This window comes from Lepidochelys kempii, chromosome 1 (genome assembly GCF_965140265.1).
Source record: "Lepidochelys kempii isolate rLepKem1 chromosome 1, rLepKem1.hap2, whole genome shotgun sequence".
Taxonomy (NCBI): Eukaryota; Metazoa; Chordata; order Testudines; family Cheloniidae; genus Lepidochelys; species Lepidochelys kempii.
Window position 1 is genome coordinate 218,383,007 of NC_133256.1, and position 144,179 is coordinate 218,527,185.

A 144,179-nucleotide genomic window follows, 5' to 3' on the forward strand; every position below is an offset into this window, starting at 1 on the left:
GGCACTCATGTGGGAGTCCCAGGGTCAAATCTGGGACCTGGGTTTTCCCTCTCACTGGTTTTAGCTACAAATTCCATCCTGACCCAAGAGTCCGTCATCCAAAGTGTCACATACCTCTGGCAAATTCCCTCCCTTAGTTTTACACCTGGCAAAAAAAAAAATCACCCGCGAAGTGAGTACAAACTAAAATTTCAATGACTTGTTTATAGTGCTCCATATACTAGCCACTGAAATTTAAATACGATATTTGTATTCCGATGGATTTATTTTATAATTATACAGTAAAAATGAGAAAGGAAGCAATTTTTCAGCAATAGTGGTTGTGACACTTTTATTTTTATGTCTGGTTTTGTAAGCCCGTAGTTTTTAAGTGAGGTGAAACTCGGGGTACCCAAGACAAATCAGACTCCCACAAGGGGTACAGTAGTCTGCAAAGATTGAGAGCTGCTGGTCTAGATCAAAGTGATAACAAAGGTAGAACAGTGTATTTGGAGTTTCAACTTCATGAAAATGAATGGGACGTTACTTGCATTGTTTCCCTTCCATGTCTCCTGTTATAATGGAGTAGCAAACATTTATATTATATACAGCCCTGTGACTAAATAACCCAGCAAAGACACCTTGGGGGAATGCTAATGAAGAAATGTAACAGAAAAGTGCTAACTCCAAAGCAAGGGGCCATCGTGTTTGATGACCGGAGGTCAGAGACTCAAAGCACGTTCCCCCCTCTCTGCCATCAAAGGAAAAGCCCACATGGGGGGATGGGGGGGTGACCATGTCAGCTGTGACAAGAAGCTGTAAGTATGGATTCAGGGAAGGATCCTATATCGCTGGGCTGTTTGGACTCTTATGGAGAAAGGAACCAGATGTAAAATTGGGCTCCCCAGAGACCATCTGGGCACCCTGAAAAGACTTGGGAAACTGGCAGTTTATTACATCGCTGCCATCATTTGGGATTACAAACTGTGACTCGCCTGTGCATGTATTTTACCTGATTTAACCTCTCCATAACTCTCATTTCCTTTCCTTAGCTCATGAACCTTTAGTGAGTTTACCACAGAATTGGCTGCCAACGTTGTCTTTGGGGTAGGATCTTGGGTCCCAACTGATCTGGGGTAAGTGACCAGTCTCTTGGGACTGGGAGCAACCTGGTGTGGGGTGATTTTTGGTGTAAGTGACGTTTCATCACAAAGTCCAGCTTGTCTGGGTGGCAGGAGCGTCCCCGGGGACTGGCTGTGACTCCAGCGTAAGACTGTTACAGCGATCCAGGCATTCACATTTGGTGAAATCTACTCGCAAAACACACCACCAGCTTGGGGGGTCACCCCTGTTTTCTGACAGCCTGCCCTGAGGTTGGCACTCACAGTGGTGAGCCGCTTCACACAGTGTGGCAATCTGAGCGCTTGCAAAATCAACCTGGAAGGACATTTCTCCCCTCCAGCGTATTCCCTCCTGCCTGCACAGCTGGGTGAGCCATGGCCTCTCCTTCTCACAGCCCTCCCCTTTCAGGGGAGCTTAGCCAGCCCATGCCTTTCTCATGGCCACCTGGGCCTTGCTTTGGGGGAGGGAGGGGTCTAGGCAGGACTTCTGGGTGCTACTCCCTGGCTATGGAAGGAGAGTAGGGTTTCTTGGGTTAGAGAGGATTGGAGTTGGGTGTCAGGACTCCTGGGTTCTCTTCCTGCCACTATCTCTTGTGCACAGAACAGAGGCCAGCTCTTTGTGCCACTATATGCTTTATTCACTCAAAGCACAAAAGGAAACTGCAATCCCCCCAAAAAGAGAAGCAGCAGTCGGTGGCTGCCAGGGGGAGGCACACTACAGGCCCCCCGCAAGCAGGACAAGGGGAGGATGCCAGGCTGGGGCTCACAGCTCCCCACTAGCCCTGGGAGCTGGGTAGCACTTGGCCCAGCTCAGCATGTCCACCAGGCTCTGGATGTACTTCTTCACCCCCACTCTCTTGATGCAGCCACCAGGGGAGCCACAACCAGCCACAGCCTTCGTCATGGTGATGTCACCTGGATGGGCAGAGAGAGAGACAAAATTGGGGACTCCACATCCTTCCCTGACCCCCATGGTGCTTGTCACACACTCCTCTCCAAACAGGACTGCACCCGGCTCTGGGGGGGGCGGGGGGGGGCTAGTGGTTAGAGTGTGGGGGGAGGGTGTGGCTGGGAGCCAGGACTCCTGGGTTCTACCTCAGTGAGTCTGTGTGCTCCAAACCCCACCCCGATCTGGCGAAATTACCCATTGTTAATGTGCCGCCGAACTCAACACAATGATCCTTGGATCCAGTGCAGGGTAAAGGCTCCATGTCCTCGCAGCGATCTGCCCCCACGAAGTAGCATCATGCCATCCACTGGGGACGAGGCTCACGGCTGGCACTGAAAACAGCCAGACACACACAGTCAGCTCCACCCCAGCTCTGGGAGGGGAGTAGGGTCTAGTGGTTAGAGCGGGGGGGGAGGGAGCAGGAGCCAGGACCCCTGGGTTATACCGCTGGCTTTGGGAGGGCAGTGAAGTCTCGTAGTTCGTGTGGGGGCAGGGCCTGGGAGCAGGGTCTAGGTTTGCAGCAGACACACACCTGGGATGACCCCAGCATTGCAGCCATCGGTGTCACAGCAGGTGATATTCACCCGCACGGTGATATTGTGCTGGTAGGTCACCGTAAAGGGGCTGGGCTCACAGCTCTTGGGTGCCAGGCACGACTTAGCCATGTAGGAGAAGGAGTTTGCCCCTGTGGGAGAGAACCAGAGAATTGCCTCTTAGCTCCCCAGTGCCCACCCCCCAAGCTGCTCCCTCCACCCCCTTTGTATCTATCCATCCCATCTAATCGCATCTCCCAACCCCCTGATAGAATCCTCTCTTCTATCTGATCCAGTCCCCCCAGCCACCCACTGCAATTCCCCCAGCTCATCCCATCCTCCGTCTATTACATTATCTTTCCAGATGGAGGAGACCCAGCTCCAGGGGGAGAGTGGGGTCTAGTGGTTAGAGCGCGGGGGGAGGGGTGGGCACTAGGACTCACAGGTTCTAGCCCTGGCTCCAGGAGGACAATTGCATCTACACTTAGTAGGCATCTTGTTTCACTCACCCACGCTGAACCCTGCCACACCGATGAGGCAGGTCCCTTCCAAAGGGGCAAAGAGCTGCAGGGGACAGAAGCATGATTCTTCTTTAGATTCACACACCTCGCATAGCAGAACACTCCCTGGTGGTTGGAAAAATCCCTTCTCCGTTCAAATCCCAGCTCCAGTGCCCATGTGATAAATACCACCTGGAACCAAGAGGTGGCGCTGTGGTAGTTCTTACCACCAATGCCACCTCACTGAATGTGTGGGCAAGTAGATCTTGGAGAAATTCTATGTGCTTTTGTCCCAACTCTGCCCAGTTCCATACAACTCAATGTATGGGGAAAGGCATTTTGCTAGCTGGTTACTTGTATCTTCTTGAAAGCCATAGACAAGTTTGTTTGCTGCCTGTCTGTGGCTGGAGTAAATTTTCAGCTGCAGAGCTGGCTATAACTCGTGTGTGCAAACAACCACCACATGACTGTATAAACAGAAAAACAGAATTATGCTTCTGTGGAGAGGGGCTTCTGCCTGGCTTTTGGGTGAACCTTGCACCTACCCCCCCTTTCTGACTTGCTGTTTTTGGGACTCTGCCTCCCAGAGTAACATTAGCTCAGCCATGATGGAGCTCCTGGCCCACTTTTCATCTGTGGTCGTGTCAATTCTCTTCTTCGGAATTTGATTTATGATTGTTAACCCTTTCCATTGATGGCTTTATGCCTCCATCATACATGCTAAGAAATCCGGGCTGGGTGAAGAGATCCCATGATTGTTAACTCTTTCCTGTTCAGATTTTGGGAGAGTTTGGATTCATTAAATGAACATAATTTTTTTAATTGAAGGAAGAAAGAAAACAATTGGTCCACTTTGGGTTTTCTCAGAGCTTTCATCTGGAAACATCACTTCAACCTCAGAACTCCTCCTCCCTGCCTTTGCCATTGCTCTAGGTGGTAGGAAGGCAATATTATCCCCACCTAATAAATAGGGAAACCAAGGCACAAAGAGGTGGAGTCTGAGTCAGAACCAAGAATACAACCCAGGAGACCTGATTGCTGATTCCCAGCCCATTCTAATTCACTAGACCACCCTCTCCTCCCCTTCCAGACCCAGGGATAGAACCCAGGCGTCCTGGCAGGTATCTCAGTGCTAGGGGGGCAGGCTAACATTTCCAAGCAGGATTACAAGTGGAGAGCATTGGGAGACAATTTTCCTGGCTCCTGAGAATTTTACATGATTTCCAAACTTTTCCGGCTCCTTGTCACTCTTGGAGGAGGATCTAGGAGAAAGACAGATGGACTCACATCCCGACTCCATCACCCAGGGTGACCCACAGCCCACTGGCCAGGGCCCTCATGTGGGATGTGGGAGTCCCAGGGTCAAACCCCTGCTCTCCCCAAGTCAGCAGACCTTGCTCTGGGTTTTCCTCTCGCTGGTTTTAGCCACATATTCCATCCTGACCCAAGAATCCGCCATTGAAAGAGGCACACTCCCCGGGCGAATTCCCACCCCCTCCAGTGCCCGGATCCCTGTGTCCAGGGATGGATGAATTCACCTGTGGCCAGGAGACCGGACAGCAGGCAGAGGGGCACGGGCTCCCACATGCTGCCCGGGCATTTGCTGCCGTGAACAGAGCAGCGATGAAGCAGCTGGCTGTGGGTACGGCAGGCAGGTGGGCAAATACCTGCCCTGGAGAGGTCACCCAAGGCTGCCCCATGATGCAGATGGGAGATTTCACAGCCCTGAGCACTGCAAAATCAACTCTGAGGCACATTTCCCCCCTGCAGCACATTCCTGCCCACCTGTACGGCTGGGTGAGCTGCGAACTCACGTATCCACAGCCCTCCTTCCCCAGGGGAGCTCAGCCAGCCAGCACCTCTCCCCAGCTACCTGGGCCTTGCCTTGGGGGAGGAGATAGCAGTAGAGGCATCCCTGGGAGGGGGTTGACATTTCGGTGGTTAGAGCAGGGGAGGCTGGGAGCTTGGGAGCCAAGGCTCCTGTGTTCTATCCCCAGCGCTGGGACAGGAGTGGGATCAGGTGGATTAGAGCATGGGGGGCTGGGTTACAGGACTCCTGGGTTCTCTTCCTGCCAGTGGTGAACTTTGCTCCTAAAACCGCAAAGGGAACATTTTCTAATTCGGGGCTACACATGCTGCTTCTGCAGCACACCCTGCCGCTGCTAACTTGTGGAGTAAGTACCAGGTTCTAGATACAAACTGAGATCATCCCAGTGTTACATTGTGCTCAAACTACTAAGCTGGCTAGAATACTATTTTTTTTGGGGGGGGGGGAGGAGAACTTGGTATAACATTGTTAAACAGAGAATCTGAAGAATTGCAGTAAATAATACACGCCTCAAAATTCAAATGTGAAACCACTTCCAACACTAGATGGCCTCAGAACATAGGCAGTGAGTTATATGGCCCATGGTGCCTGTGCTCCACCAATATTCAGGAACGTGGGCCCAGCCCCACCAATGTTAGGGCTTATATTTTCAGAGCCATCCTGTCCATAGGACGGACTGGGGCAACTTCCCTGGGCTCCGCCCTTTGGGGGCCCTGTACTTTGGGGGGCCCCGTGCTTCACGAGGACAGGGGAACCAGGGGGCCTGTGGGGTTAGCGGGGGGGCCTGGTGCCAGCAGCACTGAGCAATCTGGCCCCAGCCCACCCTGCTCTGCCTCGCCCCTTCCTGTCCCTGATCCACCCCTGCCCCGCCCCCACTCTATCCATTCCCCCAGCCCCTGTCCCCACCCCGCCTCTTTCTCACTTTCACCCCCTCCCCCTGACCGACACTGGGAGCCAGCGGGGCGGAGCAGAGCAGAGCGGGGCAGGCTGGGGCCAGGGCCCCCGATAACCCCCCCAGGTTGCCCTGGACCCCACATCCCCCTGAAGTGCGGGGCCCCCTGAAGTGCGAGGCCCGAGGCGGTTGCCCCAGTCCATTCTATAGACAGGATGGCTCTGCTTGGACCCATTCTGGGCACCACCAAAAATTATACAAACCTGACGTTCATGTCTCAGAGTATTAAACAAGGATCTAACAACCAGGGTGCAAAGGTATAAATGGCTGCTTCTTTTGTTGTTTTATTTTTACTAAGAATGTAGTGTTTTAAGAATATTACATGAGTAACATGACAATATATTTAGCAACATTAAGTAAATTATACACAATTTAATTTAAGATCAAGTAAGAGAGAGAACAGGGAGTCAGAGTCAGAATTCCTGGGTTCCCTTCTTGGCTCTGGCGTTGACTTGCTGTGTGAATTTGGATAATAATTAGGGCTGTCAAGTGATTAAAAAAATTAATCGTGATTAATCACACAATTAAAAAAAATAATCACGATTAATCGCATGATTAATCGCACCCTTAAACAATAACAGAATACCATTTATTTAAATATTTTTGGATGTTTTCTACATTTTCAAATATATTGATTTCAATGACAACACAGAATACAAAGTGTACAGTGCTCACTATATATTTATTTTTTATTACAAATATTTGCACTGTAAAAAATAAAAGAAATAGTATTTTTCAATTCACCTAATACCAGTAGTGTAGTGCAATCTCTTTATCATGAAAGTTGAACTTACAAATGTAGAATTACATACAAAAAATAACTGTATCCAAAATTAAAACAATGTCAAACTTTTGAGCCTACAAGTCCACTCAGTCTTATTTCTTGTTCAGCCAATCACTCAGACAAACAAGTTTGTTTACATTTGCAGGAGATAACGCTACCCACATCTTGTTCAAAATGTCACCTGAAAGTGAGAACAGGCATTTGCATGGCACTGTTGTAGCTGGCGTCGCAAGATATTTACATGCCAGATGCACTAAAGATTCATATGTCCCTTCATGCTTCAACCACTGTTCCAGAGGACATGCTTCCATGCTGATGATGGGTTCTGCTCGATAGCCATCCAAAGGAGTGCAGACCAACACATCTTCATTTTCATCATGTGAGTTACATGCTACCAGCAGAAGGTTGATTTTCTTTTTTGGTGGTTGGGGTTCTGTAGTTTCTGTATCGGAGTGTTGCTCTTTTAAGACTTCTGGAAGCACGCTCCATGCCTCATCCCTCTCATATTTTGGAAGGCACTTCAGATTCTAAAACCTTGAGTTGAGTGCTGTCGCTATCTTTAGAAATTTCACATTGGTACCTTCTTTGCGGTTTGTCAAATCTGCAGCGACAGTGTTCTTAAAATGAACATGTGCTGAGTCATCATCCGAGACTGCTATAACATGAAATATACGGCAGAATGCAGGTAAAATAGAGCCAGAGACATACAATTCTCCCCCAAGTAGTTCGGTCACAAATTTAATTAACGCATTATTTTTTTAACGAGCAGCATCAACAGAGAAGCATGTCCTCTGGAACAGTGGCTGAAGCATGAAGGGGCAGACGAATGTTTAGTGTATCTGGCACATAAATACCTTGCAATGCCGGCTAAAAAGTGCAATGCAAATGCCTGTTCTCAGTTTCTGGTGACAATGTAAATAAGAAGTGGGCAGGATTATCTCCTATAAATGTAAACAAACTTGTCTGTCTTAGAGATTGGCTGAATGAGGAGTAGGACTGAGTGGACTTGTAGGCTGTAAAGTTTTGCATTGTTTTGTTTCTGAGTGCAGTTATGTAACAAAAAATCTACATTTGTAAGTTGCATTTTCATGATAAAGAGATTGCACTATAGTACTTGTATGAGGTGAATTTCTTATGTTTATCATTTTTACAGTGCAAAGATTTGTAATAAAAAATAATAATATAAAGTGAGCAATGTACACTTTGTATTCTGTATTGTATCTGAAATCAATATATTTGAAAATGTAAAAAAAATCTTTTTTTAATTGCGATTAATTTTTTGAGTTAATCACGTGAGTTAACTGCAATTAATTGACAGCCCTAATAATAATACATACGCAACCTAATGGGGGGTGTTGTGGTGCTTAATTTATATCTGCAAAATGCCTTTAGTTCTTGAGCACAAGGTGCTACAGAAGGGCACAGTGCGATTATTATTAACAGACAACAGGTTCCATAATGCATTTTTAAAAAAAGAACTATAAAAAAGGAAAGATAATGTACATTTAAGCTATAGGGATAAAATAAGGCCTGTAAATTGGGCTTCTCAAACTGTGAGTCATTCAGGTATTCTTTTGGCTTGCAACAATTTGTCACTTTGCCTGTTCTTAGGCACAATGAGCAGAGCACTGACCACAGGCTTGCTCTGTATTTTGGAGACTCCTTTTACTGCATGAAGAACAGGAGGGCTACATGTACATGATAGGCCATACCTACTGTTTTCTGTTCTGCAGGAGAACTTGAGGGCATTGGAGGCACCTGAAGAGAAGAGCTGTCTGCCTGCCTCTCGAAGAATTTATACCCAATGCTCATCCCTGTGGTCTCTGAGCATGAATCTGATTGTTAACTAAAGGAGACACTGTCCGGAGAGAATGAAGGAGGTGACCATGGTTGAGATGGATGTGGAGGCTGATGACTTAACATGAAAAATGTGGACACAAGGAAGGGAAAATATGAAACAAATATGGAGCTACGCAACTAAGCTCAAATACCATCAACATAGACTCTGCCTCTGATGAGTGAGAGGATGGTTAGACTGAATTCCAGTGTCAGATGATTTTCTATCTCACATCACCCTCAGCACTGAGAATGCTCCTGGGATGTTCAACAGCAGGTTTACTGCAAAGTTGGGAGATATCAGTGTACGTGCCAGAGAATATAATAAAGCTACTGGAAGACGGTCTCTGCAAAACAGATCATCTAGAGAATGTAATTGCAGCAAAGACGCAACAAGCCAAACTGTGTTTGTAGTTTCGTTCTGGGAACTCCAGTGCAATCAGGAATGACTGCAGTCCCAATTTGATCCAGTTGGAGCAGGCAAATACACAAGTGAGTAACTCTGAGAGGAGAACAGATATTTTAGATGAGAGTAATCTAAGCATCTAAGTCACTAAGCACAATAGCGAGGGAGAATGAATAATAATCAAATTCAAATAATCAAAAACAGCCTGAATTCCCCCTCTGCTATTCAACTACAATTCTGACAGTGGCGATAGTCTGTTTTTCAGTGTTTGATTGCAGGGATGTTTCAGGTAGTAATGTTGTGAGAACTATCAGCAGCGTCCAACAGGTAATCAGCATTTCAGTTGGATACTCATGGGCTTCCCATAGTTTCCAGTGTCAAGCAGGAACCTGATGGTATACAGATAGTACTTCAAACAGTTCCAGCCGCTGAACTCTGTGCTCTGTCTCTGACATCCAATTTATCCTCTTGCCTTCATGCCTTTGCTGGCTCTTAGCAGTTCCTTGCACCCTTGCCCTTAGCACAAACATTTTCTAAGCTACATGATACAGTCAGACTGTATCTTCCAGGACAGTTTACCTGCTCAACACTTCTGTGAGATCATCGATACAGTCAACCCTCTATCACCTGGTATAGGGCCTCCAGGAAGTCACTGATACAGTCACCCTGTATCCTACAGGACAGTTTGCCTGTCTTCGTCCTTGATGAGGTCATTGATGTGATCATTCCTATGTCCTGCAGGAATTTTTCCTGGCCTGTAGAGCCTATGTGTAATAGTGTGACTCCAGTAACCCACCCAATTGCTCTTGTGCTCTGGGACCACTGTGAGATCACTGAGATGGTATTCCCTGAATCCTGCAGGATAGCGTCCTTATTATTCTTATTTGTAGCACCTATAGCCTCAGTCAGGGATCAGATCCCCATTGTGCTGGGTGCTGTAAAGACATGTCAAAAGATAGGTTAATGACTGGGGCTGGCAGTCATATAAATCTGATTTTGTAATGCATTAAGTCAGACTCCCTTTGAGGGTTCATTCACCTGGACATTGACTCTCTCTTTCATCCACCCTTCTGGTTTGATATAAAAAGGGAGTGGGGTCCCTGTAGAAGGGTGTAATGCATACCATGGTTTGGTAGCCTTCTCTCCTGTTGCCTTTTATAAATACCTGCTTTGCAGTGTGCATGTCACTATAGAACTAAACGTGGGTTTCTAATTCTGTTCAGAGGTGCTACCAATGACCCGTATCTGACTCTCCCCTCTCAGAGAGGGAGACACTATGAGTTTGATTCTCCTCTCATTTATGCTGGTATAAATCCACTAACCTCTGTAGAGTTATTTCTGATTTATATTGGTTTAAATGAGATTAGATTCAGATCTTGTGACCTCTGTGGTTTTTCTAGGCTTTTAACTCCCAAGAAGCAGGAATCTTTGAATGCAAGTGTCCAGTATAATACCAAGAATAAGTCTCTCTCCACCTCTAGAGTCTCCTTTTTATTAAAAATATTGCTGTGGGTTGTGAAGAATCTCTGATCACAACAAGAATGTTGGTAACGTTCAGGAACGTTCAACGCACATTCTGCTTTGGTTACCTGGACTAATCGAGATTAAAAATGTCTAACAAACGTGCACAGCCCATGTGTGGAGAGTTATAATTTAAAATGATGTTCTTGAATATTGTACAGTTAAATGGTTACCTACAAAACATACCAGGCAGGTATAGAAACCAGACCAATAGCTGCTTGTGGAGAATGTTACTTAATTGGTGGTAAGAACATTGAATTTTTGTGAAGAGCTGTTTCACTGCTATGTTCTGCCTTGTCTCTTTTGATAGCCTTTTCCACTGGGTTTTCCAGATCTTTCTCTGGAATAACCTGTTTGGCTGTGTGTTGCACTTTATTTTCCATTGTGTCTGAGGAAGCTGCATTGAGAGTTAGTCTTTCAGTTGCAGCAGTAGGATTTCCAGGCAGTTCACCTTTTACTTTATCAACCATGTCTTGACAGGTGTTTTCTTCTGTATGAAATAAAATAAAAAAATGACAGTGTGAAACTGTAATGTGTCCACAGGCCCAAATTAAATCTGCAAAGACCCAATCAATTATTGCCTCAACATTTCAGAGGAGCAGAACCACCAACCCCCATGCATTTTTTCTGCCCTAAGAACTAAAGTGCATTGTGGATGGATTGCAGATGCTGTCTCTGATTCTTTTCCTACCAAGATCACTGTATGAAGGCTCTTTCTGCATGAACCTATGGGCCTTTAGTTGTTATATTTAGCCTGTCGGGCTGCAGATAAACCACATGACCCACCGGGTAACTCTCTGTTTCTACCAAAGAAGTGGGAAAGAAGTGGTGTGGCCAATGGAGGTATGGCAACTTCCACCTTCTCTGTATGTATATATCTATCTTCTTACTATATGTTCCATTCTATGCATCCGATGAAGTGGGCTGTAGCCCATGAAAGCTTATGCTCTAATAAATTGGTTAGTCTCTCAGGTGCCACAAGTCCTCCTGTTCTTTCTGCGGATACAGACTAACACGGCTGCTACTCTGAAACCTCTGGCTGTGGGTATGGCCGATGCTTCTATGGAGCATTCCATCATTTTACATTACTTCATCCTTTCTTTTTAACAAAGCTATTTGCTCAGACATGAAGGCCTCTAAAAATCATAACTGCCAACACGTACAAGCGATGAATATTATTAAGAATAAAGAACTTCAAATATTCAGACTACTGCACCTCCTTGTCCAGGCAGTGTGTGTTTATATACATTCTCCTTCTTCTCTGGTGTGAAGAAGGAGCTTTCACTTGCAGAGTGGCGATTTTGTTTTGATTTATGTATTCTTGGTTCCTGGATCCATGTGTGCTGCATTGCTTCATCTGGAGTCATGCGGAGGGCAGGTTCCCACCTTAAAATATACAAATGATAAATAATTATTGAACAGTGTTTGTTTATAATGCTAAAAATGAAAAATACATTAAACTTAGGTTAGGCCAGAAAATACTTTCATTGTCTTCAGGAAAATTGAGCCATGAAGACATTTTTCAAATTCACAAACAGTAAAATAGCCTGTTTGCCTTTATCCATAATTCCATTTGCCAAAACCCTCTTTCTGCTTTCTGAAAATTTGCCTGAATTACTGATCAAATTCTGTGCAGTATCAAACAGCCAAATGCTTACCACAGATCCTCACATGCAAATCACAATATTATCAGAGGATTCATTCTGTATATGTGCCCAAGAGCCTTAAAATCCTAAAATGATGTTAGTGCCAAGAAAAGGTGTTAGAATTGAGCAGCAGTTGCAATCCCCTAGCAGATAGGTACTTCCTCAATTAGTTGTACCTCATACAAACTGTATTCTATTCTTCTGACTAGTCTAATGTCAAAACTGTCCATGGCGCTCATTAGAACTCCACAGAGCCATTGTAAGAAAGATACTGGGCCACTACACTGGAATGTTAAAGGGATGTTCCTCGTTAAGGGAAAGATTTTTTGTGTAACTAGGTCACCGTTCAAAACAACATAACTGCAAGTTGAGATTTACAGAAGAGCAACCGTACAAACAGAGTAGTAAATCCTGAAGCTGTTTTTGAGGGTTTCTTCAGGAAAGTAATAATAACGGGTAACAAAGATCTTGCACAGAAAGTGCTGAACACGGTCCAAAATTCCAACCTGACATAGTGCATAGATAACAGTAAAACAGGCAAGGGAGCTGATACTGCTGTCACTTACATGGGTGTAAATCAGGAGTAACTCCTCCGGCGCCAAGTTACATCAATGTAAGTGAGAGCAAAATCTGGTTCATTGTTTTCAAAATTCAATCCTTCGCTGGTTCAAGTCTTTTATTTTGGCTGGTGAATAAAACATTGTTAGTGTGATTATTAACATCCATCATTCTGGTAAAAAGCAGATGAGTATTTTGTGTGTAGGCTGGTAAATCTTTGTGACAGTTTTGCAGCAGGATACTACTAAATCCACCTTCCTAGAATGTTTTGTTAGTCTCCACCACTTCTATTTTTCGAGATAAAAGATCACACCACATACTAGCAGGTCTGTGAGATGCAATCCTGGGAAGTGCTCAGCACTCTCAACTCCCAAGAGTTTTGCTTCTTCCGCCTCAGTTTGATTCATAACAGGTCACCTTTACTTTGTGGTAACAGGGGGACAGTGGCAACATGCTGGAAACTCAAGTGCTGCACTTCATTTGCAAATGAATGTACAGGGTTGTTGTTTTTTTTCAGAAGGAAGAAATGAAGACAGCCATGATATTTGTTGGTACTTATTTATCATTTGCATGGCACCCACAGTGTGCAAGACAATTACCAACAGGCATGAAGAGAAGGTTTCTATCCTCAAAGGGTTTATGATCTAGATAACCTACTGAAGTTGTATCTTCCTTGAAGATTAACAGAAATTGTTTGCTATTTGTATTCACCAGCAATGAAAAACTTGCAGTTGATCAGTGTCAGTTAAGAGAGTAACTGAAGTCAATGACAAAACTCCCATTGACTTCAATAAAGTCAGGATTTCAACCCACAACTTCCTGGGAAATGTTTGGACCTTGACTTGCCCTCGAGGTTCCCCTGGTTGATAGGAATCTACTCCAATAACTAGCATGAAAAAATGCTATTGAATAATTTTTGAAACCTTCCCATCTACAGTGGCCCAGAACAATGTTTATTTTTTCAGAAGTAGTAAATAGAAGTAGTAAAAAGAAAAAAATACCCAAGGGACAAAAGGCAAAGACTTGTCAGGGATTCAAAAATTGTTAGGTCACAGGAACAAGAGTTGTATTAAATGACTGATTTTCATAATAGACAGAAGTTAATAGGTGGTTGCCTCAGGAGTGGGATACAGGCCAGCATGGTTTACTATTATTATTGAACATGTTTATTACAGCAGCGCCTAAGGACCAACGAAAAATGGGACCCCATTATGCTAAGCACACAGAATAGTAGATGGTCCCTGCCCCAAAGAGCTTACTGTCTAACTAGAGAAGACAGACACAGGGTTTAGAGCTTTATAAACATTTACTAATTAATCCTTTCATCACCCCAATGAGTTAAGAAAGTCAGTATTATTATTTCCAATTTAAAGACAGTAAAACTAATGTGCAGAGAGATTTTGTGCCGGGGTCTACTTAAACCGTGGAGAAATAGCACATTTTTTGCAGGTCAGTCACAGCATATATAGCAAATTTAGCAGATGCATTCATATAATATATTCCAGACCACCCTTACTTCTACGCTGCTGCTAGCGGCAGTGTTGCCTTCAGAGCTGGGCATCTGGCTTGCAGCCGCCTCTTTCCAGCCGCCCCGCTCTGAAGGCAGCGCAGGAGTAAGGGTGGCAATATTACCACCCCCCTACTATAGGCTTGCAACCCCCTTTTGGGTTGAGACCCGCAGTTTGAGAAACACTGTGTACTTTTGTATACTCTTACCCTATAGTATAGGTAAAAGTACACAAAAGACCAGATTTCAAGGGGGAAACCAGATAATTAATCCATGATGAATTTTTATGGCTGCGAATTTAGTAGACCTCTAGTTATGTGTCTTGCCCAATCTGTACTGTACTTCATACTAAATACAATAGAGTGTTTAAAAAAAAAAAAAACTTCAGAGTTTCTGACTCCTGGTTAGATCTGTCCCTAGGCATGTGTGTCCCTAGCCCCCACTCTGCAGAACAGGGTCCACAGTAGGGGGTGGGGGATAGCTCAGTGGTTTGAGCACTGGCCTGCTAAACCCAGGGTTGTGAGTTCAATCCTTGAGGGGGCCATTTAGGGATCTAGGGCAAAAAAGTTCATTAATGTTTGTCAAAGGCACTCAAATGCTACAAGGATGCGCCTATAAAATAAACATTGGTGAAAAAACAGAGATACAAAAGTTTTTAAAGGTCTAAGAGAAATAAAGCAGGGACTTAATGTCAAACAAGTCTGCAGAAAATAAAGAAGTAAAAAGTAACTTACATTAGGCAGCCTCTCAGAAAATCCAGGAAAGCAGCATCATGAGTTTTTAATACCATACTTAGATCCTTGGAGTCTGGGTGTCTTTTTTTTCCCCTGCTGTTTGTTATAGTTCTAGGAAAACCTCTGGAATCTTTAAAAACAAAATATGCTTTTAAGTCATGTAAACATTTTGCACAGTAACAGTTTAGCTGTAGTTATGATGTTGCCCTTCAGTAGTGTGAACTTTACAGAGTCCTACAAAGAGATTTAAATCCATAAGGAAAATGACTTACATTTACATAATGACTTTCATCCAAAAGGACCCCAAAGTTCTTCACAAACTTACACACAAGAAATATCTTTACCTACCACTGACCTGCACCTATCTCAGGTGAAACATGACAACTGTTTAACAACACAGAAATGCACTACACAGCTGCTTAGGACAGGAAGTGAAGAATGCCATGTTCCATTGAAGCTTGTTGAATGGTAGGTAGGTTGAACATAATTACCCAGTTGGTATTTAGCTAGAACACAATGAACCCTACTTGGGGCCAGGCCTGTGAGATGGGACTGAGAATTCTCTCTTTCCCAGGTGCTTGGCTGGTTGGTTCTTGCTCATATGCTCAGGGTCTGAGCACAATAGGTGGGAAGGGATTTTCTTGTATATCTCCCTTAATCATTTCCTTATCATTGTAGGGACCTCGGTCCCTCCTAGTCTCTGCCTGTGGCACATAACAGTCTATTCTCCTGAGGGCTGTAATTCTTTGGTTTCATTTTGGTTGTTTGGTTTAGCGTATAGGTGCTGGGTGGTGCTGGTGACCTGTGATACATAGGAGGCCACACTAAATGATCTGGTGGTGTCTTCTGGCATTAAACTCTGACTCCTTATTTAGGGTAAAATCCTTATTGAAGTCAGTGTGAATAAGAAGTCCTGAACAGGGTCTTATGAGAGCAATGAAATGCGTTTTCCCATATTACAACCATCCCACCAGTACATGGCTTGCACTGCTGTGTGAGTAATCCCTCTAGCATAGCTATCTGAAATTATACGGATTGAATCCTGTGCTGTGTTACCACTTTACTTTGCATATTTTTCAGGACCAAAGAATAATCAGTTCTAGTAAAGTGCACTTAATACAGATTTGTTTCCTAAGTGGTGTTGCCTCCTTCCATGGTTTTAGCAATGAGAAAACACTTGTTTTAAAACAGGAAAACAAACATAGATTTCTCAGTCTCTCCTCTGTTATCTCTGCAGTGGGAGGACCTTAAACTATCGACAGCACATCACTGAGTTTTTGTATAGTCCTCAAATTATTTATTTCTTATGGATATTTGTTCCTAAAAGCAGTTTGAATGAAGTGGTGACCCAGGTAAGAAGAATCTGAAGTTCTTCTAACCCCATTCTCCACCTGCACATCAAAGGCAATAGCAGAGAGGAGACTTAAAAGCCCAGGGAGTGATACAATAAAGAAAGATAATCACAGGCGCTTACCAAAGAACGTTCGTCTTCTTGATGCAGTCTGAATAAAATCAGCTGGTGGAAGACCCAATATCTTCAAGACAGAAAATTAATACGAGGAGTTATTCACTATTTCTTCAACATCTCTAGCAGCCTTGGCTAAAGATGGATATGCTGTTCCTCCTCCTCTTATTTACATTGGCAATTTACAGTAAAATGTCTCAGAGGGGTAGCTGTGTTAGTCTGTAGCCACAAAAACCACAAGGAGTCTGGTGGCATCTTAAAGACTAACAGATTTATTTGGGCATAAGCTTTCGTGGGTAAAAAACCCACTTCTTCAGATGCATGGAGTGAAATGTCTACAGCTCTCTCTAACCCACCCTCATTTTTAATGTGCCTCTCCCTGTAATACAGTATCTAAGGTCCATATACAGAACCATGGGATCCATTATAATTGATTGAAAATGGACTTCACACTCTCCATTTTAAGCTGTCTTCTCACAGTAGATAAATTTTGATGGTTGTCATCTTCCATAAAGAACGCTGCCAGGCTAAGTTGCTCTGTCATTAATGGAGGTCTTACTTAAACAGAATTGTTTTCACAGTTGGGCTCATTCTGATCTGACTAATAGCATCTACAACACCTACATCCCTCTGTTGAGACAGCTCTTTCCCCAGCCCTGGAAGTTTCACAGGGGGACTCTGAAGAATAGCACTCCTGTTGATCAACATAGTTACTGTGGGAGACTGCAGAGAGGGACAGTGCAGCAGCTTTGCACCTGCTAAGTCAGGGCTTGCCCTGGGTTTAAAATCAGACAGGGAGCTAGCATAGGATGCTGGGCAACAAAGTGATATGCTCTCATTAGTCAGACTTGCCTAGAAGACTGACTGCAACACATTGTACCTGCCATAACTTTTGCATCATTTTCCCAGTTGGCCCCAGGTACATTACATGGCAGTACAAACAAAAAATGTATTAGGAAAAGGAGAAAAATTAAAATATTGTATTTTGCTTTGCTTCCCCCTTAGACTCAAACATACTTCTTTGGTCAGAACCGCTCCCTACAATTCTGATCACATTACAGTGTGCTCCCCATAAAGACAGAAATAGCACAGTGACTGAACAGACCAACAACGTTCACCACAGGCCGCTGGTTTGCCACACAAAGCGGAGGCAGCAGCTTCACATTCTGCCTCTTCTCACTGGGCCCCCTGGCTGTGATAAGCTTCCCTCTCACAGCCAGCCCAGCTCCAGAAAATATTTAAGTCTCTTCATGTGTCATTCTGTTGCTGGGAGTGCAGTTTAGCAAACTCATGTCAATGAACCCCCAGGGAAGGTACTGTTCAAACAATTCATCAAATTACAAAATGCTCTGTTTCCAAGACATGCATGTAAGGGATGGAGGAAACAGCACCTTGATGTTATGACTAAAATATCCCAGAAGCTACCTCCATGATGCAGGCAAGTTGCTCTACTTCATTCTCTCCTGGAAAAAGGGGATAGCCTGTGTAAAGTTCAGCCATGATGCATCCCAGGCTCCACATATCAATAGGAGTAGCATACGGGTGACCAAGAATCACTTCAGGGGAGCGATAAAATCGGCTCTGAACATACGTATACACTGCATTAGGAAAGAAAATTGGACACTAAGGAACATAGTGTTGTCAGGGCAGCAATTCATATTAGAGAACCATAGACATTAGAAAAGACAAATATATCTTATTTCCTCATAAGCAAGAGAGGGATTGTTCCCTAGTATATGTTTCTAATACTTCATCCAGTTCCATTTTAAATTGCATGTGATGGGTGCTTCCCCACATCTTTTGGGAACTACTTCACAGAGCAATAGATCTTGCTCTTGGGAAATGTTTCCTGATATTATTCAGCCAAATATCCTTAGTTCATTCCCTTACATGCAATTATACACCTTGAACCAGCCCCAAACAATTCTTCCCCTTCTATAGGCCCCAGTCCTGCAACGGGATTTTCTAGCACAAAGCAATCCACACCTTCAGAGACCTATTCGGCGAAATTCTGGTTTCACTGAAGTCAATGGCAAAACTAGCATTGACTTCAGTAGGGTCAGAATTTCATCCAATGTCTTAACTGGGACTCTACACATGTGCAGGGGTCTGTGCCAGCAGGTCACATTCCAGCATTGGGACCATAGTGAGTAAATTAATCCCTTTTAATTGGTATTCAGCCAAACCAAATATAATGATGGTACATTAGCTCTGTCACTTTCCCCTCCTACATCAATTCCACTAGCCTGTTGACCTTTTTATTTATTCTTTTGCTCTTTTAACTCCTTCCAGTTCAACACCTTTCTGGGAGCAAGGTGCTCAGCTACATAAGCAGTATTCTAGATGCAGTTTCTCCAGAACTGCATAGGAAGGGACGACATATGGCATGTTTCTTTGGCCAATATCACACTATTGGGTTTTTGTTGTGGTTGTGCCATATCATCCTATGAACTAATATCTAACTTTGTCTTCTACTACCTGCCCTTCGGTATCTTTCAGTTACTGCTTCCCAGGGGTCTAAAAAAACCGTCTTATTTAAGCTAAGAGGAGACGAATCATGCTCCACATTTCTTCCACTGAATTTCTATGTTTCAAATTATTCCTCTCCAGAGATATTCCAGGGTGAATCTCTTATTGTCTTGTATCCAAACATCAGAAAGCCTAAAATGATTAACCTCTCTTTCAAAAACAGATTGTGTAAATCTAATTGACTTCAACCCAACCATCCCAAAATCCAGAGCAGGGTGCTTGGCAGAATTTGTATATATTGTCTGAGTGAAGAAACATGTTTAATGGGAGAAAGAGAAGAACACAGGACATGATTTTTCCCCCCATGCTTAGTGAAAATGTTATATAGATTTCTCCCATTTAACAAGTGCTACAGCCTTCCTCACCTTTATATCACTCTTGAACGACACATTTATTCTTAGTGTTGTGAGTTCTTTGTCATCAATTCAGCTATAAGACACATTTTATGTTTAATTTCTTGTTTATTGGTTTTGTTTTGTTTATTCGTTGTACGTTTTGTTTAAACCTTATCAAGAAAAAATATTTTAAAAATCTCTTTAAAATGGCTGTTTTATCTCCAGTGCCCCGAGTTGTTTTCATTCCACCACAACTCAGGGAAAGAATACCTTTGGTTCAAAAAATGCATGAATTGTAACTTAACTAGCAAATAAAAAAGAATCTCAGGGTCTGAGCCTGTCAACCCCCACTGAAAAGAGTAAGTTCTATTGAAATCAGTGGGGCTATTCACTTGGAAGCATTTCAACTCCCTACACTTGCTAAGAGCAATTTCTATATCATCATCAACCATCATCATCAAAGGTGGTAGATCAGTCTCAGCAGTGTGGGGGAAAGCGCTGGTAGGTGGCACAAGGAGAACCCCAGTGGCTACTAGTTCAATAGATGCAAATGCTGGGCATGTGTCATTGTATTAGCTCAATGAAATAAAATGATTTTTCCCGTTTTTAAAAATTAAGAAATCTAATTAAGAAAATTACATCAACTTGACTTTTCTGCAAACCTCTTTGGTGTTCATAGCAGCTCGATCCAAAGTCAATAACTTTAACTGAATTTTGACCTTTGTGGTATAGCAATATGTTCTCCTACAGAGGAAAAATAAAAAGGGGGAAAGACAATAACACCCCAGTAGGTTAGTGAACTCTTTGGTAAAAGTAACGTATAATATGATGAGGTTATGCTTAACTCTGTAATAGTAATATAAATCACTTTATCTTGCCTCTTCATACACTTTACTGATAGCGGAGGGCAATTATGCCCAATTGTTTGAACTAAAGCAAAACTCCAAAGGAAAGTTATGAGAGAGAAAGAGTAAGAGGAGGAAATAGGGACCCCCTTGTGGCCAGGGACCCTGGGCTTCTAGGGTCTGCAGCTCTGGGGCAACCCCACCATGTCAGGGCTTCCAGCTTCTTTGCCATGAAGCTGGGAGTCCCAAAGTCCCAGAAACCCCCTCTCTAACTGGGGCTTGGCTCCTGGATCAACAACAGGAGCCTGGAAGCCATGAGAACCCTGGCTCAAGCCAAGGTTGCTGCAGAGCCAGGATCCTGGACCAGCCACCCTGAGTACAAACCTACCCAGACCCTGAGGGTATGTACTCGGCACTGCTACACTACTATTTCTAGCGAGCTAGCAGGAGTACGTCTACTTGAACTGAGAATAACATCCCCCAGCTACAAGTATCCTTAGAGGAATCATAGATTCTACCTATCACTGTTGAGTTTTAAAGATCCTTTCAGAAGTTCTCTATCTGTGAAAGATAAGATGCACCTTAGAAGAACTGTACAAAGTGGTTTATAATGAGATGACAGTACTCACAGGTTTCAAGTCACAGTGGATAATTTTTTCCCGGTAGAGCATTTGTAAACATCTCAGCACACACTGAGTGAATCGTCGAATCAAAGACAAACTAAAACCTTGGAACTTGTTCTTTTTGATCAGCTGATACAAATTTATTCTGCGGGATGAGACAGAGAGACCAGGGCACTTTGGGTTTATGGCATGAATAGTTTAGAGCTCATTAGAAAGCCTCTTGTTGTTTTCCTTACATGAGAGAAAGGAATCACCCAGAATAAAACAACATGTAAGTTTTCCTTGGGAAAGTTATATTGCATATAATAAGCATAAATATCTTGATCCTCCAGATCTAATGGATGAGTAATGTCAATGGGACACATTTATTTATTGAACCAGGTGTCACAAATCCATTATTTTTCACCATGCAGAATAGCGTTCTCACTGGCGGAATAAGAGATAGAAAGGTTTGGTCCAGTTCCCATTCTTTTTAATTGACCTTTGACTTGGCACCTTCCATAAATTCCTTTGTATCTCAGTGCCTGTGGTCAGATGCTCAAGGGAAATCATCCTTGATAAAATACCTGTATAGTTTCCATTGCTCTTATACCATCCTCATCAATGTAGTATGAGCACCTTTCAATAGTGCATTAAGTGACGTGACTAACTTCTGTCATGTGTGGTTTGATGGGAGCGGGAAGGGCAAAACAAGTAAACAAACATCAGACAGAAAAAGAGGCTTCCCTTACTAGCTGTTTCCTTCAACCTTCCTCAGCAAGGCAAGATCCCCACCAGGCAATGCCATGGCCAGAAAGGAGATGGGAAGTGCAATGGTGCTGCTGCAGTAGGGCTGATAATAAGAATCTAGTGATGCTGTTCACTAGAGCACTGAAAAGCTCAGCAGTGTCAATGTACATCAGGTCATGCGGATAAACCTTTCTCCCCTTTCACTTTGCACAGGTTTGTACTTGTGTGAGTTTCACTTTGAGTTATGGGTTCATAAAACTCAAAGCAGCCCTCCCCCCAAAATGCCATGGTTTGCTTTTGGGACAAAACACCAAATTCTCCAGTTCCTCCTGAAACCATAAACTGCTCCAGTGTTGCTGAGAGCTCAACTCAGGTTTACTCAGCATTCTGTCCAGGTTCACTCAAAACATTTTCCATGAACTTGGGCCAGTTTTCAGGTCTGCAATGAAATCTGTTTTACCTGGTTGTAGTTTTGCACTGTCTGCATTTCTAGATATCTACAATTATAGCCCCAATTATCATAGTATCTGAGCACCTCACAACCTCAAATTTATCCCCACAACACCGGCAAGGGAAGCGCTATTATCTCCATTTTACAAGTGGGAATTGAGGTACCGAGAGGTAAAGTGGCTTGCCCAAGGCCACACAGGAAGTCTGTAGCAGAGCAGGGAATTGAACCCAGATGTCCTAAGCCCCAGGTTAGTGCACTAACCACTGGATTATTCCTCTTTTCTATAAATGTGCCTTTCAATCGAGGACCCCTAACTACTTTACCAATGATAAAGCAACACTCTTCTGAGGCAGGTAACCATGATTATAATTGCTATTTTACAGTTTGGGAAACTGAGGCATAGGAGTAGGAGAAGGGCCTGGCAATGAACTAAAATGGCAACCTTGCTAGTAGGTGTCAAAGGTTTACCAAGAGCATTTGCATTTTGTAGAATGTTGAGTCTCAATTTTCAGAATAACTGATATATCTTAGGTTTAGATTCTTCCCTGTATGCCGGAGACATATTGGTGTGATGTGTGTTGAGGGGCTGTGTTGCCATTGGAATCCCAGAAATAATTCTGGCTGAATTAGGCAGATTTCTTCTTAGGGGTTGTGGGTCACAGTGCGTCACAGCTTCATCGCTCTTGGAGACAGTGGAGCATGCTTCTTGCTACGCATCTGACCAACTGTGCTGGGGACACAGCTATTGCCCTGCCCTCACCCGCTTGCTTTCAGACAGCTGGGACCTACGCAAGCACTAGAAGGGAGATGATGCTGTGTTCTCCAATGGAATTCTGACCAGTTACTGAGCATAGGTGCAAGACACTGTATATAGGGGGACCTCCCTCTCTTGCACATCCACACAAGGGATGGACAGAGTCTGGCCATTAGAAAACAAACTAGCTAGTACATGGTGCTTTCATTCTGTAGGAAACAACGTTCATCAATCAAGTTATTGCTTTACTAATAATTTAAATTACCATTGGGCCGATAAGGCAAAAATATGCTTTTATGTTATGGACAGAGGTTCCAGGTCTCTTTTAAGGGGATGAACTTGCTGGATAGCCAGAAGCTCTTTTCCTCTCATTTTCCCACAGTGACTTTCTGAGATGCCAGGCTGGTGCCTTTATTGGACCCAAGAGGCCTTTGATTACATCATGTTAATCAGCACACGTGGCAGAGTTCACGTTTTCACATGTATCAGTATGAGCTGGATGTGACATTGAGTTTAGGTCAGAGTCAGGGATCAAGTCTTCTAATAATTTGCTGAGTCTTCAGCATGCTGAGAATACTAGAATGGATGGGAAGAAAAGCCTGTTACATCTGTACTCAATTGGGGAAGATTTTTTTTAGAAAACAGAAAACTAAGCAATTGCTTGAACTCCCATTTGACATTTGATTACAAGAAATGTGAAAAATAAAAATGTCCATGATTTCTCCAAACTTCCTCCTATAAAGTACATTCACAAAACAATAACAATCATTGTATTTTTAACTTCTGACATCCAGTATCTTTAAAAACAGCTGAAATAATCATTTTAAAACACACCCCACATTCCTGATATTTGTTATCATGTTTGTGAGACAATAGATGCAACTATAAAGGTCAAGTTCACTTGCTGGTTCCTGTATTTTTCTCCTATTCTATCATCTCCACCTGGTTACTATTTTGAGGGAATCATGGGTATTTTTTAGCACCATGTCCTATGGGAGTCTGTCACGGCTTGTTTTCCTTTGCTAAAAATTGCAATGCTGTGCACTATTTATATAGTGTTAGACTGAATACTAGGACAAACCTAAACTACATGTTCTTTATCAGGAGTTTTCAAGGGGAACAAAAGAGGGCAGATCAGCATAACAAACCCTAAAGTTCACCAACCCCTAAATTCACTTTTTAATTTTTTTCCATTTCATTCCATCAGCTAAAGAAATATAACATGCACAGAACAAGAATTATGCACAGATTGTGCCTGGTTCTAATAAGGGTGCACATGGTGTATGTGGTGGAGGAAGTCTAATAAGGAGCCTTTTCCCATCTACCCGTGAGCACCAAGAGCTAAGGTCAATCCCAGGCTCTGTGCTGAGAGATTGCTTCTTCTTTGCACCACTCAGGGATGCAAATTGCCCCCCAAAAGGGTGGGGAGGGGCCTCAACCACATCTCATTGGATGGTGCATCAGGTATGCTCCCTCTATGCTTTGGGGAGCTAGGGGAAGGATTGTGCCTCTTGGGAAAAGGAAGTATCCCTCTCAGGGCTGTGGCTAAATACCACAATCTGGCCCTATACGTAAATATATCATCTGTGTCCTTTCTACATTCTCAGGCCATTTTTCTCTACTTTGTTCCCATCCTTTTTCAAGGGTTCTTGATAGTGGGGTGTGCAGGGAGAGGAAATGATGTGTAAATTAACACAGATGTCTGTAAACTAAACATACATGGTGTGAACCAGAAAAAAATACAACCAACCAACTCAAAAATGGGGTTTCCAATTTTGGTTGGCTGTATTCTTGGAGATTTCATCACATGGCATAATCTTTAATTAAAGATTAATCTTTAATTCCTGGAGATTCCAGGACAATCCTGGAGGGTTGGCAACCCTACTCAAAAACACTAAAAAGAAAGAAAATAACAGACAAGTTATCTTCATAACATGTATGGGTCTGCGATCCTATATCATTTGGCCCATGATATATGTAGAAGAATATATACCTTACCCTAGCAGTTCAAAAGAAATGCAGAAGTGATTGCGAAAGTAAAAGCATTCCTTCATATGGACAACATTGTGAGTATTGTCTTTGTCTTTCTTCCGAAGAGCATCGAGAATCTTCACTTCTACCAAAGCCTGATTGTGAAATCTACATGCATAGGACAAAGTCACATGATATGGCGAGGACCTGATTAATTTAGTCTAACTGTAAATGGAATACTACAACCAACATGATCTTGCCACAGATACAAAACAAACGGCTCTCATTAAAGAATCAGTAGTGACTGGTAACTACCACACAGTAGAATCTGAACTACAAGAGTTATTTCCTAGTCTAAGTAGAGAGAAATACTGTGTGGTAATTATTGGCAAATGCTGACTTCATAATGTTAACCACTATCTATTCTGGTTATTTTGAACCTGGCTGGCAAAATAATTGAATGAAAAAATGTTTCAAATAATACATGGTTGAGCATCTAGGGTGAAATCCTGGCCTCAGTGAAGTCAATGGGAGTCTTTCCATTTACTTCAACAGAGCCAAGATTTCACCCCAAGAGTAGCAAGGTCTTCAGTTTTCTATAGTATCTGTACAAGAGGCTTACTGAAGCAAGAATAAAGCATGCAATGAAAGGGCCTAATTAATTTCCTGCTTAAGATAATATATTGCACAACTCCCATTGACTCCAATGCTGCTGGATCAGGCCCCAAGAATTTTAGTAGTAAAATTTTCTGGGCCTGGTACAACAGCACTGCTTAGTAGAACAAACCTGGCCATTACTAAGAGGGGAAGAAAAATTGTAGGACCATACGTAAAATTTCCTATGCTGGAGCCAGCTATTGGTCCTCCTAATGCTGTATGCCGTCTCCAGCAATGCGTCATTGCTGGATGCTTCATAGGAAGGTGATTGTCCCGCACCCTATTTTCTAACTATGCAACATTATATCATGTTGGAAGAGGGGGGAATTTTTCAGCCTCTGAAGATGCTCTGCTTTGCCCTCAGCATAGGTATGAATATTCCCTGTATATTTTATACATTTCTGTATCAACAGCTAAACCCTTTAAAATCACGCTACACTGTTTGCCTGGATGATTTCCTGTGGCTCTTATTTCATCAAACTGACTCTATGCTGGGAAAATAAAGTGCTCCCTTTTTGTCAGTTTTAAGCTTGCTACCTTTTGATTGTGCTCTCTTGTTCTTATGCTACGAGGAGGAATGAATACAAGCACCATCCTGGTTTTCCACATATCATTACTTTTATTCAATTTTCCTCTTCTTCTCCTTTCCAAACTAAATAGTCCTAAGATTTTTAATCTCTTTTACGAATAACCCTGCCATTCCTATGGTTTTTACCATCTTTTTTGCACTTGTGGATTTTTCCAGAGTAAAAGAGCTGATCTACGCTACAAAGGCTTTGCCAATACAGCTATACCAGTATAGCTATCCTGGCAGAGCCCCCAAGTGGGACTCAGCTTATACTGGCAAAAGGAGTTCTTTTGTTAAACTCCTTTTAAACCCCCTACCCAGACAACATAAACTATACTGGCCAAAGGACTCTTTTGCTGGTAGAGCTAAATCTACATTGGTGTGGGGGAGGGTTTGCCAGCATAGCTATGTCTGTCAGGGATGTGTTTCTTTAACACCGCTGACTGACATAGCTATGCTGGCAAAACTTTGTAGTGTAGTCCTGGTCTAAGGGTTTGTGTACTGGGGGGAAAAAAGCCTAGAATATCTAGTGTGGAACAGCTATTCTGCAATAGTTCTGTGTGGGGACACTCTTATTCCACACTAAAAGTGCCTTTGTGATGTTTAGGTTAATCCACTTTGAAGTGGATTAAAATAAACTGCAAAAAGGCCTTCTTAGTGCAGAATAAGAATGCCCACATGGGGAGGTGGTGCGGAATAACTATCGTGCTTTAAATTCACATCCTAACCCTTTCACACTAACTTCCCCATGTAAACAAGCCTTATAACAAGCCCTATTGGATAACTCTATAACAAAGCTATTTGGGAGTCCAGTATTGGAATAAAATGCAGTTTTGCAAGTCAGGATAGAAGTGAATTGGCAGAGTGATGAAGTGGGGGGAATATAACTGGAATTGTGGGGGACGAAGTAAGTCAGAAATGAGGTGCATTGGCCCAGCTACGTGCAGGGAGCTTGCACCATTCCTGCCCACATCATGCCTGACTCTCCAGGACGTAGCATCCTTCCAATTTTATTGCCAACAAACTCACGCAAAATTTTTAGAAGTATTTGTAAATATGGAATAAGCAAGCATCCTTTTTCTTATAGCATAAACCGATCATTACTTGTAAATTATCCATAATAAAGCAGGGGATGATTATTCTCATGAATAGAAAAGTATCAGCCTATCAAAGACCTCTTTAACCTCTTGAAGTCGTGCCATGCCATACCTTTTCTTGTTCCTTATTATTTTCACTGCCACTAGTTCATTGGTTTTATGATCCAAACATTTTGCTACTTGTCCAAACGACCCTTTCCCAATGACCTCTAGCACTTCGTAGCGGTAAGCAATATGGTCATGCAGAACCTGCAGTAGACAAGGAAACAAAATGCAAGGTTCTGGTGCCAGCACAAATTGAAGGTTCATATTCTAGAGTGGTGTGCGTGTTTGTGAATTCACTGCTCATGAAAGGTGCTGGACTGGCAAAACCTGACGTCTTACGCCCACAGGACAAGTTGAGAGAGAGAGAAGTGCACTAGCAGAAGCGGCACAAGCCCTTAACTAATGAATCTTGCGTCAAGGGAAGGTGGGTCTCCATTCAGAGCTTCGCTTTTGAGATTCAAACAGGTTGTCAATAGTGATGGGTTTGCAATGTGGCCATTTAACTGCTAGCAAGTCATCTGAGACCCTCATTTATCTCATATAGACCAACTAGCAGTGGACAAATAGTCACTACAAATATTGTTGCGCAGAATACCAGTACCATGATTTTTCCTCTTACCTTTATGTAAGTGCCATGTTCATCATCATAACAATTATTATTCTGTGTTTCAGGTAACCCTTCAATCTTTTTAGCTTCCAGACCAAGAAACCACAGCTCTGCATAATTTAGAATTTCTTCTTGCTCATATACTGTTAACTGGTTTCTAAAATATTTCAAGGCTTCTGAATTGAAAAAAAAATCAACAGTGAAAATGTGGAATACCTTGGTGATGCAATTCAATTGTGATTCTTACAGTAAAAGTTTTGTTTAAATGTAAAGTGATTAATTTGTTATTTTTATACTCCCCTATCAACTGTGTTCTTTTCCTGACTCTGCCTGGCTGTGTGACCCTTCGCAAATCATTTATTCTCTTAGAGCCAGTCTTCCAGAGACATTTAGGGGCCTGGTAGAATTGTCAACAGCACCTACGTGCCTAACTCCCATTGATCTCAGCTTTTGAAAATCCCAGTAGGTGCTTATCTGCTTCTTTAGGCACCTAAATATCTCCTTTAAAGATTGGGCCCTTAGGCCTTGGTTTGCCTACCTGTAAAATGGCTTTATGTACTTCCCATGAGTGAGGTTCAGCTAAGTAAAGTTTGCAAAGTATATTTTGCTCCTTGGAAATATGGTGTTAAGTGCAAACTGTTAGATGTATTATTTAGAAAGCAGTTGAGCATGAGTTAAAGAAACAAGTCAGACCTATCCTCTGTATTTCTAAGCATATTTCTTGATTACGCACTAGAGCCCCCATTCTGATGTCACATCATGAGGTCACTGATGTCATTTGCAGCTGGAGGATTAGTCTGCCTGGAGCATGACGAGGCAGTGTGCTCCACAGAAGGGCTCTATGGATTTACCCCAGGTGCTCTGGAAAGTATCTGCTAATGCTTCTTCTTGGGTGGCCAAGGGAGGAAAAGAGCCCCAGCTGTCACTGCTGCCTGATCTTCCTCTTTGGCCTTAACTACTTAATCTGCCCCCACAGTTAAGTAGGTAGAAATTTGGTAAGTGTGATTGGTTCCCTTTTTTGAACTGTGGCTATACAGTGTCTGGAACGCACCTGTGGGTGGAAAATGGGGGTGGCCAATGTGTGTCCACAGAGTGGCTGGTCTTTGGAAGCTTGTCTTCATTTGCACACTGCTTATTCTATCTGTAGGGCTTCTGATTTTTTGGTTTTAACTCATAAATCCCAATAAAACACCCCCAATACAAATAAACAAACAAATAAATAAAAGAAAAGAAAAGAAATTGATGTTTATCCAATAAACCCTGGAAAAACATCAGAAATGGTTACTTGTATGTAAGGGCTTGTCTATACAGAGCTGTAATGAGGACTATGGAGGTGTGAGTTTTGAAGTGCCCAAATGTATTGAGCACTAATTAGTCAGGGTAGATCCTGCCGGTACACACTAAAGGGTTCCTAGGGCACTTTAACGAAGTACCGTTTGAAACAGTGCTCTGTTCAAGTGCATGAGGCAACATTACAAAGGTATTACTTATTGCAGTATATACTACTGTAATGAGTAATGTAAATAATATACATTACTCACTACAGTATATACAAAAAGCAAGCCCCCAAAGCCATCTACATAAAACTCAAAAATTGCTAACAGTAACTCCCTTCTCCCAAACAAAATGAATAAACCCTGAAAAACAGAAGCCCAGCGATCCGTTATGTTGTAAGAAGGTACTAATGCTGCTTTGTGTTACGCTTTAGCTTCTTTACTAAGGGTGGAAATTTCAAATCCACTCAGCACTGGCCTAACTCTACTCCCATACAGATCACAGGTGTAATTTACATTGACTTCACAGCAAGCAGAGCTAGGCCTAAGCTGAACGCTTTTGAAGACCCACGCCTGAATTTCTAAAAAAAGCATCTATCACAGTTGTCCTGAGGCATATTTACAATAGCACATTGACTCAAGTCAGATGCTCTCACCTCCGAAAAAGAGCTAAATGCATAGTCCACCAGTCTTCCATCCCCCAGGCAAAGGGCTCAGAAAACAAATGGATTTAGTCCTTATAATGGCTAAACCTAGCATTAGTCCTCCAGTGCTACAGAGGATCTCTGCTGAACTGTCAAACCAATGAGCTGTTTTAAGCTGTCTTAATTTTGCCTGCATGTTGGTCTGAGGCCAGCCTTATTAGTTTAAGTCAAATTCTCAGCAACTGAAGAGCCCAGAATTGTTCCTGTCACCAGAGTGTCACACTGTGTCCTTGTGTCAAGTCAATTTTTAAAAAAGTTTACTTCCACAAGTCCAAACATAGGGAAAGCAGAAGGTTAAAGACTAGAGCTTACCTACCCCATTCATTCAAAATCACTGGTACCAGTGCCTTTGAATAAAAGGGAATGCGCGTTCATATTTTTCTGTTGACAACTGCACATGGAATTATACTGTAAGGAGGGTGAGATTCTCCTTGAACGAACAGGGCAACTTCAGTTCCAAGTGTCTTGTTTGTTTATGTAGTGCCATATATGACAGGCTTCCTGAACCTGAGGAAATCAGAATGTCAGAGCTGAGATCTGCCATTCTGATCAGAAGGGAGAATTTACTCTTAGTCACCATATACTGGACAGTCATTTTTGCTTATGACTATCTGTTTGTATGTTTTTAATGGATCCATCACCAGGCTATAATTATTGCCTAGTAGTATCTAGGCACTGTTTATATAACAGAGGTTCAGCAGTGAGTTAGGTTCAACGTGGGGATGTATTTGCTCTACCATTCCCTTATTTGTAGTCACTGATGGTTGATTTCCAGAAAAATATTGCCAGGTCCTTCTGCTACTCCCTTGTTAGGGGGAATATTTTTGCAAAGAGATGAGACGAGCAGCTACAGCCAGGTGATTTTTTTTTCTTTTTGGTAAATAGATTATTTGCCAAAAAATGCATTTGTCACTCAAACAGAATTATTCACAAATTGGGGTAGAATTCAGCAAATAATTTTAGCCAAATAAAAAATGTAAAAATATATATTTTTTAAAAAGCTGAAACTGTTTGTTTTGACATTTTCAAAATGAAACATTTAGACTTTTCATTTCAAAGTAACATTTCACTTAGAAATATAGCTAGATTTGTTAAAAATAATTTTAAAGGATAACAAATACCTGAAAAATTAATGAAACAAAACAACGTGGAAAAAATTGTTCATTTTGTTCAACCCAATTTTTTCCCATGAGAGACCCTGATATGGGTAGATAGTCAGGGAGGCTAGACTGTCCTGCAGCTCACACTGCCATGGCTACCATTCTATTTTTAGTGTGCTGGCTCAATGAGAGTAGTGCACGTATGCCTTCCAAAGGCGGGAATCACACCCCCAACTCCAAGTGTAGACAGACCCTTAGTGACTTGCCTTCCCACAACAAGGTCACACGTCCCGGACAAGCCCTTGCCATGGTTTCTTTGCAGGGACTGGACTAGATGACCTCTCAAGGTCCCTTCCAGTCCTATGATTCTATGATTGATTCTATGATCCTCTTGTCACTTATATATTTGCACTAGTCTATTTGTTTCACATTTTAATATCAACAGTTAAATTATATTTAAAAATTCTCTAATGCATCCCTTCCCTTATCCCCTCCCCAAGAAAGGCATTTCAGTGAACTCTTACAGCAATTCACCTCAGTGAGTGCTGTTTGTTACACTGTTCTCTCTAGCATTGCATTGTTTCTGCTCATACTGTACCTGAAGCTGTCAGAGGCAGCTTGAGACTGGTGTTGGTTTCTTCTGTTTCTGGCCTATTGGGATGGACTCTGGTAGCACTTTCAAGCAGGTTTTCTGCAAGGTTAAATTGGGAAAAATGTGGCTGGCCTCGAGATCTGTTTTCCTGCCAAACAACAAAGATTTTCATTTTGCTTTCTTGTATTTTCACTCGTTTTCAGCTCATCCCCTACCGTTACATAAAAACAGCTGCCTGTAGCCCACTCAGAAGTAAACACTGGAGGCTTTGGACTTTATTAGGGATTTTAAAGTTTAAAGTCAACCTGTGGAACTCTTTGTCAGAGGATGTTGTGAAGGCCAAGACTATAACAGGGTTAAAAAAAGAACTAGATAAGGTCATGGAGGATAGGTCCGTCAGTTGCTATTAGCCAGGATGGGCAGGGATGGTGTCCCTAGCCTCTGTTTACCAGAAGCTGGGAATGGACAACAGGGGATGGATCACTTGAGGATTACCTTGTTCATTCCCTCTGGGGCACCTGACACTGGCCACTGTCAGAAGACAAGATACTGGGCTAGATGGACCTTTGGTCTGACCCATTATGGCTGTTCTTATGTTCTAAAGCTAATTTAGGGCTGAAAAAAGGCCTGGAATCCTTGGAGAATATAGTCCTCCGTTTATCCAGAGAACAGGTACAGCATGGGTAACAACAGTGGAAACTTCCCTTACAATGTGCCTTCATTCCGACATGGAGAGAGACACCTTGAAGGGAAAAGGGGGAATTCAGTTTCCATGTCTATTCAATACTTGGGGCTCAATTATCAGCTGGTGTGAACTGTCATAGCTCCATTGACTTCAGTTAAGCTATGAAAATTTACACAAGTTGAGGATCTGGCCCTGGTCTTTCTGCTGAGGAGGTGGACAAGATGATCTAAGAGGTGTTTTCCGTTTCTGACTTCTGTGATTCCAAGAGTCAAAGTGTGCCTCTTTACTTCTAAGCTTGAGAAAACAGGTTTAGAAAAAAACAAAACAAAAGACCTCAAACCTCCATCCTAATAGGGGCCCTGATTTACCAAAGCACTTAAACATGATTTGTATATTGGACATTTTACACTCCTGTGGAATTTCTAAGCCTTGCTTTAGGAAGGAGTCTGGCCTCTATGCATCTTCTTATAACAATGGCTTTTAAGTGTTTTCTTAAAACACAAGACAATCTCCCCAAACCCTTAGATTAGTAAATTAACCTGTTCACAGAAGATGCTAGGTAAGAACTGGAAATTCTTAGAGTTGAAACTTAAGCAGACTACAATGGGACCTGAGCTCATGTTTGTGCGTGAATGGTTGGCTGCATCAGGCCACGGAATTCAACCTTTTTGATAGTTTGAATCATTTCAGGTAAGCAGCCTCTCTACCCCATTCTGTATGTTGTTCTGTGCCCTAGAGCTCCACTCAACCCTTACACACACATTTCTAAAAAGGTTATAAAACCCATGGCAGTGTCTCAGTAAACCTCTACCTGACAAGCTGCTGTTTATAAAGCTTGCAATCTCCAGGCATTCCATGGCATCGCAGGCAAAATGCATTCTGGGATAATTCTGATCCAGAAACATAGGCATCGACTTCCTCTCTACCCAGGGAGTGCTCGATAGCTGTTCTGCCCCAGGCCCTGCCCCCACCCCCACTCCGCCTCTTCCCACCCTCACTCCTCCCCTGGCCCCACCCCCACTCCACCTCTTTCCCCAAGGCTGCACCCCCTCCCCGCCTCTTCCCGCCCCCCCTTTTCCCCACCTCTTTCCGTCCCCTTCCCTGAGCACACCCCATCCCTGCTCCTCTCACTGCCTCCCAGCGCCTCCTGCATGCCGCGGAACAGCTGGGAGGTAGAGGGAGAAGTTGATCAGTGGGGCTGCGGGCCGGGGGGAGGCGCTGGGGAGGCAGGGAGGAGCTGGCTGCCAGTGAGTGCTAAGCACCCACTAATATTTTCCATGGGTGCTCCATGTCTGGTCCATAAGATCGGAAGATCTAGTCTAGTCCATAAGATCTGAAGATAGATCAGAATGGGGCCCAGCAGAACCTGCCAAATCTGCTGAGACTCCACCATAGATTTGTTACAGTAACATCACAAATAGGAAGGGAAAAGGATCAACATTGTAGAGATAAAGAAAGTGAGTCACCTCTTTAGAAAAAGACAAAATTTCTTTATTGAAGAAAAAAGACAGGAATTTAGAGAGCAGGGATTAGAGAAGGACAGAGGAGTTGGGAAGAATGAGGAAGACAGACGGAACTGGTTGGATTTTTAAATGCCAACATTGAAGAAGGCTTCAAAAGGTTGAAGTAACTTTGGATAATCATCAAAATTTATGGCGATATCTCAAATTAGCTGCCACACCTTTTAGGTATTCACCCATCACTAATTTTTTTTTTGTTTAAACTGGAACTGTGCTAGTGAAAATAGAAACTGAAAAAAAATCTTCAGTAAATTATATCTATCTACAGATATACAAACATCCAGATAGGTCACTAATCAGATTCGCTAAAATTCCATCAGCTCCATTAGAAACAAATCGGTTAACATCAAACAAAAGTCTCTAACAATCAGATAGACGAGGTGAGTGAGATAATAGCTTCAGGGCCTGAAGAAGAGCTCTGTGTGGCTCAAAAGCTGGTCTCTCTCACCAACAGAAATTGGTCCAATACAAGATATTGCCTCACCCACCTTGTCTCTCTAATATCCTGGGACAGACATGGCTACAGCTACACTCCATATAAAAATGAGATGTCCTTTAATTCACCTGAAGCAATAGGTTCACATTCTGCAGGTTCTTTGTTATGTGAGGAAGGCTGCTGTCTTGTGGATGAGGTCTGGCGGTATTTAAAATGAAATTGTGCTTCGTTTGGCCTTCCAGATGAGGGAGTGAACTAATGCTGCTATTGAATTTCTGAAGTCAAATAAATAAAAATTACATGGTAAAGATTTTTTTTTAAAAAAAAAAAACAGCTTAGTTTGAAAGAGTGACCTCGATAGCTTTTCTATGCTTTTAAAACTGATTTGTCAAAAACATATTAAAAAATGTACAAGAACACAATTATTAATAGATGAACAGATATGTTAAAACAGCAGCACTTGCTTCCACTATAAATTCATGGCATGAGTTTTCTTAGAACTACCTAATTTTAGTTTCTCGTAACTTTTTTTTTAAATTTCACCTTCTGAGTTGACATTTTGCTATACCTTTTCAGCCGAAATGTTATATTTTTCTGGAAAACCTGAGCAAAATTCAGTCAGCAATTTCTGAGTTAAGTGTAGGAAAAAAATCCTGGCTCTAACCAGTGATGAGCTGCCAAAATCTTAACAGTGGGTTCCCTCCTCACCCCACGAGGGGGTCGTTGCCCACCCCCATCCCCTGGGACTCCTGCCCCATCCAACCCCCCCGAGTTCCTTGACGCCCACCCCCCCAGGACCCCTGCCCCATCCACCCCCTCCCCTGTCCCCTGACTGCCCCCAGAACCGGGCAGGAGGGTCTCGTGGGTCACCGTAGTGGGTGCCCACCCCACCCCTAAAAGACAGAGGCACCTGCCGGGGGCGGCGAGGTGGGAAGTCCCGGCAGTGCTTACCAGGGGCAGCTCCCAGGAAGCATCCGGCAGGTCCCTCTGGCTCCTAGGGGTGGGGGAGCGTAGCTGGGGGAGAACTGGGGGAGTGGCCGCTCCCCCACTGATCACATCAAAAGTGGTGCCTTTGGTGCCGACTCCCTGGGTGCTCTGGGCTGGAGCACCCATGGGGAAAATTTGGTGGGTGCAGAGCACCCACCGGCAGCTCCCTGCGCCCAGCCCCAGCTCATCTCCACTCTGCCTCCTCCCCTGAACCCACCGCCCTGCTCTGCTTCTCCGCACCCCCCCCCCACCCGGCTTCCCACAAATCAGCTGTTCGGCGGGAAGCCTGGGAGGGCTGAGAAGCAGGCCGTGGCTTCCCACTCAGGCCGAGGGTGGCGGAGGTGAGCTGAGGCGGGGAGCGGTTCCCCTGCGTGCCCCCCCCAGGTTACCTGCTGCGGTGCGGGCGGCCCTCCTCGCGCCCCCCTCCCCCCACCTGAGCTTAGCTCCGCTCTGCCTCCCTGGGCCTGAGCAGGAAGCCGCGGCCTGCTTCTCTGCCCACCCCGGCTTCCCGCGTGAACAGCTGGGGGGGCGGTGAAGCAGAGCGGGGCGGTGCGTTCAGGGGAGGAGGCGGAGGTAGAGCGGAGGTGAGCTGGGGCTGGGGGTGGGGCAGGGAGCTGCCAGTGGGTGCTCTGCACCCATCAAATTTTCCCCTTGGGTGCTCCAGGACTGAAGCACCCATGGAGTTGGCGCCTAAGGCGCCACTTTTGGCCGGTTAAATTTAGAAGCCCTTTTAGAACCAGATGTCCCTTGCGGAACAACTGGTTCTAAAAGGGCTTCTAAATTTAACAACTGGTTCCAGAAAACAGGTGCGAACTGACTCCAGCTCACCACTGGCTCTAACCACCAGGCTATAGAGTCATTCTCATGCTTGTGCTCGCTCGCTCTCCATCCTCCCTCCCTCTTCCCCGCAAGATGTGTGCACACGCGAAAGAGAAAACAAATACTAGGGCATGAGAGGCATGAGAATGGCTCTATAGCCTAGTGGTTAGAGCACTCATCTGGGAGGCGGGAGGATCCAGAGTGCACTACCTTCAACAGGAGAGATTGAGGGTGCTCTACATCAGACTATCCCAGTGGTTAGAGCACCCTAAGATGTGGCAGATCCCTGTTCAAATCCCTTCTCCCCCTTCCAGTGGAGGGAGAACTTGAACCTGGATCTCCCACATCCCAGGTGAGTATCTAAATCACTGAGCTAAAAGCTATGAGGGAGGTTGAGGTTCCCTCCTCCCCAGTTTTGTGTGAATTCACCTGAGGGGCCCGATCCAGTAGGCAGTCTCTGAGAATGCCTACACGATTGGACCCCATACGTGACTTAAGTAGCCGAATGCCTATCTTCCCCTGGTTTGTGAACTGCTTTGACGTTTAGGCGGGGGATAGGTGTCTTGAAATCTAGAAGGAGGCAACAGTGCAAATGCCCAGGGGCCAAACTATAGGCACCAAGTGTGTTTAGGTGCCTACAGAGTTCCATGAGAGTTGTGTATCACACTGGGATTTAGGTGCCTAAAAAGGGATTTAGGTACCTAATGCCTTTTGTGCGTCTAGGTCTAGGTCTAGGTCTTTTTGTTATTTGCAAAACACTGCTGCATCACAAATGCTTTAAACTCAGTTATTGATGTGTGTGGTAAAAACTTTTGTGACTGATGGGAACTACCATATTTGGTATCCAAATTGTTTGCATCCCATCTAATAGCTGCAAAGAAAGTATTCCGTGTAGAAACCTTCCTCTTGTAGACAGATTTGAGTGCAAAAATAGGTTCCAATCCTGAAAGAGATTGCCTGTGTGCTATCAATAGCAGGATCAAGACCATAGATTCGGTGCTGAAAGTTTTATACTCCTGTAGAATGTAAAAGCTCTGAAGAAGGAGGGAGTCTGGTTCCTAAGGCACTTATAATGACAAGGGGTTTTTCCTGTATTTTATTAAAAAAACAAACCAAGCACCTGAGATGAATAAGTTTCAGAGTAGCAGCCGTGTTAGTCTGTATCCACAAAAAGAAAAGGAGTACTTGGGGCACCTTAAGCGACTAATAAATTTGAGCATAAGCTTTCATGAGCTACAGCTCACGTCATCGGATGCATTCAGTGGAAAATACAGGGAGGAGATTTATATACATAGAGAACATGAAACAATGGGTGTTACCATACACACTGTAACAAGAGTGATCAGGTAAGGTGAGCTATTACCAGCAGGAGAGCCGGGGGGGGGGGAAGAAACCTTTTGTAGTGATAATCAAGGTGGGACATTTCCAGCAGTTGACAACAACATCTGAGGAACAGTGGGCGGGGGGGGGGGGAGAGGGAGGAGAGCGGGGGAAATAAACATGGGGAAATAGTTTTACTTTGTGTAATGACCCATCCACTCCCAGTCTTTATTCAAGCCTAAGTTAATTGTATCCAGTTTGCAAATTAATTCCAATTCAGCAGTCTCTCGTTGGAGTCTGTTTTTGAAGTCTTTTTGTTGAAGAAGTGCAACTTTTAGGTCTGTAAATCAAGTGACCAAAAAGATTGAAGTGTTCTCAGACTGGTTTTTGAATGTTATAATTCTTGATGTCTGATTTGTGTCCATTTATTCTTTTATGTAGAGACTGTCCAGTTTGACCAATATATATGGCAGAGGGGCATGCTGGCACATGATGGCATATATCACATTGGTAGATGTGCAGGTGAACGAGCCTCTGATAGTGTGGCTGATGTGATTAGGCCCTATGATGGTGTCCCCTGAATAGATATGTGGACACAGTTGGCAACGGGCTTCGTTGCAAGGATAGGTTCCTGGGTTAGTGGTTCTGCTGTGTGGTTGCTGGTGAGTATTTGCTTCAGGTTGGGGGGCTGTCTGTAAGCAAGGACTGGCCTGTCTCCCAAGATCTGTGAGAGTGATGGGCCGTCCTTCAGGATAGGTTGTAGATCCTTGATGATGCTTTGGAGAGGTTTTAGTTGAGGGCTGAAGGTGATGGCTAGTGGCGTTCTGTTATTTTCTTTGTTGGGCCTGTCCTGTAGTAGGTAATTTCCAGGTACTCTTCTGGCTCTGTCAATCTGTTTCTTCACTTCAGCAGGTGGGTACTGTAGTTGTAAGTATGCTTGATAGAGATCTTGTAGGTGTTTGTCTCTGTCTGAGGGGTTGGAGCAAATGCAGTTGTATCGCAGAGCTTGGCTGTAGACAATGGATCGTGTGGTGTGCTCTGGGTGAAAGCTGGAGGCATGTAGGTAGATATAGCGGTCAGTAGGTTTCTGGTATAGGGTGGTGTTTATGTGACCATCACTTTATTAGCACCGTAGTGTCCAGGAAGTGGATCTCTTGTGTGGACTGGTCCAGGCTGAGGTTGATGGTGGGATGGAAATTGTTGAAATCATGGTGGAATTCCTCAAGGGCTTCTTTTCCACAGGTCCAGATGATGAAGATGTCATCAGTGTAGCGCAAGTAGAGTAGGGACATTAGGGGACGAGAGCTGAGGAAGCGTTGTTCTAAGTCAGCCATAAAAATGTTGGCATAGTGTGCGGCCATGCGGGTACCCATAGCAGTGCCGCTGATTTGAACGTATACATTGTCCCCAAATGTGAAATAGTTATGGGTGAGGACAAAGACACAAAGTTTAGCCACCAGGTTTGCCGTGACATTATCGGGGATACTGTTCCTGACGGCTTGTAGTCCATCTTTGTGTGAAATGTTGGTGTAGAGGGCTTCTACATCCATAGTGGCCAGGATGGTGTTTTCAGGAAGATCACCGATGGATTGTAGTTTCCTTAGGAAGTCAGTGGTGTCTCGAAGGTAGCTGGGAGTGCTGGTAGCGTAGGGCCTGAGGAGGGAGTCTACATAGCCAGACAATCCTGCTGTCAGGGTGCCAATGTCTGAGATGATGGGGTGCCCAGGATTTCCAGGTTTATGGATCTTGGGTATTTCCCCATGTTTATTCCCCCCACACACACACTGTTCCTCAGATGTTCTTGTCAACTGCTGGAAATGGCCCACCTTGATTATCACTACAAAAGGCTTTTCCCCCCCTGCTCTCCTGCTGGTAATAGCTCACCTTACCTGAACACTCTCGTTACAGTGTGTATGGTAACACCCATTGTTTCATGTTCTCTATGTATATAAATCTCCCCTGTCAAGGTTCCTTCCCCACTCTCAATGCTAGGGTACAGATGTGGGGACCTGCATGAAAAACCTCCTAAGCTTATCTTTACCAGCTTAGGTCAAAACTTCCCCAAGGTACAAAATATTCCACCCATTGTCCTTGGATTAGCCGCTACCACCACCAAACAAATACTGGTTACTGGGGAAGAGCTGTTTGGAAACGTCTTTCCCCCCAAAATACTTCCCAAAACCTTGCACCCCACTTCCTGGACAAGGTTTGGTAAAAAGCCTCACCAATTTGCCTAGGTGACTACAGACCCAGACCCTTCGATCTTAAGAACAATCCTCTCAACACTTGCACCCCCCCTTTCCTGGGAAATGTTGGATAAAAAGCCTCACCAATTTGCATAGGTGACCACAGACCCAAACCCTTGGATCTGAGAACAATGAAAAAGCATTCAGTTTTCTTACAAGAAGACTTTTAATAGAAATAGAAGTAAATAGAAGTAAAAAATCACCTCTGTAAAATCAGGATGGTAGATACCTTACAGGGTAATTAGATTCAGAACATAGAGAACCCCTCTGGGCAAAACCTTAAGTTACAAAAAAGATACACAGAAAGAAATGGTTATTCTATTCAGCACAATTCTTTTCTCAGCCATTTAAAGAAATCATAATCTAACGCATACCTAGCTAGATTACTTACTAAAAGTTCTAAGACTCCATTCCTGGTCTATCCCCAGCAGAAGCTGCATATAGACAGACAGAGACCCTTTGTTTCTCTCCCTCCTCCCAGCTTTTGAAAGTATCTTGTCTCCTCATTGGTCATTTTGGTCAGGTGCCAGGGAGGTTACCTTTAGCTTCTTAACCCTTTACAGGTGAGAGGAGTTTTCCTCTGGCCAGGAGGGATTTTAAAGGGATTTACCCTTCCCTTTATATTTATGACATCCCCATTGTATTTTCCACTGAATGCATCTGATGAAGTGAGCTGTAGCTCACGAAACCTTATGCTCAAATAAATTTGTTAGTCTCTAAGGTGCCACAAGTACTCCTTTTCTTTTTTAGATGAATAAGTTATCCCTTTCACAGGAAATACTATGGAAGGGAATGGAAATTTTTAGAGTTGAAACTCACAGAGTTTCCCATGAACATATGGGGGGGGTGTTTGTCCCCCAGTGTGCAGCAGACATAGCTCAAAGTACTACTGAATGACTAGTGGGATCACAGACTGCACTCAGGTGCTAGACACAAAATTCCAAAGCTGCAGGGGGAGGGAAGGTGGGGAAGAAAAGGACTATTTGTCTCACCCTCCATTTTGGGAAACCATCTACTTAGGTTTATTATATTTGAGGTGCTCTCCTGGAAAACAAGCAGCAGAACATTCTTTAACATTGATGGAAGATTCACATACCTGATGGAAGACTTTGCTGGATCCCAGATGATTGCTCTCTTGAGCTGGCAGTTGAGACTGAGAAAATGAATCTACTTGGGAAGACTGAAAAAGATAGTTTGACGTTTTGTTCAATAAAGTGATTCTGAAAGGTTACATTACAATGTTTTTAGTGTCATCAGCACTAAATTGATTACAACAATTTAATCAATGGTAAAAATGTAACGAGGACATGTACTGCTCCATTTTTTGAGAGGTATAAAATAACATCCATTAGTCATTCAGAAAATAGCACAGCTATTTAGATGACCAATGACTGCATTTTGAAAAAACAGCCTGCAAGGTGCTAAACGACTAATAGTTTTTCATATTCCGATTGGACTTTTAGCTGTCTTTTTATCAAAATAACATTAAATACTTTTGTTGTAAACATCTGTTTAACAACAGATTTAAAAGTGTAGGTCATGAGGCCAGATTCTGGTCTCAGTTACACCGATATAAAGCAGGAGTAATTCTTTTGAGATCAGTGGAGTTTCTGGTGTAAATGAGACAAGATTCTAGCCCATCACCTCCCTGTGGCAGAATGCCTCCCTGCACTGGAAATACAGCAACAACATGCCTGTTACTGGATTCAACTGTGGGGTGCAGCTAATTTCCCCTCGAGTGGTTGATATATGGGAGGGGCAGCCAAATCATTGTTCTTATACCATCTCCTTTTGTCTCCTCTCTCTTTAAAACTTTCTCCTTCCTTTCACTTCACCAAGTTTAATGGCAAGTTGAACCCATGTGATGGAAGTGGAACGGGGGTCTAATTATATGTTAATAGGCTGAATCTCCATTAACAGTTTGTGCTCAGCTGCACAAAGGCACTTTCTTAATGCACTATCTTTCATTTGTGTGACCAACAAATGGGTACAATCTTCCCTAATGCTCCACATTAAACACTCGGAGAGCTGCAAACCGGGTGAAATTCAGCAAAAAGCCCAAGTAAATGACCTTTGTGTGATGGAGCTACATAGGGCTGGGGAGGAATAGAATTCACTCAACAACCCAGATGGGCTGGAATAGAGACTGGGATCCATGCAGCCCCCTGCAGCCCTACCCCAACAAAGGATTTTTTCCCACTGGATTTGCACAACAGCAGACTTATCAGCCATAGCCCTGCTATTGCACCAGCTCACTCTCCTTGCTGGGATCAGAGTCTAGTTTTTCCACATGATCACACAACACAGCTGCTCACCCAGCAGGAGAGGAGCACAACAAGTCTTCTGCTGCAGGAGGCTTTCCAGAGCTTCTATGTTACTAGCTGAACTTCTCCCATAAAAAAAACAATGTTACAACATGGAGAGAATGGCCAGGTATCCTACAGTAACTGTGGTTCTTCAAAATGTTGTAGTCAATGTGGATCTGACTGTAAGGTGCAGGTGGGCCTTGTGTGTGAGATTGGATTCTTTTGAATAGCAGTGTCTGTCGGGGCTATGCATGTGCCTCCGTGTGCTCCCATAGAAGGGCATAAAGGGTGGGTCAGCCATGACCTTCTCTCATTTCCTTCACAATTCAAAGCTCATGTTGCTGAGGACATTGAAGAGCAGGGATGGAGAGCAGGTAGTAGGACCCACACAGATTACAATATCTCAAAGAATCACAGTTACTGTAGCATATGTAACCATTCTTTCTTCTTCCACATTGTGTCAGTGTGGATCCCACTGTGACTAGTAAGCAATATCCCCTCTGGATGCTGGGAATGAGGACTGCCAGCTGCGTCAGTCAAATAATGATTGGAGTATTGCTCGCTGGAACTTGGCATCAGGCCCAGCTGCTATATCAAGGGCATAATGCTTGACAAAAGTCAATGGATTGCTCTATGTTGCTGCTTTATGGATTTCAGATCTTCGACTCCAGGATGAAGACAGTGGTCAACAACTACTGTTCTCTGGCACAGTGGAATACTCTACAATAAGAATAAAGCTCAGGAGACAGAACTTTTTCCAGGGTCAGTCCAGTGAATTCCCACAGGAACTAAGAACCATCACAAACCTCACCACCCTCTGCTCCAAGTGCAAGGTGCATTTCTTTGACCTTGCCCTTTTCTAACGTAAATACAGAGCAACATATATATGAAACAAAAACAAAAATCCTACCAAAATAAGAAATGCCACTGCACACACTTCTCTCCCTGCGTAGAGGATAAGAGAATGAACATCACATGGGATTAACTTGCCATATGCATAATGAAGTGAAAGGAGGGAGTGCTCTATGGATATAAATTTCAAAGGCCTAAAAAGTTAAAGGCGTTTATAAACTCTTTCACTGTCTACCATGAAACAGTGATAGATAGGGGATTCACGCCTATGATTAAACGGAGAGCTTGGTTTTACTCGGTTACTTAGCAAACACCTAAAAGCATCTATTTATATTGAAAGTTTATTGATTAAATACACCCATACAAACCCACAAGAAATGAAAACAAGTATTTATACTGACACTGTGATTGAGTGATTATGCAAAACAAACTTCAGATATTATTAAAGTCTCTTTCCTTTTGGAGTTAAGGTATCAGAGTCTCTTAGTTTAAGAACAACTTTTAATTGATGGAAAGGAAACAGTTAATTTTATTCTCAGTCCTGAAGTACAGGGCATTCACAGACAGGAGAGAAAAGATGGGTGAAACATGGCTTTTGCTGATGTTTATGGAACACGGGACCGCTAGTTAGTTACAGGTGGATGCTTTGGCTGGCAAGTCTACCAAGACACTTGCTTCTTGGACCTTGATTAGTTACAATTTGGTGAGGGCCATCATCTGGTTGGATCCTTTCTCTTTAGACAAGGCAGGTTTGGATGAGTGCAGTATATTTGACTTCAAGATTTGAAAAGTCAAGAGAGTGAGTCAGGATAGAGGAAAGAAACAGAAGGCAGAAAATCACACAAGAAGGAAAGAGATTACTATACAGGATCTTACATGCCTTTGTCGTGCTGGCAATTAGATATCCCCACTGCTGGGCTGAGGATGATAAATAAATGATCTGGAGGATGGTGTGGATTGCACTCTCAGCAAATTTGCGGATGATACTAAACTGGGAGGAGTGGTAGATACGCTGGAGGGGAGGGATAGGATACAGAAGGACCTAGACAAATTGGAGGATTGGGCCAAAAGAAATCTGATGAGGTTCAATAAGGATAAGTGCAGGGTCCTGCACTTAGGATGGAAGAATCCAATGCACCGCTACAGACTAGGGACCGAATGGCTAGGCAGCAGTTCTGCGGAAAAGAACCTAGGGGTGACAGTGGATGAGAAGCTGGATATGAGTCAGCAGTGTGCCCTTGTTGCCAAGAAGGCCAATGGCATTTTGGGATGTATAAGTAGGGGCATAGAGAGCAGATCGAGGGACGTGATCGTTCCCCTCTATTCGACATTGGTGAGGCCTCATCTGGAGTACTGTATCCAGTTTTGGGCCCCACACTACAAGAAGGATGTGGATAAATTGGAGAGAGTCCAGCGAAGGGCAACAAAAATGATTAGGGGTCTAGAACACATGACTTATGAGGAGAGGCTGAGGGAGCTGGGATTATTTAGCCTGCAGAAGAGAAGAATGAGGGGGGATTTGATAGCTGCTTTCAACTACCTGAAAGGGGGTTCCAAAGAGGATGGCTCTAGACTGTTCTCAATGGTAGCAGATGACAGAACGAGGAGTAATGGTCTCAAGTTGCAGTGGGGGAGGTTTAGATTGGATATTAGGAAAAACTTTTTCACTAAGAGGGTGGTGAAACACTGGAATGCGTTACCTAGGGAGGTGGTAGAATCTCCTTCCTTAGAGGTTTTTAAGGTCAGGCTTGACAAAGCCCTGGCTGGGATGATTTAACTGGGAATTGGTCCTGCTTCGAGCAGGGGGTTGGACTAGATGACCTTCAGGGGTCCCTTCCAACCCTGATATTCTATGATTCTATGATTCTATGAGAACTGGATGTCATGATAGTGGGATAACTTCCAGCACTCGCAAGTGAAAACAAAGTTCCTTAAACAAGAGAAAGCCCAGCCAACCTTTCTCTCAGGAAGAAAGTTCTTTAGACTTGTCAAGATGAGTTGAGTTACCAACTGCTGGTAAGTCAGCAGATGAGCTGGGGGAAGAAGATTGTTTTTTTCAGTCTTTTTAAGGACCCAAAAAAGGAGTAAAAGTAGGGCAGTTTTTGTCCTCATTATTTTGTCCACCAATTAAATCCATTTCTGTAAGGCCAAAGTTGACATAGGTAAATTTTTTTTGTTTACCAAGTATGATCTCAACACAGTCCTTGACTTATTTTAGTAGGCCACATTGTTTGGACTAATACAATTTCTGTCTGGTTTTCTTGCACATTCGTCATCGTAAACAGCTTGACCTATTTTTCACATTTATTGTAACATCTTATGAACTTTTACATACTTTTTATAGTTGAGCTTAGGGTAACTTTGTAGGTCCAATAATCACAACAGGAGTATCTGAGTGCCTTCTCATAGTGCACAAGGAGTCCCAGCCTGGAGAACAGTTAGAAGGCATAGTGCAGGATCTTTGTGGTCTCCTCTGAGATTTGCCCCGATCAGCCAACCATTCAGACATAAGTAGATGTGAATTCCCTTCCTCCTTAAGTGTGCTGCCACCACAGCCAGGCATTTTGCAAACGCTCTTGCCAGGGGGAGTCCAAAAGGCAGTCCCCTGGGTTAGTAATGGTTGGGTCCCACTGTGAAGCTTAGAATCTTCCTGCAAGCACACACATCCTGCAAGTTCAGAGCCATGAACCAGTCCCAAGCTTGAAGAGATGGAACGACGGATGCAAGAGTTATCATCCTGAACCTGAGATAATGTATGTATCTGATTAATCTTCTTAGGTCTAGGACAGGATGAAGACCCCCCCACCCCCTTTCATCTTTAGAATCAGAAAATACAGGGAGTAGAAACCTTTCCCCCTGAATTGTGGTGGCATCTTCTCTACGGCTCCCCAGTGAGGCCACTTCTGCTTGTAACAGGCTCTTGTGAGAAGGGTCCCTGAAGGGTGGTAGGTAAACAGCAGGGTTAAAGAGTGGAACTGAATGAGATAGCAATGGGTGATGATCTCCAACACACATCTGTCCAATGCAGTGGCAGACCATACTTGCTGGAATGGGGTAAGGCAGCTTCCAAACATGGTGCTTTCTGGCCTGGATTTGATGTGGCTCCCAAGAGTCCTGTCAAATGTCTTGCTGTGCCATAGGAGTAGGATGCATCACTGAGGAGGAAGAAGCCTGGAGACCCCTCTTGTCTATCATCTTCTTGCCATAGTACTTATGTTGCATGGAGTGCTAACACGGCACCTGTTATCATGACTGGGATTGAGGACAGCATGGCTTGAACTATAGGGCTGGTGTGTAAATCCCCAAGGAGTGCGAGGTGGCCTTTCAGTCTTTTAGACAGTGCTGTCAGCTCACTTACTAAATAATTCACTGCCCTCAAAGGGCAGATCCTTGATCATTACATGCACCTCCCTGGGGATGCCTGATGATTGGAGCCAGGATACTCAATGTATAGTCACTGCCATGCCATAGATCTGGCCTCAGTGTTGGAAGTGCCCATTCCCATCTGTGTACCCATCCTGGCCTCCAACTGGCCTTCCTTGATTGTTCTCCTGAGTCACTCTGCCCCCTTTGTCATGTGGGGAGTTTTCAGAGAAAGGACATCACTCTATACCAGGCAAAAAAGTTCCATTTGTCCAGGAAGGCCTGGCAATTTGACACAGTGAGTTGTAATGAGACAGAGGAAAAAGATTTTCTCCCAAGTAGGTTGACCCTTTTTGTGTCCTTCTCCTTAGAGGTACTCTTGTTTGATTTAGATTTCTCCTGTACCACTGAAATGACTAACAGGCCTATGTTGTGGTGGGCATAGAAGTACTTGAACCCAGACTGAGGGACCTGGTACTGCTCTCTACCCATTCTGCACTTGGTGTTATCATGGCCAGCATCTATCACAGGCCCTTAGCTGGGTCAAGCAGCCCCTCATTTATAGGGAGGGTGATTCTGATTGGACCGAGAGTTGTCAGGATGTCAAACTACTTATGAGATTTCTCTGATATGACCCATGTCTCTAATTCCAGAGTCTCAGCAATTCTCTTAAACAGCTCTTGGAATGCCTCAAAATAAACATGCTGATGCTGAGGACACCACCTCATTGGGCAACAAAGATGACAGGCCTTTGGTGGTGAAACATTTTTTATTTCAGAAGATGGAGAAAGCTACTAGGGGAGAGGCTGTTCTAGATTTGATTTTGACAAATAGGGAGGAACTGGTTGAGAATTTGAAAGTGGAAGGCAACTTGGATGAAAGTGATCATGAAATGGTAGAGTTCATGATTCTAAGGAATGGTAGGCAGGAGAACAGCAAAATAAAGACAATGGATTTCAAGAAGGCAGACTTTAGCAAACACAGAGAGTTGGTAGGTATGATTCCATGGGAAGCAAGTCTAAGGGGAAAAACAACTGAAGACAGTTGGCAGTTTTTCAGAGACATTATTAACAGCATAAGAGCAAACTATCCTACTGCATAGGAAAGATAGGAAGTATGGCAAAAGACCACACTGGCTTAACCAGGAGTTTTTCAATGATCTAAAAATAAAAAAGAGTCCTACAAAAAGTGGAAACTAGGTCAAATTACAAAGGATGAATATAAACCAATAACACGAATAGGTAGGGACAAAATTAGAAAGGCCAAGGCACAAAACGAGATCAAACTAGCTAGAGACATAAAGGGTAACAAAAAAACATTCTGCGAATACATTAGAAGCAAGAGGAAGACAAAGGACAGGGTAGGCACATTACTCAATGAGGGGTGTGTGTGGAAATAATAACAGAAAATGTGGAAATGGCAGAGGTGCTTAATGACTTCTTTGTTTTGGTTTTCACCAAGAAGGTTGGTGGTAATAGTCAGTATGGATTTATCAAGAACAAATCATGTCAAACCAACCTGATAGCTTTCTTTGACAGGGTAACAAGCCTTGTGGATAGGGGGGAAGTGGTAGATTTGGTATATCTTCACTTTAGTAAAGCTTTTGATACTGTCTCGCATTGCCTTTTCATAAACAAACTAGGGAAATTCAACCTAGATGGAGCTACTATAAGGTGGGTGAAAAACTGGCTGGAAAACCATTCCTAGAGAGTAGTTATCAGTGGTTGACAGTCATGCTGGAAGGGCACGAGGAGTGGGGTCCCACAGGAATCTGTTCTGGGTCTGTTCTGTTCAATATCTTCATCAATGATTTAGATAATGATATAGAGAGTACATTTATAAAGTTTGCAGACGATACCAAGCTGGGAGGGCTTGCAAGTGCTTTGGAGGATAGGATTAAAATTCAAAATTATCTGGACAAACTGGAGAAATGGTCTGAAGTAAATAGGATGAAATTCAATAAGGACAAATGCAAAGTACTCCATTTAGGAATGAACAATCAGTTGCACACATACAAAATGGGAAATGACTGCCTAGGAAGGAATACTGCAGAAAGAGATCTGGGGGTCACAGTGGACCATAAGCAAAATATGAGAGTGTAACACTGTTGTAAAAAAACAAAACATCATTCTGGGATGTATTAGCAGGAGTGTTGTAAGTAAGACATGAGAAGTAATTCTTCCGCTTTACTCTGCTCTGATTAGGCCTCAACTGGAGTATGGTGTCCAGTTCTGGGCACCACATTTCAGGAAAGATGTGGACAAATTGGAGAAAGTCCAGAGAAGAGCAACAAAAATGATTAAAGGTCTAGAAAACATGACCTATGAGGGAAGATTGAAAAAACTGGGTTTGTTTAGTCAGGACTAAAGACTGAGAGGGGACATGATAACAGTTTTCAAGTACATAAAAGGTTGTTACAACGAGGAGGGAGAAAAATGGTTCTTCTTAACCTCTGAGGATAGGACAAGAAGCAATGGGTTTAAACTGCAGCAAGGGGGGTTTAGGTTAGACATTAGGAAAAACTTCCTGTCAGGGTGGTTAAGCATTGGAATATATTGCCTAGGGATGTTGTGGAATCTTCATCATTGGAGATTTTTAAGAGCAGGTTAGACAAACACCTGTCAGAGATGGTCTAGATAATACATAATCCTGCCATGAGTGCAGGGGACTGGACTTGATGACCTCTTGAGGTCCCTTCCAGTTCTATGATTCTGTGACATTATTGTTATTCTGACTCCAGGTCTAGCTCTTCCTCCTAGTCTGGCATAGGCAGTCTGGTCAGAGAAACTGGTGGGGAGAGTAATCTCCTCCTCTTCCCTGAATGCAGTGTCAAATGGCTCCTAGAGGCCTGTGATGTCAGACCCTAGTAAACCCAACTGGGCCGCAATGGCCTGCTATTGAGGTATGGCTGGCTTGTTTGATATTGGCCAATCCAATGCCATTCCTGTCACACAAGCAGCTGAGCCCTATAAAGAAGGCAGTGATGTCCCTTTCAGTGATGCCCACCACAGATCTCAGAGGAGAGTGTTCTGTGCTCAGATGTGGCGAGAATGTACGTTGCAAGGATGGAGAAGAAGAACAGACCTCCTCAGTGGGCAGTGCTAAGGGATATGGCACTCTTGGCAACAGGGCTTGCACGGTGTTTCAGAATCAGTGGCAGACCTGTTTTTTCCCCACAGCTTATTTTCAGCTGTAAACATTGATAGGAATATGAAGAGGCATGCAGCACACGAACGTCCCTGAGAAACACTGCTGTTCAAAAGAATCCAGTCTTAAGAACATGATGGGCACAAGAACCCTACAGTTGGCTCTACACTGGCAGATAGTCAAAGAGGAATCATTTATTTTCAATTTTGCATACTCTGGACTCAGTGAAAAAATTAAACATTTATTAACTCATCAAATTCTTGGGATAACCCAAAGCATTTGTTGGTAGAAAAAGGTCATATTTATAGAAAACATCTTAACTACTTTGTGACCTATTAGTCAAACCATGAGTTTACTGTAAAAGCAAGATTTTAAAGAAAGAAGTCAAAATAGGAAAGAGAAGCGGAGATAGAGCAGAAATTCACACATCAAAACTTCTCTAACCTTCAAGCTATTCAATCTGCACACAAATGGCATTCTTCTGAGGGCTCAGTGAAGCTTTAATAGCAGGCTGTGTAGTGAAGTCTCGTAACACTGAATCTTCTTTGGTTTTACAAGTATACCGTGACACATTTACTAATACATAATGAAGTATTCTCATATATCATTAAATCGAAATAAGAACTATCACAAATAAATGAACAAGCAATTCGACTGGAAGAGCCAGAATTTGAATTTGGAGTTAATGAACGTGAGATAGTGAGTGCACCAGCAACTGGCTAAGTGCTGTCACATGCATGTTAAAGCCAACATGCTGCAACTGTTATTATACATAGAATCATAGAAATGTAGAGCTGGAATGGACCTTGAGAAGTCATCAAGTCCAGCCTCCTGCGCTGCGGCAGAACCAAGTAAACCCAGAGAAACTCTGACATGGGTTTGTCCAACCCCCTGTTCTGAGAACCTTCCAATGACTGGGATTCTACAACCTCCTTTGGAAGCCCTGTTCCAGAGCATAACCACCCTTATACTTAGAAAACTTTTCCTAATATCTAACATCAATTTCCCTTGCTGCAGATTAAGCCCATTACTTCTTGTCCTACCTTCAGTGGACACGGAGAACAATTGATCTCTGTCCTCTTTGAAACAGCCCTTAACATATCTAAATGCCGTTATCAGGCCCCCACCTCAGTCATCTTTCCTCAAAGCTAAACATGCCAAGTTTTTTCAATCTTTCCTCATAGGTCAGGAGTTTAAAGCTTTTATCATTTTTGTTGCTCTCCTCTGGACTCTCTCCAGTTTGTCCACCTCTTTCCTAAAGCGTGGCACCCAGAACTGGACACCACTGGAGCTGAGGCCTCACCGATGCCAAGCAGAGCTGGACAATTAACTCCCTCCCATGCCTTACATATGACACTCACCCCAGAATGACATTAGCCTTTTTCACAACTGCATCACACTGTTGACTCATATTCATTTTGTGATCCACTATAACCCCCAGATCCTGTTCCCCAAGACTAGCACCTAGCCAGCTATTGCCCATTTTTCAGTTGTGCGTTTTACTTTTACTTCCTAAGTGCAGTACCTTCCACTTGTCTTTATGGAATTTCACCATGTTGAATTCAGACCAATTCTCCAATTTGTCATGGTTGTTTTAAAGTCTAATCCTGTCCTTCAAAGAGGTTGCAACCCCTCCCAACTTGGTTTCATCTGCACATTTTATAAGCATAGTCTCCACTCCATTATCTAAGTCATTAATGAAAATATTACATATTCCCAAACCCAGGACTGATCCCTGCAGGACCCCATTAGATATGCCCTCCCAGCTTGATAGCAAACCATTGATAACTAACGACTCTTTTAGTATGATCTTTCAGCCAGTTGTGCGCTCACCTTATCATAATTTTATCTAGACAGCATTTCCCTAGTTTGCTTATGACAATGTCATGTGGGGCTGTGTCAAACACCCTACTAAAATCAAGATATATCATGTCGACTGCTTCCTCCCATCCACTAGGCCAGTAACTCTGTCAAAGAACGAAATTAGATTGGTTTGGGATGATTTGTTTTTGACAAATCTACGCTGGCTATTCCTTATAACCATTATCCACTAGGTGCTTACAAATTGATTGTTTAATAATCTGTTTCAGTATCTTTCCAGGTATCGAAGTTAGATATGCTTGTCTATAATTCCCCGGGTCCTCTTTATTCCCCCCTTTTAAAGATAGATACTGTGTTTGCCTTTCTCCTGTCCTCTGGGACACACATGTCCTCCAGGAGTTCTCAAAGATAATTACTAACGGTTCCAAGACCACATCAGGTAGTTCGTTAAGTATCCTAGAATGAATTTCATCAGACCCTGCTGACTTCAATGCTTCTAACTTATCTAAATAGTCTTTAACCTGTTCTTTCACTATTTTGGCTTGCGTTCCTTCTCCCTTGTATATAATATTAATTGTGTTTGGTATCTAATTACCTTTAACCTTTTTAGAGAAGACTGAAGTAAAATAGGCATTAAACATCTCAGCCTTCCAGATGTCATCAAGTTATTAGCTCTACTCAACAGTTCTTAGCTTCCATTACTCCCTTCCCTACTCCCTTTGCTTCACTGCAGTACTGCTCTGCTATTTTAGTACTAAGCCACAATACAGCTCTATTATTGAACTTCAGTCCTACCCCACACCCTTCCTGCTATTCCAGCCCTTTCAAATAAAATCTTAGTGATTTTTACCTAGCCACATTCAGTTACCTAAAGAGGGTCATGGTGCTGTCCACCACCTGCTACATAATCTGCAATAATACAGAGACTCGTGTACTGGGTACTCACTACTTTGATAAAAAATGACCAGCAATTGCAACGTAATTGTACATAGTCTAAAAGACAGGCTTCTTCTCATTAGCTCACATAATTTAGTACTATGTTTTAAGCAGAATAATGAAATTTCTACAAGCGCAAGAATTAAAATGCAAGTCAATTCTAGTACAAAACCCCCTGAACATACTAGAATTATACAGCTAATATAAAATACACAGCTGCATCAAATACAGAATCCATTTTCTCCTTTTTTAAAAGGGTGTTTTATCCATGAAGGCCTCTCTCAAAACCGAATGAAGGCTAAGAATACACAGAGGCAACATAATACCAGAATACCAGAAAATATCAAATCCAGCAATGCATTTAAAAGTAGTAGCAAATGCACTATCACTCATTCACTCAGCACGCAACAGGAATACAAAAATTTCTCCCACCTTGTCAGTTATTTGTGGCAGCAAAACTGCTAGAGCTACTAACTGCCTGGCAGGCTGTTCATTCCATTTCAAAAGGGATTGTTAGAAAGTCCACCTTCATCTAGTCAGGGCATGTAAAGACTAGTTTTATCTACGTACCACACCTGATCTGAAACATGGATAAGCCTTCTGCTTGGCTTCAGTTTTAAATCTTCTTTCTAAAATGTGCCAACAGAGACTATTAGGTGCTGCAGAATTCTTTCAGGGGCCACCTATTCCATTTCTCCACCTCCCGCTAGACTGGGGTGGGCAAACTTTTTGGCCTGAGGGCCACACTGGGAAATAGAAATAGTATGGTGGGCCATGAATGCTCACAAAATTGGGGTTGGGGTGCGGGCCCTGGGGTACGGCTGGGGATGAGGAGTTTGGGGTGTAGGAGGGTGCTCTGGGCTGGGATTGAGGGGTTTGGAGAGAGGGAGGGGGATCAGGGCTGGGGCAGGGGGTTGGAGCATGGGGACAAGCTCAGGGGTGCAGGCTCCAAGCAGCGCTTACCTCAAGCGGCTCCCAGAAGCAGTGGCATGTCCCTTCTCCACTCCTAGGCGTGGAGTGGCCCCCAACCCTCGGAGTGGGGCCATGATGTGGCTTCCGGGAGCCGCGTGGTACAGCCCCCAACATGGCACCTGGCTGGAGCTTACAGGCTGGCTTAAAACGGCTCGGCCTGCGGGCTGGATCCGGCTTGCGGGCCATAGTTTGCCCACCTCTGCACTGGACCAAATCTAATTCTCCATATTTATCATGGCAAGTCAGTAACAGGAAAGGCAAATAGAACAATTATATTTGCTGTCCAACTTTGTTCTTCACTGAATAATCATCTAGAGCCTGTGGCACTGAAAAAGGGTTGTACCTGAGTCATTTATTTGCAAAATTTTCAGTCACAGAGAGCCTGTTAAACAGTCAGTGTAATTTCTTCACCAAGACTGCCTGCCTGGAAGATGATTGTCAATTAGTACATTCAAAATGGTCTTTCCAATTCGGCATTGTACTTTGTTTACTGAGGACCAAATTGTGGTATTTAATTAGTGGTTCAAGTTGGGGATGGTGCAGCCTGCTTCATGCAGTGCAAGATGGGAAGAGGATAGGCCATGGTCCCATCTCCTGTCTGCCCCCTTGGGGTGACATGAACCCTTGTGGGTTCACTGAGGGAGGAGTTTCTGCTCTCCCCCCAGAGAAGAGGTTGTAATTGTGAGTGTCTCTTGTATGCACTGTGAAATGGGGAAGGATCCTTGTACAATCCCCCTGCTCCAACACACCCAAGTAATGGCCTATCCCAGTATGACTCTGATTCTATAAACAAAATAGAATGGACTAGCTCTTGCTTAGAAACCAATGAATAAAACAACTGTACATAAAACCCAATCTCTCATTCTCAGGGAGTACAGTTAACAATTCCTGCCCTACACACACCACAGTTTCAATTGTTTAGCTAATGGGGACCCATCTCTCCAACACCAACTGAGAATTTTCAAAATACTGAACTCCAGCTTTTTGTGTCTAATAATCCATTGCAAAACTATATGCTGCAAATGTGAAATCATATATTATCTTCAGTTCTTTGACAACTCCTCCCTTCTTTCTCTGCACCCTGTTTTGATTCTTGTCATTGCTTTCTGTTTGTCTAATTTAGGGCCAATTCTCATTGACTTCTATGGGAGCTACATCTGTCCCTTGGGTTGTATTCTCTTTGAAGTAGGGATCATATCTTCATTCTTTCTGTAAAGTGCTGTGCATATTTATGGTGCTATATAATAAAAATAATGAATAATAATACTCCTTGTCTATGTCAAGGTTGTTGACATTGTCCTCTGGGCACCTGGATTCCTGAGAGCTGCAGGGGCACTTTACAGAACTGAAAGGCCAAGAATGATTTAAAAAGAACAGCACTTCTTGAATCAAAAGTAGTCATCCTTCCTTTACTCCTTAGCAAATAATGATGCCGTTTTTTTAAGTACGCACAAATTCCACCTCAGTCCATTACACATAGCATCAGCCCTAAAGACCACAGGAACAGTCAGATATCACCTGTAATAATATTAGGGGTTGGTCTTTCAAACTTAAAATACACAGTCATCCACAACAGCTACTCTCCTAAACAACCATCATCTTTACCAATCCGCCCAGAATTGTTTTCTGATAACACAGTTGAAGAGCAAGCTCATGTCTTTCCATATTCTCAGAAGTCTAAGCAATTCCCATGGCTGGTACTGATGTTCACTGTTGCATACACTGCTCCATCATGTGCCCCCTGGGAATAATGCTCTCACACTAAGCTATAGGCATACCTCTCTTCTGTTTCCTCATTTCTTCCACCTCTCCTGCCAACAAAATCCCCACCAATATAAAATCCTCATGCAAAGGGGACACATCTCCCTAATTTACACTCCAATTAGAACATGTGCTGTCATTATAGTAATCCAATTTCAACACCAGTGAGAATACATAGAGACTCCAAATAGCAGGCTTCAAAGAAAATGGTAAAAAGACAGCACAAGTGGGTCTCACTTAAAATCTGCACACACACGTGTGCACACAAACAAACATGCTTATGTGTGCACTAACACATTGAGTATTTCGATTCCAAATCTCATCTCTCCCTGGTGTACCAGGGATTTATATGAGTAACTTCCATTAAGTCTATTTAGTAAAGAAATTAGCTAGTAATAAACAAATTCAGCATTTATTTTAATAGTGCAAAATACAGTTCTGAAACTGGCATGTACCTGTGCCGTGCCCCTCCTGATGTAAAATAGGTTGTGAGTCTCAGAGAAAAAGGGTTGCATACATGTAATGTATTATTAACATTAGGGTAAGTACTGTTTATCCCCCTCACTGCTGTTATCTACTAGAACATTTTTTTATAAGCCACCATTCTGTTTGTGACCTACGGTACCAGGCACATCAGGCAGGGCAAGTGATCAAAAAATATCACATGTTGATTTCCTCCCAGTTTATTTGGAGCACATTAGTTAGTTTCATTAGAATGATTTATAATACATCTCTATAGGCCTCCACAGCATCAAGAGCCTTACTTTCGCCTCCCAAATGTTGACCCTTAACACGTCCATACTTTGACAGTACTCTCAAGGGGCTATTTCGGAGAAAGTGAATAATAAAGGATCTGGACATGCCTTTCAACTGTCTCTCATTATAAGGGATGTCTCCTGTGGTATTATCTTGATTTACCACATACACCCTCCTGTTTTCCACATTTTATTATTTTACATTATTCTTGACAGAACGCACAATTTTCTTATGTATATGTGGTATTTCTCCAGCGGACAAAGTCATTCCCTAGATAGGGTCTTCAATCAAACTTGAAAAGACACAAGTGACCAAATGTACAGCAGATTTTTTGACCACCAAATGGGTCATGTCAAGGCTTCCCTTCCCTTCCTCAGTTGCAAATGTCATGACACTTACTATGAAGAGCAATACTTAGAAGACAGCAGGTGATAGGCACCTGCTTGGAATAAAACTGATTCTCACTCAAGCTTCATTAAAGTAAAAAGTAGTTTCCAGAAAGAGCAAACTATAAACTACCAACAGATTTTTAAATAAATGTTTTACTGATACTTCAGTGAGATTCATATTCATCAGTGCAGTATTGGAGCACCTATCCTTGTGCAGTGTTATTATTCCCCATTTGCTAATGAGGAAACTGAGGCACAGAGAAGTTACATCTCTTGCCCAGATCACACAAGGAGGTTGTGAAATAACAAAAATAGCACCATGTTTCCTGACTCCTTGAACTGTACCTTAACCACAAGACCATCATTCATCCCCTGAAATTGTCCTCAAAAGATAAGTGTCAGAAATAGGACAATAGTAAGAAAACAACATTATTGATGCAATGACAGTAACATAGTACAGAGCATAAGGTGAACATGTAAGAAACTGCCATCTGCCATCAGAGAAATCCTATGTACAGGTACAAATAATTGCCTGTCTTCCAAGTGGACAAGGTCAGCTTTCTATTAGATGTTTGCAGTGTTGCTGTAGCTGCACTGGTCCCAGAGAATTAGAAAGTCATAGCGAGTAAGTTAATATCTTTTATTGGACCAACTTCTGTTGGTGAAAGAGACAAACTTTCGAGCTAGAATTAGATAGACAGATAGAGGGAATATTACAAACTAACCAACAGTGTAGCATTACTTTTCAAAACCAGAAGCTATAGCAGTCCTGCCTAACAGTGCATCTGTAGAGGCTCATGTCTCTACTCATTCGCATCTAGTAGAAGTGTTTGTGAAGGAAACAATGAAAATCTTTTTTTGGGAAGTACTTTCCCTCTCAACCCAGGGGATTCATGTGCTCCTTATAGAGTATATTTATGACCTTCCTTCTAGCTAAAAGGATATGTAAAAACCTAACCTATGACAGTAACACATTTTGTATGGGCCTGATATTTCTTTGGACAAACTTTCAGACATTTGAAAATCTTACGTTTTATTCAGATCTAATTTATTATACCTTCTTATACCCAAATTGTGAAGACATCTATCAGCCTCATTGGAGGTAAAGCATTGTCGGGAAGGACAAGCTCTTGATTCTAATGGAATTCAGTGCGGTACGTGTGAACAAAAGATGACACCGAACATAGGACAGCATTGTGCTTACTGAATAGTAAAACTCGGGGCTTGTAAGCAAGGGCTGTTAGTTCAGGAACCCAGAGAGCAGAGACAATTACCACCAAAAAAAAGTGATCTATAGGTTAAAAAGGCAAACAGGACTTTCATCTTAGATTCAAAGGGAAGATTGTACAGAGCCTGGAATATGAGATTCAGCCTCCAGGTAGGGACCACCTAAACGTAAGGTAAGTTTTTATGTCACTCATTTTGTGTTCTTCTCTGAAATTTTGAGCCCAGTCGATCATGGTCCTGCCCCTTGCGCAGTCATTAATGCTAGTGCAGAGTGGATACAAAATACTTCCATTCTGATTTGAAAGCATTTAACACCCACTTTGCACTTCTTTTGCAGTGTGTAAATGACTGCATGATGTGCAGAGCAACAATGAATCAGGCCCACCAACTGCACCCCAGCAAGCTGAGAGATGGCCATGATCACTGCTGTATTGTAAGATGGAATGCTGCCACTGCCATTATACTCAGAACACAGTCTGAAGCAGAGAAGGTTAAAAACAACAGTCCCCGCAGAGTGTCGTGAGCCTAGCTGCTAGAGAATACAGGAAATGCTTTTAAAATGACTGCTGTCCTATTAGCTGTAATAGAATATGTGAACAAGAATGTTAAATCCACTTCTTACCCAGTGCCAAAATGTAAATAAACTGGTAATTTAGGGCTCTTGAAGCTAAGATTTACCTCAGCAAAAACAAGAAACAAAACCCAAAACAAACCGCTGTCAAGAAATCCCAGTTACTTTGAAAAAGAATTGCCAGCCACTAGATTTCAGAATACTTGCCCAGCTATGTTCTAGGGTGCCTTTAGATGGGTGGGATATGACAAAATAAAAGCAAAGTTTGTAAAACTTAAACTATTTGCCAACGATCTGTTCCTATAGAACTTACTCACAATGCCTGCTGCTAGTAGAAATCGCTTCTACTCCTACTGAATAACAGTAATAATTTATGGCACCTTAGAGACCAACAAATTTATTTGAGCATAAGCTTTCTGTTGTTTCATGCATCCGATGAAGTGAGCTGTAGCTCACGAAAGCTTATGCTCAAATAAATCTGTTAGTCTCTAAGGTGCCACAAGTACTCCTTTTCTTTTTGCGAATACAGACTAACATGGCTGCTACTCTGAAACCAGTAATAATTTAATAATACTTAGCAATTCAAGAACATTTTTCATCTGTCGAACCTGAAGAACTTTATTAAGGCGGATAAGTATCATTATTCCCATTTTACGTATGGAGAAACTGAGACACAGAAAGGACACAATTTTCAAAAGCTTGGATAGGTACCTCTAACCATCTGAGTGCCCAGCAAGGGGCTCGAATGGGAGCTGGCAACTAGTGGATTTTCCAAACTGGAATATGACCGTTCCAGTGTTTTTGAGAGCCCAGCAGCTTGATCATTCCAAGAAGACAGGATGGGTAAAGGGCCTGGTCTGGAGAAACAGCGCGCAAACAGCATTCTCAAAAGCATCAAGGTGTTCTCAAGAACTGTTAACAGGCCCTCGAAAATTAGTAGTTCCTGAGGCAGGAGTGTGCCAGGAGGCACAAGTTAAAGAAATGTCCAGTGAGAGACAGGTGGTGGAAAGGGTACTATCCTAGGACTGGGGGGAGTTGGTTTGAGTAGAATGGAGAAGAGGTGCTGCAGTGCAGCATCTGCCTATGCTGTGGAGATATGGGAATGCAGGGAAAAGAGACATCAGGCAAAAGAGGCAAAAAGGAAAAGGCACCCTTCACACTCCTAACAAGGTCTACGAGCCTTAAAAGAACTTCCTTACCCTCACTGAGGCACAAGGTCATACAGAGGCACAGTTTACCCTTGAAGCCAAACATCACCTTTGTAATGAGTTGAAGGGGGAGCTAGAGAGTACGACCCAGCAAAGTCAAATCCTCTCTGCCCCAGTCAGGTTCGCCACTGTATTCACCATCCTTACCACAGTATCCTTACACAGGGCCATCACAGACACTACCAACCTCAGCCAGTCAGCTGCTTCTGTATACCTAGATGATTTCCTAAAATTCTCTGATGTGCAGAGTTAATGACAACAGGCCTGACTGACCATTGAATTACTTCAGTGGAGGTATACACTGGCATAAACCTTGAGCTAGGCACTGGTGAATGAGGCCCCACATTAGTTTCCTTCTAGACAGCCAGAAAGTTAATACAACTATAAAAAGATACATTTAAAAGGTAAACGCTTAAGATATCCTTTTTAAAGGCAGAACATTTGATTTCAGACTGCTTTGACACATTGGGATTTCTTTAGCTCCCCTTTCCTTCTCCCTCCAATAAAATATTAGCTAAAGCTGTCAAAAGATATTTTCTTAGCCACAAAGTCTTTGTGAAAGCCACAAGAATAATTTGAAATCATCTTGCAGGACCTTGGACAGTTTGGGAACCTGAAAAATCAATAATTTACCTACAATTTAAGCAGAACCCCTTTGAAATAATCTTTATTTCAAGATGTAAACCTTGCCTGAGCTTCCAACATTAATAGTGTAAATACTTTTCTTAACTATTTGCCTCTTCTCAATTTCCCCTCTCCTCAAACTATATGAAATATGGGTAATGATTAATCCATTTAAAAAGACATACAGAACTGACTGTACACAGTACAAATGATGAAACTGCCTTCTTTCCCTCTTCTGTCATTTATTGTCTATTCCATATAATAGCTATATCAAAACATAATGCAAACACATGTATTGTAGAATAAAAGCTAAACAAATGCCACTGCTGTTACCTTAGGCTGGATTCTTCTGTTTCTTCTCATTTGTAAACAACACTCATTGAAGAAGCTGAGATCACAACAGTTTTTGCCACTCCCTTCTCCCCCCATATTGGTAATTCTCCATGTTTTAAACCTGTCTCCATGACATTTTTCACTTTTCACTTTTAAATCCCATACCATCGTTTGCCTAATCCAGAGCTGTCAAGCAGGCCCATATCTACAAATAATAATTTGACCACTTTTACAGCAGAGTTCCTTGGTATCAATTATATATTGCTTTACTACAGTTCCTCAGCATTGCCATGAACCAAATACCCAACACAACTGTGAACATTAGAATATTTGCTGACGTGCTAGGAAGTCTTTGAGGACTTAGTGCCAGCATAACATGTTCATCAATTAGGCTCAGCGTGATTGCAAAACTGTCCCTCGAGATGCAAGGTATACCATTTTCTTTCCATTTTTTTTCAAAGAAGCATCCTTAGGTTTGTTTCTACTGCTGTAAACAAAAACTCCTTGAGTCATAGTTTCAAATAAATTATCACCCCCTCCAGCATCCCATCTATCACTTTCCACTTGCCCTTAAAACAGAAAATTGAAATGACTGCTTTTCAGTAGTCCCGCTTCTGCTTATGGTTTAATCCTCCATCAGCCTTGACAGCCTTTTAGATTTTCCATTAGCAAAACAAATGCTTGCAGAGAGCGAGCAGCTTAGGTTTGGAATACTAAGGAAACAGACTTCAGTGATCTTTTATTCAGTACTTATAGCAAAGCTCTGTGATCTATTTTTATATTCTCAGCAGGATCCAGCAGTGAATAACTATCAGTCTCGGTTCATCTTGTCCCTGTATTTTCCTTCTGAAGATGATAATAGCAAATTTTATAAGGAAACGGTGCATGGACAAGGTCTTTTAAAAAAAAACAAAAAAAGGATAACAGCAATACAAATAATGTGACTCTGAGCTCATTTCTAGGTTAGATTAAAAACAAAATATCCAAGTCATATTGGAAGTCTTTCTGAACTGTTGAAATTGGAGCTGTCAAAATAGTCCATTCAAAACTTTGTTTTTTTCAACAAAAATGGCCTTTTGTCAAAAATGAAAATTTTCATAGAATATTTTTTTCAAAATGTTCTGATCTTTTGATGAAAAATGAAACCCCCAAAACAGGAAAATTGTTTGTTTTGTTTTCCCCTTTGTCTTTCCCCTTCTTCCTTCCCCCTTTTGCAATGGAAAAAATCAAAGAAAGGGGAGTGGGGAAGGGAAAAAAGAAAAATGGTGAGAACAGGGAGAGAAAGGAGTGAAAATCCAAAATCTGAAAACCAAAAAACCAAAAAATTACTATTTACTATTATAAAAAATTGAAGTATTCCAAGAAAATGATTTTTTTCAACATTTTTTCCACAAAACAAATTTAGCATTTTTTGACAAGTGGAATCTCAAACCATGAGAAACATTTTAGAGGATTAGAAATCTAGTTAATTTACACTACTGAAAAGTTACCAATGAAAAATAACAAATGCAATGGCGTAAACTATAAGGTCCAAAATAAAGATTAGATTCCACCTATCAATGCACATAAAAATAAAAAATGATGACACATGGTTTAATCTTGTGCCATCCGAACCGATATATTTTTATTAATATTTATGAACATTTTAAACTCTTTAATATGACAAAATCTAGTTAACAAAAAAAAAGTCTTTTATCAAATCACACCTCTTATTTTCTTAAATTTGCAGCTCTAAGCTGAGAGAGTGTGCCACATTTTGGTCTGATAGAGATGCACATAAAAATAAGTTATGAAACTTATCAAATGCCAAAAAATTAACAAGAGTCTAAATTTGAGGCCCCCTTTGAGCTTGAGGCCCAGGCCAAATGGCCCTCCTGGCCACTCCTGATTGGCCCTAACTCTATGAACTTAATTTACTAACACCAGGAGATTAATCTTCCACGAAAGAAATCTGAACTCACACCTACTTGGTAGTTCAAAAGGAGCTTCTGACAGTCTGGGTTGGTTCAAATTAATTTTCCATGACACAAAACATTTCTTAATGGGATATTTCAAAAGTGTCAAGTTCTTTATGAATCTGACAACAAGATGCTGCCGAGACTCTGGTGTACCTTTGACTACCTCATGATAGGTTGCAACATCTGTCAAATGAACCCAGATGGAATTAATCTATAGTTTCAGACTAATGATGAAAGTAGTTAAATAGATTTTGTGGGGGGTAAGTCAAAGAGTCCCTATGGACTTGTTTGTACCATACCAGAAACTCTTTTGTGTGACAATGACCTAACATTATATATTGCTGTAACTGAAATAATTTCCAATAGGAAAATGATGGGATCTGCTGGATGCTGAGCACTTCTGAAAAGTCTACCATTTCATTGCCTAAATGGGAACTGACACGTTTTGAAAATCTAACTCTGTGTGACTTGCCCATGGTCACACAGCAAATTAGAGCCAGAGTTGGAAATAGAATCGAGAGCTCCTGACTTCCAGTCAACTCCATCCCTAAGGCCAGTGTTTTCCAAACTTTTGAAAGCTGAGTCACCCCTTCAGGAAATTGAAACCCTTGCCCCTGGCAACTGTAACTTGTGCTGTTAAATTCCTGCCCATCTTAATGTATACAGCTTCTGTGTCCCCTGGCTAGTCCTGAAGGTTTATTAACAATGTGTGTGTATAATACTTGAAGCACACTTTGGTAACCCAATGACTTAGATCTAAGTATCTATTGTTTCATGTATAAATAATTCTAAAATATTCCTGCAAAGAGCAGCATAAAGTGTCAGGGCAAAATTCTCCTCATAGCCGAGCATAAATCTTTGCTAATATTCTGTACTCTCTACCTGCTGAAATTCCCAGAGGGTGAAATTGTGGTGCTGAGAGCTACGCTGTAGCTCACGAAAGCTTATGCTCAAATAAATTGGTTAGTCTCTAAGGTGCCACAAGTACTCCTTTTCTTTTTGCGAATACAGACTAACAAGGCTGCTACTCTGAAACCTGCAACTTTGAAGAGAGAATTTTCCCACGAGATATAGATGGAAAAGGTTTGTACTATTCAAGCTAGGAATCACACCCTTGGTGTCATATCTAATATTAGTAGATATATGTAAAAACACATAATTTTAGAAATCTGTCAAGTCATTTCTCTAATTACAACTGCTCCAGTTATCACCATAAAAAAGCTTGTATACAGAGTTAGGTGTATTTACTGTAGTGTAATTACAAATTAAATGTAATGTACACATTTGGGCAAACAGCTCAAAAGATGACTAGACTTTGATCTGAGGGGTACCAAGACCATCTTCCCATTTTCCAGTGACTGCGTCACTAGACAAAGATATTCACTGCTGAAGCACAGATGAGACCCACTGTCAACAGGTAGGTGCTGAAGGTGATTTCCTTTCGAGTACTTCTCTTAATATATTATGATGGTTCTGCCCATCTGTTCTTTTGTTCTGAAAGCAGAGTCACTTCCAAAGTCTAAGGTGCCACAAGTACTCCTTTTCTTTTTTCCAAAGTCTTGTAGATCACAAAGAAGAAGCTGCTAATAGATCCAGCCATACTTTGAATGGGCTACAGTTCATATATGTTGTGTTGTTGCAGTGTTTCGTGTTACATGTTAAGCATTGACCGTATAATGCTGCACTGGCCCCAAGGAGATAGTCTAGATGACTTAATTGGCATTTTCCGTGTGTAACTTCAATGATTCATTCTGTGTCTCCTCCGATCCAGGGTTTGAATGCTACAGTTTGCAAAGAGTAAACCTTACATTGGTTGCTTCTGTCTCAGAGAAGCAAGTATAAATTAAAGCTCTTGACAAATTTCTTGTTCCATTTTATGACCACCGTGAGTCAGAGACATTCCTCTTAGCACAGCCGGCTGCATCAGCTGGAGTGACTGATATTACTGTTATTTGTATTAATGATTTATATTACAGTACAACTGAGATCAGGGCCTCATAGTGCTAGGTGCTTTCATATACACAGTGAGACAGTATCTACCCTCAAGAGTTGACAGTCTAAATAGACAAAATAAGAAGAAAAGAAGCAATACTGAGATCCAGTAACACCATATTTTAAGTATTGAGGAAGATTTGGTACCAAGATAACTAATCTGGAGATACAGCCAGGGAAATATTGAACAATGAAAGGGTTAACTGGTAGGAGTCTAAACTCAAGTGAATTGTTCAGAGGAGTACTCTAATCCTGGTAATCCTCTAATCCTTAGGTCAGCATCTACCTAAGGTCAGCTGGAAGAGTGCCTACAAGGCATCTTTCACACCACTTTGTTCCTTCAAATTCCTACAGTTCAATAGTTCAGGAAATCTATGCGGCTTGTCACTCTGTAACCAAATGTTGGTAGGACAAAGCATGCCCTAGTAGGGCTGGGAAACTGTGGCTCCACTGTGGATCCCAGGAACTCTAAGGTACTGCTTTCAAACTAGAGTATCTACTTTATGCCCCGCCAGAATATGGGAAGTTTTAAAGGGGTGCTGTCAGTTTAAATTTTATATACTTTAAATAAACATATTTCTATCACTTATATTATTAATATCACCTTAGTTTATTAAAAATGAAATAATTTAAAAATTCAATTTACATATCATTGTTTATTCTCTGTTTCTTTTTGCATTTGCCTCAAGGTGGAAAATAAAAAGAAATTAAGTCAGTGTCATATTTGTTTCTGGTCAGTTTCACTTGCACATTCTTAAGGTCCAGTCCAAAACCCACTGAAATCAATGGAAGCACTCCCACTGATGTCAATAGATTTGGATCAGGCCCTCAGTATTGCAATGTTTGGGTTTCATATACTGCAGAGGAGAGCTTATTTGTTTAAAATACAAGTTTTCATCATATTAAAAAATGACATAAATTTTCTCTTGGTCTTTGGTTTTATAAAAAAATTGTGTTTAGACAATGTAAAATTTGGGACAAATTTCAGTTGATTATGTCCTTTTAAGCTATGTATAATCTCGGAGAACCAGATTCTTCTCTAAATCACACCTCTGTAAATCCACAGTAACTTCACTAAAGCCAAAAGAGTTACTCTGGATTTAAACCAATGTAACTGAGAGTAGAATTGGCCCATTGATCTCCCATTTTCTCTAACCTTCTCAAGTAGGTACTTCTGATTTGTCTGCAGCAAGATTCCTTTTTTGATTTTGTATATCGGGTAATTGTCTTCATTGACATGAGACTTTATCTGATTCGGTCTTTGGACTGCAGGTGTCTGGTCTAGCAGAGACTGTAATGAGAACAGATCACACTATTTTGTATCTGTATCTCTACACATATATTTCAAAGTTATTAAATGAACAAAAACTTGTTGTTTTACTTTTGAGGCAATGTGCTTCTTCTGTATGGATAAGCAACAGAAGTAAGGCTCTTATGGCTGGTCATATATCCAGTGAATTATTATGAATAGCTGTTAGAATTTCATTGCTTACCAAAGATACTTGAATACAGTCTGTCTCACTTGATAGGTTTTGATCTGTTTTTCCTTTGCATACTGAATGACACACATCTCCCCTAGGAGTCCTTCCTGTTGGATGGAATATCAATACAGAAGACAATAAATTCATTAGAACCATGTGAAATAAACCTACTGACCGCTATTCCTACCTACATGCCTCCAGCTTTCACCCTGACCACACCACACGATCCATCGTCTATAGCCAAGCTCTGCGATACAACCACATTTGCTCCAACCCCTCAGACAGAGACAAACACCTACAAGATCTCTATCAAGCTTTCTTACAACTACAATACCCACCTGCGGAAGTGAAGAAACAGATTGATAGAGCCAGAAGAGTACCTGGAAGTTACCTACTACAGGACAGGCCCAACAAAGAAAATAACAGAACGCCACTAGCCGTCACCTTGAGCCCCCAACTAAAACCCCTCCAACGCATTATTAAGGATCTACAACCTATCTTGAAGGATGACCCAACACTCTCACAAATCTTGGGAGACAGGCCAGTCCTTGCCTACAGACAGCCCCGCAACCTGAAGCAAATACTCACCAACAACCACATACCACACAACAGAACCACTAGCCCAGGAACCTATCCTTGCAACAAAGCCCGTTGCCAACTGTGCCCACATATCTATTCAGGGGACCCCATCACAGGGCCTAATAACATCAGCCACACTATCAGAGGCTCGTTCACCTGCACATCCACCAATGTGATATATGCCATCATGTGCCAGCAATGCCCCTCTGCCATGTACATTGGTCAAACTGGACAGTCTCTATGTAAAAGAATAAATGGACACAAATCAGATGTCAAGAATTATAACATTCATAAACCAGTCGGAGAACACTTCAATCTCTCTGGTCACGCAATCATCGACATGAAGGTCACTATCTTACAACAAAAAAACTTCAAATCCAGACTCCAGCGAGAAACTGCTGAATTGGAATTCATTTGCAAATTGGATACTATTAATTTAGGCTTAAATAGAGACTGGGAGTGGCTAAGTCATTATGCAAGGTAGCCTATTTCCCCTTGCTTTTTCCTACCCCCCCCCCAAGACGTTCTGGTTAAACTTGGATTTAAATTTGGAGAGTGGTCAGTTTGGATGAGCTATTGCCAGCAGGAGAGTGAGTTTATGTGTGTGTGTGTGTGTTCCCGGGGGGGGGGTGGGGTGGGGAGTGAGAAAGCCTGTATCTGTGCTGGAAATGACCCACCTTGATTACCATGCACATTGTAGGGAGAGTGGTCACTTTGGATGAGCTATTACCAGCAGGAGAGTGAGTTTGTGTGTGTATGGGGGTGGGGGGATGAGAAAACCTGGATTTATGCTGGAAATGGCCCACCTTGATTATCATGCACATTGTAGGGAGAGTGGTCACTTTGGATAAGCTATTACCAGCAGGAGAGTGAGTTTGTGTGTGTGGTTTTTGGAGGGGGGTGAGGGGGTGAGAGAACCTGGATTTGTGCAGAAAATGGCCCACCTTGATTATCATACACATTGTGAAGAGAGTGGTCACTTTGGATGGGCTATTACCAGCAGGAGAGTGAGTTGGGGGGTGGGGGGCGGAGGGTGAGAAAACCTGGATTTGTGCTGGAAATGGCCCAACTTAATGATTACTTTAGATAAGCTTTTACCAGCAGGAGAGTGAGTTTGTGTGTGTATGGGGGTGGGGGGGGGTGAGAAAACCTGGATTTGTGCTGGAAATGGCCCAACTTGATGATCACTTTAGATAAGCTATCACCAGCAGGACAGTGGGGTGGGAGGGGGTATTGTTTCATGGTCTCTGTGTGTATATAATGTCTACTGCAGTTTCCACGGTATGCATCCGATGAAGTGAGCCGTAGCTCACGAAAGCTCATGCTCAAATAAATTGGTTAGTCTCTAAGGTGCCACAAGTACTCCTTTTCTTTTTGCAAAGACAGACTAACACGGCTGTTACTCTGAAACGTGAAATAATAGGTCACTCAAGTTACATAGGGAATTATATCAAACTCATTTCTCTGGTAGGTGGGTAGCTTATATGTAGTGATGTTTAAAAGGAGTAACCAGGGGATTTTATTACTACATAACTGTTCTTCCTCACCCCATTCCCTCACGACTGTCTGCTAGTCCCTCTTGTCAAGTCATGTCTCAAATGAGGTTGTAAGTGCTTCAGGGCAGAGACTGCATCTTTTTATTTATACTGTAAAACACCGAGAACACTTTGGGGCGATGCAAAAACAATTAATAAAATAATAATAATTAACCAACTAGTAGTGGTAGGGTTTGTGAAAATACAGGGCAGAATAAGGAATGCACACACAAGTAATTCAGATACACTTAGTATATTACGGCCTACATTGTATTTGATTTTCTGCCCAAGTTTCTTCCGTTTTTATTTCATTTAACTTATTATGAGTGATTGGAGTTATTATGTATTATTTGAATTACAATGACACTTGTGCTAGGTGCTATATTGACATTAAGCAAATACAAAAAGTCCCTGCCCCAGAAAATTCACAATCGCACCTAAAAACACAAGGATGAGGCAAACTGAAAGGTGGGATAGGGGAGGACGATGATGTAATAATGAAACAATTAAGTTTTTCACAGTAAGAAGCAATCACATCTTATCATGAGCACTGCCATGGTTGATTGGTAGGGTTTTGTAGCAAGAAGCATTTTGAGAAAGTAATTGAATGAAGGTCAGATTTAACAATAGGGATGACATTTTCAAAATTGTCCAGCTAAACTACAAACATAAAGCATGAGCAAAGTAGATAATTAAGCACCAATTCATAGTGAACAACAGGAAACTGCAAAGTGTACATGCAAAAACCTGAACATGTTAACCCTTCATAGCCTATTAAAACTCCAGAACTGGAGGAAATCAAGGTTCAGCCAACAAAGCAAAACAGGGATTGCATTTCTTGGCAATTGTATCATGGCTGGCATGGCCCTATGAGGTGCAAGATATATGGCTAAGGTACTTTAATTTAATGGACGGATACAATAGTGAGATTTGAATATGCAGTTGGACTGTCTAATTATTATTAGGAAATAGAACGTATATGTAAAGAAAAATAAAGACAGCTATACCCATATGTTTTTTTTTTTCGTTTATATCTAAAACTAAGTTCAGTGGGGGAAGTAACATGCTTATATAAAGCAAGTTTAATATAAACAAATGTAGAGCAAAACATAGAGAGCCAAGAGGACTTAGTAATTATGGACTCAGTAATTTACACAGCTAAGGAGAGGGGTGGAGGAAACAAAGGAAAAATAATTTGGGATATTTTCACCGATATTTAGTTTTTTAAAATAGTCCCTATAATGCATTAAAAATTATTTTAAAAGCACTGGCTGATCCAGGATCCAGCTTTTCAGTGACTGTGGGATCTGGCACTTTCATCTTCATCCAGAGCCTCTGTATCTAATACTTTGATGTTGGGCTGAAGCCACTATCAGCTTCAATGAATAGCAATAGAGAGACAAGGTGGGTGAGGTAATTTCTTTTATTGGACCGACTTCTGTTGGTGAGAGAGACAAGCTTTCGAGCCACTCAGAGCTCTTCTTCCTGTCTGGGAAAGACACTCAGGGCTTGCCTATACTTAAAACCCTACAGTGGCACAGCTGCACCACTGTTTCAGTGTAGACACTACCTATGCTGACGGGAGGGGTTCTCCTGTCAATGTAGGTAATCCACCTCCCCAAGAGGTGGTAGCCAGGTCGACAGAAGAAGAGTTCCATTGACCTAGTGCTGTCTACATGGGGATTTTGTTCTGCTTAAGTATGCCACTCAGGGGTGTGGATTTTTCACACCCCTGACTGACATAGTTAAATCAACCTAATTTCCTCACGTAGACAAGGCTGAGAATGTCAGAGCTAAATACACAGTGGAACAGATTGTTTAGCATAAATAGTTAACACATGTTCTAAGGGATCATTCAAGGTGAAGTAGCTGTTAACACCTCTACAATCATAGGACAAAAAACAGGTGGGGAAGGGTTAGGGAATAGCTCTGTGTAGCTCAAAACATTGTCTCTTTCACCAACAGAATTTAATCCAGTAAAAGATCTTGCTGCTTACCCATCTTGTTGCTCTAATATCCTGGAACCAACACCGCTACAACACCACTGCAAACAATGAATAGCAGTGATCCTTAATAATGCTGTGTTCTGTGCCCATTCAGATCGCTGCATTTCCTCATGGGCCACTCCCTTTAAAGGAATATTGCTTAGTTAAGAGACAACATAATTAAAAACCAAACTGAAAGCTTTAACTGTGTCGAAAGTACCATAATAAATATTCTGTGTCATAAAATTACTATCTGCACTTAGGGCCTGTTCTTTATTGTGGATCTTTTCTCTATTATACTGTACTCTATTATACTGCCTTCTCTTGTTCAAGGAGTAGGTTAGTATGGACTGGGGTAGGGTGACTGTCACTGCCTCTTGGGGTGGTCTCTTGAGGAGCTTCAGCTTCTCCTGACTGACCTTCCTTAGTTTGCTCTCAGTCAGGTCAGTTCCTGGACTCCCACCTCCAATTAACCCTGTCAGCCCTCCACTTTTTGGGCTTGCAGTCTCTTTCAGTTTCCTGGCTGTTTTCTTGGAGGCAGCCTGATGCTGGGATGTTGCCACCTTGCTGTCCCAGGCCCTTCTGTCTCCCTTTCCCTCTCTGTACTCTTGCCTTTATAGCCTCTAGCCAGGCTTGGCAGCTCGGCCTACATGGTGGTTTGATCAAGCTGCTTGCTTGTAAACAGGACAGGCTCTCCTCCCCTCTCTATGTTCAATAAGGGGTTTGTAGACCCCCCCATTACAGTGACATTCTAGTAAGTGCCAATCAAGGTTTCTTATTTTGACCATGCAATGAAAAAAAAATCACAAAAATGAGCCATGCAATGGAAATGTATAATGGAGGTTAGGGTGAACCCACAGATGTGAAAATGAAAAAGTAAGTTGACTTCTCCATCATGCCTTTTTTTCCTGCCTTGGAAATCACCAAGTGACAGTATGGTGACATAGTCAAACACTTTGGCTTGGTTTTAAAGAGCTAGATAATTTTGGGACCAAATTTTGTGGCAATACAAGCTAAAAGTTAAGCAAAGGGAAGCTCCCACACCTCCAGGACTGCACAGTTTGCCAAGTGTATCATGGGGGAATTGGTTGCTTTCTTCAGAAGTGTAATTTATTAACCACTGCCAGGGGCAGAAAGCAGAGCAGATGGATTCGTGATCTGATATGGAAAATTCTATGTTAACTCTTCTGTGTCTAGAAGAACATGTTTACAATAAAGTACACTTTTCCACAGAGAGTTATATTCCCCGGTCACTATGAAACTGCTTACCTTGAGAGGAAAACTTAAGAAAGCAAGGGATAGAATTTTCTCAGTAACTGGCTCACTATGAAACTCACTTGCAGAGATTAGAAATACCACAAATCTCACCATTTGCAGAACAAAGCATAAAACACATTTTACCAACCAAAGAAGAAGATTCACTAGGCTGCCTTAGGGGAAGAAGGAAGTAAACTGGACTGCACGTGGGCCTTCATATTGTGGTGATAATTTTTGTTAGGTTATCCCACACTAAGGTGAGGAGAGCAATATAAATGTTTAGATAGATTTAGACAGTTGCAAAAATTGATGGTATTTTTTACAAAATGTGCCAGTAAACAGTACATTAAAAAGAGACCCCAAAAGTTTTAATTTTTCCTGGAAATTTAAAACTTTTTGTTTACCAAATATTTCTTATCCATTGGCTGCATTGTGGATTGTTAGATTAGTAGGGTTGCACATAAAGGCTAGTCTATTGATATTTTAAGCCAGATTCTAATCTCATTTACACTGTTTTACTCAAGTGTAGTGCCAATGGAGTCAGTAGAGATACACCTGATTTACAGCAGTGTAAGAGAGAGGAGAATCAGACCTACTGATTTGTTTTTTTCCTCTCTTACAATTAAAAATATATTGAGGCATTTGATATGGGGGCAAAGGTAGAACTTCACACAAAATGGATTTTGCTAAGAAATATAAGAAAATAAAAAAGATTAAATTTTGTTCCTATAAGCCTTGACAGATCTGCATTGAGAGAAAAACTCAATGATAGAAGCAAGAGAACAGACAATTAATCCTAAATGATTTTTCCACTCTCCCACCACCCACACAAAAGAGCATGAAGAGCCACATGGAAACTCTTGGTAAATTGACAGTGGCTCAAAATTGACAAGGAAGGCTACAGCAAACTGCATTAATGGAGACATAAATCTGAAGGACAGCACATTGAGCACAGCAATCAGTCACTTTTAAGTAGGACATTGTATTGTTTTTAAACTTACATTTTATTTTTGTTATCTACAAAGCATGTGAAGAGCTAAGGTACAGAACAGGTAGCAGAAGTGCAAATTTCTAATCTCATTTACACTGATCAGATCATTTACATTGGTAGGGAAGTGTCTTTTAGTCCTGATTAGAAAGAAGGATGAGAGGATACATCAGTCTCCATAGCTTCATTCCGTATGCTTACTTCTGAGATTGCTGCCGGTCAGGCCAGCCATCCCATAGGAACTGAACTGAGACCACTAATTCATGTCACACATTCATTGGCCACAAAACAGCCATCAGTAGGAAACAACTTTGAGTTATTACAGACCTGGGGCAATTTTAAACCAGTTACCTACCACTAAGAGAATCCACATCTGATTACCAGTTCCTTGAGGCATGTAGTCCCATTACATCTGCTTTGAGTGAGCCCTTTTCTGTAGCTTTATGAGGTACAAACACATTCTCATAAAAATAGCACTATATCTTTTCCTTCAGCTTTTTGGTATGGAAAATATCAAGAATATTGGGTCTATCTATTGTATTTATATTTCCTAATAGAAGCTGTAGAGTAGACCAGTGGTCCTCAAATGTTTTAAGTCATGCCCCCTCTGATCCTCAAATGTTTTAAGTCACGTCCCCTCTGACCCTTAAAATAATCTGCCCTTGCCCCCGCTGTCGGGAGCCAGGGGTTGGGAGCCAGGGCAGGGAGCGGGGCTGTGGTTGGGGCCAAATCTGGGACTGCAGCTGCAGCGGGGGCCGTGGCTGGAGCAGAGGCAGGACCAGGAGCTGGACCATGGTTGGGAGCCAAGGCCTGGGTCCGGAGCAGGTCCAGGCTGCAACCATGAGCCAGGGGCCGTGGCTGGGGCTGGGAGCCAGGGGCCGAGGCCAGAGCTGGGAGCCAAGCCATGGTCAGGGCTGTGGGCCGAAGCTGTGGGTGGAGCCAGAGTGGAGCTGGGGGCAGAGTGGGGCTGGGTGGTGCTCCCTCCCTGCCCCCTGTGGGGGCTGGCTTCGGCCCTGCCATGCCCCCCCCAATATTCCCCCACGCCCCTTTAGGGGTCACGCCCCACAGTTTGGGGACCACTGAGCTAATCTAACGATGTAGAATAGGTTTTAGAAAATACATTTCCCATTTTAATGCGTGAAATGCATAAGCCTTTCAAGGTTGTTGCAAGGCAAAGGCTATTATCCAAAAAAAGACCATTTTAACCACCTTTAATTTAGCCATTTTCCAAAGTAATACGACTTAGCTTACAGAAATTCTGAAAGGCTCCCCTTTATTCCTGGGATGGAGGAATAGCTTGGTGGTTTGAGCACTGACCTGTTAAATGCAGGGTTCTGAGTTCCATCCCTGAGGGGGGGCCATTTAGGGATCTGGGGATTAGTCCTGCTTTAAGCAGGGGGTGGGACTAGATGACCCCCTGAGGTCCCTTCCCACCCTGAGATTCTATGATTCAGATTTTGATCGGCAATGCCTGTATCTCAAATGACAGTGTAAAATTGTCAAGATGGCCACTTCCTAATTTTTTTTTGTAAATATACTTAAGACATTTGTAGTTTGCTTTTTAACCATTTAGGAACCTAAATCCCATTTTCAAAAGTGACACAGGCTCCTAATTTCCACTGATTTCAGTGGAAGTTAGGAATCTAAATACCTTTGAGGATCTGGGCCTTAGGGCCAAATGTTAAAGTTATTTCAGGACCTAGGTGCCTAATGGGATTCTCAACTGTGCTTTGGCTCCTAATTCCCATGGGAATTAGGTACCTGAATACATTTGAAAATTTCTCTAGGGGCCTGTCTGCAACTTTACGCACCCAAATACCTTTAAAAATCTGGTCTTTAGAAGCTTAACTCTCACAGAAAGTCAATGGGACTTAGGGTATGTGCTGCTGTAGCCCCATAGTTTAGACACTTCCTACAGCAATGGAAGGGTTTTTTCCATCAATGTAGCTAATCCATCTCTCTGAGACGCAGTAGCTAGGTCAATGGAAGAATTCTTCCATTGGCCTAGGCGCATCTACACTCGGAGTTAGGTTGACCTAACTAGTACACTAAGGGTGCATAATGTATCACAGCCCTGAGCAAAATAGCAGTCAATCTAATTTTTAAGTGCAGACCAGGCCTTAGACAATAGTCTGTGTTGCAAGTGCTGTTATTGAACTGAGTACTCAAATGTGACTTGAATGAATATATATCAGGCACAAAATCCATTAAGAGGCAACATCTCAGTGGAAGCAAAGCACTTAAGCACCTGCTTTACTTTAAGCATGTGAATAATCCCAATCATTTCAATAGGATTACTCATGTGCTTAAAGTTATGCAGGTGTTTGTATGCTGTGCTAAATTAAGGCATTAGTGCAGTCTCATTTTACAGTATGTTGCATATGCACATGTAAATTTCATTGACTAATGATAACTCATAAAAATATTAAATAAATTAACTTTGCTTTTGAGGAGGACGGGTCTAAGACCATCTTGAATTAGCACAAGAAAAAGTTTTGCTTTTCCAAATCTATATCTCAGCATCTCCAAAGAATTTATGTCAGCATGGAAAAGGTGTTAGGCACTTGACTGAAGCCAGTGGGACTTCTCACCTTAAGGCAAGCAGGATTTGGCCAAGAGGGAGCTAAATAAGTAGAGCCCTGCAAATCTGTGGATATCCACTTTATATCCTCAGATATCCACGGACCATGTTTGCAGATCACCTATCGGATGCAGATACAAATTTTATGTCCACGCAGGGCTCTGTAAATAAATGTTTGAAAGAAAGAAAGAAAGAAAGAAAGAAAGAAAGAAAGAAAGAAAGAAAGAAAGAAAGAAAGAAAGAAAGAAAGAAAGAAAGAAAGAAAGAAAGAGCTAATGTTTTTAAATCAATAGTTTGATGCTGCAAAGCCTCACTCATGTAAGTAGTGTATATTAATTTAAATAGAAGATTACATATGTAAATTTTGCTCCATTTAGAACCAACTGAAAAATCTCTCCCCTCATGGAGAGGGAGGTTTGTGTTAGAAGTTATGCTCCAGTGTTGCTACTTCTACAGAAACAGATCTTTTATAAATGTTTTTTTTTTAATGACTTGATGGAAATATAGCAATAAGACTCTCTCATGTGTTTTTATATGGCTCAGCAATTTTGGGGAGAATACTTTCTCATTTAAATATTAGGAAAGATGGTTATAATTTCATTGCTTACCATATGCACAGGGATTAATCTGACCCAAGTTGACACTGGTTTTTTCACAGTCTTGTTTCATATTGTGAACAACAGCGCGTGCTGCCTTTTCCTGCGTGAAGAGATGTCACGAGTGAGATAAATTCAGTGCCAGTGCACGAGGTCATAATGTTGTTAGAACAACAAGAAACAATACTACATTTAAGTTGTAGGAAATCTGATCAGAAATTATCTTCTGGCAGAGGGAAGTGCACAGACAGAATCAGAAATGTACACAGAAGTCATTCAAAGGTATGGCAGGTATACCTTACTGAAAGTATAGGTCTGAATTTGGGTACTAGGTACACCTCTCACTGCCACCCAGTGGTTTAACAGATGGGAGGCTTGACTAGATCTGCAAGGTGCAGACAGGTTTAGAATGAAAGAAGCAGTGTACACAAGGATAGGTCACTCCTTCCCTGGTGTTCTGCAGCCCACTGGCCAGCCAGGGAAGTGTCACCCTTTGGCTCTGCCTTCCTACAACCATTCATTTAAACTCTTGCCCAGGTTTTCTTGAGCACCTGCCATTACCTTAATGACACTCTCTCCAACTAATCCAGGAGTGGCACTGAAGAGCTCTGCAGGGAGATGACTTTCAAACCTCTTTGGCTGGAAGGATGGGTCAAAAATAAAGGAATTTAAAAGGAGAAATGTGAGTAGGCCTCAGAGGAGACACACACACACACACACTTTCCTCAAAATACACTCATTCCTGTATAGCATATGTGCCTAATTCTTATTGCACACCAGTTTATATCATAATTTCAGTGAAGTTAATGGAGTTAGTCGTTAGTGCAAAACTGATGAGTGGAATGGGAGGGCCTGGGCTCCCCTAACACCCCCCTTATCACAGAAGGGGCATAAACCTCCTGTTCCACCCCTCCTCTCAGGACTGAGGAGAGGATAGAGAGGTTGAGAGCCCCAGGATGAGGGCGAGTCAGTCTCATGTGTCTGGAGGTGGGTTTGAAGTGGGTGTCAAATTGCAGGCTGCAGAAAGAGTCTCTATTATCATAACTATTATTTAATAGTTATGGTAGTGCCTAAAAGGTCTCAACCAGCTAGGTGCTGTACAAACATGTGGCCAATTTTCATTCCCTGCTCCAAAGAGCTTACAGTCTAAAAGACAAGACATACCAGGTGGACAAACAAGCAGGTTAGGGCAAGAGAAAAGAGGTAACAAACATAACAGGATGCGCGCAATTCTTATCTGAGAATTTTGTGTCTTCTTTACTACTTAATTTTTATTATTTTTAAACTGTAGTTGCGTTTGGCTCAATCATTTTTGAAATGTGGCTGTAACATCCAAAAACTGAGCATTATGAACCCAGTGTTAACTGTATATTGAAATATTGTTGAATCTTTTATAATTGTAGGTGGAGGAAAGTAAATACAGGCTTTTCTCCCCAATGTGGCTGTGAAATCCAGCTTGTGCCAGCCAAGTTAATTTTGCCAGGTCTAACTCACACATTTACCTGGAAATGGTAATCTCAAAATACAGCACACTATATAACAGGCACAGTTCTGGGAACTCAGAGAATGAAGATCAACAGTATGTTATTATGGGGGGAAAGGTCACTACTAGTAAGAGCAGACATTCCCTAATCACTCAAGAAAGTTCAAAGAAGAGCAAGAAAGCGATGCAATCTGCTCCATTAAATTCTACATAGTTTCAGTGGCCCAGACACCAGCAGAACTAATCAGTGTATTGAAGCCGACAGATGTAATTGGAATCGATTGTTAACACAGATAAGATTGTCTTTGGCATTTCAGTGCTCTCTAGTGTTCCAGTCTCACCTCTGTAAATCTTTCATCCACCCACTCTCCCCAGTTTCATCACCACGCTACCATTTTCCCCAGTTTGCCCAAGAAAATTCATTGAACCCTTCTACTGAGCCTTAGGCAAAATACATTACAGTAATAATCAATAGCAGTAAAATGTGCACCATAGCATGGCTAACAGCTAACAAAGTAGGTTAAAAATGTGCAAGTGACCATGTAAATTGACAACTCTAGTTTATTTTCAGAGAGAGATTTTTTTGTCTATGAATCACTAGGCTAGGAAATCAGTTCCAGAAGGAAAAAGATGACTATTTGCGGGTGGGGGCATTAAAACATATCTTACTATAATATTAATTATCACTTTTTGTTTTCATAAGGAAAGAAAACAAATAGCATCTTTTAGATTGATGGTGAATGTTCTCTCCAAGGCCCCTTTGACAGTGAAACTCAAGATGACCATGGGCATGCCACTTTGCTTTTTTGTGCCTCAATTTCCCATCTGTAAAATGGGGCTAATAGCACTTCCCTCCCTCTCAGGGATTTTGTGAGGATAAATACATTAAAGACTGTGAGGTACTCAGATACTATGGTGATGGGGACCATATATGTACCATAGAGAGAAGATGGGGAGAGGGAGCTGGGACCACTTTTAAATTTTCATTGTAAAGTTTTGTTCATAGCATATTACACTGACATGGAGCATGGGAGGATGACAGGGATATGCTGTAAGCATGGTGAGAGAGCAAGAAAACATGTGAGCTCTGCCACGCATACATGAGTTATGAAAAATACTGCACCGTATCAGAATAAATGAGTCATCTAGAGAATCTCATTGCCACCAGCACAAGACAATGCCCTGATGAATCCTGATCATGGAGGGTTATAGAGTTGATACATGCAGTGTACTTCTGATAAACACAAGGCTCCACAGTTTCAGATAAGTACTGGACAAAAAAGGCAGCAGTACTTGAAGCACAGAAAGACAGTCAAGCAGTGAATTACTAAGTAAAGACCAGAATGAAACTAAATGCACTGCTTGAAATGATTAGTGACTAATACAACCCAAAGGAAAACATATATGTAATAACTACAAAACCTGTTCATAGCACATTCCTTCTTTTATGCAAATGTTGGCAGTTTACTATAGATCCACAATCAGTAGTCGATGCAACCACAGCATTTCTAGGTCTCGGTTTTCAGTATTACGAAGCTAAGAAAAATGTCACATGACAAGTGACGGCTCCACAGATGCCCTGCTTCTGCTCTAATTGACACCAATGGCAAAACTGGGTTCAGTGGGAACAGGAATACGCCTCAATTGCTTTTGCATTACCATTAATCCCCAAATCCTCCTTTTTGTTTGATTATTGACTGGCCTGCTGACCATAATTCAAAGTATAACCATTGTCCTGCATTGTAGACATAGCAATGTGCACAGTGTGATCTTTAACACAGTGGGCCAGCTATCTCCTTGTGACCCTGCCCCTTTGGGCTGCACTGTCAGTAGATTATGGCTGTAGAGCTGCTGTACCTGGTTCTGTAAACCACATCCTGCGGCGGTGGGATCCTCCAGTGGCATAGAGCCAGGAGAGAAGCACTGAGGCCTGAATGCACAAAAGGAGTTAGGTGTCGTGATGTGCAAATCCTGAGTTAGGCACCTAAGCTTCTAGAGAGAGGTAGACACTTTAGAATGCAATTAACAAAAGCCAGCGGGATAGGCAGGGAGATGCCTACAATAGATGTGCATGCTAAACCCTGCCCCTATCTCAGAGATGAGCTCCGACCGCTGGCTGGCAGGGTGGTACCTATCTCAGCTGCAAACCCTCTCTTGTATTGGGCACTTACACTGCTAAAGAGTTGGGGCGGGGGGAGGCGAGAGAGAGAATGAGAGCAAGTGAGCGAGAGAGAGCATGTGCATATGTACATGAGAATGACCCTTTAGCCCAGTGGTTAGAGAACTCGCCCAGGAGGTGGAACACCCAGGATCAAGTCCAATGACTCTCTCATTATTTATCCAGAGTGCAATAGCTTCAACAGGAGAGACTGAGCCAGCCCCACATTGGACTATCCCGTAGCTCAGTGATTAGAACCTGGGCTCTAGGACCCTGCGAGGTTTGGGTTGGGGGTGTCCCAAAGTGCAGGCTGTAGCCCAATGCTAGAACATCTTCATTGCAGTTAAATAGCCCCACAGCCCAAGCCCCGCAAGCCTGAGTCAGCTGGTGTGGGCCAGCCACGGGTATTTAATTGCAGTGTAGACAGACCCTAAGAGGCAGCAGAGTCCTGTTCAAATTCCTTCAACCTCTCAAGCAGAGGTGGAACTTGAACGAGAGTCTCCCACCTCCCAGGTGAGTTCCCTAACCACTGGGCTAAAAGTTTTGAGGAAAGGCCTCCTTTCCCTCCCCTCCCCCAGCTGTTATTGTGTGAACTCACCATGGGGAGGGAGGGCAATCTGGTAGGCACCCTCTGAGCTCGCTTACCAGATTGGGACCTGCACAGCACATCACATGACTTGGGCAGCAAAACACTTATCTTCGCCTGGTTTGTGAATCACTGTTGGAGGTGGAGCTCAGCATCTGGATGCCTAGAAGGAGGCAGCAGTGCACATGCGCAGAGGCAGTAACACTGGCATCTAGGCAGGGCTGCTGGAACAGGGGGGGCCAAGCGGCCATGGCCCTCCCACTTTTGAGCTCTGGCTTCTGGCCTGACCTGGGGGCGGGGCCTTGGGGGCCGGAAGCTGGAGCCAGGCCTGGGGAAGAGCAGCCTGGGCAGCTATGGGGAGCCTCCACCTGCTCCAGGTGAGAGGGTCCGAGAGCAGACCCCGGCCTGTGTCCCCATCCTCTACCCAGGGCAGATGAAGGGTCTGGCTACCATGGCCTGGCTGTGGCTCTTCGGCCCCCGAGGCCCCACCCCCAGGTCAGGCCAGAAGCCAGAGCTGGGTCAGGGTAAGACATGCTGGGGAGGCGGAGATAGGGACACATGCTGGGGCTGCTTTCGCCCCCCTCCCTCTCCAGACAGGTGTAGGGGCCCAGGCTCCCCGGCCCGGCTCCAGCTTGGCTGAGGGAGAGGAGCCTCATAAGGAAGAGGAGGGGCAGGTATGGGACTACAGAGGGGTGGTGCCTTGTGCACGCTCCCCCACCCCTTTCAGGAAGAATCCGTCACCCTTGTACCTAGGCAACTTTTATTCTGCAAAATTTAGGTGATGAATGAGCTTAGGCCCCTACAGGGTTCAGCTGGACTTTGCGCATTGCAGCAGTCCAAAAATTGGGACTTAGGTGCCTAAAATGAGACTTAGGCACCTTACTCCTTTTGTGCATTCAGGTCTGAGTGACCAACACAGAGGGGGACTAAGCAGGCTAAGATGGTACAGCCTGCTCCACTGATGCACATGGCCTGTTCTGTGGATTGGAATGGGAGGAACCATGGCCCCTCCTGTCTCTGTTTAGGGGAGTGTGTACCCCAGGACATGTGGACTGAGAAGTCCCTGAATTCCGTCAAGTGGGTGGTCTGTGATTATGACTGACCCTTGTGTGGGAGGTGCACAGAAGACTAACAAAGCTTCTTGTGTCCTCCAACTCTGAATTCAGTCTGGCTCTTGGTTTTAGCTGCCAATTGATTCCTTCTTCTGGCACAGGAAAATACCATCATATTCTGATTTAACAGGACATTACACCTACCTCTCTGAGATCTGCAAAGGACTGAAAATCAAGGGGTCTTACCTTTGCCTGTGTTAATTGTGTTTTTCTCTCTGATTTAATGATGACAGGGAGGACGCTAGACCTGCCTATTCGTAGTTTTTCAGGCTTGGAAGCAATTTTCTTCCTACCAAGTAATGACAAAGAAAATTAATCAGTGGGACCTCACTACTAAACACACTATATATTATGCCTATGCTTAAGGGGAAACTATTCTGACCATCCTGAAAAAAAATGTTCTGGAATGAAGCTACTCAATTCACTGAAATATTGCAAGCAGTATCTATTCACATATAATGTCACTGGAATATAATACACGAGTATAATTTTGTTCTTTTTTTTTTTTTTGATGAAAAAATAAGATGACGAGTGTGCTGGCTAGTAAGTATCCAGTCTTGGAATGATTAAAAAGATTTTTTTCCTTTAGGGAACAAATTGCATTAAAGAAAATTGAGTGAAGGTGCATGGCCTTATAGTAGCTCCATCTAGGTTGTATTTCCCTAGTTTCTTTATGAGAAGGTCATGCGAGACAGTATCACAAGGCTTACTGAAGTCAAGATATACCACATCTACCGCTTCCCCCCTATTCACAAGCTATCAGGTTGGTTTGACGTGATTTGTTCTTGACAAATCCATGCTGACTGTTACTTATTACCTTATTATCTTCTAGGTGTCTGCAAATTGGTTGCTTAATTATTTGCTCCATTATCTTTTCAGGTACAGAAGTTAAGCTGACTGGTACAGAAGTTAAGCTTTCCTGAGAAAGCAGGATGATCAGCGAGTTATCTTAAGTGCCTATACACAAATGTAAGAAGCCTGGAAACAAGCAGAGAGAACTGGAAGTCCTGGCACAGTCAAGGAATTATGATGTGATTGGAATAACGGAGACTTGGTGGGGTAACTCACATGACTGGAGCACTGTCATGGATGGGTATAAACTGTTCAGGAAGGACAGGCAGGGCAGAAAAGGTGGGAGAGTTGCATTGTATGTAAGAGAGCAGTATGACTGCTCAGAGCTCCAGTATGAAACTGCAGGAAAAACCTGAGAGTCTCTGGATTAAGTTTAGAAGTGTGAGCAACAAGGGTGATATCGTGGTGGGAGTCTGCTATAGACCACCAGACCAGGGGGATGAGGTGGACAAGACTTTCTTCAGGCAACCAACAGAAGTTACTAGATCACTTCAGTCACCCCGATATCCACTAGGAGAGCAATACAGCAGTGCACAGACAATCCAGGAAGTTTTTGGAAAGTGTAGGGGACAATTTCCTGGTGCAAGTGCTGGAGGAACCAACTAGGGGCAGAGCTCTTCTTGACATACTGCTCACAAACAGGGAAGAATTAGTGGAGGAAGCAAAAGTGGATGGGAACCTGGGAGGCAGTGACCATGAGATGGTCGAGTTCAGGATCCTGACACAAGGAAGAAAGAGAAGCAGAATATGGACCCTGGACTTCAGGCTGTAGATATTTAGTAATATGTTGCTATCAATGCTCTTCAGCGATTTATTTGTAAGGAGGAAGTCAGGGAAAACATCCTTTGCCAAGGACCAGATTCTGATACCCTTACTTATGTTGAATACTATCTGACTCAATGAATAGCATTGACAAAGTCAATGAAAGTATTTATGGAGCAAAGTGCTATTAAGAATGAGTTAGGATATCAGACTTTGTTCCTAAACACCGATTTTTGATTCTAAATGTTCTAACAAACCATCCAGCCAGGCTGATGTTTTCTATTTTCTTTCAATATGTGTCTACATTTTGCACTATCTTTTTGCTGCCTTCCTATTGACAGCCTCCACAGCATTCCAAGACCTTTGGTGGCTCTCCCACTACTTCTAAAAGATTCACAAAGAAATAACTGAGATAGATAGCTAGATAGATAGATATTTACTCTTTCTCAAAATGAGGCTTTTTGCTATTGTGTTATCTTATTTGATAATAAAAGTTCTCAGGAAAAGAGAAAGACTTGACAAATAAAATAGTAATAATAATAAAATAATAATAATTAATAATAATTATAATAATTTTGGACCTAATAACAATTAGGTTTATTATTATACAGATTATACTAAGCATGAGCCTGATTTTGATTATAGACAATCAAGCAGAATTGAGGAACTACAGTTTGAAACTGTTAGAAAATTCGGAATCTTGTTTACAAGATATAAAAAAACTTTTAGGACAGAATCCTGCAGCCATTATTCACGTCAGTAGTCCTATGACAGTATGGATTTGCAGGAGTGGGTCCTTGTTCTGTACGAATTGTTGACCACTTGTTCTTCCATGCTAGGTGACTTTTAAGACACAGAAAAACTAAAGCTGAAAAAACAGATGCCTGGAAGAGCTGCTGCTTTTTCTGACCAGCTAAGTTTCTTCAGAGATCCCATCCAAAGCATCAGGATATGCATTTTCCTCAAATATATGAATACCTTGGCTGAGTCAAGTGCATTAAGTGTATATTGACTGAGAAATGAACAACCTGCAGTATACTGCTATCCTTATAAAATGGTGATTTTAAAATGAAAGATTAAGAACTTGTTTGCTTTTTAGAAAGTAATATTTGTGGTGGTGGTTGTTGTTCAAAGAATCATAGATATTCAAGATGGAAAAGGCCCGTAAGATCATTCTGTCCATCATCATAGTGTATGTTTGTTTCCTACAGGAAATTATCTAGAGCTTTGGCTAATTTATGTGCCAAAAAAATGGAGCTTCCAGCACTTCCTTTGGAAAACTATTCCACGACTTAATTTTTTTCCCCTTGAGGTCACAGAGATAGGGGCGGGGTGGTGTGCTCTTCAAAACGGCATCTCTTGTCCAGTACCAGACAAAACAACATCCAGTTTTGTCTCAGTACCAGTCAGGGAACAAACCTTAGAAAAGGAGGACAAATAGCCTGCCTAGTGGTAGAACATATTTTTGAAAGAAATGTCTGATTGCTACCCTCCACTGTCGTTCAATTCAGTTAGTGCTGTAACATGACCAGAATGAACAGATTTTCCAGATTTAAGATAGATACGAAAACTGAAAAAGCAAGAGATGTCCTTGTAAGTTACCTCATTTGTTCAAGAAGGAAAACATAAAACTGTCCAACCTCAGATTTTTTTGAGCTTTCTCAGGCTTTCTATTCTGAGGAGTTTTGGCAGCACTGTAAATGTGGATTCCTGGGCCATAAGCACAAAAACCTTGAAAGTGAAATTGGATATGTAACCCACTGCTTGCTCAGAGTGGCGCGCCCCTTTAGTAAAGGGTGCCTACAGATAAAATAGAGGACCCTGGATATCAGAGAGATGGGCATGTCAACATAAAGTAGACATACAGAGATAAGAATAGATGGGAGCAATAGACCGGGGGGAAGGGGGTCTTGTGAAAAAAAAAAAGAGAGAGAGAAAGAGAGACTACTGTTGATTTTTGATCCCCCTTGTCCAAATTCACTTAAAGTTGGTGATTTTTATCTTTTTCCTGATTGGAACAATATTAAGATTATTTGATGTCTTTTTGTTTTGTAGTGGCAGGGGGAAAAACAGGTGGACAAGGGAGGAAGCTGCAGAAAGCAAAACTTCAGGTTTTTAAGTGTGCCACTGTCCACAGGTATGGATGCAAACCATCACCATCCTGACCAATCTCAAAGATGACAGTCAGCTGATCTGCATGTGACACCTCAGGTGTTGAGTCGACAGACACTAAGCCCTGGTCTACACTAGGACTTTAGGTCAAATTTAGCAGCGTTAAATCGATGTAAACCTGCACCCGTCCACACGATGAAGCCCTTTATTTCGACTTAAAGGGCTCTTAAAATCGATTTCCTTACTCCACCCCTGACAAGTGGATTAGCGCTTAAATCAGCCTTGCCGGGTCGAATTTGGGGTACTGTGGACACAATTCGACGGTATTGGCCTCCGGGATCTATCCCAGAGTGCTCCATTGTGACTGCTCTGGACAGCACTCTCAACTCAGATGCACAATTGTTTGCCATTGCTCTGACGCAGGGAGGGGCAACTGACGACATGGCTTACAGGGTTGGCTTTAGGGAGCTAAAATCAACAAAGGGGGTGGCTTTACATCAAGGAGTATTTCAGGCAGGACTTCACGGAGGGTTCCAATAAGAAATGGTGCACCTAAGTTATTGTTCTTATTGGAACAAGGAGGTTAGTCTGGTCTCTGATTGATACATGGCTAGATTTACCTCGCTGCACCTTCCCTGTGAGTGACTGCAGTGTGACCTAGAGGAATGAGACCCCTAGACAGGGGAGGGGGGGAAGCAAATGAGTACAAAACAAATCTGGTCTATTTCTTGTTTTGATCCACTCCATCTATCTTTTACATCTTTGGCTGGCAGCAGACGGTGCAGAAGGACTGCATGCCATCCACATCTCATGGCTGCCCGGCAGAAGATGATGCAATACGACTGCTAGCCATCCTCATCTCTTGCCTGCCCGGCAGAAGATGGTACAATACGACTGCTAGCCATCCTCATCTCTTGCTAGCAATCCATATCGTCTGCCTGCTCACCATAAGATGGTTCAATAGGACTGACTGCAGGACTAAAGAGAATGACCTGGTCAAGTCACTCCAAATTTAGTCCCTGCGCCCATGTCTGTCCAGGCGCTCCCGGCCGACGTGGCCAGGAGCACCTCGGACATGAAGATGACGGCTACCAGTCATATTGCACCGTCTGCAGCCACAAGACAATGGGTTGCTGCTACTGTGTAGCAATGCCGTACCGCGTCTGCCAGCACCCAGGAGACATACGGTGACGGTTACCTGAGCGGGCTCCATGCTTGCCGTGGTATGGTGTCTGCACAGGTAACTCAGGAAAAAAGGCGCGAAACAATTGTCTGCTGCTGCTTTCATGGAGGGAGGGAGGGAACGGGGGCCTGACGATATGTACCCCGAACCACCCGCGACAATGTTTTAGCCCCATCAGGCATTGCGATCTCAACCCAGAATTCCAGTGGGCAGCGGAGATTGCGGGAACTGTGGGATAGCCACCCACAGTGCAACGCTCCGGAAGTCGACTCTAGCCTCGGTACTGTGGAAGCACTCCGCCGAGTTAATGCACTTAATGCACTTAGAGCATTTTCTGTGGGGACACACACACTCGAATATATAAAACCGATTTCTAAAAAAACGACTTCTATAAATTCGACCTAATTCCGTAGTGTAGACATACCCTGAGAAATATCCCATATCTTTGATCTCATGTGCAATGGCTGATAGTGTCATCTTTGCCAGCAGTGGAATGAATTAATCAATAATAGTCTTTGATAGATATGATGTATGGCATTTTCCATGATTTGCGTGTTCATTGATGTGCTGAGCTACGAAAGGGTCGAACTTAGCGATTAGCTCTAGAACACCAAGGTAATTGCCATTGTGTTTCAATCCAACAGTCTCATCTGAGCTATGGAATGGCAGACCATGCTCAGCAAGAAAACCTATGGTTTCAGCTATGCATCTGAGAACGTTCTTCCAATAAGCCCAAGCTTCCAAAAACTGGTTTTCCATTTGGGTATCAATTCTGCCACTAACTTTCTTTTGGGCATGGTACCTGCTAATGGACAATGCATGCTGCTTACTCATTGCATGATTGGTAATGTAGGCAGTAGTCTTCCAATTATTGAAGCCTTCGCAGAACATTCCCCACACTTTGGATCAGAAAACAGGTGGCAATAAAAACAGGACACTTTCTTCTTAGAAGGCGAATAGATGAGCCATTCTCAATTGCCAATCTGTTTGTTAGGCTTCACATATTCAAACATTGATTTAGTGAGATAACGATTCTGATTGGTGTACTCTCGCTTTGTCAATGAAAAGTCAGCATCTAGAATCTGGCATTTCTGTGGGCCCTTCTCAGTCCAATATGCAATGAGATCTTGAGAAGTCAAGTCCCACTTGCCTGGATGGTTGGAGAAGGATATTTTTGTATTACTATCACTGGGAAAGTGTTCAGAGGAGTGGGATGAGACTGCAGCTAGAGAAGTCACAGGAGGCTGCTCCTTTCCATCAGGTGCAGGAGCAGCAGGTTCACTGGGCTGGTATTCGCCTGGACTTCCTCACCACCAGACTTAGTAGGAGGAAAAAATGTTAGGATGAAAGGAGTGCCTTTCAGCACTACATCTTGTCTTTGCCGTCATTCTTTGCCCTCCTTCAACTTCTGCCATCCTCCTTTCTTTGACATGGTTTCTATAGTCCAGTGTAGGCCTTCTGTGTACAAAGTTCAATATTGCTTGGGCCCACAAACACTTACTAGCCCACAAAGACAAAATCAAAACCACTATACATTGAATTCACAGTCTTGATGGATTAATTTATACAAAGCTATATCTAATGAGACAAAAAATTTCCGCTGGCCCCGCTACTGTCGCTCAGCTGTTACTTCAATATGAAATGGAGTGCCTACAGTATGGCCTAAAAATAGGAGACCCTAAAAAGTAGGGCCTAAAGTAGGACCTAAAAATAGGAGGGCCTAAGGCCTTATTAGACTATGCGTTAATCCGGCCCAGACAACATCCCATACACAATTGTATTTTTAATACAATGTACCTTACTGGTATTAACTGGCAATTCAATAAGGTTCGGGGGAGAGAGGGTTAGTTGGGGAGAACATGAAACAGGAGTTATACTATAATGTTGCAACTGATTATGTCAATGTAGAGCAGATGTCCAGTACAGGTACTCTGTAGGGAAGGGACACAGTGATCAGATAAAATGGATTGGTAAAAGATTTAAAGGAGGTATTCTTTCAAGGAACAGAAACAGTGTGCCCTTGTTGCCAAGAAGGCCAATGGCATTTTGGGATGTATAAGTAGGGGCATTGCCAGCAGATCGAGGGACAAGATCGTTCCCCTCTATTCGACATCAGTGAGGCCTCATCTGGAGTACTGTGTCCAGTTTTGGGCCCCACACTACAAGAAGGATGTGGAAAAATTGGAAAACGTCCAGCGGAGGGCAACAAAAATGATTAGGGGACTGGAACACATGACTTATGAGGAGAAGCTGAGGGAACTGGGATTGTTTAGTCTGTGGAAGAGAAAAATGAGGGGGGATTTGATAGTTGCTTTCAACTACCTGAAAGGGGGTTTCAAAGGGGACTGTTCTCAGTGGTAGCAGATGACAGAACAAGGAGTAATGGTCTCAAGTTGCAGTGGGGGAGGTTTAGTTTGGATATTAGGAAAAACTTTTTCACTAGGAGGGTGGTGAAACACTGGAATGCGCTACCTAGGGAGGTGGTGGAAACTCCTTCCTTAGAAGTTTTTAAGGTCGGGCTTGACAAAGCCCTGGCTGGGATGATTTAGTTGGGGATTGGTCCTGCTTTGAGCAGGGGGTTGGACTAGATGACCTCCTGAGGTCCCTTCCAACCCTGATATTCTATGTTTCTATGATTCTATGAAACAGGAGAGGCTCGGGGCTCTTATGACTGGTACAGCAGGGAGCCAACCCCCTCTCTTTCATAGTCCCTCCCACCCAGCAGGTTGGCCGGGGACCAGGATGGATAAAGGGGAGGGCTGCCAGAAGCCTCTTCGGTATATATTGAAATAATTATGGAATTACCTGCACTGTACACTCCCAGACAGTTAAGAATAAAGTTGCAGCCTAATTAAACCACATCCAGTGTCTCCTGTCCTTGCAACATAGCTGGATAATGAGGTCATTAGAAACTTATAGAAACTTGTTGAATATTGTGTGTGAGGAAGGCAAAGATGTAGCACATCAGAGGTGGATTTGATTCAAATAGGATGTTATTTTTCATTGCACTGATTTATGACACAATGCTGTCACACACCAGCTGCAACCCACCAAAGCTACTTTGGAATTTCTGGACAGATTGTGGTCAAATGCAATTATGTATTATTCAGCAAATCGACAGTTTGCTGCATAGAGAATCACAGAATTAAGTGGCACGCCATCTAGTTTCTGTATGTTTGGGATCTACAGTGACAAGGTTGGTAGTATGCTGGGCCAAAGTCCACAAAAACAAGAGAATTAATCAAACATATAAGCCAGATAAATACTGATGTGCTCGGAGATACTGGTCTCATTAAGGGATATCCTGTAAAGCGTGGCCTGATACCTACTGCAAAGCCCAGGGGAGATGATCTGTTTCACTGCCGCCAAACGTGCAAGTGGAGTTTGAATGAGGGAGAGTAATGGAATTATTGTGCAGATTCATGAACCAACTGAGTGGCATGACCATATTGTTCCTGTTTTTGAAAACAAATTAAACTATAAGGATTTGTGTTGAACTTATTAAATTCAGCAACACTGAAATAAAAGTAAATTATGCCTTCACTTCTTACCCCACCAATGCAAAAAGAGAGCTTATAACAATAATGCAGTATCTTAAGGAGGGTGGCCAAACATACTTCTGATGAGAGCTTTTCGCATTACTTAATGAATTGAGTGTCACTGCACTGACAAACCAAGAGCCTCTGAACCGAGAATAAATTCACAGTCTTCCAGAAATACTGAAAGGTGAGGGAGTGATTATTTGAAGCTCACATGGGATTAAGCATATGTTGAGAACAAGCGCACAAGCCATCTGGTACCTAGAAATCAGTATAGCCATTAAAAATAAAGTAATATCTTGCACCCAGCATGAAGAACATTTAAACTCCTCTGCCTGATGGATCATGGCAGCTACAGCTATATCTGACTACAATGGCCAATTATATTTAGTGGTCATTAACTATTTTTCATGTTTCATAGAGATATTTCTCATGCGAACTACATTCAGCAAGATAGTTATAAATGAAAGTGTTTGGTCTCTATGTAATCTATAGTCAGTTAATTTCCAATAATTTTTCATCTGCAAAATTCAAGACATTCCAGTATGTTACCTCTAGTTCATATTACCCTCAAGGGAATGGCAATGCAGAGAGAGAAGTCCAGACTGTCAAAAGTATCCTGAAGCAGAATAATCCATTTCCAGCCTTCCTGAGCTAACTCTTTAAACAGTGATAAATAGTCCAACAGTTGTTATTAGAAAATCAAATTCACATAAATACGCCATCTTTTTGCCGAAACTAGAGCCTTATTGGCCAAATTCTGAAAAGGATAAGGTGTTATATGAAACAGAAAGATTTGTGTAAAAAGTTTCATGACAAAAGAAATTCTACTAGGCCCTTACCAGACTTAAACTCTGAAGCTAAAACAGTTGGTAAGAAATAGTGGAGTGAGCCTACAGGAAAAATGAAATACTCCAAGATCCTATCTCATCAAAGCTGAGGAAGAAAATGTTACAAATTACTTCTGTCTACTCAGGATTCCTGGATAGATGTTGCTGACATTTCCCAAACAAACAAAAGTACAAACAAACAAGACAATTTACCCAGGGCTGAGGTCATGCATAAAAAATTTAAGCTAAATGGATCATTTTTCATGAAGTCATGAGCAAGTGGAAACAAAGTTTTATAATGTAAATCCCAGTGTAATATTAAACAATGGCTTTTACTACTATGTAAGTATATAGAGAGAGCTTATTTTAATTGCTTATAAGAGTTTATATGATCACTCAGATTTATCTGTAATAACGTAATTGTGTATAGACAAAATTATGTATTGGTTTATTTGTCTTTCTTTTATTTATTATTTATTTAATTGTCTTACCTATTATTTATGTATGCTATTAAATTATTCAGCTCTATAAAGAACACTAGAAAATAGGATGAGGACAAAAATCATAGCAGTGCTCATAAAATACTGATAAATCTTAATTCTCACTTCATTTTAAGGAAACCCCAATTGTTATTGCAAGTCATAATTGCTCTAACTATCTGTCTAGGTTCTTCTACCATACCCATCACTGTAATATTTCAGCACCTTAGAAACAATAAACTCGCAACAGTGTTTTCTGTCTTGAATGAACCCTAAGTATTTGAATACAAAACATACTTTTCACATATTGAGGAACTCGAATTTAGCACATATTCCTGTTCTCAGATGCTCACCGCAGATCTCTTTTGCATATTTTGCATCTGATCAGTGAGCAAAACTCCCACTAAAGTCAATGGGAGTTATCTGTGGGGTATGAATGCAGACTATGCAACCAAGTTCTGCAGCATAATCAAGAGTTCAGGAATGCGGATAAGAGTTAGATCCAACGGGAAGGTCTTAACTCTAGTGTCAAGACCCAACTCGGCTAGATAATACTTAGACCTGCAATGAGTGCAGGGGATTGGACTAGATGACCTCTCCAGGTCCCTTCCAGTCCTATGATTCTACTGCCCTCCAATCTATCTATTTTTTAAAATAATATATTTTCTTTAATTAATACACTGTTCACATCACTTTCAACCTCCATTTCCAAATGTCATAGACCTTGCTATATAATTATAAGTCATTATTAATAAACAATTAATAAGTGTCTTCAAAGTTTCCCACCATGATTCAATAGAAGTTTCAGTTTTTAACAACTGTGGAGCCAAGGCATCAATCTTAATCTCCAACCTTTCCTCCATGGATCTTAATGAAGAAAGAAACGTCTTCCATGAGATCCCCAGAGAATCACCATTTTCAAAAATGGGGTCCCCGGGACCTGCCTGGCGTGAAGGAGAATAGGGAGTTGCACTGGGTGTACCTGAACATGCAGCTCCATCCCACCAATCACCAGTACTTAACCTCAAATTGTGTTCAGTAGGCCTCTGCCGATTTTTCTCATCTGGCGATTTTCTCTTTTTCTGTGGCATTATCACTGCACTCAAAGAGAGTTTGAAGTGAGAAATGCACAAGCCGATGACACAGAAGAATGCCTGCAGGTAAGGAAACCTGCTGCATGCACATTCACAGCACCACCGTCCTGCACTGTCCCCAAGATTTTGCCATTTTGAATCTAGTTTTTATAAGCATGCTTGGGATCAAGGCTAGTGTTAGGGCCAGAGCAGATGCATGGTGTCTTTGTCGCAGTGGAATTCTGCAGATTGTATCTATGATGTAGTAATATTCTAAATGACAAACTGCATTCTTGTGGTCATAGTGACCAAACTACCCTCAAAAGTTATGTAAATAATTAGTAAATTTGCATGTGAGATTGCAATTATATTGTTTTTGATTTCATCTGTAGGAGATGGTAGCCAGATTTGTATATAGCTCTGAATAAAATTCCTTGTTACCCTGGAGTGACAATCATCCTTTTGCTTCAGCCAGGGTGAGTGGTACCCAGCTCAATCAGATTTTTAGAGGAGTTGGAAGCAAGGTAGTGGACTAGGAGCTACAGCCAAAGACCTTGTCTACTATAACCCTATTCTTAAACTCACTTATCACTTAAACTGCCTTATCACCAGTGCAGTTCCACCAATGGTAGCAATGGGAAGAGCACTAGTGTAGATAAGGCACTGGCCAGGTTTACTACTATGTTATTTAATGCTGCTCCACCTTATATTCACAAAGCACCTTTCTTTCTGAAGGATCGCCAAGTGCCTTACAAACTAAAATCAAAATGCATACATAGACTACTTACTGTCTCACTAATGAACAGTGGAGTGAAACACAGAAAAAGTTTAACAGTGCATAGCAACACTACAAAAGAATTCAGAGCAGAAAGGGAAGAAGAACATTATATATGGCTGAAATTGGAGGTGGTATTTACATAGAAAGTAATTTCCTGAGATGGAAAATGGCCAGGATAATACAAACAACCTATGCTTGACAAAAGACAATGGGATTTCAAATGGTTAGGGTCTCCATTTTATGCATTATCCAGTCTTTTTTGGCTCCTTCTGTGTCCCTTTATAAGTTGGGGCAAAACCCTTCATAGCAATGACCCTACCAACCAAACATACTAGCGAGACTTCTGTCTTCTTCAAGTGGAGTGTGAGGCAGCCCTGACACATCTAGCCAGAAATATTGTCTATACACCTCTCAAGGACAGAGACTATGGCTATGTGTACGCTACAAAATTAAGTCGACACAAGTTACGCTGTCGATCAAAAACCGCTATAATCACATTGCCTGTGCATGTTCACACAACGCTCCTTGTGTCCCCAGAGCATGTCCACAGATGGTGCTCTAGTATTGAGGGAGAGAGCAGTGCACTGTGGGTAGCTATCCCACTGTACAGCTAGCCACCTTCACGTGCGTGGAAGCTGCTAGGAGTTGTGGGAATGGGAAATGGATTGCAGTACGTCATGGATGAAGGCTCACCATCCCACGATGCAGTTTTTTCTGTTCCATCATTCCAACTACACTTCATGCCATTTTTCAACGGCCCCTGTAAACTGTGTGCCTGCCATCTTTGCCTGAAAACATGGATCCTGCACTGCTCTCTAGTCTTGTGATAAGTGTTACGAACACAACACCGCTGATCATGCAGTATTTCATGATCTGCAAATCTGAACAGGAATCCGTGGTGCCTGCCCTGCTGTGTGCCATGGAAAGACACAAATCCAGATTACTTTTGGCATTCATGGAGCAGCTGCACATGGTGGACCATCACTATTGGGCTCGGGAAACAAGCACTGAGTGATGGGATTGCATCATGATGCAGGTCTGGAATGAGCAGTGGCGGCAGAACTTTTGGATGCCCAAAGCCACCTTCCTGGAACTGTGGGCAGCGCTCACCCCTGCCCTGCAGCACAAGTACACCAAAATGAGAGCTACCCTCTTGTGGGAGAAGCATGCGGGGATCAGTGTGTGGAAGCCAGCAACTCCAGACTGCTCCCGGTCAGTCATGAATCAGTTTGGAGTTGGGAAGGCCACTGTGGGGGTTGCATTCACGCAAGCATGCAGGGCCATTAATCACATCCTGCCAAGAAGGACTGACTCTGGGAAATGTGTGTGAAAGAGTGAATGGGTTTGTGGCAATGGGATTCTCTAACTGCAGCATGGTGACAGATGGCACGCATATCCCAATTCTGGCCCCAGACCATCTTGTGACAGAGTTCATCAGTAGAAAGGGCTACTTCTCTATGGTATTGCAGGCACTGGTGGATCACTGGGGTCGTTTCACTGATATCAACGTGGGGTGGTCAAGGACAGTACACGATGCATGCATCTTCAGGAACACTGGCATGTTAAACAAGCTGCAAGCGGGAACTTTCTTTACAGACCAGAAGATTCAAATGGGGATGGTGAAATGCCTGTAGTGATCCTGGGAGATCCAGCCTACCTCTTATTCCCATGGCTTAAGAAGTCTTATACCAGAAACCTTGATAGCAGCAAGGAGCGCTTCAACAAAAGGCTCAGCTTGTGCAGAATGACCACTGAATGTGCCTTTGGCAGATTAAAGGTGCACTGGCGCTGCTTTCTTGGCAGGTTAGACCTCAATGAGGAAAATATTCCCATGGTCATAGCAGCCTGCTGTGCTCTGCATAACATTTGTGAAGCTAAGGAGGAAAATTTCCCCCAAGGGGTGGAGAGTTGAGACGGCTCACCTGGCGGCTGACTTTGAGTAGCCAGATACTAGGATATTAGAGGGACTCAATGGGGGGCTATTTGAATTAGGGATGCTTTGAAGTAGCATTTTGACAATGAGCCCCACTAATGTTTTTTTGTAATGCATTCAGCAAGGCTTTATTTACTTGCCGCCTGGAATGACCCTTCTAATGACTGCTTCTTGAGCAGGATTTGTAGCCTGCAAATATGCCAATTGCCTCTGTGTATGAATTCCAGCACCAACCACTGTGTGTAGGAGAAAGAGATTCACTTTCTTTCTATGAGTACATTTTTATTAAACAGCAATAACCAATACACAGAATTCAGTGTCCTGCAAGGGAAATGACACTGAGGAGCACTCTCTTAATGGACACTCTCATAGCTGTGTGTAGGTCCAGCTGTCATTAGGCAACCTGTTTGAAGGGATGGAGAGAAAGGGGTACTGTGACGGGCTCGAAATATGCAAGGAATGTGGGGTGGGAGACAGGGGGAGAGTTTGGGGAGGGCATGGCATGCAGTTCTATACAGTCTCTCTAATCTCTTGGAGCATTTCACTATCAACCATCGTCATCCTGCTCAGGTGGCCAGTAGTATATTCCTACTGATATATTCTTATTACTCAAGCATGGAATTTCTATCCCTAGAGATTCAGTTATACCGTTTGATTCATTTAAGACTTTTACTATATTTGACTTTATATGCTTTCTTTCATATATAGAGCCACTCCCCAACAAGCATGTCTTACTCTGTCAATCCTATATATTTTGTACCCTAGTATTACCGTGTACCATTGATTATCATCATTCCACCAAGTTTCTGTGATGTCTATTATATCAATACAGACACTCCCCGACTTACGCAAGTGTTCCGTTCCGGAATGCCTTGCGCAACTCACATTTTCCGTAAGTCAGAAACGTATACCTGACCATTACGCAAAAAAACAAATTAAAAAAAACCCTCCTATTTCTATCTTACAGAACCTTTTCCGTAAGTGCGGATTTGCGTAAGTCGGGTCTTGTGTAACACAGGGAACGTCTGTATCCTCATTTAATACCAGGCACTCAAGTTCACCCATTTTATTATTTAGAATTCTAGCATCCGTATACAAGCACTTATAAAATTTGTCACTTTTTAGCTGTCTGCCCTTGTGATGTAATTGAATGGGATTCTTTTTCGTTTGACTGTTTCTTTTCAGTTCCCACCTGTACTTGATCAACTTCTATCCTCTCATCTTTACTAGGATATAGAGAATCCTCGTTAATAGATCTTCCCATAAGGGATGTCTCTGTCTGAACCATATGCTCGTCCACAACTGTTGGCTTTCCCCCAGCACTTAGTTTAAAAGCTCATCTACAAACTTTTTAATTTTATGTGCCAGCAATCTGGTTTCGTTTTGGTTTAGGTAGAGCCCATCCTTCCTGTATCGGCTCCTCCTTTCTCATAAGGTTCCTCAGTTCCTAATAACCCAAAGCCCTCCTGCCTATATCATTGTCTTATTCATGCACTGAGACCCTGCAGCTCTGCCTAACTGGCCCTACGCATGGAACTGGAAGCATTTCAGAGAATTTTATTATGGAGGTCCTGGACTTCAATCTTTGAGCCGTGTCTGTCCCAGGACATTAGAGAGACAAAGTGAGTGAGGTAATATCTTTTATTGGACCAACTTCTCTTCGTGAGAGAGACATGCTTTCAAGCTTATACAGAGCTCTTATTCAGGTCTGTGTAAGCTTGAAAGCTTGTCTCTCTTACCAACAGAAGCTGGACCAATAAAAGATATTACCTCACCCCACCTTGTCTCTCTGTTAGGATTAGGGTCAGTGATCAGAGGTTCTTTTGTTCTGTTTTAAATAATTTTGACAGGGTTGTCAAACTATAGCAAACGGAGCGAAATACTGTGTTCTTCGTTTATATCGTCACCCCCTTTGCTTTTTTTGTTCATAAAAAGCATTGGTATTAATGCTAAAAAACAAACTATACAATTACTGGCATTTATGACAGAAACCAAATCACGGCACGTAGTGAATATCTGTTGTGAACGCATTTAGAGCTCAAATAAATTGCATAACTACTGAAAGGAATTCTCTATCTTTCACTGAGGTTCCAGCTTTTACCTAATGTTGCCACTGGGACGATTGAGGCATACAGAGGTCAGGTGACTTGCCTAAAAAATTGAATCCATTACTTTGAACCAAGAATTCCTCTTAGTCATTCCCAGGAAACAATAAACCTCCTTGGTTTCTTAAATCCACAATAAATAATCTTTTAGTATCTTGTTTTATTTTTATAATCACATTTGAACTGAAAAAGTATAATTGTATAAAGGACTAATTACGGTTAAGTTATATTTTACTTCAAACAGCATCATAGTTCACAAAATTATATTATTCAAATATTATTCTGAACAACTGGGCTATTTATCCCTTTAATGCCTTTCCCCCATATCCCATACTGAAGGGAATTAAGAAGTTAAAAACTATTATTTATTTGCAAATGCTTCACTGATTCATTACCCAGTCCTTTGAATTGTTACGAGGTCAAATTCATCCCTTGTGTAAACTGGCACAACTGACTTTTGTGGCAGTGTGCCTTCTTAAACAAGAACTGACTTTGGTCCATGGACTCACCATTTCTAAATTAAGGTCAGGTCCTGGTGGTTCAGTAACTACCATTCCAAAACTTTATTTATTGCACAATAAATAGATTTTCATAATCATAAAACCCTTGATTTTGCAAACATTTAAGCATATGCTTAACTTCAATGGGTTTTGGATTTGTCTCATAACTAGTTCCACTGACTTCAAGGGGATAATCACATGCATAAGGTAATGCTTACATATTTGCAGGGCTGAGGCCAAAGTTTGTAAGAAATTTTCAAAATGCATAAAGTCAGTTACTATTACAAACTAGCTGTTTATAAAGTATATTTTATTTTACTTTTTTTAAAAATACAGTTTTCTAAGCAGCACATTATACATTCTTAGAAATAAAATCCACACGAATACAAATATCAGTAAGTTTTAACAAAGATTTGAGAATCAACTTTTCTGGACTGGGAGGAACAATGATTTCACTTTACTAAAGGGATTCTTTAATTGGACTATGAACAGAATGAATACTAAAAACTGGGAATTCAAAACTGCAACTTTAAGGTTACATTATGAATCCATTCTATATTTTTAGATCCATAATTGATACACCGCTTTTTAGATTGTTTTTATGCAATTTAAAAATGTAATACCCCCCCCTTTTTTTTTTCAAAAGAGGATAGACATCATAAGGTACAATCTCAAATACACAATCAATTTATTTGGGCCTGATCCATCAAAGGTGCTGAGCAACCTGAGGTCTCCTTGATTACGTAATATTATTCAGCAGCCGAAGGTGCTCAGCACTTCACTGGTGGTACACTGCACCTTGAAGGATGAAGGCCCTTTATTAATAACAGACAAGCAACATTGACAGAATTTCCTCCCTCTGAATGAACAGTTTAATGAACAGTTTACTGCTCATTTGTTTTCAACCCTGTTTAAAAACAAAAGAACCCCACCGAACACTCAGCTTCTTTCTAAACAGTAATCCTTCAAGTGAGAGACACTTTCATAGATCATTCAACTGCTGGCGGCAGTTGGGTGCAGTGGTTTCACTCGTGCTAATCTGGACAAGCCAAGTCTGAGACCTTGAGTAGGTGATTTAACTGAAATTCCTCCCAGTGGGTTACTACTGCATCCCGAGGCAGCTGAAAGCGTTTTAAAACAAAACAAGTGTCACAAATTAACAGAAAAATCATTGTCACTAACTTACAAAAAAGAGCTAATAAGTATCCTCTTCTAGAAATTGCAGAGAGGCCTGAACAATATTGCAGGAAAGCACATAAAAATCAGGTACACTGCCAGTGGGAACATATTCGACAGTTACAGCAGAAGGGGACAAAATCTGCAGGAGACTTTTAAGGCTCCCCCTACATGTAACCTCACGGTGACACCAACAAATTTCACTCTGCTACCATAATACAGCATTTCTCAAAATCTGGACTGCCGTACACTTGCTGGTGCTCTGCAGAACATTAGCAGGTCTCATGGTACTATATTCCTTCACCTTTTTATCAACTGCTTTTACAGATATCCTGTTTTTATTGCCATGAAGAGGCAGGGTACATGAAAAAACAGCAGAGAACAAAGAGCCCGTAGCCCTCTAGCCTAACACTAGAGGCTGCTGCTACATAGGAGAGGAGAAGAGAAACTATGAGTCTCCCCCCACTGAGTCTGCTCTGCTGAAACTGTGAGCTACCACTCTGAGCCACTGGTAGGGGCAGGAGGTATAAGTGGAGGATGAATAGCCAGGGGAGCATGGAACTAGGCATTTGGCAGCATGTGTAGTAGGAAATGAGGACTTGAGAGTATGTAGACATGTGCAAGGAAAGAGGACCAAGCAGAAAGGATCCACATGCAGAAGAAGACAATAGACGAGAAAGGTGAAAAAGCAAGAGGGAGCAGCAGTGTGATCTAACTTTTTGAAAAAAGACCAAACACTTATCATACTAAAGGCAACTACAAATACAAAAATAATAGTAGCCAAGTATTGGTGTAAGGAAGCAAATAGTGCATTGCAACAGGGATGCTGGACACCTCTTAAAAGAGGAAATGTCCACAAGACAATCCCTATATTGAGATTTGTGCCACACTATTGGAAAAAAGCTTTAGCACCCTTGTCCTATCAAGAGAAAGGATACTGAGGCACCTGGGAAGTGGACAGGATAATTTTGTGTGGGACAATTGACTCTAGGACACAGAGGTGAGTGGGGTAGCTCATACTTTGATGAGGAGGTGCTTGTTTAGAAATATAAATACTTTAGAGAACACCTTTTTAAACACATGTAAATAGGTATATTTGTCTGCAGTTACCATATTACATATACCTGGTGGTATCCATTTGGGCTTCTTCTTGTCTGTTGAGGGACTTGATGTGTATAAAGGTTTTCCAATAGGTTCTGGAGAACTTGATGTCTTCTTCACTGTTGACTGAGATTTTGCTTGGATTATCCGTGGAGAAGAAACTAACGGAACCACTTTGGCAGGAAAACAAAAAAAGCTTTAGAAAAATTGCTCTTTATTAAAGAAATCACACTGCACAAAATTACTGTGCAAGTGAGGACCATTCACTTCAAAGAAATACAGGTGGATATGTCTTAAGAATCCCACCTTCCAATCAATGCAAGTACATTTATTTGAACACGTTATAGCCTCATACTTATTACCTGGTTTGGAAGTAAGCACTTATCTTGTTACTGGCATGGGACGTATTGTAGAACTGCATGAAGGGACAAGCTAACATAAACTCTGCCATAAACTCTACAAGAAAAAACATTTCCACACCACAACTAAAATGGTTCTGTAGTATATGATTTAGCTTACACTTGTAAGCTTACACTTACATTGTTTGAAACTAAATCACACCAGCAGGTCTGATGCATAGTTATTTAACACACATGTAAGAAATAGTTTTTTAAAAGGTTGTTGTGCTGATACAAATTGTGTTAAAGAGACACAGTGACCTTGTAACTCAAGTGTGGTAAATAAATATCTTTAACTATGCTATTAATAAACACTGAAGATCATTAAAGGCCTTGATTCCCTGTAAGCAATCCATGTGGGTGCAGGGATCCACCCAGCCAGATGTGATCATATGATAAGGACCTAAAAGTAAAATAATGTAGAAAACCTAAATGAATCATTGTTATGTTTGTTTGCTTGTTGTTGTTTTTTAATGGGACACAGTCAACTGAAAAAAAATAAATCATCCTTCTGTCTGTTCATTTTTATTTTACTCGTTACACCTAAAACTCAAAATTACTCTAATTGAAAGATTAAATAATTATTTCTAGGGCTGTTGACTAATCACCGTTAACTCACAAAATTAACTCACAAAAATTATTCATAGTTTTAATCGCACTGATAAACAATACCAATTGAAATTTATTAAATATTGTGGATGTTTTTCTACATTTTCAAATATATTGATTTCAATTACAACACAGAATACAAAGCCTTGCATGGACAGGTTTCAGATGAAGTGGTCTTTAGCCCATGAAAGCTTATGCTCAAATAAATTTGTTAGTTTCTAAGGTGCCACAAGTACTCCTCTTTCTTTCTACAGAAGACAAAGTGTACAGTGCTCACTTTATATTATTATATTACAAATATCTGCAATGTAAAAATGATAAATAGTATTTTTCAATTAACTTCATACAAGTACTATAGTACAATCTCTTTATCGTGAAAGTGCGACTTAAAAATGTAGATTTTTACATAACTGCACTCGAAAATAAAACAATGTCAAACTTTAGACTCTACAAGTCCACTCAGTCCTACCTCTTCTTCAGCCAATTGCTACGACAAACAAACATTTATGTGAGATAATGCTGCCAGCTTCTCACTTTCAGGTGACATTGTAAATAAGAACAGGCATTCGCATGGCACTTTTGTAGCTGGCATTCCAAGATATTTACATGGCACACATGCTAAACATTCATATGCTCCTGCATGCTTTGGCCACCATTCTGGAGGACATGCTTCCATGCTGATGACGCTCGCTAAAAAACTAATGTATTAATTAAATTTGTGAACTCCTGGCAGAGAATTGTATGTCTCCTGCTCTGTGTTTTACCTGCATACTGCCATATATTTCATGTTATGGCAGTCTCAGATGATGACCCAGCATGTTGTTCATTTTAAGAATACTTTCAATACAGATTTGAAAAAATGCAAAGGTACTAATGTGAGATTTCTAAAGATAGCTACAGCACTCGACCCAAGGTTTAAGAATCTGAAGTGCCTTCCAAAATCTGAGAGGGACGAGGTGTGGAGCATGCTTCCAGAAGTCTTAAAAGAGCAACACTCCAATGCAGAAACTACAGAACCCGAACCATTAAAAAAGAAAATCAACCTTCTGCTGGTGGCATCTGACTCAGATGATGAAAATGAACATGCGTTGGTCTGCACTACTTTGGATTGTTATTGAGCAGAGCCCATCATCAGCACGGATATGTCCTTGGGAATGGTGGTTGAAGCATGAAGGGACATATGAATCTTTAGTGCATCTGGCATGTAAATATCTTGCAATGCCAGCTACAATAGTGCCATGCGAACACCTGTTCTCACTTTCAAGTGACATTGTAAACAAGAAGCAGGCAGCATTGTCTCCTGCACATGTAAACAAACTTGTTTGTCTGAGCAATTGGCTGATCAAGAAGTAGGACTGAGTGGACTTGTAGGCTCTATAGTTTGATATTGTTGTATTTTTGAATGCAGTTTTTTTTTGTGCATAATTCTACATTTGTAAGTTCAACTTTCTTGATAAAGAGATTGTACTACAGTACTTGTATGAGGTGAATTGAAAAATACTATTTTTTATTTTTACAGTGCAAATATTTATAATAAAAATAAATATAAAGTGAGCACTGTACACTTTGTATTCTATGTTGAAATTGAAATCAATATATTTGAAAATATGGAAAACATCCAAAAATATTTAAATAAATGGTATTCTATTATTGTTTAACAGCATGATTAATCGTGATTAATTTCTTTAATTGCTTGACAGCCCTAATTATTTCTCATTTTTTATGTTGTCCATTTGACAGCAGTTTGTGTACAGTTTCATTATTACCCCAGATAGTTAGTGTGTCAATTTCCCCTATTTCTCTAAGTATTTCACACAATACAGGACAGACTTTTTTTTTTAAATTAGGAAAAAATTATTGTAAAACCACAAAAATCAGCAGGTTGACTGAAGTACAGGGAGAGTACCTGAAACTTCTTTTCACTCACTTTTTGAAAATGACTCTGCTTTGAAATGTAAACAGGTCAGTGTGCGCTAGGGAACTTTTAGTACATGGTAGCAGAGTTCAGAGGGACAGTTAGCATGCGGCACAACTGCATGTTGTAGATTCACCCCCCAGTTCATATTCACTAACTGTCTGTCTAAACAAGTCCTGTATTTTTTGGTGATTACATCAAGCTTACGTGTAGCATTAATTCTGGATTTGGAGAGTTTCTTTTCTTTTTCTGTTTGGACCTTTAACTTAATTTCTTTCCTTTTATTTTCTTTAGTTTTCTTCTTTTTTGCAGCAAAATCTTCATCATCTTCCTCACTGAAATCTGAACCACCCTCTGATTCCTCATCTAAAAACAGAAGAAAAAAATATATGAGGTTTGACATGTCTTTAGTAGGAGTGCAATTTATTGTTGCCACCTGGTTTTCTAAGCACATTCTGAACAAAAGGAAACCATGTTTGGAGTCCTAGGCTGAAGGTCGAATAAGGAATAATAAGCTCAACTGACCAGGTCAAAAACCTAGCCTTTAGCTTCGTTCTCTTGAAATGCATTCAGGACACATAGCTAATAACAAATTGTAGTATTTCAACGAGGAACAAAGGTATATAAGGCTGAAAACAGTAAACATTTTACTGAAAATATTCTTCTCTCAGGATAATTAGACATATTCAAAACATACCCAATAGGAAAAATGTAATAGTAGAAAACTTACCAGACACAAAGTCTGGCTCATAGTTATCAGCATGGTCTCCCTCATCACTGTCATCTGTCAGTAACTTCTGCTGTGACACAGCTTTAGATGCTGCTCTTCTTTGCCTATAACCACCTGTGGGGATGTCATTGTCATCTGTGACCTGATCGGGGCCTGCAAGATAAACAGTGGTCTTATTAACACTAGTTAATAAAGGAACTGGTTGCATGATTAATAGTAAGTACTAAGTGTTTTGCTGGACTGGAACCTTAGTTTCCAGAACTGATTCCGAGTATTTCTGGAGATCTTTATCCAAGTGCACAGTATCTGAGCTTCTTCAAATGTCTGTAATTCTCATTTTATTTTATCTTTTTAAAAACTGCTCTGAGTCCTTTTTGCAGGTAAAAGTTGCCAATGCTATTCTGGAATCAAGGTGTTAAGAGTGAAGACTCAAGTAGTTGAGAGTACTTAGATCTTCCAAGGAGATAAGCAGTGCCTTAAAATATTTGTGTGTGCACATGCATGCATGTGATTTGTTCAGTTTTCACTTCTTGATGATAAATTGATGGTTTAAAAAGATTATTTGGAAATCTGAACTCAATTCCTACCAATTTTAAGACAGGAGCCAAATTTAGATCTAAACAGATTGAATATATCTTTCAGACCAAAGCATATCTACGCAATAAAAATCACTTTTATTCTTTTTTCTCCAATAGTTTTTGCCTTCACTTCCCTAAAAAGAAATGTTTCAGGAACACTGCTTACACATATGTTTACATATACAGACAGACACAATAATAACTTACCTAAGAGACCACTATCTGCACTGCAGTTGGAGAGGATGGAACTGCTGTCTACATTTTCTAATTCAATAGCTTCACATTTTTTAATGCCTATATTTAAAAAAAATGCATAAAATATGTTTGAAAATTTGCCCTATAAAGACTCAGGATATCAAAAAATGAAAATAATTTAGCCCAAACAAGTTAAACTCTAGCAGATTCCAGATAAAATTATTTTTAGTAGATAATGATATTATTTTTTGTCACAGAAAAGCTGCAATGTAATATATTAACTTTGACCAGAATTACAGTTGCCACACTGTGATGGGCTGAAATAATTTGTGATTTTCTTTGTTCTTTATAATAAATTGAATTGCATTATATCCATTTCACTATAAGGAAACAAGGTGTAGACAGTATAGTACAGTGTTAAGAGGAAGATGTTAATATGGAGCATAAATGCACTTAAAACACTTTTCTCACACTTTTTTTTTTTCCATTTTAACTATGTTATTCTCCCTCCACACATTTTGGAAGCCAAGCATTTAATGTTTAGTAATATTTCTCTGTAATTACAGATCTACATTCCAGTAAAAGCTGGGACAAAAAGAAGCTATTATTGTGGAAAATCCACAAATTTTGAGTATTGAAACAGATTTTACTGTACACTCCAAAGACTAAATTTGCAATTGTAAAATTAAGTCTCTAATACATCTGCTTGCAAAGATTACCATCTTTTGTTAGGCATGGACAGTGTACTCAGTAATATACATGCACCATTAAAACAACTTCTGCCCCACATTCTTCTAAAGTCTAAATCTGTAGATTTTGAGGACTACGCGACTGAAATGGTTGAAGTCATCCGCATAGGCCCAGTTCAATTCTCATTGAAGTTAATGGAAATTTTTCCACTGACATCAATGGTGAGTTGCATCAGATCCCTATGAGAGAAAGTTAATATTGTTCTTGGAAAGTTTAATCAACCCAAGAGCTTTATATTTAGGATAGTCAAAGACTGAAGCTTAATCTACATTATACACAAGTCATTACAGTAGGTTTTTTCAAAATTGCACAGCACTACTTAGCATTAGCACAATTTCGTATGATAAACCTCATCCCATCAATGAATAAAAAGAAATGTTCGAGTCTTCTCAATTAATCAATTAAAAGAAAGGATACAATACCAGCACGGTTATAAAGCAACTACAAAGGATGCTGAATACAATCAAGGAATAGTTTAAAATGGGAAAAGTTCAAATGCATTTTAATTGTAAAGATAACCTTGTTCTTGTGAATCTTGCGTTTCAAGGATGTCTCCAGATGGTTCTTTCACTGACAAGGCTAACGCAACTTCTAAATCTCTCTGGTAAAGTTTGTCATCTAAGGCTATCCTGAAACAAGTAAAAAACGTTCTAGGAATTTTTTTCCAATAAATCTGGTGAATATTATTTTCGCGAACTGAAGCGATGCAAAGCTACTTCTGAGCAGCTACTCATTAATGTAATTATAAGTCAGCATCTATGCAGGAAATAATAAAAAATGTTACAATACATAATCTGTAATTTACTGCATACCAAATGAGCAGAGGTTTGTAAAATTCAGATGATAGAACAGAAGTACGTCACACTTACCAATATAGAATGCTTTATGTCTTCAAAGTGTTGTACATACATTGATTAATGATCAGTAACAGACTGGAAAAATCTATTTCATTTGTAGAAAATATCCCACTGGCATGGAATTCCACATAAAATATTTTCTACCAAAAAAGTTGTTTAAAATAAGGATAATTAAGTTTTATTTGACTTTTAAGATCTACTTCTGAATTTCTGTCAAATATGAGCTGACCTTTTGTTGAAGCCCTAAGTTCACTTATTTGAACCTTTCACTGCACTGCACCTTTAAGTGGGGGGAGGCACTTGCCGGGGAGAGGGAATAGCACTGGGGGGTGGAGTGGGGTGAGGCTGAGAAGCTGCTGCAAAAGGGGGAGTGAGCCAGCGAGGCCACACTGATTCATCCCCAGGGATCGGAAGGGCCGGGGAATTCAAAAGGGAAAAGCCCGGCAGAGAAAGTCACTTTTCCCTGGACTAGGTGGAGCAGCACCTGCCCTCCCTCCCTCGAGGTGGCAAAATACCAGGTTTGGTCAGAACCTGCTGTGGGCATAGCCACTCCTGTCTAGGAGGGCTGGAAAGGAATTTTTCCCTCACCACCCAATTGGCCTAGGTGGAGTGGGGATTTTTTTTGTTTTTGCCTTCCCTTCACGACCAGATTACCCTAGGTGGAGTGGGGGTTTTTCACCTTCTCCCACAGCAAGTTCAGGGAGGGTTTTGTTATTGTGAGGAGGGAAAGGTGTTAGACTATTATGTCACAACTCATTATGTAAATGTGGGGCAGATGTCGAGCACAGGTACTCCATAGAGAAGTGATAGAGTGACAGACAAATGGCTTGGTAAAGGACTTAAAAAGGAGCTGTTGGTTTAATTTTCCTGATATCTGCTGGGAGAGCAATACAGCGGTGCACAGACAATCCAGGAAGTTTTTGGAAAGTGTAGGGGACAATTTCCTGGTACAAGTGCTAGAGGAGCCAACTAGGGGGGGAGCTTTTCTTGACCTGCTGCTCACAAACTGGGAAGAATTAGTAGGGGAAGCAAAAGTGGATGGGAATCTGGGAGGCAGTGACCATGAGTTGGTTGAGTTCAGGATCCTGACACAGGGAAGAAAGGTAAGCAGCAGGATACGGACCCTGGACTTCAGGAAAGCAGACTTCGACTCCCTCAGGGAACAGATGGATAGGATCCCCTGGGGGACTAACATGAAGGGGAAAGGAGTCCAGGAGAGCTGGCTGTATTTCAAGGAATCCCTGTTGAGGTTACAGGGACAAACCATTCCGATCTGTCGAAAGAATAGTAAATATGGCAGGCGACCAGCTTGGCTTAACGGTGAAATCCTAGCGGATCTTAAGCATAAAAAAGAAGCTTACAAGAAGTGGAAGGTTGGACATATGACCAGGGAAGAGTATAAAAATATTGCTCGGGCATGTAGGAATGAAATTAGGAGGGCCAAATCGCACCTGGAGCTGCAGCTAGCGAGAGATGTTAAGAGTAACAAGAAGGGTTTCTTCAGGTATGTTGGCAACAAGAAGAAAGCCAAGGAATGTGTGGGCCCCTTACTGAATGAGGGAGGCAACCTAGTGATGGAGGATGTGGAAAAAGCTAATGTACTCAATGCTTTTTTTGCCTCTGTCTTCACGAACAAGGTCAGCTCCCAGACTGCTGTGCTGGGCATCACAACATGGGGAATAGATGGCCAGCCCTCTGTGGAGAAAGAGGTGGTTAGGGACTATTTAGAAAAACTGGACGTGCACAAGTCCATGGGGCCGGATGAGTTGCATCCAAGAGTGCTAAAGGAACTGGCGGCTGTGATTGCAGAGCCATTGGCCATTATCTTTGAAAACTCGTGGCGAACGGGGGAAGTCCCGGAAGACTGGAAAAAGGCTAATGTTGTGCCAATTTTAAAAAAGGGAAGAAGGAGGATCCTGGGAACTACAGGCCAGTCAGCCTCACTTCAGTCACCGGAAAAATCATGGAGCAGGTCCTCAAAGAATCAATCCTGAAGCACTTACATGAGAGGAAAGTGATCAGGAACAGTCAGCATGGATTCACCAAGGGAAGGTCATGCCTGACTAATCTAATCGCCTTCTATGATGAGATTACTGGTTCTGTGGATGAAGGGAAAGCAGTGGATGTATTGTATCTTGACTTTAGCAAAGCTTTTGACACGGTCTCCCACAGTATTCTTGTCAGCAAGTTAAGGAAATATGGGCTGGATGAATGCACCATAAGGTGGGTAGAAAGTTGGCTAGACTGTCAGGCTCAACGGGTAGTGATCAATGGCTCCATGTCTAGTTGGCAGCCGGTGTCAAGTGGAGTGCCCCAGGGGTCGGTCCTGGGGCCAGTTTTGTTCAATATCTTCATAAATGATCTGGAGGATGGTGTGGATTGCACTCTCAGCAAATTTACGGATGATACTAAACTGGGAGGAGTGGTAGATACGCTGGAGGGTAGGGATAGGATACAGAGGGACCTAGACAAATTGGAGGATTGGGCCAAAAGAAATCTGATGAGGTTCAATAAGGATAAGTGCAGGGTCCTGCACTTCGGACGGAAGAACCCAATGCACAGCTACAGACTAGGGACCGAATGGCTAGGCAGCAGTTCTGCGGAAAAGGACCTAGGGGTGACAGTGGACGAGAAGCTGGATATGAGTCAGCAGTGTGCCCTTGTTGCCAAGAAGGCCAATGGCATTTTGGGATGTATAAGTAGGGGCATAGCGAGCAGATCGAGGGACGTGATCGTCCCCCTCTATTCGACATTGGTGAGGCCTCATCTGGAGTACTGTGTCCAGTTTTGGGCCCCACACTACAAGAAGGATGTGGGAGAGTCCAGCGAAGGGCAACAAAAATGATTAGGGGTCTGGAACACAGGAGTTATGAGGAGAGGCTGAGGGAACTGGGATTGTTTAGTCTGCGGAAGAGAAGAATGAGGGGGGATTTGATAGCTGCTTTCAACTACCTGAGAGGTGGTTCCAGAGAGGATGGTTCTAGACTATTCTCAGTGGTGGAAGAGGACAGGACAAGGAGTAATGGTCTCAAGTTGCAGTGGGGGAGATTTAGGTTGGATATTAGGAAAAACTTTTTCACTAGGAGGGTGTGAAACACTGGCATGCGTTGCCTAGGGAGGTGGTGGAATCTCCTTCCTTAAAAGTTTTTAAAGTCAGGCTTAACAAAGCCCTGGCTGGGATGATTTAATTGGGGATGGGTCCTGCTTTTGAGCAGGGGGTTGGACTAGATGACCTCCTGAGGTCCCTTCCAACTCTGATATTCTATGATTCTATGAAAGGAGCAGAATGGGTGATGAGGGGTGTTTGGGGCTCCTATGACTGGTACGGCAGGGAGCAAACCCCCTTTTCCTATAGCCCACCTTAACCCTCGTTCGGAGTTGGTGGGGAGGGAGGATGATAAATTCCTAGCAATGGGTTGTCTAGGGGACCTGGATGGAAAAAGTGGGGGCTGACGGAAGCCCCCCAGTAGATATTGAATGAACATGGAGCTACCTGCACTGTACACTTTTATCTGCCAGGTAGTCCCAGGCATCTAATAATGAAATTGCGGCCTGATTAAAACCATGTCAAGTGTCTCCTGTTCCGTTTTGTATACTAAGCCTATGGACCATACAGTGTTTTCATGTGCTATACTGATGGGTTCCCTAGAACTACCTAGATTAGATTAGCCACAAATTTACCTAATTTAGGCCCCAAACCTGCATTGGACCTATGTAGGCAGATCTCTGCACCAGTGTAGAGCCCTGTTGAAATCCACATTGCTTCACGTCATCAAAAAGGTCCACCAAGTCATAAATGATTGAAGAATTGAGGTGCAGGCACTCCTGTCATTAGACATTATTAGATTATCCTTCACTCATTAATGGGCAAAAGAATTTGATAATAAATCTCAGACTAATATGTTAGAACTTTATTTGTAGTTATTTAAAACTACACTCTAGAAAAGTGTAAAACTCTAGGAAAACTAAGAAATTGAAGTGTTGAGATGAAGCTTTTCTATTGCACACAAATAACTACACTTCATTTACCTCTCACCTTTTACTGGGCGTTTTCTTCGGCACTGTAGTCACCTCCTTGTGTGGCCTTTTCTGCTTCTCCTTTTTCTCCCTATTTGTCTCTGTAGGTACTACTCTAGATTTTTTGTTTAAAGGTGCAGGTACACAGGCAAAGTCTTCATCTGTTTATAAAAACATGCGCAAGTTAGAAATAGTTTTGCCCATACAGTGCAAGTTTTTCCAACCACCACAAAAAAGGTCTCTCTCCTCGGAAAACTTATTTAATCACAAATATAAAATATTCTAAATGTTCATGTTCTTATGGCCCTCATCTGAAACCAATTTTCAGTCTCATAATCAGAAGACAAATAGATGCAACTGTAATGAGCTCTGGGATACTCTGGAACAAAAGGTACCAGCTAAACGTAGATCGTAATCCTAGTGAGACCTGATCCTACTATTTCTAACATAATTTTCAAGATGTAGATATTCAAGTTAATTAATTATCAACATGGGGATAAAGTTTCAATCTCAAATATGTTCTCAGAGTTCTCATTCACTTGTGATTCAAGTTCTTCTGATAACTGAATACCATTCAATACACACCATTCTTACAGTTCTTGGTCTTTTGGAACCTTTTCCTTTTAATGATTCCCATTCTTAAAAAAGATCTCTCCCCTTTCATTACATTGCCTCTTTACAAAGTATATGTCTTTAGTCCTCCAAGGCCCAAACTGGAAACAAAGACTGAAAATCAGGGATATCAGACTAAAAGCAATCCAAGAACTTTAAAATTTTGTCTTTAGTACATATAACTACGATGCAAAAAAACTGCCATAAAAATAAGTGATAATATCAAGTTTGAATGGGATGGAGGTGAATGCTGTATAATGAGATTTACTCAGCTAGTAGACAAAAAAAAAAAAGTCTTCCTGTCTGCTTTATAAAATATGTTGTCTATCAATGTTTCCCTGGACTCACATTGTTATACTGCACAAACCATACACCCTCAGAGGTGTTCCACTGTAACAAAGAAAACCTTTAATCTCTATGCAGCAAGGATACATCAAAAGATAACAGATCAAATTCTGTCCTTGAATACAAGCATGATCTGTCCTACTGCAGCCAATGGGAAATGTTCACTCACATTCAACGACAGAGCTAAATGCTTTCTGCTAAAGGTTGGCATGCTTATGCAGTAGATCAATCTTTAAAACTAATCTATCAGCCAGAAGAATGGTAGATGTAATATAAGGCGTTGAGGGTCAAAGTGAAAAACAAGGGAAATGGGAACAGTTCTCAGTGCTCTCAAAATGATGCAGAAACCCTTCCTGCAAGAACATTAAACATTCAGAGAAAACGACCACTTAAGATGCATCTGCTGGAATAAGAAAAATTAATTAACAAGACTTTTTTTTAAATGTAAAAGAATGTCTCCCTCAGTTTCAGAACCTATATATCAAGTATCAGCTAAAGAAAATTTCTATACCAAACGTAAACACCTGAAAATAGGATAATGAAAAGGATTTTGCTGCCCACTGTGGAGGGCGGACCCCCTGCACACAGTTTCCTCTACCTCAGGAAAAAGGGAAAGTTTAGTTGTCTTTGTGACACCATCCCCTCTTGCTGCCTCCAGAGCCCAGGGAAACTCCTCAATGGGGCCAGTGATCAGTGCAGAGGAAAAGAGTGGAAAATGGGTGAACTAGGTAAGGAGGATGCATGGCACACCACACTGTTCCCCTCCCAGACCTCCAGAGATTCCTAAGGAACATTTAAAAACCCTAGAGCTGTATCTTCTATTTCACAGAAGGAGGTGGACTGCTATGTATTGAAGCCGGACCAAACAGACATAGAGCTTCAGCAGAGAGGCATGAGACCTCTGCACAGATGGCCCTAGATTCCTGTAGATCACTGTCATTTACAGAAAGCCCTGTGGCCTGTTCCATGGAAGGAACATCCCTCTGGAAAAATGTCAGAGAAATCTCTGCGAGAAGAACCTAGCAAAGCTCTCCTGTCCCAAGTCTCCTCCTACAATTTGTTTTTCCTGCAGGAGGGGGCTGACCTAACCCAATATTATGAACAGGTCAGCAGTGTAAATATCACTGCTATTGGGTAATATCCTTATAACATGTATTGTATTCTAACAGGGCCTGAATTTGATTCCACTAAAGCCAATAAGAGGTTTTTCACTGAATTCAACAGAAGGATAGGGCCCATATTCTACCAACATTTTATACAAAGCCATTGCAGAACTTAACTCTTTTTGGTGTGGATAATAGTAGGACCACTTACCATCATTTTCAAAATCCCCAAACTGTGAATAATCAACAATTTTCTTATTCCTATGACAAAACAACACACATTATTAGTCACTCAATACAAGAATCATTATTTGTTAATTTTAGTTTCTCAGCATCGTACTAATTCCCCTTTTCAAATCAGCCTCTATTCATATATATAGTTAGTCATTGCTATCATATAAACTGTAAGCTCAATTCAACATGCGTTAGTGTCCAGCTATTCAAGTGTTTTGGAAGTAAATGGCTTTTTGTTGCTGAGTTAATTTATTTCTTCTATGTACACAATTTATCTAAATAATTATTTCCTTCTAAAAAAAATTAATCTTATAAATTACGTTATTGTCTTGTATAGTTATTTGAGATGTGTTTTCCAGGGTACTTTTAGATTTTGTTTCCTAGACTAAACTGTAAGATCATCGTATAAATATTACCATATGCAAGACTGCATCATCAAAACTTTCAACACATTACTTAGGCCCTTGATCCTGTAACAAGTTACATGCCAGTCGACCCAAGCCCACGTGGAGATCTGTTGACTTCAATAGGATCTCTGATAAGCACAGGGATCTGCCTGCCTGCACAGAGCTCAGCAGGATTGGGGCCTAAGATCTGATTGTGACATTCTATACCGGGGGGAGCGTGCTGTAATCTCCATATTCCTCATTTTCATATAATCGTGATCTTACGTATAAAGCATGCCTTGCAAGGTATCAGGAGAAAGGTTATGATCTGCAAAACTCATTTATCTATCCATATATGTGTAGCATTAATGCATATGAAGTTATGACAATTGTGTAGTATTGTTTTCACTAAAACATGATGTAAGTTGGGGGCATCAGCCAGATATTAGCTCCCCAGAGGCAACAGCAAGGAAAGTTACCAACGCCCAGGCGGGGTGTCAAAGAACCCATCAACAGCCATTGTCCAACAAGGGAGCCACAATGGAATGACTCACCTGCATGAGGCCACACTAGGGGAACTGCTCAACTTTGCTTGGAGAGACTCAATAACGCTCACCTGACTCTGAAGTGGGGAGAGGGGCAAAGAGAGAGGAAAGGACATGATAAAAGGAAGAGATGTTTGCCACGCTCTTCCTCTCTCTTCCACCTACACCTACAGACACCACACCAAGCGACTGAAGCGCTGATCAAAGGGGAGAGCCTGGCTGAAGGGCAACCAGCCAGTCTGTGGTGAGAAGCATCTAAGTTTGTAAGGACGCTGAAAGTGTTAAGATCATCTTAGAATGCGCTTTGCTTTTATTTCATTTGACCAAATATGACTTGTTTTGCTTTGACTTATAAATCACTTAAAATCTATCTTTATAGTTAATAAATGTTTGTTTATTCTACCTGAAGCAGTGCGTTTGGTTTGAAGTGTGTCAGAGGCTCCCCTTGGGATAACAAGCCTAGTGCATATCAATTTCTTCATTAAATTGACAAACTCATATAAGCTTGCAGAGTCCAGCAGGCATAACTGGACACTGCAAGACAGAGGTTCCTAGGGTTGTGTCTGGGACCGGAGATATTGGCTAGTGTCATTCACTTGCAAGTAGCTGGGAGCAGCTTACATGCCCGAGGCTGTGCATGAACAGCCCAGGAGTGGAGGTTCTCACAGCAGAGCACGGTAAGATCACCAGTCCAGATAACTCCAGAGGGGAACATCATACTGATCCACAGTATATTTATTCACTAGTGACTCAACCCTAAAGATGCTGAGCACATTCAACTTCATTATGAGTGAGGACAAAGAAATAATAGGTATTTAGGAGAGCAATGTTAGAAATATAGACAAAAAACAACAATACAAGAAAATGCATCTGGAAAAAAATAATCAGGAACACAGATATTCAATGAAAGGGAAACACTGAGCCTACAATGACTTCTGCACAGGTACGTGGATCTGCCCATGCAGAGCTCATTGTAGGATTATAGCTTAGAAGAATAAACCATTGTCAAAAATGGGATCTTTATGTCACTTTCTCAACAGAGATCGAAAACTGTTTGCCCACAGGTGTAGATGGGACAAACTGTTTTCAACATTTGTTATAGGAAGTGTTATAGACACATTCTGGAATAAGTTGTCTAAAACATGTTATGCAGCAGGTGTGGTTATTCCCAGTCTACACATGCCTCAGGGAAGCCACTGTCTTCAATTGCTGGTATGAAGAAGCCAGAGAGGACCTTTTGTTAACTTTTGCCATCATCGATTAATTCTTTTGTGTCGATGTAACCTACTGTGAAAAGAGAATGATGGGCGATAGTGGAGAACAACTCTAATATGAAACTGAAATGATTACAGTGTTTAAAAAAGCTGATATTACAAAGATGCAAGATGGGAAATCACAGTCCCTCTCTGTAAACCTTTTGTAAGGGCACAGTCATAATACTGTGTTCATCACCATCATGTTCCTATTACGCCTCTGGTGTTCAAGGCGGTGACGAAGCTCCTCCACTCCTGTCTGTTTCTGACAAGTCTTTCAATGGTTCCCCAGCTGTGGCCCGGGTTTTTCAGCTTGGCTTCCACAAGCTCTTTGCCATGTTGTTTTCGGGCGGCCTTGTTTTCATTTGCCTTCAGGTGTCCATCCTATTGCTACTTTGTGGTTAGAATCAGTTTCTATCTGAAGCACATGACCGATCCATCTCCAACGCCTCCTGGCAATGATGGTGCTCAGATCCTCTTGGTTGCACTGTGTCAATAGATCTTGGTTTGAGATTGTTCTGAGCCAAAAGATATGGAGGATTTTTCTGAGGCAGGTTGAATGGAATAAAGACAGTTTGGACATGTCATACTTTCTCATTCCCCAGCATTCTGTACTATAAAGTAATGTTGAAAGTACGCAGCTCTGATAAATCTTGAGTTTGGTTTTATTGTTGCATTTTGATGATTTCCAATCTGTATTTAAGCTCCTGAAGGTGTTCCTGGCTTTATTGATTTTGTTCCGAATGTCCTGGCTTGTTCCACCGTCCTGGCTGATGGCGCTACCCAAGTATGTGAATGTTTCTATTTTGGTGAGAACATAATCCCCTATCCGTACTGGTGATGGTGAGGCAATATTAAAGGTCATGGTATCTTCCTATTATGGTTGATTTTCAGTCCAATTTGCTGGCTGAATGCGTTGAGTTGTTTCTTCTTGTATATGGTGTTGGGTATGTGATAGGAGAGCGACATCATCTGCGAAGTCCAGGTCTTCAAGGGATGAGAAGAGCGTCCATTTAATGCCTCTTGGCATGTCTACTGTTGTACGCTGCATTACCCAGTCGATGGCAATGTTGAAGAGGATTGCAAACATGACACACGCCGATGTACTGCTGTTTTCACTTCCAAACTGAGCTTACTGTGATCAGTACAACCTCAAATGTCTGTATATCATGGGCTTTGATGCTAGAGTGTTGCAGATCTTATAAGTCCTTCCCCCTCCAAGATAGGGAAATAAGTAACAGCAAACAAGTTTGGATAAATGTATGATTATATGTACTGTTGTTGTAGCTGTATTATCAGAGATAAGCTCGCCTCTCAGCAACATAAGCTGCTCCAATAAAAGATATTACCTCACCCACCTTATCTTTTGCACATACATAGGCAGTTACTTGCAACTGTATGGCACCCACCACCAAAGTGGGTGGAGAACTGTACATAGCTTAGATGCATACTTGCCTAACATCAAGCTTTTAGGAGGGCTTCTCAGGCCTGGTCTACGCTACGCAGGTTGACGCAAGACAGGTTACATCAACCTAGCTGTGGAAGAGTATACATAAATTTCACTCCCACAGATGTAACTGCCCCACTACGCCAAATTAGACCTTGTGTACACTACACAGTTTTGTTGACAAAAGTTAGCTTCTGTCAGCAAAACAGTGGAGGTATACACACTGAAATGTTCTTCCCACCAATGTAACCCCCCTACTCTGACAAATAAAATCACCTCGACGAGAGGCACAGAGCTTTTTGCGACTTAGTTAGAGCGACTCAATGTCAGTGTAGACACTGAACCTGCTTATGTTTCCTAATTGGCCTCCAAGAGGTGTCCCACAATGCCCATCATGACCGCTCTGGTCAACAGTTTTAACTCTGCTGCCCTGCAGGAACACAAGCATGCATCCTTCCCCCGTTTAAAAGCCTGGGAATTTTTGAAATTCCTCTTCCTCTTTGCTCAGCATGGACTGTTCACACAGCATCTTCCCAGCTGACCATGCTGGGTTTCTGCAACAGAGGTGCTCCCGCCTGGGCTACACCAGAGCCGTTGGATCTGTTGGGAGAGGAGGCTGTGCAGTCACAGCTTCGCTCAAGTTGTAGGAACTTTGATATCTACAGACAGATTGCTCATGGCATGCAGAAGGGACAAAAAGGGACAAGCAGCAGTGCAATGCTAAGACCAAGGAGTTAAGGCAGGCATACGAGAAGGCAAGGGAGGCAAACGGTCGCTCTGGTGTAGCACTGAAGACACGCCACTTCTACCAGGAGCTGGAGGCCATCCTCAGCAGCAACCCCATCTCCACTGCCAAGAGCTCCATGGATACTTTGGGGGACTGGAGGCAGCAGCCAGCAGAGTCAAGCCCGAGGACAAAGTGATAGATGAGGAAGTGGAGTTGGAGGAGGATGTGGGACATGTGACAAAGTCATCTGGTGGCATGGCAAGTCAGGACCTATTTTTGACTCCAGAGGGGTTTAGCCAGTTCCAGCACTATGGCTCTGGTGCTCATGAAGCAGGAGATGCATGCTCTGGTAAGCACACATTTTGCTTTGATACTGCACAGAGATGTGAGATTGAGGTCTCATTTACTTTGTTATATGGTAGAGGAGGGATAAGAGGTAGAAATTACCAACAGAGCCTGAGCAGCTAAGCAACGGGGGCCCGGCAGAAAAGTTTGTTAATGTCCTGGAAATCCTGCATAGAGATCTCTAGGAAGCTTTCATGTAGGTACTCTGCAATCCTCTGCCAACGATTCTTTGGCAGAGCTGCCTTGTTTCCCCCCGCTGTGGGAAACTTTGCCATACCAACGGGCAATTATTTCTGTAGGGACCAAAGTGGCACACAGGGAAGCAACATAGGAAGCCGGCCTGAAGCCGTACGCATGCAGGAAGTGCACCGTTGCATCTGGAGTTACCTTCAGGAGTGAGATATTGGATTTGATTACCCCAGCCTGTGGAAAAGGGTGACAATATTCAGAATAGTCTCTCTAGGTACGTATAGTAACCCTCTTCACAAACTACCCAGAATCTTTGTCCATTCTTGCCCATTCCCTCTTCCTAACATCTTCCCCTCTCCCCCACTGCCGAACTCACCCTATTTTGGACTCTTGTCCAGCTGTGTGCTAGCTAAAAGACAGTGAGAAAGAGGTATATGTGACTTTTATGATTCACAGCTGTCAGTGAACTCACAATACTGTCTCTATTCTTTATTTCCTTGGCTTCTGCAAATGTGCCCTTGAGGACCATCTCCTACACCCCGATGGAGCACCTCTGTCAGATAAGGAGGCGAACCAGGTGTAGTAAGGAGAGTGCAAAGTGCTGCAGTCAACACATACAGCAGATAGCAAAACAAAAGTGTGGAGGGAGACAGTTAAGGAAAAATGTAGGCTAAACGTTGCTAAAATTCAAATACAGTGGCTATAAGCAGAGGAACATTTGCTCACTACAATTAAAGCCCAAGAAGCAAGCCTTACAGGAGTCATTCAAGGAAGCATGTAAACACTCCCTGGCCGAATGTATCACAGAAAGACACATTACTGGGACTCATTGTCTTAATGCTCCTTCAAAGCCATCCTGATTCGAATAGCCCCCTGCTGAGCCCCTCTAATTGGCCTGGTATCTGGCTAATCAAAATCAGCAGCCAGCCAATTTATCTTAGCGCTCCATCCCAGGGGAAACCTTTCCCCCAACGCTTCACAAATGTTATGTAGAAGACAGCAGGCTGCTTTGACCATCAGAATATTGTCCTCATTGAGGTCTACCCTGCCAAAGGCACAGTCAACGGTCATTCGGCCCCTGCTGAGCCTGTTGTTGAAAAGCTCCTTGCTGCTGGCTAGGTTCCCAGTGTAAGACTTCATGAGCCATGGGAGCAGGAGGTAGGTGGGGTCTCCCAGGATCACTATGGGCATTTGCACATCCTCCATTGGAATCTTCTGGTTGGGAAAGAAAGTTCCTGCATGCAGCTTTCTGTACAGTCCAGCGTTCCTAAAGATGCGTGCATCATGAACCTTCCCTGACCAATTTACATTGATATCAGTGAAACGGCCCCAGTGTTCCACCAGTGCCTGCAAGACCATGGAGAAGTAGCCCTTTCGGTTGTTATACTCCGTTACAAGATGGTCTGGGGCCAAATTTGGGATGTGCGTGCCATCTATTGCCCCACTGCAGTTAAGGAATCCCATTGCTGCGAAGCCATCAAGTATTTCCTGCACATCACCCAGAGTCACAGTCCTTCGTCGCAGGAGGCGACTGGTGGCCCTGCACACTTACAACACCACAACCCTCAGGGTGGACTTTCCAACTTCAAACTGATTCGCAACTGACTGGAAGCAGTCTGGAGTTGCTGGCTTCCACACAGCAATCTCCACTTGCTTTTCCACTGTGAAGGCAGCTCTCATTCTGGTGTCTTTACACCACAGGGTAGGGGCAAGCTCTGCACACAGTTCCAGGAAGGTGGCTTTGCACATCCAAAAGTTCTACAGCCACTGCTTGTCATCCCAGACATGCATCATGATGCGATCCCACCACTCAGTGCTTGTTACCTGAGGCCAGTAGCAACAGTCAATAGTGTGCAGCTACTCTATGATTACCAGGTACAATCTTGAATTGTTTCTTTCCACTGCACACAGCAGGGCAGGCACCACAGAGTCACCTTCTGTTTCCCAGCTCATGAAATACTGCAGGACCAGGTGCTTTGGGTTCATAATACTTATCACCAGACTGATCAGCAGTTCAGGATGGTTTCAGGCAGAGATGGCAAGTGCAGTTTACAGAGGCTATTAAAAAACAGCACGAAATGAAGTCAGAAGCCCATGGAATGATTGGAGAGAAAGAACTACATCATGGGATGGTGAGCACAACCCCATGATTAAGGCTAAAATTTTGTCACAGATATTTTTAGTAAAAGTCAGGGACAGGTCATAGGTTTCTGTGAATTTTTGTTTATTGCCCGTGACGTGTCCCTGACTTTTATTAAAAATATCCCTGAACAAATGAGGAGGGAGAGGATGGTTCCCCCAGCGCCAGGGGCGGCTGCAGGGGGTCCCCTCGCCACCCAGGGGTTGAAGTGGAAAGGGCAGGGACAAGGAATGACAGCTCCAGCTCCAGCCCCACTGCCCTGTGGCTGAAGTGGAAAATGTCACAGAGGTCTCTGGAAGTTGCGGATTCCGCGACCTCTGTCACACAAACATAACCTTACCCATGATGCACTGTGACCCATTCCCAGACCTGCCAGCGGCCGAGAGTGGCACATTGCACAGGGAGATCGCTACGGACAATGCAACACTCTCTGTCCAGGCAAGAGCACCGACTGGCGAACGTGCTCTGCCGACAGGAAGAGCGGTTGTACAGATAGGCGCAACTGATGGAATTAAAGCGGCTTACGATCAACACCGTAACTTAAGTCAACTTAACCCTGTAGCGCAAACATGGCCTGAGCAGCCCCGTTTCCCCCAGGGGCGCAGAGTCTCAGTCGCTGTAAGGTCAGCAAAGACAGCGCGCTGCTTGCGCCAACGGCTGCCAGCTTCGAGGAGCCCCCCCACAATGCCCCGCGCGGCCAGGACAATCCACCCAATGGCGCCTGGTGAGGCCCCCGCAACACCTACGCAGTGCGCAGGCGCGCGCGCGCGCGCACACACGATGTAACAGCAGGGCCGGGCCCAAGCGGACACCAGTGAGCTAGACACGGCGTCAGACGATCAACCCCCCCCCTCCCGCCAGCGGCGCCCCCCGGGCCTGGCCACAGGCGCGGGAAGCGACCACGCCGCCAAGGCTGGACCAAGGGCTACGCTAGCGGGGGATCCAGAGGACTGTTACCCCCCCCTCCCTCAGTCCACGGCGCTGAAGTGCCCCCGGGAGTCCGAGCCACCCCCGCGCTAACAGGGGGTGAGCGAGAATGAGGCTGCGCCCTGGCGGCTTGGTCACAAGCGATCCCGGTGTAACGGTCCGCGCCGGGACAGCGCCCCCCTGGCCCGTGTGTGTGTGGGGTGGGGGGGGTGGGCGCGCGCCGGGGCTGGGGGGGGGGGCACCCACCTCCTGACCGGCCTCTCCATCGCGGCGGGGCGCGCGCCGGCTCCCCAGCCGCCGGGCGGGCCGCTCCTCTCCCCGCTCGCGCCGCCCCGGCACATTCGTCACCTGCACAAAAAAGGAGGCGGGGCCGGGGCGGGGAGGAGGAGGCGAATCTGCGGCGCCGGATCCGAAGGAGCCGCCGGGAGCGGCAGCGCCGCGCCGCCCCACCCCCGCCAGCTGCTCCGCCCCCGCCGGCCGGGGCTCAGGTGAGGGAGGGGCTGCCCCCCCCCCGGGAACAGCCCCCTCCCCCCCGTCACTAGCGCCGCCCTGGGCAGGGAGCCCAGCACCGCCGGCCCGGCTCGGCTCGGCTCAGTTGCCGGCGAGGGGCCAGGCCCGCGACCGGGCTCCCCCGCCCCCTCCTAGCGGGGCCTGGCGCGAGTGGCTGAAACAGCGGGCGGGGTAAGGAGCCGGGAGCGTCGCGTGTTTCCGCGGGGCCTGCGGGCGGAGGCTCTGCCCGGCGCTGGGGCCGCCTCATCCCCGAGCCCCAACGCCCCGAGTGCGAGCAGCGCCGGGCTTGGGGCTCTCACGCGTGGGTCGTGCTGGCCCGTGGGGACAGAAACTCGTGGCCGTGGCTCTAATTCAGCCTTTCCAGCGCTGCCGGTCGGGGAAGGAGCGTTGTGGTCATTGAGTCTGATCCCCAATTTAACCTAGGGAACCGTGTGTCAGAGGAGGCTAAAGCCTCAGACATCATCAACTCCTTCCTTCATTTGTGCAGTGGTGCCCTAGAGAGCTTTTCTCCACCCCATCTTACCCCGACCCTCAAAAATCCCAGGATCCAGCTTCCCACGGATAGTAGGATGGTGCTCTGCGGGTGACAAGCCTCTTTTAATGCAGCCAGAGAAGTTCTATCTGCACCAGGTCCCCTCTGCTCACATAAGCACCGGGGACATTGTCGTCCCATCCACCCTGTTTCATTAATGTATGTGGTTATAAAACGTGGTTACTTTTTGCACTTCACCAAGTTTGGATGATGAAAATAAACTAGCCAGTTTCACTTTCTGTTCTCTTGAACTAGTACAATGCTGTAAGGTTTGAGTTGCAAACCTTGCCAGGGACCGTTTAAATACAAACAGACTTCTAAGCTGTGGTGTTTTTAAATTCATGCAAACATTCATTTTAGGTTTTGTAACTGAGGTCTTGTTAAAATTGTTCTATTACTTTTGTGTAAACCCCTCAAAACAACATTTTTTATTCTAAAATTTACACTTACCCCTGAATATTCCCTCCCTGTTTTAATATATCTGCATTAAGAGGAAGTGAAATCCTAATTAACATGTATGCTCTCTTTGGGCCTGAACCTACAAATGCATACTATTGGATGCAATGTTTGATTTCAGCAAGACTAATTATGGCAATGTGCACTACCCCATCGCATGCTTGAGTTTGGGGGCCTACGCCAAGTTTTTCAGAAATGGGTGCTAAATCCATATTTAGTCATTAAAATTAGTGGAAGCTTCCAGGTGCCCAGCACTTTTGAAAATCAAGCACCTTATTAAGTACCTAATTGTGATTTTTCGGTGTCTTAGGGCAAGTCTACACTATGGCACTACATCGGCTGTAGCGCATCTGGTGAATGTACACTATGCTGACGGGAGAGCGCTCTCCAGTTGGTATAATTACTCCACCTTGGCGAGAAGCAGAAGCTACGTCGCTCACTGGGGGGCTTTTTCACACCCCTGAGCAACGTAAGTTATATCAACGTAGGCTATAGTGTAGACCTGCCCTCAATGTATTTTTTAAAAAAATTAATTTAAAAAAAAAAATTGGCTATTATGTCCACTTCCCTGAATATTTTAATTATTGCCAGAATCACGTTTTGTGTTTCCTTTTGTTCACGTTTGGAATATGTGAATATATAAACGATACAACATGCTGTTTTGCTTATTATGCAGAAAACCAACAAAAGAAGATGAAGGCCAATAAAGGAAAAACGTACACTAGAGAAAGAGAGTTTTTGTATAACTTCAATGCTGGAAATCAGCACTTAGTGCTTACAGTGCCTATCAAATTTCCTGTGCAAGAGAATGCCAGTCATTTGCATGGACGTCTAATGCTCCTGCACAATTTACCATCCTTCATAGAAAATGGTGAGAATTGGGTTTGTAAATGATCAGTGTCATATGTATTAATGACAGGTTTCAGAGTAGCAGCCATGTTAGTCTGTATCCGCAAAAAGAAAAGGAGTACTCAATGAAGTGAGCTGTAGCTCACAAAAGCTTATGCTCAAATAAATTTGTTCGTCTCTAAGGTGCCACAAGTACTCCTTTTCTTTATGTGTGTTAATGTGCTGTGACAGACTAAGCAAAAGAGTATTATTTCTAAAAGATTTTAAAAGGAATTTTTAATAATATTTAGCTGTTTTTATGGTTTGACTGCATATTAATATACGAGGAAGGAGCGTGGTCAAGTAAATTTAGCAGTTTTAAAGTACATGTTCATGCAGTTGTTAGAAATTTTCTTTATTTTAACTATTCATAGTAAACTCTGATTGATAACACATTCTTTTCTTATTACAATAGACTTAAAGCAATCTCTTAGTCAGTTCATAGAAGGAGAATCCATAAAAGATTATGATAAAGAAGCAGAGGCGGCCCTTGAAGCTGTGAAATCAGGAGAAGTGGATATGCACCTGCTGGCAAATGCTTGGGCTAAAGCTTATTCAGAGGTCAGATGCAAAAAGAAAAGGAGTACTTTTGGCACCTTAGAGACTAACAAATTTTCTGAAATATGAATTTCCAAAGGTTTGCTACGTGTGAAGTCTTTCAAAATGTATGTAGGCAGCATTAGAAATTACACTGAAATTCAGTTTTACTGATCACCCCACGTGGTGATAATTTGGCTATTCAGATAAAATCTGAGGGCTCATTCTGCAAGTTCTTAATCATGTCCGTGGAACTATCCATGAAAGGACTACTTCAGTAAGAATTTGCAGAAATGAGCCCTCAGGGTAAAATGCTGCCCTTTAATAAAGGGCAGCAACTCCCATTGAAGTCTGTGTAAATGGGGGCAGACTTTATCCTTGTACTTTGCATAAGACACTTCCTATTGATGCTGATGTGTTGGCCCCTTATTTACACCGATCAGTAAGAATTTTTGTTGAAGAGATCCAATTGGAAATGATTTAGCTGATTTTTTTTTTAAGCGTTCTCACAGGTAGGAAATAATAAATCATTTTTATTCAAACTCCGTTTCAGGTAGAGCATGTTATTTATGATTATCAGTTCATCCACATTTGGAGGTTGAGCAGTCCCTGTTCTGTTATTTCCACCCTAATGTACTGGGGGAGAGAATGTTTGTGATAGAAATGAAGGGAAAACAGAAGATGGAATGGGGAAATGGAGGAGACAGAGAAAATTTCAAAGATAAAAGTAGATGGGGGAGAGAAGCCAAATTAGAAAAGGAAAATTTTTAAAATTTTGAACAGTGTACATTGGCACAAAAATTAACTCTGTCATTTTAAATGACTTTGGTTCTGTGTGTTTAAAAATGTCCATAGCATTCTTTAAAATATTTGACTTTATTACTTTCTAGACAACATTAGAACATGCAAGACCTGAAGAACCCAGCTGGGATGAAGATTTTGCGGATGTGTACCATGATCTGATACATTCTCCAGCTTCTGAAACTCTGTTAAACCTGGAACACAATTATTTTGTTAGTATCTCAGAATTAATAAGTGAAAGAGATATGGAACTGAAAAAATTACGAGAAAGGTATTTTTAAAATGTCTCATTAAACCCGATGTTTTCTATATGACTCTGTTACAAGCTCTGCAAATGAACAGTTAGCAATATAAGGCTTATTTTAGCTTTCTTTTTCCTTCTTTAAAAAGAGTACAGGTCAGTTAAAATATAAAAATGTGACTACATGTAATATTTGTTTCAACTTTGAATCTAATCAAAAGCTAGAAAATGTAAAAGCTAAGGTAATCTGAATCACATTATGTTCAAGTTCCACATATATTCCACAATGTATAATTTTTTTTAAGTACATCAGAATTAGGAAGCCTGCCAAACAATCAGTGGGGCCACCGGATGATCAAGGTGCTAAAGGAGCACTTAAGGAAGACAAGGCCATTGCCGAGAAGCTAAATGAATTCTTTGCATTGGTCTTCACTGCAGAGGATGTGAAGGAGATTCCCACACCTGAGCCATTCTTTTTAGATGACAAACCTGAGGAACTGTCCAATATTGAGGTGTCACTAGTGGAGGTTTTGGAACAAATTGATAAATTAAATAGTAGTCAGTCACCGGAACCAGATGGTATTCACCCAAGAGATGTGAAGGAACTCCTAATATGAAATTGCAGAACTACTAATTGGTATGTAACCTATTGTTAAATCATCTTCTACACCAGAGGACTGGAGAATAGCTGATGTGATGCCAATTTTTTAAAAAGGCTCCAGAGGTGATCCTGGTAATTACAGCCCATAAGTCTACAGTACCCAGGGAAATTAGTTGAAAGTAAAATATAGTAAAGAACAGAATTATCAGAGACAGAGATGAACGTTATATGTTGGGGAGGAGTCGTCATGGCTTTTGTAAAGGGAAATCTTGCGTCACCAATGTATTAGAATTCTTTGAGGGGCTTGGCAAGGGTGATCCAGTGGATATAGTGTACTTGGACTTTCAGAAAGCCTTTGAGAAGGTCTATCACCAAAGGCTCTTAAGAAAAGTAAGCAGTCATGGGATACGAGGGAAGGTCCTCTCATGGATCGGTAACTGGTTAAAAGACAGGAAAGAGAGGGTGGGAACAAATGGTCAGTTTTCACAGTGGAGAGGGATAAATAATAGTGGTGCCCCCCAGGAATCTGTACTGGGACAGATATTTATACTGTTCAACATATTTATAAATGATCTGCAAAAAGGGATAAACAGGCAGGTGGCAACCTTTGAAGATAATACAAAATTACCATATATACTCGATCATAAGCCGGTTCGTTTATTAGCTGACCCCCCTCAAGATGGATAAGTAAAAATGGAAAATTTTTATGACCCGTTCATAAGCTCACCCTATAATTCAGGGGTTGGCAAACTTTGGCTCCCGGGCCATCAGGATGGGCCGAGACAGTTTGTTTACTTCAAGCGTCCGCAGGCATGGAGGTAAATCTAAGTAAACAAAGTGTCCCGGCATGCCAGCGGCTTACCCTGGCAGGCCGGGATAGCAACTGGTGGGGAAATTTTTCTGGGTGGGAGAAGCTGGGGGTCAGGGGAGTAACCCCTGTGACCACCCCCCCAACGTGGCCCCACCCGTAGCCCGGGACCCCCACACTCTCCCCAGCCCATCCCTTCCCACCTTATCTGGGGAGGATGTCTCTGGTCTGGCCGGAGCTGCTCCGGCGGGCCAGACCAGGTGGCACAGCCACAGCATGTTCCAGCGGGCTGGGCCAGGCAGCATGGCTACAGCGTGCTCCAGGGGGCTGGGCAGCGTGGCCACAGCCTGCTGTGGGGGGCGGGGCCGAGCGGCACAGCTACAGCCTGCCATCCTCGGAGCTGCAGCTGCTTCGGAAGCTGGGGCAAGAGCAGCATGGCCAGAAGCTCCGGCCCCGCCTCTTCCCTTCTGGCTCTGCTGCCTCTCCTTGCTCCCCCTGTTGGGGGGAGGGGCTGTGTCCCACCTCTCCCTCTCTATACCGTTCGTAAGCCGACCCCCCTCTCTGATGTTTCCCTTTTTTACTAAAAAAAAAAATTCGGCTTATGAACAAGTATATACAGTACTCAGGATAGTTAAGTCCAAAGCAGACTGAGAAGAGTTCTCTGTTCTGTTCATTCCCTCTGAAGTATCCGACACTGACCACTGTCGGAAGACGGGATACTGGGCTAGGTGAACCATTGGTCTGACCCAATATGGCCATCTTTATGTTCTTGTTGTATTTTTAAAGGGAATGTATTATATAGACAATGCAACATTTATTTATTTAGATTCTTGAAAACACAAAAAGGCCCCTAAACAAAAGCTCCAGTACCTTTTAACATGCCTTAAGAAATGCAGACCAACCACTTCCTCACACCAAAAGAGGGAGAGAGAACCTCCACTCCAGCCAATGATTATAGCTTATTATAATACATATTATTGGAACATTGGATTCTAGATAACTGGTAGACGGTTGAAAAGCTGCAAAAATCCTCTTTATCCACTAGGGAAAGTATATGCAATGCTTTCCTTTTTAGAGCAGAAATAAAAGCTTAAGCTGAAACATTAATACACAGAAAAATATATAACCATATAAAATATTAGTTAAAAAGGGACAGTTGTGAGGCTTCATTGTATTAACACCAAAGTGACCCAATTACATAGCTTGTTGAGTAGCAAGTGAAGGTAAATTTCTCAAAACATCAACCTTCTGATATTATACCCACATTACAGAATGCATGGATGCATATTTAGTTTTTTCTCACAGTATGAAGTTACTTTATTCATGCCAGTTATGGAGACATTAAATTGCTACAATATGGGTATAGTATAAGGCTCTGACTGCTAATGAATTATTTTCTCAGTGAATCACATGTATGGATAAGCAGAAAAAAGAGCACATGGAAATAGCTCCACATTCTATCTTGCAGAGCTTTTCTATGGTATAACTGTGTATTGACTTCAGTGGAATTTATTTTCATGTACTTTGCATGACCATGAATCTTCATATGTGAGGGGCTATTGAAGTTACACCAATTGCGTGTAGGTGTTATATAGTCTATTTACAAATGACCTGATTCGAAAACCCTGTCCCTAGGTTTTAAATTGATGTTTTGTACCAGGTATTGCTCCCAGTTCTGTGCTGTGTTGAGCTGATCTTTCCCTGGAGAAAAGTGTGCCTGCAAAAGAAACCATGAGGCAAGTGACATAAGAGGATTAAAGAAAGGAAAGAGAGTATTAGCTGAGCTGGCTCAGATGATTGGTGCTTATGTGATACTGAAACTTTCTTTGAATGTAGCTCACACTGGAAGTTAGTCCAATATAAAGTGATTTGGCAGTCTCAGTCCAGTTTCTGATGGTTAGGTATCCACATCACAGAAACACTACCAGTTGATAGTCTCACATGACTGAATGGGTTCAGAAATTAAACTATCCTTTCAACACAACAGATATTCCCTCCAACTCAGAATTGAGAGAAGCTTGTCCTGCTCTGTTTCTGTGAAAAGGATTTTAGTATCCAGGTTGCTTAATTTAACACACTTCACCTGCTTTAATTTTTTTAAAAGGAAAAAGATTAAAATAAACTGTATTTAAACTATTTTCAACAAACAAAACAATGACATCATCCTGATATGCTGAGATTTGAAAAGTTGCTACTGCACATGTGGAAATTGACTTTTTTTTAAAATAGTTGGTGTTGATCCACAAACTGTGTGTAAAAAGTTCACTCTTAAAAGGAGTCAATCAATAGCATTTATCTAAAGCTAACAAACCTTCCTATACATGGTTTGTTAACACTGGATAAAAAGTTGCGTAAAAATCTGCTTGCTTTACACAGATATACCCAGTGAAGTCCTTTGCACTACTTATGTGGATAAGTTGAGTGGGTTTGGCTCTGGATTTCTGATTTTTTGCCTTCAAGTTTAATTTATATTTAAAACTACCTTGAGAATGAAAATGTTGGTGATGTAATTGACAGCGATAAGTGGCTAAGCTTTCAACATTGGCAGAGACATCCAGAAAGTTTACTTAATGTAATTAGGCATTGGTCTAAATGATTGGCTTCCGTTTTAGACAAGGAGCAGAAATGGATAAGGTGATGCAAGAACTAGGAAAATCACTAACAGATCAAGATGTAAATGCATTGGCTGCTCAGCATTTTGAATCCCAACAGGTAAATTAAGTTCAGTGAATTGGAATAAATCATGCAAAGAGTTGTCTTAAAAAAAATGAATTGGTTGGACTGATGTCTACTTTTAGGTTTTGGAGAATAAATGGACCAGTGAACTAAAACAGTCCACCGCCATCCAAAAACAGGAGTATCAAGAATGGGTGATAAAACTTCATCAAGATCTAAAAAATCCCAACAACAGCTCAATCAGGTATTTATCTCTGCTGTAAAGTTCTCTCTAAATATTCTTTCTGTTCAACTACAGTAGTTTACAGGACTCACTTTTTACTAGTTGTTCTCTCATAATAGTCATTTAAATTGAAATAATTTACTGAAAGGCTGAGAGCCGTTGAAAATAGAACCATCACATGTTCTTTTATAGAAGAGAGAAAATATATAATAATTTAGGCCCATGCAAAATGTGTCTTTAAGTTGTCTTCCTACTTTACCTTACTATTTAAAATGTATATTTCTAATATAATGTTCCAGAATGCATTCTGAGGTCATTTAGGAATGGTTTGCGGTATCACAGAATGTGCAGGGTTTATAAACACTAAATTCATAGTACAGGATTTGATTGAATGTAATCTAAAGGAAATTAGTGGATGTTACCTGGCAACTGGAAAAAATTCTGGTTTTTTGTGACTGCTGGTGTGCTTAGGCTGAAGAAAGGTTTTCTGACTGCAGGCTAGGGTGTGTAGAGGCACATTCTTGCTTCCCATCTTGTGGGAACTGCCTCCTACACTAGTGTGCAGTGTGCTGCTGCAGGTTCCTAACTACTCCCTCAGGCCAGATACCAGAAGGGAGAGTATAGTTGCAGGGATAGGTTAGGGGTGGGAAGGAACCAGTATGGAGTCCACAAGTACTTGTACAAGTATGCCAATTGGTATGGCCAGCAATAAGAGGAGGCAGGTTTGGAACACGAGGCTGTTGACCTGCTTGGGAGAAGATGATTGCGGGGGCGGGAGCAGGAGTTGGTATTTAGTGAGATAACACTGCAGCATCTCATGCTCTCTGGAGGATAAAGGAGAAGTGAGGATGGAGACTGCTTCCACTGGAGTGGAAAGAAAGAGGGGAGATAATGAAAACCAGAATACTTTCAGTATAGCTCAGTGTTCTAAGGATTATAAATTGACATGGAGAATATTGCAATACATATTTAAAGTGTGTTTGGGAGTACTTTCCAGTTGTCAGGTCATTTCGAGAATACATACTCAGGAGTATATAACTGTAAAGCAAAGCTGAGCTGCTCTCCAAGGTAGTGAGCAAGGGTCATACAGTAAAAATCAGTAGCGGTGCTGTCATAAATCTAAAGGGAAGGCTAACCAACTTTAAATCCCTCCTGGCCAGAGGAAAAAACCCTTTGACCTGTAAAGGGTTAAGAAGCTAAAGATAACCTCCCTGGCACCTGACCAAAATTACTAATGAGGAGACAAGATACTTTCAAAGCTGGAGGCGGGGGAAGCAAAGGGTTCTCTTGGTCTGTGTGTTGCTTTTGCGGGGACCAGAGCAGGAATGCAGGTCAGAACTCCTGTAAAGGGCTAATAAGCCATCTAGTTAGATATGCGTTAGGTTCTGTTTTGCTTAAATGGCTGGTAAAATAAGTTGTGCTGAATGGAATGTATATTCCGGTTTTTGTGACTTTTTGTAACTTAAGGTTTTGCCTAGAGGGATTCTCTATGTTTTGAATCTGATTACCCTGTAAGGTATTTACCATCCTGATTTTACAGAGGTGATTCTTTTACTTTTTTCTTCAATTAAAATTCTTCTTTTAAGAACCTGATTGCTTTTTCATTGTTCTTAAGATCCAAGGGTTTGGGTCTGTGTTCACCTATGCAAATTGGTGAGGATTTTTATCAAGCCTTCCCCAGGAAAGGGGGTGTAGGGCTTGGGGGGATTTTGTGGGGAAAGACGTTTCCAAGCGGGCTCTTTCCCTGTTATATTTTGTTAGATGCTTGGTGGTGGCAGCAATACAGTCCAGGGACAAAAGGTAAAATAGTTTGTACCTTGGGGAAGTTTTAACCTAAGCTGGTAAAAATAAGCTCAGGGGGTTTTTCATGCAGGTCCCCACATCTGTACCCTAGAGTTCAGAGTGGGGAAGGAACCTTGACAGGTCCTCTAGTCAAGTCCCCCCCGTCCCCCCCGTTCTAGAATGTTTCTGATTACACTGTCAGTTTAAAACTAACCAAGTTGACATCTAAACCATCACAGAATATAATTGGCCTTCATAGTTAACAGCTCACTGACGTGAATAGGCAGTTCATGCTTTTCAGAAATATTGGGCCTGACGTGCCTCCCACATTGATTTTTACACCAGTAAAACTAGAAACTTAGAGGAGTGTGATGGGATATACAAACCATACATTGGCATGGAAGAGGTTAAAGGATAATATTGGGCCCAGATAGCCCCACCCCTCCAACCCTGCGGAGCCTGCTGCAACTGGAGAGGGTTGAGAACAACCCAGCTCAGAAGGGGGTAGGCTGCAGAAGGAGTGCAGACCTGTTGTGCAGGCTCCTGGAAAAGGGGCTAGAGCCGCCTCCCTGAAACACCAGGACTACATACTCTGCCCTGCTTGAGTCTGACAGTTTGGTGTCCTTTTTATTGTTTCTTTTTCCTATTTTGAACCAGAAGCAGAGAGTGTTGTAGGAAGTGACCCAGGGACGGTAACAAAGAGGGTCCACACTCCTCCCAGGGTTCAATGCTGATCACCTTCCTAGAGCCCTAGGTCAGAGTCCAGTGGAGTGGCCAGACCTGGGCTCCCCTACCACTACCCTCCCTCCTCTGGCTGACTGGTTGCTAACTACTAGATCACCCAGCTCACCGAGGACCATACCAGTGTTTCCTCTTAATTTTTTACGTCCACATGTGGAATGAATTTTGTTATGTGCACCAATATGGAGGTGATGTGTGACACGACACCTTCATATTGGTGCACATAACAAAATTTGTGTGGTGGGGGTGGGGCCAAGGGGTTCGGAATGTGGGAGCGGGCTCAGGGCTGGGGCAGAAGGTTGGGGTGTGTGGGGGGTTAGGGCTCTGGCTGGGGTGAGGCTGGGGATGAGGGGTTCAGGGTGTGTGGGGGGGGAGCTCAGGGCTGGGGCCAAGGATAGGGTGCAGGGGTGAGGTCTCCGGCTAGGGGTGAAGGCTCTGGGGTGGGGCCAGGGATGAGGGGTTTGGGGTGCGGGAAGAGGCACAGGTCTGGGGCAGAGGGTAGGGTGCAGGGGGTGAGGGCTCTGGCTAGGGGTGAAGGCTCTGGGGTAGACCTGGGGATGAGGGTGAGGGATGTAGGCTGCCCAGGGGCTACAGTGGGGAGAGAGGACTCCCCCCAGCCCTCTCTCTCCACAGCAGCTCGGTGCCCAGGGAGAGGTGCCTCTCCCCGACTGCGACAGCTCCAGTGGGGCTGGACTGGGCCGAGGGAGGGGCTCCTCTCTCCTGCAGCTCTGGCGGGCTGGGCCGAGACGAGGGAGGTTCGCCTCTCCGCGCTGGGGCCCTGAACCCCGGTGCAGAGCTTAATAGGCAGCTGCGCGGCCCGTGCAGCTTAGAGGGAACTTAGGACCCTACTACAATCAGTTTCTCCCAATTTACAGCTGTGTAAGGTGATAGGACCTAAAGACTGAAACTGATTCTCCTATTTGCAGATTCAGTAAGAAAAGGCATCCTGCCATATGAAGGTTTTCTTCACAACTCACGACCAGAAGGGCTAGAAACAGTTTTTAAGAAGCATTCATAATTCTGAGGTCCCAGTTTTGTGTGCTCAACTTGAGACATTTTGGTTCAGTTTTTTATTGGGTGTAAGCTGATGTAGCTCCAGAGTTGTCAGTTTATACTAGTTGAGTTTCTGACCCTTGTTTATGATTTTCAGAGTACCAAGAGCTGTAGGTCCTTAGCACATCTGAAAATCATGCTCAAGGTCTCAAGTCAGGTGGTACCCAAAAATGGAGCTATACCAACTGAGGCCCCAGTTCTGCAAATGTTTGTGGATGGAGTAGTCCTGTTGCGTTTAATAGAACTACTCATAAGAGTTCACAGGATTGAGATCTTTACTAACACTTTCAAAAGTTGGAGTCTTAATTTTTGTAATTAAAACTTTAATTATGCAGAAACAGATAGAACTTCCCAGGTGCCCTAACACAGCATGCTGTCTCTTACTGTTTCAGCCGCACCCAGTTGTGAGAGGAGACTGAAAAGTTGTTAATGATTAACTTTAATTGATTTGGAAGATGCTATTTACACAATGGAGAGAATAAAAATTAAATCTGTTTTTAAAAATAATACACTGTTGTTCAACTTGATACTCATTACTTTTTTATTTTTCCTTCTTGTGACGTTTGTCTTAATCTTCTAATGTTGCAGAAATAAACATGCTTTATTTATTTGTGTATGAGTTGCACTAAGCATGTTGACAACAGTGTTTTATGGAAACAGCGTTTGTCTTCTGCCGGGGAATCCAGCAAGGGGAGCTTTGTGATCTTAATGTACCACAAAAGAAATTGAGACTTTCATATCATTCATTATAAGCAAACGGTGGATTTTTTTTTCTTTTTTAAAGGAGTGTTTAAAAGCTTTCCTACCAGATTGTAACAATTTAAAAATAGGTCTAATTTTAAGCTCAGATTCCTTTGATATCCCATTTTAAAACACCCACAAATGGATTTTTATAAAATCCAGCAACTGCAGAATTATTTACTGGATGCTCTCAACAGCTAGGTTAAGAGGAGAAATTAAATATTTTTTTTATCTTAAATCTCCCCTTCTTATAGTGGAATCTGTGACTTCTGCTTATCTTAGGATAGAGCTGGGAGCTGTAATCTCTCTGGGCCATACCACTGTATTTTAATTATAAGGCTGCAGCCATCTGCTCTGTTTCATGCAAATTATATGCAGCCTTTTGGCTTCCACTGATCGGTTGGGCAAAGTGTGTATGTCTCTAGCATAAAACAAAACAAAATTCTGCCTTTGAAAAGAAGAACATTAATGGGAAACCTACTAGAGCTTTTAAATTTTTTTTTTTTTTTTATGGATTTCAGTGAGGAAATTAAGGTTCAACCCAGTCAGCTGAGAGAATCTGTAGAAGGAAATGGAAGAATTTATGAAGAGCAGAGACAGTTAGAAGAAAGTTTTACTATTCATTTGGGTAGGTATAGTAACATGATCCCATAGATAACTGAGCACTGATTCTCAAGAAGTCATTAAGCTGAAGTATGATTATACTGGGAATAAGTGACAAAGTATTAAAATAATACCTGGAATAAGGCATCTTGATCTGTTGTAAGTAGCTAACTGAAAAACACTTTCTAGGGAAAATTTCATGATACAGTTAAAATGTTGTTTTTTTTACCTAGAGCCTGATTCAGCTTCTGTTAAAGTCAATGACAAAAGTTGAGAGTTGGATTAAACTCTACAAAAGAATTTCCAAAAATTAAATATTTTAAATGAACAGTTGTAATTCGTTTATGCAATTGTATTTTTTTAATATTTGACATGTGCTGACAACCTTCATATTTCATCTTCTGTCTCGTGGTGGAGGATGGGACTTGTTTAGAGGCCTAGATTTACCTTCCTCTATCATACACACATTGTCTTATCAGACCCTTTAGTCTTATAAATTGCTACTATCGGTAGTATAAAATCTTGACACCTTTATAGATGCTAAAGAAAAAACCTCACTCATTACCCTCATTTGATTATTTGTTGTGTATCTCCATTCTAAGTCTTGGTCACGCACGTACACAATGCATATTTGAGCATTAAAGGGTTGATAGCAATGAGTACTCTAGTTCGTTATTTAGTAATATTTATGAAGTTGTTTGTATTCAGCGCTCTTTGCGTTTGCTTTCTATACAGGAGCCCAGTTGAAAACCATGCATAATTTGAGATTATTGAGAGCTGATATACTGGACTTCTGTAAACACAAACGCAATCACCGAAGTGGAGTAAAGCTTCACAGACTTCAAACTGCATTGTCACTCTATTCAACTTCTCTTTGTGGTCTGGTTTTATTGGTAGACAACCGAATCAGTTCATACAGTGGCATCAAAAGAGGTAGGTCATCTCATTCAGTGCATTGTGGAAGTGAACACCAAAGTTACCCTTGCAATCTTTACTCTTGCTCCCCATCCCTTCTCAGAAAGAAGCAATTCCTATGAAACTTGATTTTACCACAAGTCCTCCATTTCTCTCTCTATCTGATAGATCTCAAATCTTGTAGCTGAATTTGCTTCATCTCTGTCCTAACATAACTACTAAAATAGTCTTGCAGTGTCTGGATCCCTCTCTCACTTGCCCACTCTGGAACTTGCTTAATAATAATAATTAATAATAATTATGTGCTGCACTGCCTATATCTTTACAAAGATCAAGGTTTTCACAGTTGGGTGCCTAAAACTAGGCTTTAAAATCCATATTTAGGCATCTAAAATGAATAGGCCTGAGTTTCACAAGTGTTGAGCGCTGCAAATTTGAATGGAAGTCAATGAAAGTTGTATGCGCTTTCTACTCCAGAAAACGGAACTGGTAGCAGTTGTGAGAGCACCCCTTTTAAATAGCTAGACTTGTATAAATGGTTATCCACTGTGGGCAAGGCAACTGACATTTTATTTGCCCCTGTTCCAATCTTGGCCACATCGGCTTTCTCTGAACTGCATTACAGACCTCTCCCAGCTTCCTCCTGAAATTCAGTACAAAAATGTTTACATTTCAAATGTTTGTTTTGGCCAGAGCCACTGTTACTGGTTGGGTCTCCTGTCCCTGACATCCTGTCATATCCTTTCCTTAAAAAATACTTCCAGTGAGAAGTAAAGTATTCCAAGAGAATAAAAACAGTGTAGCAGAAGAAACTGCAGCATGATATAATTGCCAATACTACTATTTCTCGGCTGCTTCGGTTCCTAAAAGTATGTTTCATACTCTCAATAATTATTTTTATTTTTTTACTTATTTCAGTTTATCAAAACAGACAAAAAGCTGCTAGTCTTAATCCCTAAATGTCCTTGACAATTATTTAGAAGTCCTAATAAACAAAGATTTAAAAAGGCAGCAATTTCTGTCATATACAGCAGCACCTAATTAGAGCTAAGGGGGGAAAATGTCTTCTGCCTAAAAACCACTTCTTAAGAAACATTCTCTTTCCCAAAAGCCCTCTTAAAAGATTAACCTGGTCACATGCCGTGGAGGTCAACGAGGTGTATATAAAAATGCTTACTACCTGACTTTTCAATCATTAGCTTCCTTATTTAGTGAATAATAGCAAAAGCACCATGTGCACTCTACAAATTTTGAAGATATTTTCCCATTCAGTTTGTTTTTAATAACAAATAAAAACCTGAACCCGGTGACTTTTATTTAGAGAGGGACTGGAGGAAAATTCTTAGGCCCCGATCCTGCAACATAAACCTACAAGTGGATTGTAGAGCCACAGTGAAGATAATGGGGCTCCATAGGTGCACAGCATGGATCAGGGCCATATTATTTGTTTAGGGCTGACAGTGTGCTCAGTGCTGTACAAGAAAGAAGGTCTTAGAACTTACTTTGATAGCTTTGCTTATGTAGCCCCAGTGTTGCAGATATTTTATACACATGCTTCACATGGATAGTTTTGTAGTGCCCTGCAAAGATTTCGAAAGCCTTATCTTTGCTCATGTGAGTAGTCCCACTGAAGCGTGTGTGAATAAAGTTAAAGATGTGTGAGTGGTTTTGAAAGACAGAGGTCTTGTGTGTGTGTATAGAACCTAGCAAAATGGGGCCTTGATCTTGGTTGGAGCCTTTATGCACCTCTGAAATACTAATAGTAATTAATTTTGTACCAGAATTGAACTTTGATCTAGAGAGATTCATAATGTTATTCTGTTGTTCACAGAGAGGATAAGGAATCTGCTACCAGCTGGGGCACTCTTCTATAGTTGTAAAGTCTGTGTTTCTGGTGTTGAAGAACTAGGGTTCTGATTCTGGCTTTCTAGATATGTTGTGTGAAAAATGTATCTATATATGCATTTTCTCTGCAGCACATAACTTTTTACACTAGTAGTCATTCCAGTTGTTGGTAACTAACACTCTGACACATTTCACTAAAATATTTATAGGAGGTACCAACAAAAGAAATTACAGCATTCAAATATATGTCTTACAAAATAAGAGAAAAAAAATTTATGCACACAGTATTTGTTTGGTTCAGGCATGGTCTTTTAGGGTTACTTGGTATGTAATATCAGTCTTTGAAGATTTTCCTTTTTAAATCTATTTATTTAAAAAATGTTCTAGCTCTCTTGTAAATTGTTTGAATTTAAAGTGGAGCGCAGTAGATACATTTGCTATTCTCACTAGCTTGCTAGAGTTCTAGCACAAAATTATATAATCTTCACAGACAAAAGCTGCAATTTGTGTTTTAAACTTACTTCCTTTTAGATTTTGCAACAGTTTGCCAAGAATGCACAGATTTCCATTTTCCTGGGATTCAAGAGCAGCTTGAAATTGTGCAGCAGGTTGTACTTTATGCTAGAGCACAACGCAGCAGTAAGTCAAAAAGACAGCATGGTCAGTGGCAATCAAAATTATTTTTCTTGAAATAGAACATCCCTGTGACTAAATGCTTTGTGTGTGTATGTCTGTAAGGGCAAGTCACTTAACCTCTCTGCACCTCAGTTTCCCTATAGGTAGAACAGGGATGTACCTCCATAAAACACATTGGGATTGGTGCGGGGGATGAGTGATATATATAAGCACACAATAGTTTATTAGATCACTTTTGTCTCTTCAAGCATAAAGGGTCTGCCAGAGTATGATTGTCTGAAACTAATATACAAAATTTGCAATAGAAGTAAGCTAGAGAGCTCAGGGAAGACAGAAACATTAGGGGCTTCTGTGGTCTCCAATATAAGTTACGTTTACTTTGCTTCGTAGCAGTAATTCAGCTAGCTCTCTTTTTACTTTGTTTTCTTAAAGGTTCATATGTAGGCAGAAACATTCATCTGTTAGATCCTTTCTCTTCTTAAATCCTGATCTCCAAAAGACAGGATCTGATATGTAGTAAGCAAAGAGTAATTGTCGTCTTTGATATTGTTTACTCTATCTGGCACTGAATTAACTTGAGACACATTGGTCCTGGTGTGGAGAAATCTACCTGGCACAATTTTATAACTTTTACCAGTCCCTCTGTTAATGCATAGAGCAATATTAGTGTTATCTCTTTTCAAGCTACTGATGAGCAGATATCAAGGGTTCAAACATGCACTTTAATATAGTGCACATTGCCATATATCCTAACCTTCTACACTTGTGCATGTGTATCCTGTAACGATTGTAACAGCATTGTGTGTCCTGTCAGAAGTTAGGCTCAAGCCCTAAAAGAAAATACTATAAGTAAAGCTAATTGTTATGATACTTTCACTAATTCTGTATAGCCGGAGTCACGTTTTTAAAAGAAAAAAGATAGAGGTACTCTTCCAATGTCCTCCCACAAAAGAAGCTGCCTGCTTGAGAGGCCACTCACGATAGATTGAGCAGATAATCCGAATAGTCCTCTGGGCTTGTTTACCTCTCAGTGGTGGTCAAATACACCCATAGGTTCTCCTGGATGTCTTGGATCCATCTTATTTTTCTCCCCTCCAGTCAAGTGGCAGTATCTCCACTTTCATGAGGCCAATATGAGATGTTAGTTATACTTAAAATACACCAGCAACTGAGTTAATGCCCTGTATAATGAATGGGGAAGTTCACCCCTTTTAGAGCTATTGTTCCAGTCTATCTGTAAACTTGGGCACATAACGTGGCATCAGTTAACAGAAAAAGACTTAATTAAAAAAAATCTTGAGATTCTGGTGCACAAAGTGGCAGCTTGAGAGAGGTTCTGGCTTGCTGTACCTTCTCCCTCTCTCCAATTTAAGCCTGCCCATAGCAATGGACAAATTTTAGTCTGATTTATTTTTTTATTTTCTATCCAAAGATTTAGAAATTTCAATCATGTGGAGGGAGTTACGATTTTTTCCCTCACAACCACTGGGTAGTAAAGAAGAGAATATCCTGACTAACATGAGGACCAGGGGGAAGTGCATCATTCACCACTCTACCTTGTATTTACAAGTGGCTAAGAGATTGCACAAAATGGCAGGAAATCTTCAACCACATGCTGTTGAGGCAGTACTCATACTTTTGTTTTCATGCAAAGAAGTACTTATGTGGTTTAAGTGAGTCAGTAACGTGAGTAGGCTCACGAAAGTATATAGAGAAACTATTTTCCTTTAGGAACCAGCATTTTGTAATAGACAGTCTTATGAAAGTAGTTTTCAGTATTTTCTTCACTTCCGGTTTTATGTGAACATCTCCATAATTTTCCTTGATACAAAGAAGTAACTCATTTTCATGTAGTAAATCATTATGTTGTTTTCTTATTTTTACACTCCCTTTAAATTCTTTTTGTATAAAAGAAATGGTAAATTGTTGGTTATATGTTAATGAGCTTCCACAAACATTTATGTTCCTGTTTGCAAATTAAAAAAAATCAAGTTACTGCTCTCCTCTTATCTGTAAGATTCTGATGTGACTTTAGAGAATTAAGACCATAAAAATAAATGAAAATTAGGAGAAAAGCAGGGAGAGGGCAGTTTTAAGAAAGGTTGAGAACCACTGCTCTTCTATTTACCATAGTGGGCCACATCCACACAGTATGCATACTAGCTGTATGGCCCTGAGGCTGTTACATGGGCCTCAGATGTGTGCTGATTCAGCCACAAGTGGGCTGTGGGTTGAGAACCACTGGCTTAAAGTGACTATATATTTATATGGCCCCAACATGATAGTATCTGAGTGCCTTGCAAGTACAGTGATATAACAATCTTTCTTCCTTCCAAGTCTGTTCATAGCATTCTGTTTCTATTATATTTTGGGTGCATTTGGTTTTCGGAGTATGCCTAAATAAAGGACTGCGGTGTGAAAGCTAAGTCAAAGAGATGATTTTGCATTTAGGACCTGATCCAAAGCCTACTAGAGTCCATAAAAAGATTCCCATTAATTTCAGAGGGCTTTGGATCATCTCCTAAATTCTTACAATGTGATGAGTGGAAATATTTAATGTCAGTTTACCAAGGCTAATATAATAAATAGCTTATATACAATATATTTAATGGTTACATTACATACAGATTCCGTAAATAGAAATGGTGGAAATGAAGATAAGTCCAAGAATATTGAACGAAACCAATCAAATATTTTGCCTGGTGAGTACTGTTATGGGGATTTGTATTTGTTTTTTGTTTTTTAAAGCAGACTGTGCTTTATAGATACATATTTTTCTAGTTCTAAATTCAGAGCATAAATTTGAAACTAAGCACAACTTGCCTTGAATAAGAGAGGAGGGGTGTTCTTGTGGCTAAGGCATGGGTCTGGGTGTCAGGACATCTGGTTTCTATTCCCAGCTTTGCCACTGACTCGCCATGTAACTTTAGGGAAAGTCACTTAACCAATCTGTGCCTAAGATTCGTTTTGCAAAAAAAAACAACCCAGCTTACAATATTTGAAGGAGTATTGAAATATTTTCAGAAAACAATTGTCTTTTAAAATAGTTGATTCTAGTCACTATTGTTGTGACCCAGCAAAGCACTTAAATATGTGCTTAACTTTAGGCAAATGAGTAGTTCCACTAAACAGTACTAAAGCCAGTGGACTACTCCTACACTTAAAATTAAGCATATTCTTAAATGCTTTATTTAACCAGGGACTTCAGGAGGAAATATCTCTCATTGCTTCTCCGTGTATGTTGTCCCATTAGTAAGAAAAGTTTCTGTAGAAATGATTTGAACATCTACACACAACTTGTGCACTATTTAGAAACAGATTTAGTTAAATCAGGGCAATCCCTAATGTGGACACTTTTTTCAAACACCCAGTGGGTGTTTTAAATCAGTTTAGTTTAATTACAAGCCAACTTAAGATAAGACCTTCAAACTGATGTGAAGGTGTCCATGCTGGGGGTGTGGCGGTTGCACTGACTTCATTAAAGCTGTTTCTAAACCAGGGCAGTTAAATGAATGTACAAACTGCATGTAGACCAACCCTATAGGGAGAATAACATTTCTCCCTTGTTTTGTATAAGCATTGTTGAAATTAGCCTACCAGAACCAAAGGGCCCAACTCAGAACTTTGTTTCTCTTGCCACCTCCCATCACAAGCATTCTTTCCTTTTGCCTCCTTTACTTTGTCTGTTTTTTTTTTTTTTTGGTGCACACACCTCCTTTCCTTTCTATTGACCCTTTTACCACTCCCTTTATAATTCTCTTGTATTCCAGTTCGTTCACATACCTGTCCTTCAGCCACTTCTAAAACTCTTGGTATTTTGTGTGAGTGGTGGTAGAAGAGTAGTGTTAAGTTCTCCCCTCTTTTCTCGCTCCACTTTCCAGCTGGCGTGTTAGCCACTTTTACAATATCCTTCATTTCAAAAATATTTTGTTCATGAAAATCTGCGTCCTAATGATGCTGTTTCTATATCCCATCTTTATAATTTGGTCCCAATCCTGCAGTGAGATTCACACAGGTGAACCCCCCCCCCCCCTTGAGATTTCCCTCTTGACTTCAATAGGGCTATGCCCAAGTGCATCTGTTTGTTGGATTGGCATCTTAATTTGTGGTGGCTGTCCCCAAAATTTCCTCACACCTTCATCTCTGTTACTTTGTGGGCTAATATCAGATCCAAGACTCCATTGCCCCTCCTTGCTTCCTCCACTTTTGGGATTAAAACTGTTCCAAGTCTAAAAATACTTTTTGACAAATTGTTTTTAGGCAAACCTTTTAAAATTTTTTAAACAAACCTCAGTATTTAATATCCCCCATTACTACACCTTCTTTTTAATTTTGATGCTCTCTGATAACTTGCTTCATCTTCCTGTACATTCCTGTTAGATAACCCACTATCCTTTCCCACAGGCTTTTTGTAGCCTTTATTTTAACCCATCCATTTTGGGTATTTCCGCCTCCCACATCTGTCTTCACTTCACTGCTTGCGTATATGTTTTCACTGTTCCACCTCCTCTTTATTTTTTTTTCTCCTTTGACGTCTTCTACCACATATAGATCGTATCTGTCTATATTGGCACTGTCATGCCTTATTACACCAGATCTCTGATGCCAACTACATTCAGTGGAAAAGCATGAAAATAAGTCTTGGGTCAATGTGAACAGGGGAAGGGTGTCACTGTTCTGCAGGTTTTTACATCTGTTAGTGTCTTTTCTTATTTATAGCTTCTGATCTAGGTTAGATGGGCACATTTTGCCTTGTGTCTTTAAAATAACAGTACGAAAGTACAGCAATTGATTTTATTTGATAAAGGATTGGATCCACATCGGATTCAGACCATTAGTATTAAAACATTTACACTGTCATTCCCAGCATGCTTTGATGTTTATTATCTATGTTTGTATTTAGTATAGATTACTAGCATGATAGAGATTACATTGTCTCTTTCATTATTCTGCAGGAGAATTTTACATCACACGCCATTCAAATCTTTCTGAAATTCATGTTGCTTTTCATCTGTGTGTGGATGATAATGTAAGGTCTGGTAACATTACTGCTCGGGATCCTGCGATCATGGGCCTCAGAAATATTCTCAAAGTTTGCTGTACACATGATATTACTACAGTTAGCATCCCTCTTCTGCTGGTCCATGATATGTCAGAGGTAAGTAAAAACAAACAGCAAAAAAACCAGCAAAACCACCCAGTAATCTAACTTCTATGTTTGCACTCAGAAAGGTAGCGTATTCCTAGATCAGCTCATCTAATTGAGAAAGCTCTACAGTAGTTGTGCCATATTCCCAGTTTTCATCAATGTTCTTGAAAAAGAGTGGAGATGAGAAATTTAGAGCATACTAGTACTATTTAGATCTGTTCTGTTTATTATTTGTAGATAGTATAGGATGGTCTCAGTCTTTATTTTAAAAAAGAGGGGGATTGGGAGGAAAAAGCAACCTAACTTAAAACGCCACTTTCAGCATTGCATATTCCTTCTTCAGAAACTAATCAATCTAACCCTAGTCTTGCAAAGGAATCACCAGTAGGGATCCTTGCATGTATACAGAGTATGTGTGACTTAAATGGCATTCCACACAGACATAGGGTCTGCACAGATTCTTTTGTAGGATCAAGACCTATTATTGTAAAAGATGTAATTGTGCAAAAGTTAGGAAACTTTCAGTTAATGTTGTGCAGAATTATATACTTTAACCTCAAAGTTTAGAACTAGATAATTAACTCGCTTAAAAATGAAATCTTATCTCTGATATAAACATTTTTTCAGGTCACAAACCTGAGGTGATCTATGCAGGCATGAGTCTATTCATGTAGATTGGTTATCAGAACTTGAGTCTTAGGTTTTAATTAGGGAGGGAGAACATCAGTTGATTCCTACGATATATTTTGTGGATTTTCTTCTTCAACCTTTAGTTCAGTTTTATTTTCAGTTGCATATCTTAAAACAAACAAACAAAAACAAAAAACAAAACAAAAGAAATACCCTGTTCTTGTACTCTAAGGGCAGGTCTGCACTACAGCCCAAGTAGATATAACTTACATTGCTCAAGGGTGTGAAAAATCACACCCCCAAGCGACGCAAATTTTCACGTTCCACACCAGCACTGTGTCAGTGGGAGACACTCTCCCACCAACATAGCTTCTGCTTCTCGCCAAGGTGGAGTAATTATGCTGACGGGAGATCACACTCCCGATGGTATAGCATCTCTTTATCAGATGCGCTACAGCGGTGCATCTGCATTGGTGCAGCTGTGCTGATGTAGCACTGTAGTGTAGACTTACTCCTCATTTTCTGATGGGATCCTAGTTAAAAGACATGTTCTACTGTGTGAAACTGAAGAGTAGAATTAACACCTAGTTCTTTAGATTCTTAAATGCTAATTTCTTTTATCTCCCTTTTTGTATTGGTTTTCTGGTTTAAGCATTTGCAAAATAAACATTATGACCAGCATAGTATGTGTAGATTAGGCAAAACTATGTATTCATCCTTGATATACTTTGTGAATTGAATTGGAAATGCTGGTAACAAACAATTTACTGCAGCTGGCTGGCCTAATTTAAAACATGCAACTTCTGTAATACATTGTACAGGAAAAAGTGAACAATCTCAGATTTCTGAAGGCTAATCTGAACTTGGTGCCTTTTGGAAACCTTGTTTTCTAAAGTTGTATTTACCACCTACCTAAAAATTTTTTTTGTAAAGTGGTTAACCAGGAGCACAGCTGCAGAGATGTTGAGATGTTTCATTGTGACAGGCATTCATCAGGCGCTTTCTTTATTGTTCTGCAAAAAAAAAAAAAAAAAAAGCCCTTTTGTAGATGGATTTTTATAAATTAGCAATGACATGGAGTTTATTAAACTGAATGAAGGGTGACTTCTTTTTTACTGGTACACCTCTACCCCAATATAACGCAACACAATATAACACAAATTCGGATATAATGTGGTAAAGCAGCACTCTGGGGGGCGAGGCTGCGCACTTCAGTGCATCAGCGTGTCTGGCTCCGACTCGCTGCTCTTAGAGGCGTGTTAAGGGTGCTGGGCTAGGGCCAAGGGGTTGGATAAGGGGCAGAGGGTCTCGGGGGGCGGTCGGGGACAGGGAGTGGGGGGGGTTGGATGGTTTGGAGGTCCTGGGGACAGGGACGTTCGATAGGGCGTGGGGGGCCTGTCAGGGGGCAGGGGTGTGGATAGGGGGCAGAGCAGTCAGGGGACAGGGAGGAGGGGAGTTGGGTAGGAGGTGGGGTCCTGGCAGTGATTAGGGATGTGGGTGTCTCTGGAGGGGACAGTCAGGGGGCAAGGAGCAGGAGGGCTTAGATAGGGGGTGGTTAGAGGCGGGGGGGGTCTCAGGAGACAAGGAGTGGGGGGGGTTGTATGGGTCGGGGGTTCTGAGGGGTCAGTCGGGGTGGGAAGTGACTTAATAACGGAAATGCTCAAGGCCAAAGCAAGTTGGATATAGCATGGCTTCACCTATAAGGCGATAAGATTTTTTTGGCTACTGAGGACTGCGCTATATCGGGGTAGAGGTATATTGGGATTTCATATAAAGCGAATGTCACAAAGAAAAGTTGCTTTTACTGTTTCACTTGTGCCTAGTGGCCCTGATCCATAACTGGGGCCCCTTGGTGATATGGCAATACAAATAATTGTTGATAATAATAATATTGTTGGAGTTTTTTAAAAAGTACATTCTGTAGACTTCAATGCATGCAAAACCATACCTGTTCTGTATAAACTGAGATAACTTCATACCATTTCCTAGTGCATAGGTGTTTACATTTCATCACTGAAAACACCACAACTGCTTTTTTTCTGTGGAGTCTGAGCAGAGGGGCCGTTGCTGTTGCCTGTATTACTGTTCTATAGAAAAGCAGAAAATTTCTCAGGGGTGTCAGTCAGGCACCTTTTGTGACCATTACAGTGATGCAGAACATTTTCTGAAAAGTCCAAAAAATGAGAAATGGAGATTTACAATCTGTAGCATAAACTGGCTGGCTGTATCATTTTTGTGTTATGGCAAATTATTTTGGGTATGTGCCCTTGTACCACCATAAACAATTCCACTCCTCATTTCCATCAGATATATATTATGAGACAGTTACCAAATTGGCATTTAGTCAAAGTATACCTATTGTAGCCTGGTGTCCTTACTAAGGCAAATTTATTTAAATTAATTGGACTTTTGCCTACCTGAGAACTGCTTAGAGACTTCAGGACTTGACCCTCTATTTTTAGCCCTTGTAGGGCCTGATGCTGTAAAAACTTAAGCACCTGGGTGACGTTCCCCAGAGATGGACAGCTGTGTCCCTCAGTTCTCCAACCTGGGGTCCCTTTTACATTGCTTTACTGTGAGAGCAACCACTCCTGGCCTTGCTCACACACAGCCTCTCTAGCATGTAAATTACTCCCAGCTGAGTTTTATGAGTGCTCTAAGCCAGCCACTCCTGAATTATATGTCAGAGTGACACCAGCAAACTCCTAGTCCCAGACTTGCCTCCAGAAATGTGTGTGTTGTACAGCCGGGTACCCTCCTGGACAACACCAGCTCATAGAAAGTCCGTTATTTTGTTAATAGAAAATAACATGCACAAAATTTGGGATAACAAGTGGAGCTTCCCAAACACTTCAGTTGAAACACACACTGGTTTAAGCAAAACAATAAAGCAGGTTTGTTAACTACAGAAAGCTAGATAAAATGATTACAAGTAATAAGGCATAAAAGCTAGAACTGGTTACAAAGAAATAAAAGGTAAAACACAAATGAATACCTAACTTATCAAGCAAAGTGAATTCAAAGCAAAGATTTCTCTCACCACAGGCTTTATCAGTGTTACTGGCTGAACTCCTTTTAGACAGGATTCCTTCCCCCCCACCTCCTCAGTTCAAAGCTGTTCCATTGTTCCTCAGATGTGTTTGCCACGGATAGAGAGAGGAGGAATTGTGGCCTCTGTTCTCCTTTCATATAGCTCTCTATTTGTATTCTGTTTGCATGGGAATTTCCTGCTGTTCTGTTGCCAAAATGTAAATTTTTCGTTCACATCCTTTTTTCTGCCAAAATATGGCTGCTTAACTAGGTGATAGTTCATTTG

At 42.1% G+C, this 144,179-nt stretch overlaps 3 protein-coding genes across 13 annotated transcripts in view; 1 reads left to right on the forward strand and 2 right to left on the reverse strand.

Moving 5' to 3' along the window:
* Positions 1–7,967: 7,967 nt before the first annotated feature.
* On the reverse strand, positions 7,968–80,004 carry DYRK4 (dual specificity tyrosine phosphorylation regulated kinase 4). Its single transcript, XM_073314661.1, has 18 exons — positions 79,957–80,004; positions 74,993–75,070; positions 74,444–74,534; positions 64,923–65,017; positions 64,586–64,720; positions 40,310–40,393; positions 33,970–34,116; positions 31,207–31,348; positions 27,543–27,706; positions 26,991–27,127; positions 24,584–24,724; positions 20,658–20,796; positions 19,846–19,927; positions 17,745–17,917; positions 16,329–16,389; positions 14,855–14,984; positions 11,626–11,795; positions 7,968–10,899 (listed from the first exon to the last, which is right to left on the reverse strand). The coding sequence occupies exons 3-18, from the start codon at positions 74,502–74,504 to the stop codon at positions 10,640–10,642; spliced, it is 2,121 nt and encodes a 706-aa protein (XP_073170762.1). The 5' UTR covers positions 74,505–74,534; positions 74,993–75,070; positions 79,957–80,004; the 3' UTR covers positions 7,968–10,639.
* Positions 80,005–95,558: 15,554 nt separating this feature from the next.
* RAD51AP1 (RAD51 associated protein 1) lies at positions 95,559–118,960 on the reverse strand. Of its 2 annotated transcripts, none has more exons than XM_073314774.1 (9): positions 118,742–118,960; positions 110,514–110,563; positions 108,262–108,403; positions 103,888–103,997; positions 102,631–102,717; positions 101,846–101,998; positions 101,323–101,481; positions 98,217–98,366; positions 95,559–97,037 (listed from the first exon to the last, which is right to left on the reverse strand). In XM_073314774.1, the coding sequence occupies exons 1-9, from the start codon at positions 118,834–118,836 to the stop codon at positions 96,910–96,912; spliced, it is 1,074 nt and encodes a 357-aa protein (XP_073170875.1). In that variant the 5' UTR covers positions 118,837–118,960; the 3' UTR covers positions 95,559–96,909. The 2 variants fall into 2 exon arrangements, with proteins under 2 accessions (XP_073170875.1, XP_073170865.1); XM_073314764.1 differs by lacking the exon at positions 118,742–118,960 and adding an exon at positions 111,477–111,598.
* FERRY3 (FERRY endosomal RAB5 effector complex subunit 3) overlaps positions 118,336–144,179 on the forward strand; it is a 32,785-nt gene continuing 6,941 nt past the window's right edge. The window contains exons 1-12 of one of the 10 annotated variants that reach the window (XM_073314706.1): positions 118,336–118,594; positions 119,493–119,696; positions 120,670–120,864; positions 121,297–121,442; positions 122,309–122,490; positions 126,482–126,581; positions 126,668–126,789; positions 131,607–131,713; positions 132,424–132,621; positions 134,980–135,108; positions 137,712–137,786; positions 140,040–140,242. In XM_073314706.1, coding sequence (XP_073170807.1) covers positions 120,687–120,864; positions 121,297–121,442; positions 122,309–122,490; positions 126,482–126,581; positions 126,668–126,789; positions 131,607–131,713; positions 132,424–132,621; positions 134,980–135,108; positions 137,712–137,786; positions 140,040–140,242 — 1,440 coding nt within the window. In that variant the 5' untranslated portion in view covers positions 118,336–118,594; positions 119,493–119,696; positions 120,670–120,686. Of the gene's footprint in view, positions 118,595–118,742; positions 119,177–119,492; positions 119,697–120,303; positions 120,463–120,669; positions 120,865–121,296; positions 121,443–122,308; positions 122,491–126,481; positions 126,582–126,667; positions 126,790–131,606; positions 131,714–132,423; positions 132,622–134,979; positions 135,109–137,711; positions 137,787–140,039; positions 140,243–144,179 lie in introns of those variants that run through there. The other 9 variants (XM_073314686.1, XR_012155290.1, XM_073314676.1 and 6 more) reach the window with 9 other exon arrangements.

Bases quoted from the DNA above. Each gene is read 5' to 3' on its own strand.
- DYRK4 (XM_073314661.1), bottom strand. From the start codon at position 74,504: ATGAAACAAGACTGTGAAAAAACCAGTGTCAACTTGGGTCAGATTAAT. The intron at 40,394-64,585 runs GTTAGAGAAAAT...TATCTTTTTCAG, and splicing joins AGAAGTACCTACTTGAGAAG to TCTTCCCAAGTAGATTCATT. The intron at 16,390-17,744 runs GTAGCTTCTGGG...TCTGTCTTGAAG, and splicing joins AACTTGCCTGCATCATGGAG to ATATTGGGTCTTCCACCAGC.
- RAD51AP1 (XM_073314764.1), bottom strand. From the start codon at position 111,583: ATGTCCTTTCCTCTCTCTTTGCCCCTCTCCCCACTTCAGAGTCAGGTG. The intron at 110,564-111,476 runs GTGAGTCATTCC...GTTTTGTCATAG, and splicing joins CCTAGTGTGGCCTCATGCAG to GAATAAGAAAATTGTTGATT. The intron at 98,367-101,322 runs GTAAGCTTGATG...TTCCTGCCAAAG, and splicing joins ATCCAGAATTAATGCTACAC to TGGTTCCGTTAGTTTCTTCT.